The 110,142-nt window shown below is 45.5% G+C and overlaps 1 protein-coding gene across 1 annotated transcript; it reads right to left on the bottom strand.

Annotated features, from left to right (window-relative positions):
* Positions 1-33,264: 33,264 nt before the first annotated feature.
* On the bottom strand, positions 33,265-93,993 carry MBOAT1 (membrane bound glycerophospholipid O-acyltransferase 1; the record flags this gene model as incomplete). Its single annotated transcript, XM_084280090.1, has 13 exons — positions 33,265-33,438; positions 35,874-36,025; positions 37,123-37,255; positions 38,807-38,871; positions 42,126-42,229; positions 45,344-45,536; positions 47,114-47,297; positions 50,099-50,153; positions 52,345-52,400; positions 63,104-63,199; positions 66,787-66,864; positions 67,430-67,575; positions 93,904-93,993. The coding sequence occupies 13 exons, from the start codon at positions 93,991-93,993 to the stop codon at positions 33,309-33,311; spliced, it is 1,482 nt and encodes a 493-aa protein (XP_084136216.1). The 3' UTR covers positions 33,265-33,308.
* Positions 93,994-110,142: the final 16,149 nt, after the last annotated feature.

The raw sequence follows: 110,142 nt of genomic DNA on the forward strand, positions 1-110,142 counted from the left end.
CATTCCTGCTGTGATTTATCGGGGCCTGGTACATATTTTAGCTTCAGCTTCTCAGTCACCCGAATGATTTACTCTCAGACAACGAGAAACACCAGCGAGCTGCGCAGGGAAGAGACTGAAGGGGAAGCAAGGTGTGTCATGGGGGAAGGTGGGAGTAAGGGGGGTGTGTGTCCCCCGGCATCTGCCTCAAAAATGGGAGTATTAGAGCAGGGAGGAAACACGGAGAGATGGTTGCTGAGAGGTGTTGGGGAACGGATGACAGGACACCCCAGGAGTACGAAGCACCTCCACCTCCTCGTCTCGCATGCCAGCAGCACCACCCCTATTCACTCCCCCACCTCCGGCGTCCTCCTAGGACCCCGGGTGACCCCTTCTCCCCGCCGCCGTGCCGCTCAGCCCCCCCCACCTCCTACGCCGGCGGTAGCGGAGCGCGGCGGCCGCAGCATCAGGGCGGGGGTGAGAGGCGGGCGCCTCCCCAGCGCTTCCCTGCGAGGGAGCAGATAAGAGGGAAAAGGTGAATGGGAACACTTGTCACAGCAGATGGCGGCTTTGATTTGCAGAAGAAAGGGGGGGGGGGGGGGGGGGGATAGGGAAGAGAAGGCCGTCCCTTCCCGCCCCATCGCTCCCCCGAGCACCCCCGGAACCCCCGGGGTGCCGCAGCCCCGGCTCCCGGCCGGCCACCCTGCCGATGCGCCCGCAGCACTCGCTGGCCTTCCCCGCAGGCTTCCTACGGCGGAGTGCGGGATTTCGGCAGCCCTGGCCGCGATGCACGTTTTATTAACGCTATGCTAATTAGCTGGAAAGCCACGCATTGATTTTCTTGAAAGGATTCAAGGATCAAATAGCCATGAATAGAGCTGGCAAAACCTAATCTACTAATGGATTTAACTTAAGAGAAATATAAAGCTCACAGAAAAATATGATTATTTGCGGGCTACTTAACTAGCACTTATCTTTAAAATACTTTAACAGAATTTGCATGTTCCAAATGCAGATAATTTTTAAAAACATATATGGCAAATAGCTCCAGACAATGCTTCAATGCTTCCCTCCCGTCCCCTTCCCTCTCCCTCTCCTTCTCCCTCTCCCTCTCCTTCTCCTTCTCCCTCTCCCTCTGCCTCTCCCTCTCCCTCTCCCTCTCCCTCTCCCTCTCCCTCTCCCTCTCCCTCTCCCTCTCCCTCTTCCTCTTCCTCTTCCTCTCCCTCTCCCTCTCCCCATTGCTGACCCAGCATGTGTTGCTTAGGCAGCCATGCACCTGTAGTGGCTGGTTCAAAGCAGAGGCAGAGACACCCCACAGCGCTTACCCCAGCCTTAGAGGTGCTCATTTCCTGCTGATGGACCGTGGCGGTGATGCCCTTAGCTGGGGCAGCATTTTGTCCTTTGGATTCAAGGAAAGATTTGACCCTGCACCCTTTTGTGCTCCAGCTTGGTGTCACCTCATCATAAAACCTATCCAAATTTTGCAGGTTCCATCTCAAATTCATAGGGCTGGACTCCAGGGAGAGTGCCAGGAGGCTGCACATCCATGCTGGGTGATCGAGGAATGTGTCCCCCACATTAACCAAAGCTAGAAATGGGCAACACAGGGATCCTTCTCTCTCCCAGGCGTACACCTCCACCTGATACAAAACCACCATCGTGTCCACGAGCCCTAGCCACAGGCAAGGCTTGCACAGCAGCATGTGCTGTATAACCACAGGGCATGAAAATGGTTTAAACTATAAAGAAATAAGGGTCAGTGGGAGAAGAAAGCCCCCAGGCAAATGCAGACAGGAAGGAAATACAAGAAAATAACAGGAAAATAGTAGTGAGCTGGACAGCCAGTCACTCCAGCACACCCACAAGCAGTTGTTCAGCCCTTTATAGATACCATTATAAAGAACAGTTTCAAGGCAGGCTGGACAGCGATAACAAGGCGAGTTTGGATTTGGCTGCAGGGGATGCATCTTAAGCACAAAAGGCAGCAGGAAAGAAAACAGAGAGAGACTTGTTTGAAACTTTAACAAGGCAACAGGGAAGAAAACACAGAGGCACTTGTTTGAAAATTTAACAGATGAGCAACAGAGGCCAGAAAGTTGTGTGGCTGGAGGTGGAAGTAGACATTTCATAGCATGCAAGAGATGGTGGTGACCCAGTGGTGTGCTACCTGGGCGATCAGTCATGACAGGCCTCGGAAACGAAGGTACGTACGGTGCAGCACAGGAAGACAAGCACAGAGTAGTGTGGTCAATGCAACAAGTCATACAAGGTTTGGATCATGATGGTCAAGTGATTTGATGTGTTGGGACATCTAGGTAGGCGGGTGACTTGGTAGGCAGCATGTCCCCAGACTTTCAGAAGGCCACACCGCTCCAAAGCAGAATTTTTCAATCAAGACTGCCAGGTTCGTTGTTCAGAGAATTGAACTGAGGCTATTGCACTGGTGTTCCCCTAGGCATAAATACGAACGAGCAGATCTGAACTAAGGTGCACTTTGTCCTAGGAGCAAAACTGAAGCAGAAACATGAAGCACGAGTCTCCCCTGCCATTGTACTAGAGAGGGAATTGCGCAAGCTGCCTCCCAGAGTACTCTCTGTGCTGTTTTCTCTCAGCGATTCAAGATCAAATGTGCATAGCTCACTAGTAAAAAAGACCATTATTTTAACTGTCAGCAACAGCCCAGTCTGTGCTGCTGTTCTGTCTTACACGCCACTAAACGAGCAAAGCCATCCAATTCGGAATTAGCTGCCAGTCCTCTGAAGGTCGGGTGTGTCCATACAAAATCAAGCAGGGCACCCCACACTGGGCTGGTTACTCAGCGCTTGCTGGACAAAAAGAAGTATACCCTCCATTGCAGTTAGCATGGTGAGCAAAGATAACTTTAAAGCAAACCTTTCTCACCTGGGTGATATCATAAGGTAGATTTTTACATCACGACACCTGATATACAGTCATCCTTGGAAAAATTGGAATCTGTTCCCTGTATGAATCTGTCTCTCTGAATTTCCATGGTGTTTTATTGCTAAGCCCTAATGACAGCTAATGAATGGCTGTCATTAGGTTACGTTGTCTAAACTCTGAGGTGTCGTGATTTTACTTACTCACCCTCTCGAAGTTCAGTTGCTCTCTGTTCCTCAAGAACCGACACCAGCCACATGTCACACAGCTCCAGTGCAACACCTTTCTCTGGAATGTCTCAGCCAGAGAGAAGTCATTTCAGTTCAGAAGAGTTATACCAGCCTAAAACTTGAGCAATGAAGTGATAGGTCAGACCCATTGGGTTGATGATAATGTAGTGGTTATCTTGCAGTTTAGCCAGTCTGTGTGACTCTCGGCCAACAGTAAAGCTCCAACATCAGCTTCCCACTTCAAGCTACTATTTTCCTCCCAAAAATTCCCTTTAAAAAATTCTCTGCAGTCTTCCTCATTTCTATAATTAGGGCTAAAATTCACCACACTTCTGAATCCTGGATGTGGTAATCCCAGCAGGCCTCAAATAGGGTTTTGCTCAATGCAGCAAGGAGATCAACAACTTAGAATTTTACTTCTTACATAACAAGGCTTATGTACTTATACTCTGCACCCACCTCGTTTATGGTCAAGCGAATCAGACATAATAAAAATTTGCATGTATTTTTGTGTATTAGAGGGCTACTTCATCACTTTTTCCACAGATGGCTTGTGATACTCACAAAGGAATCATCACAGTGCTGGAGAACAATGCCATCGAAATGCACATGATGTTCAGCTCTGTGACTCCTATTTCATGGGACTTCAGGTTCTGCAGACATTTGGCTTTCTCAGCCTCAATCCAAACCCAGGGCCTGGAAGACACGAGCTGACTGCACATGAAATCAAAATGATAACAGTGGCAGGAAATAACTGGGGGAGATGGCAAAAGTAATGCTCGCCGTCTGGATGGAGGGAAGCCTTGCCCTTTGTTGCCCGGCTGGAGAAGGCCTCCTGGATTTCCAGATGCTTTTGAATGTTCCAGCAGCAGCAGGAGCTACGAGTGTTTATTTCCCCTTCTCCTATCTGCTTGGTGAGGAGATTTCAACCTCTTGTCCTGTTGGACTGTGTCGCCATTGTCTGTGCTTTTCTCATCTCCAGACTGGATCGCTGCCATGTGGTCTGCTCAGCACTACGTCTGAGGACCACTCAGAAACTTCAGCTAATTGCAGTATGCAGCTGCCTGCTTACATATCCACATTTCAGACACAAACCATAGAGCGCAGATGGTACACAGGCTGCGCCAATTTTCAGTTCATTTCCAGGTGCAATTCAGGCCTTAGTTGCTAAATCTCCTTGTGATTTGAACCTGCCCATTCTCCAGAGACTACCTCTGCCTGTGAAAGCTAGGTCCACCATCGAGATGAGCTGAGGCATTTGAACTGATGGTCCCTGGAGCGGTGCATTTGGAAATGGCTTTTTTTTTTGTCTCAGCAGAAGAAGGCCCACAGCTCTGAAATTTGCTTCCTTGTGTGATGAACCTTCAGGGCATGTTGCAAAACTTGTCTCTTTTGTTAAGCTTTACTTTTAATATATTGGGGTGGCCTAAGAAGGGAGGTTTTGGTGAGGATACTTTTACTTTCATTGCTGCCATGGCAGTATAATTCAGTAGGGGATATGAGTTTTGATTTGTTTTTATTTTAACAGTAGCTAATGTAATCTAAGATTGTGCACAGCATAAATGAAATAAATAATTACAATTGCTTCAGGACAGTGATGTTTACTGGAGAGCCAAGGAAGGAAAGGCAAGAGTAGAGCATTGCTGCACTGGCAAGAATTAAGTAGATATGGCCAAACAAAAGGGAGTAAGCCAGGTCACCTCCATGCTACTGGATGCCACTGACTTGTTTCCTTGCAAGGGGATGCCTGGGGCTTCTTGTGTCCTTCAAGCTCATACTGAGAGCTGACTGCAGGATGTGGCTGCTGTTGGTCTAGAGAGGAAAGGACAGAGATACTGACCAAGACACACTGTCAAAAAACCCAACCAAAAAAACAATCTCCAAACAACAGCATGTACAATAACAAACCACGACAGCATTAGATCCCACAGACCCACTTGTCAAAGAATTATCCTACCTCTCTCTTTCTTCTGATTTCATTCTCCCCACACCACCACCACCCCCTCCTTTTGTGTGGCTGTCTCTGCTTGTTTCCTCAGGTTCTTTTCAGCTGGGTTTGTACGTTGCTGATTTGAACTGAGCCGTCAAATTGAATAATGCTTCTGGATAGGAAATGAAAACATCTAGAAAGAAGAGAGGCAGATTGTGGAAAATAACCAAGGGTCTCAGATGATAGAGCTGATTCTGTCTAAAGGCATGTACATGTACATATATGCACACATAGGTAAACAGATCATGATTGTGAAAAGCATTTATTTGAGTGTATTTGCAGTTCGGAAACACATCTACTTCTTTCATGGACAATTATATTCCTCCTAATGAGACATCTGTGTATATTTCTATTTTATAAACTGGACACGATTCGTGGTTGCCTTTAGGTATGGAATGACGACTGTAGAGCTTCAGTTTCTGTAGCCACAGAGAAAACTTCTTGCCTAGAGCTCACAAGAAAAACTGTGGGCAGATCACAGTGTAGAACTCACCCCAAGACTTAGGAAAGGAGAGAAACCCGGGTCCCCAAAGCATCTAACCAGGAAAGGGCATGAGATGTCAGCCCTTAGCAACCGTGATTTCTTCACTGTTAGAAAAGCTTTGTTGAGGGTTTTTTGCGCTCCAGTGGTGTAAAGGGGACTGAAAGCTGCCTCAGACAGGCAGCAGGGGGGTTTGGGTATTTTTTTCCTAGGATGAGGATTGGCATAGTGCAGGAAGGAACAGTTTTAGACCATCTGCTTCCCCCTCTGGTTCAGAGGAGAGGCAAAGGACAAGAATGTCATGCACCACTCTTGGCAGCATGATTTACAGCAGACCAATTTAAATGCCTGCCAGTAAAGCATTTATACTGCTAGATCATCGTATCTTCCATCATCACGTACATGAGCAAGCCTGTGATGGCACAGATGCAGCAAGGTAAAGGTGTGCATCCACAGGTTTGCTCATTTGTGTTACAGGCATTTTTAATTTTTGTGGGGGGTGAGTAACACCATTTTACTATGGTTATTTGTGAATTGGTTTAGGTTTGGTTGTTTTCTTTCCCTTGATTCTATTGTTAGGTCTTTTTGAATACTGAGACATTTCTCGGTGGCATTAACTCGACAGCTCCCGCAACACACACATAGTCTTTGGTTAGCCTTCAGCTGTACAGGGAAGGCTTAAAAGGACTTTAAAAATCACCTGTCTGGTTCTCAGTCTCGTTTAAAAACGCAGTCTCATGACTCATTTGTAACCAAATCCCCATCTCTTCTACCTGTTGGCAGTCCATTATGTCTGGCCATGCTACACATAATGTTCCTTCATTCATGAGGGGCTTTCCCCACTGTGGCCATAAACCTATGGCGTGCATCGCAAGCGCCCCCAACTATATAAACTGGACTGACATGTGTGCGTAATGCACACATCAGGATGAGGTATGGGCACAACTGAGCACTTAATTCATCGCCTCTGTCCCAAAGCAGCCACCAATAATCTCAGAAACAAGTTACTCCTTAAAGTCAGTTTACTCGTTAAACTCCAGGAAGAGAAGTCTTGTTTTTATAACTGTTTTTATAGTTGCAACTCTTGGCCTTGTGGGACCAGTGTACTCAAATTCACTCATTCGTGAGCAGACATTAAAGAGCTGGACGTCCTGTCAGTCCAGGACTCAATAGGAGGAAAGGAAGCCAAAGAACCGCTGCAAGCTGGACTTGTGACGTCAAAAACAGGCACGCAGCTCTACGTTTTACAGTCACAGCTCCCCCTGCCCCTCCAAGCTCCCATAGAAACTTCCATGGCAGCACCCACCAGAAGGAGCAAGGCTGGAGGCATTTCCTGTACCGAGAGCATCATCACCTGCGTGACGCCAAGGGCTGCAGTTGGGAAAGGATGAAGTCATTTCAGGTGCTACCTGCAAACCTCAGTAGCAAAGCTTGACTGGAGGGGCACGCGAGCGACCCCAGCAGAAGAGAACGGCTCTTGTTTGAGAGCAAATCTCAGAAGTCACGTCACGTCTCACTAGCTGCTGGGAGAGCACAAGGGTAGTTCAGGAGGGCTCTCCTAGGGGGCAGAAGACACTGTTTGAGGTGTAAGTACCCTGGGGCAGCTAGACTTGTCAAAGGTGTGCTCCTGCGCCACAGCCCCTGACCGCCGCACGCCAGCCAGAGCAAAAATGGACTCCCCCAGTGAAAACATTATAGTCTTGGCAAGAGAGGACCTTGTCTGGAGGTCGGTATGAGTCAGTCATAAAGGGCTTTTGTGTGCGTGCACGTACGTGTGTGTGTGTGTGTGTGTGTGCACGAGCTGGAGCGTGTGAGCGGGTGCGCGCATTAACAGACTATGCTGTCAGGGACCAATTTTCAATGATGCAAGTCTCCTCTAACTGATAACACTCTAAATAACAGGTGAGTGACTCCTGGCAAGAAGGAGATTGTCTGACCTCATTGTTTGCCTTTTTTCCCCCCTCTTTGTTCTTCACAAATAAAGGTTTTTTAATAAACTGAAAGGTCCTCCGCTCCTGCCTGATGATAAAATGAAAGGAACCAGTGAGGTATGGTACAACGTCGCAGCAAAAAAGGAGAAGCTCATCAGAAAATAACAAAGGTGCAAGTTAAAGATAAGGCAGCTGTCAGAGATTAATCCTGCTGGCCTGATTGTTTTCTTTAATACCAAGGCCTGCAATAGCAAGCGATAAGTTTGCTGAGTAATTTGGTTTTTGGTGAGGAAATAAAATTCAGGTAGGCCTCATAATTGATTTCCTTTTCTTTAGTTTTCTAAACATTAAACAAAACAAAACAAAACAAAACAAAAAAAACCCACCTCTCCTTTGACTACACTTTCCTTTTTTCAAATTTGCTTCAAGGCAGTGAGCTTCTCCTCAAGCTGGGACTGCAGGAAGATAACTTGGAGGGCAAAAGCACCCTCTCCTTCTCCAGCATCCTCCCGGGAATACCTTTGTTTCGTCCTAAACAGTAACAGCAGCTCTTGAACGTGATTAATTTTGCCTGATGTTGGCTTCATTTTACTGACCCAAAGTGGGCAAAATGTGAGGTGGTGGTAAAAGCAGACTTCAAAGGGAAGTCATTGCTGCCTGTGGCCCGGTGCCTGGCCATGGCATTGGTCACGGCCTGCGGAGGAGCAGTGCGGAAGGACAGCGTGGTTCTTCCTCCCTGGGATGGATTAAAAACATTGATCTCAAGCTGTGGAGACCATCCAGGGGATGGCAGGCTGGGGTGCACCCTCAGCTCTCTGCAGGGGCATGTTGGGGCTCACAGCTCACCCCTGCCCCTGGACATGGAAAGGGGAAGAGTAACAAGCAGGAGGAGTTAAATGCCACTTCCCACCAAAGCCTTCCTCATTTGGGGGTGCACACAGCCAGCTGTGGGGAGCACAGGTACTCAGCAGGGAGCATCTGTGGGAGGAAGCAAGAGAAAAGAAGTTGAGGGGAGAAAGCTTTTCCAAATCAGGGTGTCTGTACCAATGAAGCACTGCTGCTGTCAAGTGAGAAGATGATGCTGAGTGAGAGACAGCATGTGAGTGTGCATGCACGTGTGCGTGTGCACGCACATGTGTGTGTGTGCGTGCGTGCAGTATGTGCACACACGAGACAGCAGCAGCAGCAGCGCCTTATTTATTGTGACAAAATGAACAGCCCCCAGGATGCTCATCCAGCAGCTAATTTCTCATCTTATCTATTATGTGAATGAGATGGGAAAACAGTTTCCTGTTTTTCACAGATATCACTAACATGAAAGCCACAGAATGAATTCCCTTGAAAGCCGTGCAGTCAGATCCAGCCACAGACTCATTTGTTTCAATGGAAGGCATTAATGCAGTCAGGGCTGCCCATTGATGGGAAACAAGTCTATAAAGCTCTCTATAGAAGCAAATGCGCTGCCCCCACCTAGAAAAGGGATGAAGAGCTTGGTGGACACTTTCTCCCCAGCCATTGACAGCACACATGCAGACGTACGCTTATGCACCACACAAGCACACACATTTCAACTTTGTCGTTTCCTTTATTAATAAAAAAAAAAAAAGAAAAGAAAAAAGGTATTTCCAGTGCTACGTGGTGTGAGTGCTTGCCTGGTGCTACGTTAAACGGGCCAGTTTGTACCACAGGGACACTCCCACTGGAGGAAACCTTCACCCTCTTGTCGATGGGTCTTACTCCAGGTGTAAGAGGAAGAAATGATGGGAGTACTGAGCCACCCGGCCCTTGTGCTCAGGGTTTAGGGTCAGTCTTTGGATAAAGTCCTTCATTAGGGGCAAACAGAGGGGACAGGCAAGCTCTGTTAAAGCCAGGCTGTCACGAAAGAAGGCCCTACATCTCTTAAAGCATAGATTCAAAGTAAAGTGTAATAAAAACCAACCAAGTCCCATCTGCCCATGTCCACAGGCAGTCAGCAGCCATGACTTTGTTGCAACTACAGCCATGCAGGTGTGTCATGGAACGGAAAGTGCAGCCTCGTGTTAACATTTTTCAGGCCATTTCTGCCTGTTTCATGTTGGTTTTCACCTTCTTTACTTTTCCCAGCAGAGGGAGCACCGGGGTTTGGATGAAAAGAAGGGGAGGTGGTTCCTGCCTCATGTCAGAAATCAGGCAAAAGCTGGTAAGTCTGGCAAAAACCTCACGGCAGTGTCACCTCCCCTCAAAACAGGTCCTACAGTGTAACACCCACCACGGTACTGCCAGCAGTGTGGGGGGCTCTGCAGTGCAGCCAGCAAGATGCTCAGCTGACCCACAGCCTGTGGGGTGGGAAATGCAGCCTCCCAGGCATGGGAAGAGGAGACAGGAGATGGTGGGCACAGCAGGCACCTGCATCACAGCCATGGCAGTCACACTGCTGGGGGTAGGCTGCCTGCATGGGGTAGGGTCTGCTGGGGTTGCCAATCCTGTTGCAGCTCTTGCTCACATCATGGGGCTGTAATGCCACAAAAGCCGCATCCCCACAACCTCTGTTCCCCTCGCTTGGAAAGACCAAAGCTATGAGATACAGGGACCCTTAAAAGGCTCCTTATTCCAACAGTTGGGAATAAGGGGAAGGGCAGGCCCCCACTTCCATGCAGACAGGACATTTTCCCAAACGGCAGTCCCAGCCCAGCCCCTGGTCAGAGGGGAAACGATGCCAGACATGAAGCATCTCTTTTGACTATATCAGAGTGAGGCATGCAGAGTTGCATCATACCACTCACAGATTCACCTCTCAGACAAAGGCAGTGGTCCATGATCTCTGCTCCCAGTGTCCCCACATGCTTCCCTCCTTCTTAAATTTTTGCTTTTACCCCTCCTGATTTTTTATTACTAGACCTAGAGGCAGCAGGAGCTTTCTGCCCTCCCTCAGCTGAAAGCACCCCTTACCCTGTGCAGGCTTAAGTGCATCTTCCCACCTGCTACAGCTGGGTGAAGAGGGAGAGGTGCCTTCCCCCTGCACTGAGATTGGGGTTTGACCCACAGGCTTTTGCAGAAGTGATGTACTGATTGACCAGAAGGCCAAGTGACATACCGAGTCCCTTTCGCTGTCAGCAGCCGATGAATCCAGATGACGCCTGGCTTTGAAGGCTGGCTGAGAGCGGGCAAACAACCTACAAGAACGGGGAGTGAGAAGAAGTGGGAAGGGAAGGAAAAGAAATCTGAAGAAGGTTACAAGAAATGAGAAGAGACAACTCTGGTACTTCAGTATACTAAAAAGAGATGCTTCAGTTACACTGCAGCAAGGCACTAGTGTAGGAGAAATGAAAATAAATTCAGCCTGCAGTCCTAATGAAGTAAATTCCAGAGTGGGCTGAGACCTTAACTGATATAAATGAGGATCATTATCTTCACTCTGCTATTCGGCTCAGCACAGGGCAAGAAGTGCGAGATAGGAGGGGACAACGAGGGGTAAGATGGTGTGAAGTACAGCCATGGTACCCTGCTGCTGTCCCAGGACAAGGAGGCTGATGCCAAGGGCCAGGAGGAGTGCTCTGTGTGACCTGTGCAGGCCTCCCGCAAGCCTTAGCTGTCCCAGGCTTTGTCCCAGCTCTTGACCTGGTGAGGAGAAGGGTTTCTGGATGCCAGGCTGGCAGAAGGAGAGGTGGCTCTTGGGAGGTATGGGATGCATGCAGTGTTGCATCGTTCCCACCTGCATCCTGCCAGGACACCATCAGTATCAGCCATGCGACGGGGAGGCCTGTTCACCCTCCGCCATCTTCCTCTCCCTGGCAGTGTCTGCTTGGGCTGTCGGGGCCAGCCCTTGCAATCCCAGAGTCCCAGTTGAGAAGTGGAAAGTAACAAACAGCAGGTACAAAGCAATGCGCTTGTCCCCTGCCCAGGAGGGCTTATTGCTTACCCCCAGGGTGAGTAAGGTAGGCACAGTTTTGGTGCTTCCTGCTGTTACACCAAAAAGAATTGAAGCTATGCAGTGGTGTGAAGCAGAGCAACACATCTGCTCAGCAAAGCGGGTCCCTGGGAACAAACAACCCTCCCCCTTCGTCCCAGTAATGGGACACGGACTCCTCGGTGCAGCCAGAGAGCAGCTTAAGCTGCCCGTTGCGCCTGCGCCTGGCCCAGCCAGGCTCACCTGGGAGGCCACCTCTCCCCACCAGTCATCCATCTCCTCCTGACAGCAGCGCCTGGCCGCTCTCCCACAGACCCGTGATTTATGTGGCGTGGAACTTGCCACCATCAGAAATTAAAATGACCTCAAGATTCACCATATTCAACATAAAACCTGGCTGTTTGCTGCCCTGTCTCCTAACCCCGTCTTCTCCTGACTCCTCCTTCAGCTTTTTCCATGCTCCTCTCAGGACTGATGAAAGGGGCACGATAGTATGGCAGGAGTCTTCTCTTCATCCTCTTCATTGCCATATCTACATGCATATTTAATATTGGCATCGTGGTTTGGCTCAGTCAGGTATGACATGCAAGTAGGCAACAACTTAAACACGGTTGCTGAGCATTTGCCCCAATGAGAAAAGCTGGAGCCCCGATGGGCCTGAGAAAATAAAGACAATACAGTAAATTTACTGTGGCATTAAATCAAACTCTTAAAGGATAGTGTCTTTAACATTTCTCTAAGACCCAGGCCTCTCATCAAGACTCCACGTGACATGTACCTCACACAACGTACTCTGCTGTAGGTGCAGGGTAGTGGCAGAAGAATTTCATAGTCAGTTGCTAATGGAAAGCTGAAGGGTTTACCCAATTTAATCGCTTTAGTAATGAACTCAGTAAAGATCCCATTAAAAAGATACTGAAATAAAATAAAGAGAAGTTAGGTGTTTTCATCCCAGAATGTGTTGGCATTTTGAGGTCAGATTTTGGGGGTATGAAATGAAATTTGAGAATATAATGTCAAAATGGTTTTAGGTGGTTTATTTTGGGGGTTTTGCTGTTTGTGTTACTTACCAGTAGCATCAGGATAGTTCTGATAACTGACATCAAGGGACACCATAAAATTGTAATAATTAGCTCCCAAATTAAACAAAACACCAAGTGAACTAGCTCTGAAATGCCACAAGGCAAATTTCCAAAAGTGAAATTTCAGAGAAAATATTTAAACAAACATATTTGTGGTTCAAACTGGGTAGAAATAACACACCCATTGAACTGCAAATTCAGTTTCAGCCATCTGTGGTGGAGGCTTGCATCTGAGTAGGCAGGCAGTGTGCTCACTTCTCTCTGAAGATGCAGGCTAGCACACACTGGGGTAGGAGGTCCTCCGCATGACCTCTCCCAGTTTGGTCTGCATGGCTGCAGGAGAGAGAAAGGGGTAAAGGAAAATGGGTGAGAGGTCCAGCAATCGGTGCTTTCAAAGCACAGGACCACAGTGTGCACAGTGAGGCTTTTCGCACGCTAGAAACCCAATCCAGATGCTCATTGGCACCATCATGCCACAGTAAATGACTCATCTTCAATTTCAGACAGACGTGGGGACAAGGGTTAGCCCAGAGTTCACATGAGGTTTTGCTTATCTTCCTTTTTGTCAGTAAGGCTGTATCACAGAGAGTTGGATTTGAGTGGTCTTTTTTTTCTATTATTTTATTTTATTTTTAAGTTCACAACATTGGTTTAGCTGTGATGGGTTTCTTCGATTGCTTCACAGCTAGGTTAGTGAGATTTAGACAAGCACAGTGAAATTTAACTCAAGGTATGTCAGATAAACTACTGCCATGTCAAATAAACTAATCTTGCCCAGAAAAGCCTGTTTCTTTCTCCTGCTCTGAGAAAAAGCTGTCCACAATACTGAAGTAGAGGTGTATGATCCAAGGGGGTTTTAACAAAGACGCCCAACCCTTCTTGATGGAATCAGGACCAAAAGTCTCAAAGCAGCATCTGCTTTCACTCTCAGCGCACATCTGACAGCGCATTTCACAAGAAATTTGCTCTAAGTGCTTGCACAAATCATGTTTACCAGCACTTATGGGAAGAGTTAACTGACTGCAGACAAAAGCCTTGCAGGCTCCAGGATTGGTGGTGTCAAAGTCAGATAACGTACCAGCATGGCAAAGACCCTGTATGAGCTACATGCTTTTACTGCTAAGGCCAGCCCTCAGGAATCCCAGATGCTGGAGGTAAGAGAAAAAGTCTGGAGAACAAAAAGCATTCCCTTCTTGGTCAAAGAGGATTGGGTTAGAGATCATTAAGGCAAATGAGACACCCACAAATCCATGGGCTCTGATGGGATGCACCCATGAGTGCTCAGGGAGCTGTAAGATGTTATTTCTGCACTCAGTCATGTTTGAAAGGTTATGGAGAACAGGAAAGGTGACTGAGGACTAGAGGAAAGACAATGTCACTCCAGTCTCCAAAAAGGGCAAGAAGGAGGACCCGAGAAACTATAAGCCAGTCAGTCTCACCTCCATCCCTGGAAAGGAGATGGAATAGCTCATTCTGGATGTCATTTCAACTGGAGGAAAAGAAGGTTATTGGGCGTGGTCAACATGGATTCACCAGGGGAAATCATGTTTGACCAATCTGATAGCCTTCTATCATGGCGTGACTGGCTGGGCAGATGAGAGAAGCGGATGTTATCTACCTCTACTTCAGTAAGGCTTTTGATGCTGTCTCCCATAACATTCCCATAGGTAAGCTTTGGACATGTGGGTCAGATGAGTGGACAGTGAGGTGGGTTGAGAACTGGATGAATGGCAGGGCTCAGAGGGTTGTTAAAAGCAGCACAGTCTAGTTGGAGGCCTTGGTGTGCCCCAAGGGTCAGTACTTGGGTCCAGTCTTGTTCAACATATTCAGTGACCTGGGAAAGGGCCAGCGTGTACCCCCCAGCAAATCTGCTGATGATACAAACCTGGGAAGAGTGGCCAACACACCAGAAGCCTGTGCTGCCATTCGATGAGACCTGGACAAGCTAGTGAGTTGGGTGGAGGGGAACCTAATGAAATTCAACAAGAGAAGGGTAGCAAGCATTGTGCATCTAGTGAGGAATAACCCCAAGCACCAGTAGAAGTTAGGAGCTGGCCTGCTAGTGAGCAGTGTGGCAGAGAAAGACTTGGTGGACAGCAAGCCCTCCATGAGCCAGCAGTGTGCCCTTGCAGCCAAGAAGGCCAGTGGTATTCTGAGGTGCATTAAGAAGACTGTGACTAGCAGGTCAAGGGAGGTCCTCCCCATCTACTCTGTCCTGGTTAGGCCACATCTGGAGTACTGTGTCCAGTTCAAGAAAGACAAGGAAATACTGGGGAGAGTCCAGCAGAGGGTTACAGCAGTGATGAGGACACTGGAGCATCCCTAACAAGGAAAGGCTGAGAGAGCTGACTCTGTTTAGCCTGGAGAAGAAATCAATCAATGTTTACAAATGTCTAAAGATTGGATGTCTAGAAGATGGGGCCATTCTCTTCTCAATGATGCCCAGTGACAGGACAAGGGGCCACAGGTACATACAAGAATACAGGAAGTTCCATCTCAATATGAGGAAAAATTTCTTCACTGTGAGGGTGGCAAAGCACTGGCACAGGCTGCCCAGAGAGGTTGTGGAGTCTCCTCCCCTGGAGGTATCCAAAACCTGCCTGGATATGTTCCTGTGCACTTTGTGCTAGGTCATCCTGCATTAGCAAGTGTGTGGGGGGGGGAGGGGGCGGGGGCGGGGGGCAGTTGGACTAGATCAACTCCAGAGGTCCCTTCCAACCTGTATTCTGTGATTCTGTGATATGTCTCCTTCAGCTAGTCTGGGGAGAAGCTGTTATCCACCTCTCCCATCAATGCACCATTTTCAGTCTGGCTGACCACAATGCTAGGAGCAGCCAGGAGGATGCCCATGGCCTCCTTGGAGTTTTGCTCTGAGGGGCTCATAGCACTTCACAGGCCATCTTCAAAATGAGCCTTGTCTGGCACGTGCCCCTGGAGCAGCCCCAAGGCACAGTGCCCTGAGGTTTCCCCCAGCCATCAGGGAAGCAGCCTGTCTTATCTCAACTGTAGGTCTGACTCCTGATACTGAATTTCACTGCTGAGGAATTTTCAGTGCTTCAGGTGCCCCAACCAGAAAGGCAACAGAAACAAAGATGAGGACACCCCAAAGATGGTCCTCACCTCTTTGAATAGGGTTTAGTTCTCTCTGAATTAAATTTTCCTTTGTTTTAAAACCCGGGACAAATGTTATTTCAAGCCAAGCAGTGTGCCTAACCAACACCAGAAAGAGGAGGAAAGATTGGGAATGGATGTTTAAAATCATAAGGACCCAGAACTGCTATTTTATTTATTACAATCTGCATAATTTTAGGGGAATGTGGTAATTTACAGATGTAAGAACACCAGAGCTCTACCCTGAGGAACTGTTTTAGCTTAAATTAAGCAGACCAAGCACAAATGAGCCTGGGTAACAAGAACATCTAGAATTTAAGTAGTAAATATTAAAAAAAAAAAAGGAAAAAAAAGCAGTGCTCGAGGCCACAAGTCATCCTTTAATTGACAGCAGTTCAAAGGAAACCATCCTGGGGGTAAAGCACTTCATAACTGCCTGATGTGGGTTTCTTCTCTGTCCCCCTGAAGCATCTGGCTCTGGCAACTGCTGGTGATAGGGCTCAGAGATCAGTGAGCTGGCTGGTGAGCCATCTCCTCTCAGGTCTGAGTGTGGAGAGAGCGGCTGCCTGAACAATAGTCTGAAATGAGAAGGAAGGCCAGAGGAAAAGTCCACTCGACTGCAAAGTGCTGAAAAAGGGGTCAGGGTGGGAAGGTCTGAGCCAGACCTGAGTCATGCCCTGGACAAAGAGGCTGGAAACCCAGATTTCATCCTAGCTTTGACCATGGGCAAAATCCTCTCTTTCCATGTGCCTGATTCCACTCTAGAATGTCATCTGCCTTTATTATGCTGAGCGTAGAACTTCGGGGCAGCAACTGGCTCTTGCCACATGCTTGTGCAACACAGCTCACAAGAGGATCTTAATCCTTGCTCAAATCCACAAAACAATAAAGGAAAAAGAAAAAAAAAAGGTGTAAACACCTCAAAAATCTGGAAAAATGTTCAAAGACAGGTGACTGCAGGGAATTCAAATGAACGGCAGCTGAAGATCTGATCTCCAGTGTTGCTACTAATTGTTACATGCAAAAAAAGAAAAAGCTTAGAAAACCCAAACCTGACTTTGAATGATTATGCAGTGATGGATGAGACACACTTTTTTTTACCTGGGAACAACAGAAAATTTTTGCATTAAGCACATTTTAGTCGTTAAAAAAATGTCACTTTTCAGGATTTCCCCTCCTTTTTTGCAAAATATTTGTCACCACTTTTAAGAAAATTAATGCAAAAGTTATTACTGGGTGGATTTGTTCTTGCGAGCAAAATACTGCCAGTAATTTAAATATCAAGAGTTATTCTGCCCAAAAAAATCCAGTAGAGGATGCCGTGGCGTATTTCACAAGAGATAAATCTTTCTAAAAAGTCCATTCTGGTCCCTGCACAATGAAAATAGATTTTAAAAGTTCAAAATTTGATGAAGCTGTTTTTCCCGAGCCCAGGCCTGCTCTATTTTCCACGCCGTGTTGACAAGAACTAGATGAGCAAGAAACTCGGTTTCCATCGCCTGTTCAGCCTCTCTGAGGATGAGCGAAAGTGCCTGTTTCACTGGTGTTTTCCTGTTAAATAGAAGCTCGCCCCACAGAAACACAGCTTGGGGCTATCGAATCGCTTCACGGCCTACAGATGGTAACAGCTCCCCACGCAGCCCGCGGCCGGTTTCAGCCAGCAATGTGGAGGTAAGAACTGCTGTGTCGTGATCATACACTGCACACTTCGTCTGCCCTTTAAGGTTTCCCCTCTGAAATAAAGGCACACACAGACACACACACAGACACACACACACACATACAGACACACACACACACACACACAAACAAGCTGCGGTCACACAAACCCACCCGTAAATCCAGCTGGCTCCCAGTGCTTTGATCTGTTAACAACTTAATTAGGAAACATATTTTAAAAAACAATTTTCAAAGGAAATTGAATTCTCTGTTTATGCATCCCCCTAACTGAATTATCCAGCACAGAGGAAAAAGGTGAGGAGCAATCGGAGGAAGTTGGAAGACTCGGTATGGTTTCCGAGGTCCAGGTGAAGCTGTTCCCTGCCACAAAGATTTCTCAGCACTGTCCCATTGGTTGGTTTATAAAATGACTTCTCTTGAAGCAAACAGGTCAGAAAGGCTGAGGGGCATGGTGATGAACAAGACTAGGTGGGAACCCACGCCCTCTGTGCACCACACGACAGTTTCAGCCTGCCAAGCTACTGACCAAACATCTCTGCTCTGTGATGGCCACACAGCAGCCTCTTTGGAAGCAGTTTGTGGCCTCAGTCTAGTGTCTGAGACAGGTAATGTTACCTAACACCCATCCTGGTGGGCTCCAAGCAGTGTCCCAGCATCCCAAGGCATGGACTGCGTGAAAATCTCACATGTGGGTCTGAGGCAAGAGGCAGCCTGGGGAGGGAAGCTGCCCTTGCTGATGCACTGGCTCTCCACACAGAGAGCTTTCCTCCACGGGGCTCCCTGGAGCCTCTGCCACGAAGCTAAATGCACAGGGGAGAAAAAAGGCAGCGTGCTGGATGGAGGTGTGCTGGCCATGAACTCTCAGCCTTGTCCCTCTCAGATGTTCAGCCTCTTCAGGAAAATCTCTAGAGGGGACTTTGGATGACATTTTCAAAGGACCTGAGAGAAAAGGCAATGCTTGCAAATGCTCCTCACCAGCGTTTTCAGGTCAGAAATACGCCACAAGGAGCTTGTAAGATTACAAAGTACCCATTCGCAGTGTGCCTCCATCCAAACACCTTCAGCACCTCACCTGCAGAACAGCCTTCACACACACACACAGACCAAAAAAGCTGTTTGGGTTCAGAAAGCTCAGATATAAACGGCCCTAAGTAACCCCTCCAATGCACTAACCTTTTCCAGCTCCCAGTACAGCGACCCTCATGGAGCTGCAGCACTGAAAGAGGGCGTGCATGCAGCACTCTGATGTGTCGCTGTCTGGACTACTTCTCTGGTGAGGTGTGAGGGTTTGGTGGGGGCTTTTTTTTTTGTGCCTCATTGAAACATTTTCACTGTCACTGCTGCCCTTGCCTTAACTTCCCTTAACCTTTGGGGCACTAGTAAAAAGCAAGCAATGAAGAGCCTGTAACGTTGTGGAACTAAGACACCAAAAAAAGGAAGAAAAAATAAAACACAGCCTGAGGTTTTGCAAAAAGTTGTGTAACTCTTGCCTTTTGGGCTGGAGGAGCAGCAATTACCTCTGCCTCGGCTTAACCCACCTGTGTGCCAGCTGCGGTACTTTAGCCATCAGAACCCCTTTCGCTGCCACAGACTCACAAAATGTAGCGGTGACTGTGTGTCGTTAGTGGTTGGGGACATCAAAAATACAGGCGTACCTGCTCGTATCTGACCTGCCAGGGAGCTGAAGGACTGCTCGTTTCCTACTTTTAGGCACGAGAAGGAAATCTTCAGGGCTGGTTTTTCAGAGACACGCACACACACACACACACAGGGAAGATGAATTCTTTCCCAATTACCTGGAAAAGAAAGGAAAAGGGGGTCCCAGCGCTCTGCCCCCATTTCCATTTGTTTTTTTCAACCGCATCTGCCAAAAAAATCGCTGGTTCCTAGGTCTGGGCTCCCAAATTCTTGGGGGAGCACTGCCACCTACCGGGACCGGCCGGACGCGTCTCCGGGCACCGCTAGGCACCGCCAGGCACAGCAAGGCCTCCCGGGGCCGGAGCAACGCGGGGAGGGGGGGACCCCCAGACCACCACCACCCCCCCACGCCACCCCCCTGGGGTCAGGCTCGCTGCACCGCGCCTCCTCTGCCCCTCGCCCTGCATCAGAGTATTAACGGGAGGGGCAGGGGGCGATCTTACGCCCCTCACTGCACGGGGTGGGGGAGTGTATGACGCTTCCGAGTGAAGGCTTCCTTTTGACGTAAGGCTGAAAGACTAGGATTTTGCCGGGGGGGGTTGCAGTCCCAGCGAAAATGCAACAGAGTCTGGGTTTGTTTGGGGAGGTTTTTTGGGGGGGGGTGGGAGGTGCTGGATTGCTCAACTTTTCAGCGCTTCAGTCCTGTTCACGCACTGATTCCCTTCACCGTGTTTCGTGCTTGAACGTTCCGTGGGATTTGGGTCTGATTGTTAAATTTAACTACGGCAAACCTTCACAGCATGGCTGGCGGGTCCCCGGGTATTTCCCATGCCTCCCACTGCGCTGCTGCCCTGCTGCTCAGCCCCAAGCTGGACACCCCTGCTTTCATGCTTCTGCCATAGGGCACCGGGCAGGGAGGCGGTTGCACCCCCAGCTGCACCCCCAGCTGCTCGGGGCAGACCACTGGTGATGTCCTCCAGGGGCTGCTTGGTAAGGTGGGCAAAATCCTGCCACCAGCCATGACAGCTGGGTCATGTGCTGAAGGCCTGGGCTAAGAGCGGTGAAGCAAGAGCTCAGGATGGGGGGGGAAAAACCCACAAAACCCCCCACCCCAAACCCACGCCTGTTTCCTCTGAGTGTTTGTGTGCGTGTGTGTAATTTCCATAATAATTGTGTCTGTTGTCTGCAGACATGAATTCATTACAGCGGGAGGTAAGAGAACAGCCAGCATCAATACACATTTCAAATTCCTTGCTGCAGACTTGATTTATAAGGCACAGCCTGAAACACTGGATAGCTGGTCGCCTTCCAGTGAACTGAATTCCGCACCATAGCTGGGAGGACTGAGAAATAAATGAACTTTTTATTTTATTTTATTTTTAACAAGCGCTTCATCTCTGTATTTCTCATTTTCAAGAGTTGCTAGCTGTGTTCTGGATATCCCCCTGCTCCCTCCCCCCCCCCCCAGTGCATGCTCCATAGGCACTTGCATTAATCCAGGCCTAAATTGATTCACAGTAACTCGGGCACCCAGGGGCAGAATATTCAAGGAACAAATGAATTAATCACCTCGGAGCCTCCATGCCAACCCACATAAAAGCCCACTGCCCAGAGCGGCGGCAATAACAGGCGCGGCCTGGCCCCTCGGCCTATCGCACAGCGCCGGGTCCCGCAGCAAGCACCCCGGGTGCCGCCGAACACGCGTGTTGGAGGCTGCCGGGCACGCACCCACCCACGTGAGGCGACACGTGCGCCCACACGGGTGCCCTCTGAAGAAATCCAGTGTGTAGGAAGAGGTGTAATGGGAAGAGGGAGCCTTGCAGGAAGAAAGAGGTCTGCGGTCATTACAAATGGACCTTCACGGCAACAAGAAGAAGAAAGGGGTGGGGAAAAAAGAAAAAGAAAAAAAAAGGGGGAAAAAAAGAAAGAAAAGAAGCTTTCAGGGAGAAACAGAAAATAATGTTTTGCAATTATAGCCCACAGCTGCCGCAGCTCCAGCGCCGTGCTATACACAGGTGCAGCTATTACGGCAGTGAATAGCACGCACTAAAGGTACCATCCGTATGGGTAATAATACGAGGGTTGAAAAGGTATTTTCGTTTGCAGCCTGATGCTGGAAAGGAAGCAGAAGAAAAAAAAAACACAATACAATAAAAGTAGGCTATCGCTCAGCCACACAGGTCTCAGCTTTATCTGAGGCCATGGGGTTGTAGGTGGGCAGGTGGGTGCTTTTCATCCCCTGGCTGGGGAAAGCCTCCTGACACACCAGGATGGTTGAGTTGAGACCACGGGGCTTCAGCTGGTAGGAAAACCGGCAGCTTTATGCCTGTCTTGGTTGTGAACAGAAAGTTGTTAGAAGTTTTTTCCCTCCGAATCATTTAAAACATCTGAACTGTGAAAGGTACCTGGAGTGGGGAAAAGGCAAGAGTCTCTCCCCTGGACTCCGTCCCCCCAACACCTGTGCTCTGGCTGCACCATTTTGCTGACTGGAGCCGCAGGGTCCCCCACTGAGGTGAATAAAAGAGAACTAGAAAGATGGCTGTCGGACCCCTTCATCAATATATTGCTCTTTCCATCCCATCCCCAAGTCAGCTCCACATGGTGATAAGGGGAGCCGGGCAATCTGAGCTCCAGAGGTACCCCCCAACCTCAGTCACGCTGCTTCTGTGACTGCCCTTTGGTGCAAAGTGGATGAATGCTGTTCGCTTCCATCATGGCTTATGGCAGCTCATGGCCGGTCTCCACTGCCCCAGGCCTGCATGCTCCAGACTCAGAGGATGGTTATTTCTCTGCGGCCTCATTTGCCCCCACCTCAAATCCTGTCACCACGGGATGGCTCTTAGGAAAGAAGAGGGCGTCCCTCAGAGGCACAGGCTTGGCAACCCATGGCTACCATGACAAACGCTTTCCAGACCATTTTACCACACGCATCCTTTCTTTCATCAGAAAGAGAAGCTGTTAAAGTTACTTAGCGGAGAGGGGAGTGGTGTCGACAGTGACAAGCAGGAAAGGAGCTGCTCAGCGCAATCTGGCAGCTTGCCCCACGGTGAGCTTTTCTTTTGATCTGTAGGCCTCTCAGCCTTTTCCCACTGGCATTGAAGACACCCAAAGCACAAATGTCTCCTGACATCAGGTTTGCCTTTTCACAGAATCACAGAATTGTAGGGGTTGGAAGGGACCTCAAGAGATCATCAAGTCCGACCCCCCCCAATCCTGGCAGTGCTCCTGGCAGCTGTCCACAGACCTGCAAGCATTCACAGGTTACAGACCCCTGCAACAGGTATATCTTTCATGGGTGCAGAGATGTCCTTGTCCCTGCTCAGCTCTGCCAGCTCTCAGACCAAGCTGAGGAGCACCTTGCCGCAGAGCCAGGTAGTTTAAAGCTAATGTAAGTACATCTGCACGAGCTGCCATCACCAGTTTGACTTGCAATCCAGACACAATTTTTATTTTCTGGTTGATTTTTCTAACCTTGCATAGAGAAAACACCAGCACTCTGTTACCCATGTTACTTGTAATTTCGACCTCAGCCCTCCCCCCCCAGCTTTGACTGGGCTTGCAGCCATGATTCCCACAAGCTGGCTGAGCACAGGGATGAGGGCATGAATCTTGGGATTGCCCTGCTGGCATCACCCAGCACAGAGCAGGGCAAGGGTGTGACATCTGAAGTGCAGCCCCATCCTCTGCCTTCCGGGATGCTGGGGAATGGTCCGGATGTTTTCAGACTGGCAGTGCCAGAAACCTGCTGAATGCAGGCGGGGAAAACAGTTACCCCCGGCACCAAGGCAAAAGCATCCTCCAGATTCCTGAACAGGTCCCAGTTCACCAAGGTAGGCAGAACCAAGGTCTTTTTATAGGCCTTAAAATTGAAGGAAGCATTAAAATTAATTTGAAAACTTCACAGGAAGCTGGCATAATGAAAACAAAAGTGGATTGATGCACTGGCTGGCATACCCTCACCCTGGGAAAGAGCTCAGGCAGCCGCTTCCAGAAAAGCTGGAGCCTACTGGAAGGGAGCACAAAACAGAAAGTACTACTCAAAGGAAGCTCACAGACAAAGTGGCAATGTGGAAGAAATTATAATGATTAATACAGTGCCTGAAGTGTGCAGGGGACTACAGAAGAATAAAAAAAAAAGACCCAGAGATGGGATTTTCTACTGCCCTTCAGCAGCAGCAGCAGCAGTCCTTTTGTACCCACACAAAGTGGGAGCACAACCTTCATGGCACTTGGATTGCCTTTCTCTCTGTTCTCCTGCTGCAAAGATCCCAGGGAAAGGGGCTCAGGGCCTAAACTAGGACAGAGACCATAAAAACACAAAGGGACAAGGGGAGAGGGAAGCCACTGAGAAGGGCTATCAACATTAATCTCTGGCAAGGATGGAAGTTACAATGAGGACAAACCAGGGGCAACATCCAGCGACCAGCTGCAGAAGCAGCACAGAAGTGCAGGAAAGAAAAACTTGCCGCTTCTCTTAGTTTGGTAGGACTCCAGAGTTTTGCCACAATCAACCTCTTCTAATACCAAAAGCAAACCCAATCAGAGCATTAGACAACAGTTTCAGACCTGCTGTTCAGATTGAGCCACCTCCCTATATCCTTCATAGCAGGCCACCAGAAATAAATAAAACAAATAAATACAGGGAGACCCACAGGCAGACAGACAGAACAGGTATGAAATGCCACCAAGCCCAAACAGCAGCTCTTTGCAGGGGCACCAGCTTTTCAGGTCACAAGCAGCGTACCCTCAGCATGTTCTGGGCTTGCCCTGTGAGATGCCAGCATGTTTCAGGTGCCGCAGCTTCTCCAGAGTGAAGGGGTTTAGGATTTCACTTCTCGTCTCCTGCTGCTCCCTGGAAGGCTGCGGCTTGAATGGGGAGGGTTCTCACTCAGATTTACTACGTACGGGAACATGTTTCTGCCGGGTCCAACTTTAGCTCCCCACTGCAGATGAGCACCAATCCAAACTGCTGATGAGATTCTCATTTCTAGTAAATTAAGCAACTTTAAAAAGGTCGAGGTGACTTTTGGGGTTATGATAAACAGGGCGAAGGGAAAGGCACGCTAGGCATGTATTTCCCTTAGTAAATTAAAAATACATATGTTTGTGTCTGATTTATTTGCTGCATCGAGTCCAGAGCAGCTGAGGTTCGCAAGCTGTGCCTCACCCTACGCCGCAGTCGCAGCCTGCGTTTTTCACTAGATACAACAACTGAACTGAAACTGGTGGATACAGGGGTGGGAAACACCCCAGCCATGCCAAAGGAAAGGAGCAACCAAGCCTGACCTCTTCCCAACACGCACCAGGATTCCTTGCTTCCGGTTTGCAGTCCCTGTGGCAGCGCTGCGGTGCCGGTATCTCCCACGGGCTGGACCTTTGTGCCAGGGGAAACACGTTCCGTGTCTCTAAGGTCTGGCTTTGTAAGGCTTCCTAAAGACACCGGATGTAGAGGAGCTGGATCCTAGTGTGCATTTATGTTCTGAGGTGATGTTGGGTCTAAGCTTCAAATAGAGGACAAGAAGGGGCAGTATTAAAAGCAACGGGCTACTTCCACCTGAACCAGAAAGCCAGTAACACCAGAACAAGCTTTACGGACAGACCTTTTCATGTCTTGGTTTTAGAAGAGGAATGTTTTGTATCTGAACATCCAGAATATTCTTCCAGCTCAGAACTACCTCTCTCCCCGACTTACTCATTCTCACAGCAGCCTGTGAATTCCTTTGAGTCATTAAAGGATTTTGTCCTCAAGTCATTCCCATTAGGGGAATGTGCAATTTAGAAACCTGCCTCCTGCTCTAAGTTCACGTGTGAAATTCACGGTTAAGATCCCTCCTCGCTTCGTCTCGGGTCAGCGCCCTATCCGCTGAGGAGACAGAGATATTTAACAATTAAACAGTCCTCTAGGCTACGTCTGCACAAAGCCGCCAAGGAGCGCTCCCCAGCCCCGTGATGTACGTGCCCTGGCAGTTTTGACTCCAGGAAGGTAGAGTCTCTCCCCCGGCTCCCCCTAGTCCCACAGGAAGGGAAATTCCCTCCGAGGATCAGGGGGACACGTGGATGGGCAGCCGTGGTCTCAGGCCACAGAGCTGGCCCAGCAGCCTAAGGCAGCTGAACACTGTTGAAGAGCTGGGAGCAAGCCCCCAGATAATCCTGTGCCTAAATACCTTGTGTAAATCTGACCTCTGCTTCAGGCTAATGTGAAGTAGGAGCAGCCTGAAAGGTAGGAGGATGCAAGGGCACTTCTTTGCCTGTTTAAAGACAACACAGTTCTGCTTGTAGAGGCATTTTTCCATTTTTAGGCTTTTGATATTAAGAATTAGCTATCCACTTTCCAGAAAATAGGGAATTAGTCTTTACAGACTACATGTTAACAGAGAAGAAATGAATCTTCATGAGCTCAAGACATATTCCCTCTTCTTCTCTTAGCCCCTCACCCCCTGCCTCATATCTCTTCTATGCAGTTTTTCAAATAGTTTAATAATATTCACAGGGACATTAGATTAATTGGATTTTAATTCCAAATGACTGTGAAAGCAGAGAAGTGAGTCACCAGTCCATGCTAATGAGAAGATCTATTAAGGACCCTTCTCTGATAGACACATAGAGTAGGGTTATAAATATTTCATATTCAATTAATTGAATTTTGCCCCCTGTTATATGATGCTGCCCTGGAATGTTAATCAACTGGGACCAGAGGGAGGAAGAAAGAAGGGGGAGTGAAACTCTAAAAGAGAGGCTTTAAACAACATCAGAGCCATTCCCATCCCCAAATCGTCCCAGTTCACACAGTGCCCGCACATCAGAGCAGAGGCTTTCATACAGGCTGCATCTGGTTCCATACAGTGGATAAATTAATGTTAATTAATCAGACAGTCATTTTATGAAGAACTGTGCTCGAAAGGTTATTCGAGCCCTGCTGCAAATAGATTTATAGGTATAATTGCCATGTTGAATGACCCTCTGTACATAGGCTCATTAAACTGGCCATCAGTCAAGAAGTCTAATTGAGGCAGGCCAACAGCACGCTGCTGGGACCACGCGGCAGGCTGCAAACAAAAGCACCCCACTCTCTGCAAGACACCCACAGCGTCGCTTCCCATCGGCCGGGCCGTGTTTGCCACTCCCCACCCTGCCAGCTGAAACTCCAGGCAGGATGGAGAAGGGATAGAGAAGAGCTCCTGTGCCCACTGCAGCTTTACATTGTTTGCAGAACACATCAGGGGACTGGGAGCAGTGTGGAAAGGGTCTTACCGTGGCTCCCAGAAGCTGTTCTGGGCTTGGCAGCTGGGAAGAGCTTGAACGCGCAGGCTTCAAAGGCACCAAGGTCAGAAAGCAAATATAAAGAGACCGAAGATTCGGATGACATTTCGTGCTTTTAGAACATCTCTTGGTTCCACTAGGGTGGGGGTGGAAGGGAGTGCAAGAAGATCCACTCTGGGACTAGAAACTTATGGGGCTAGCAATCGGATGCACACATGTACCCAGAAAGCAGGGCACTTAGCGAGGTACAGTCCCCTCTGGCAGTGCCCTATCACCACGTCGTGGAGGACTATCCCCCCCCAAAGGGGCTGCAACTGCCCCTGCAGCTGCTGGGTCCAGCCCTGACTCCTCCAAGAGCAGCAGGTAAACCTTGCCACTGTCTCCAGCAGCAGACACATGAAGCCACAGGCTGTCATTTTGGAAACCAGCCTTTCAGTCCTGCTTGTGCCATAAGCTTGTGGTGCCTTGTCACCAGCTCTCTGTACCTCCAGTCCCCACCTACGCAATTATTTCTGCTGTCTGCTGCCCACAGAGATCTTTCTGCTTGTGGTCTGTGCAAGGAGTGTCATTTCACGTACCTGAGGCACCAGGGGTTTGCAGAGTGAAGGCTGAAGATGCAAGCAGTCTCTCACACATATGTGTGCCACAGATTGCATGTGTGTTCACAGGGTAGGAGAAGGAAGAAGAGCACAGCACCTCCAGCTACCCCAAAGCATCCTGGGCAGCCCCTCACCCTGTCCTGGGGCAGCTATGGACTGGGAGAGCCTGGGGGGGGGGGGGGGGGGGTGTCCATGAGTGTAAGAAAGGGGCTTTTTTCCCTTGAAGCTGCATCTCAGGACACCTCGAGGGAAGGTGTCATTTAAGAGTATTGGGGAAAAAACAACCCACATCAGAGTCACAGATAGGTAAATCAATCTGTAGGCTTAGAACATGTTCACATTATCTAATCCTAAACTTACGTTATTCACCACATCTTTTGAGGTCACCTGTAGTTGTGCATCTCCCTGAACAGATGTAAAATAACCACGTAACAGCACATTTCTCAAACAACAATTAAAGTGCACTAACACAGAAGCCAACAAAGCAGGAATAAACAAGCATCTTTATGAACAAAGAGAAATCCACATGTCTCAGAGCAGCAACAATGTCACTATCTGAAGATGCTTCTGGTGAGGAGGGGTACCAGTTTCCATCGCTGGGCAAGGCAAGGGTTGGCTTGGTGTGTCAGGGCCCTGGGCAGTGTTTCCCTTCTCCCTGTCCTACAGTGACTGGTTTGGCCTGGGGACGCCCCAAGCATTTTTTGCAGCGCTGCCAGGCACAGTGTTTTACCTGTACAGCATCTGACACATCGGGAAACCCAGCTGTGTGCACAGCCCGCTCCTGGATCTGCTGCCTGCCTGCCATTCACGCCAGGCAAGGTGCACAGCTCCTCATCCCTGTGCAGGTAACCATCCTCTGGTAGAAAGGCCTCCAGGCAAGCCCGGGGACTCGCTTTCAGAGATGCTCTGCAGATGGGACAATAATTCGGGTCCTGGGGGCTGTCTTGGGGCGCTTCTCAGAACCGATTTCCCTCCCCCCGTGTCCTCTGGCTCCCTTCCATCCCCAAGCTGGATGAACGGAAGCGCATCCCCAATTCTCACAGTGTATAAACACCACCTCTGCTGCCAGCAAGGCAGCATTTCCTCCTATAAGCCTTCTTCTCCCCCTCCCCACGACCTACCGAGGTCTGCAAGGGTCTCTCGCTCTCCTGCCCCCAGAAGCAAGACACAGAGTCACTGAATTACAAGGTTGGAGAAGACCTTTAAGATCACCGAGTCCACCCGTACAGAATCACACGGTAAATACACTTGCCGCCTCAGCCGGGCAGGGCCGCGGCTGCCCCGCGGTTAGCGCGGCTGCAAGCCCCGGCTCCTTCGCAGCGTGGCGCCTCCGCCCGCAGCAGGCCGGGGGCCTCAGGCCGGTCGCGCCGGGGCCCAGCGGCCCACAGAGGGCACCACTCGTAAACGTAAGGGAGGGAAGGCGCCGCCGCCTTGCGTCAGCCCTGCGCTCAGAAGGATGCGCTCGTCCCCTCAGAACGAGCCCCTGCGCTTCGTGCGCGGTAGTACGAAGGGAGGGCAGGGAGCCCGCAGCTCAGCAAGCCACGTCTGGGCCCCTGTCTTAGACATTACCGGTTCATGTCCAAGCACCCAGGGAAGGCCAGAGGTGCAGTTCCTACCCGCGAGCTCAGGGTCTCTGATACTTAAAGCGATTATCTCTCTTTCCCTGAACCCGGGGCTTGAGAAGAACAATCCCACTGGCTGGAGTTGGAAAGGGGCTAACGGGTAACTTGGCTTTGGCACTTGGGTGTGTTACGGGGGGTGCCGGTGCTCTGCAGGATGCGCTTTCCCCCCAGAGTGAGCCCCGGTGCTCTGTGCGCATCCCCTCTGAGAGGAAGGGGAGCCCTATCGCAGCAGGACGCCCCTCGGCCGGAGAACTTAAGTACACCAGCTCAGTGGCATAAAGAAAGGGCATGGCACCTCCAAAGGTGTTTGGTGGTTTCTGTACGCCACCATGCACATCACTTCATCTGGGGTGGGAAGGAGAAGAGACATCATGTACCTCTGCCCGCCCCACGCAGAGCACCAGCAGCCCCTCCCTGTAACACACCCAAGCGCTAAAGCCAAGTTCCCACCTAGTCCTTTTACTACTCCAGCCACGGGGACTGTCTTTCTCCACTCCCGGGTTCAGGGAAAGGGAGATAATCACTTTAAGCATCAGTGACCCTGTTCTCAGAGGTAAGAACTGCGCCACTGGACTTCCTTGGGTGCCTATACTTGAACCGGTAATTTCTAAGACAGGGCCCAGATGTGGTGTGCTGAGCCTGCTTTTGTATGCAGAGGCATCAGTGCAGGTTTATGCAAGCCCTTACCAATGGGGTAAAAATCTACAGCCTTCTGACCCGCCTACCTTATTTTAAGTGATGCAGAAATCTCAGTTATGTGCAACATACACATGCGGAACAGAGCAGCCAAAAAGGGAGGATAAATACTGCCCACCTTGCATCCCACTTCTGCGCTGCCTCCGTTGCTTGGCATGCTCCAAGTGCACATGCAGGAATGTACTTACTCAAGGAAGGGGACGGCTGAAGGGCCAGTAAAAGAAAGTGACTTTTGCTTCCTGTCCCCTGAAGAAATTGCTGAGCTGTTGCTTCTTTAAACACCAGACCCATAGTCCAGATGAAATGAAGTTTTACTCTTCTTTCAGGCCTCTCTCCTAAGTGCACCTCAACCTGTGGATCAGTTTTAATGCAGTCAAGCATGTCGAAACACAGCAGCTAGAACTTGCCTTCAATCCAAGGGGCCTCTTTTTGGTATTCCTGTATTTCAAATCCAAATCCAACCTTTAGTCAACCCAGTGCAATCTACCCTTTTAATTTCTGATGGCCCTGCATTTCTCTTTTGCGAACTGTCAAGCCTGCTTTTGTCTTTAGAATCTCTCTAGGAGCTCCCGCTCCTCAGCTTCTTGCAGCACGAGGAACACCAGAGGGGATATTAGAAACTAGTAACATGTTGGTAATCCCAGTCATATATTTTAGTCACTGAAGCACACCCTCAAATTGCAATATTCCAAGTAAAGACCATGTAATTCAAGGCCAGTACTTGAGCTCCGGACAGCACACTTTGGCTCTTAAGAGTTACATACTCCTGTGCAAAGCAGAGGCAAGCTGCTAGTGCCAGTCTACTCTAAATAGTAGTGGCTGTTTAGTGTCTTTCTGTAAAAGCAAATTTTCTCCCCCTGAGAAGAAAAGGAGGAGAGGAAGACTCAGTACAATTAATAGGAAAAGGTAGTACTGAAGCTAACAGCCTTTTTTTCAAGGGAATATTGTACAGCAATTCAAACCCACACCGTGTGAGCCTTGCAGAACATGTTTTTGTCTTGGTAAGCTGCCTAGTCCACAGCAACACAGTACAAGAAAGATTTTAGATCATTTCCTTTCCCCTCAACCCAGCTTTAAGACCAATTCAGCCAGCAAGTGTTCTGCAAATACAACATTTCAAAAGGACTATTTCTATTTTAATTGATGCAATATATTAAATGCACATGACCAGCAGTCATTGAAGCCCAGAGTTCCTGTTTTGAGGCTCAGGCCCAGAAGACAATGTGACAGGAGAATAAAAGTTTGCTCAATAGCCCTGACTAACGTGTCACATTGTAGAAGCTGAAACCCTAACAGAAGTCGATGGCATTCGAGTTAAGCAACTTCCACTCATGTGAAATGCAAGAAAAGGAACCCCACTGATTGTATCTGCCCTTTCTTGAACAGAGCTTGGGAAAGGCTGCAGGCCAGCACACGGGCTGCAGAGGCAGATCTCAGGGCACAGAGCAGCAGGTACAGACCTGTGACCCCCAGCGAATGCATTTACCTTCCAGAGCAGGTGCTGAAGCCAACCAGCTGGAAGCATTTGCCTTCCGCAGGCTTGCCGAAGCCCGGGGCTGATGTGCATTAGGCTGGCTCTACCAGCACTCCCAAGGATTCATCCACTTTCTGGGAGGTAAACACAGGCTGCCTTCAGCCCACAGGATGTGGAACTGTTGGAGAGGGTTCAGAGGAGGGCCACAAGGATGATCAGAGGGCTGGAGCACCCCCCCTACAAAGAGAGGCTGAGGGAACTGGGCTTGTTCAGCCTGGAGAAGAGAAGGCTGTGGGGGGACCTCATTGCAGCCTTCCAGTACCTGAAGGGAGCTTATAGGCAGGAGGGGATTCGACTTTTAAAAAGAGCAGATAACGGCAGGACAAGAGAGAATGGACTAAAGCTAAAGGAGGGAAGGTTTAGATTAGATATTAGGGGGAAGTTTTTTACAGAAAGAGTGGTGAGGTGGTGGAATAGGCTGCCCAGAGAGGTAGTGGATTCCCTGTCCCTGGAGGTGTTCAAGGCCGGGTTGGATGGGGCCCTGGGCAGCCTTGTGTAGATCCAGGCCTGGAGGTTGGTGTCCCTGCCTGTGGCAGGAGGGTTGGAGCTCTATGATCCTTGGGGACCCTTCCAACCCAGACCATTCTATGATTCTATGATTCTGTGATCCCACAGCCAGCAGCACCCAAACCCTCCATCCTCCCCAGGGATGCTCCACAAGCGACAGATCCCTCGGGGATGCTCCATGACCACTCGAGGGTCTGGCTGGTTAGATGCCCAAGATACAAACAAGGGTGGTGCCAACAAGGAGGAAACACACAGGGGGACAAATAAGGACTGGCCAAGCGGAGGACAAAGCTGCCACCACAACAAATGAGGGTCATCTTGTCTCCATTTTTGCAGGAGCAGGCTGTAAAGCCCAGCTAGTCTGTAAAATCCAACAGAACAGAACATGCCCGCTGACAAGTGGGAGGGATCTCACAGCCACTCACCCCTTTTTCACATTAGATACCTGTGATTAATAATGCCAGGAGGTGACAGAAAGGAATTTGTTTATTCAGATGAATCTTTTAATCTCTTCTCTTACCTTCAAAATAAATTACCAATAAATTCTTCCATGAACTGCTCTAAATCATGAGGGGTCACAGGACAGAAAGCTTCCCACCAGAGAAAAGAAAAAAAATGTAAACCTTTTTTTTTTTTTACCTTCTTTTGGTTTCACCAATTTCTTTCTTTTCAAAATGCTAGGATTCTGCTACATTTTAATCTGACAGAAAAATCAGAATGCAGCAAGCAGCAGATTCTTTGCTCAATCACACATCAGTTCAATGATCATAAAGCAATGCCAATACAATGGAATTGTTTCCACAAAATCCCAATAGAAACATTCCTGGAAACCAATCATTTTAAAAAATATTCTAGTTGTTCTTGATGTGCCTACCAGCCTGCTTTATCAGTGTAAGTGGGTTTAAAAAAAAGGAATTAAATAAAAAACCTGACACAGCATTTTGCAGCAGGTTATCTCAACGCTTAACAAGCTCTTCAAATTTTCAAGCCTCCAAACATCCCTGTAAGCCAAGGGCTTTACAAGCAGGGAAACTTGCATCAACAGGCTAAGTCATACGTCAAGATCATACAAGGACTCAGTCCTGACTCTTGTGATGATCCTATCACATCACAGCATTTGGTGGAGAATGATTTACTATGACTACGGTAATTACTGTTCAGGTTTCATATCAGCATTATCCTGCTGAAAAGTAACCCCTCCACAAGACAGGGTGCTTTGGAGTAGAACAGCCTGATCCCTTACAAACCCTTTTCAGTTTTAACCCGTAACTGCAAGCTTTGAACGCTAAACCTGCAGGGCTGCTTAGTTGTGTTGACACAGAGATGGAAGTGCTGCATCACTCTCAAACTGCGAAGTAAGGCTGATGTTGTAGTAAGCACCAGCTGTGTCATTAGGGAAGCAAAACTCTACAGATCACAAGGTGCACGTCCCTCCTTTTACTGTAAAGGGTGGGGATTTTTGTTTTGCTTTGCTTTTACCGTGGCTTTAGATTTTGGCCTGGCCATTTGCCAGTGCTCCAGGGACACCTATTCCCAAGGGACTTGTCTTGCCCTCATTACCAGCAGGTGTCATGTGGAAGGATGTGAAGTACCCTTGCTGCCAAGCTCAGGCTGCAGTCCCTGCTCTGGGGATCTCCAGAGAACACCCCAGTCCCTCTTCTCCCTGCCAGGGCAGAAGTCAGCGCCAGCACCTTGACCAGCCCCATGTCTGTAGTTTTCTACTCGCACCATCTCTCTCCAAAGCCAAGAGGCGAAAAGCTTCCCCTGCCCGCTGCCCACAGCACCAGGCTATCAGGCAGCTGCTCTAACCCTTTACTAGCTGCTTCCTGTCCCTCTCAATCACAGGATTATTGATTAATAGTTGTATATTTCTGTAAAAGAGCAATAATGTCTCTCTGTGTGAAAAAGTTTAAATATATAAAAACACTTCATAAAAATATTTATTAAAAAAAAAATCAGAATGCCCCACGAGCCTGTAAACGTTGCCTGTAAAAGCTCTTCTAACTGGAATAACTTGAAATGCAGTCATTCAGGCTCTCTTCTGCCCTGTCCAGTAATATTTTAATAGAAACTAATAGAAATCCCACTTGTCTCCTACTTCAACCCTCATACCACCCATTTTTCTTCTTTGTTTCCAACATGTCACTTTGATTTCCCAATGTTTGTCCATTTTCTTTGGAGGCATCATTTATCCTTGCTTTTAGAGTTCTGCACGACCTGATTCTGAGGCTTTCTTGTGGAGTGAGCTTGAGGTCTGATCGGTAACACGAGCAACACCAGGATGCTTAAAATGTGCATGTGAAAATACATAGACCTAGGAACAAAAGCAGAAAGAGAATATTATCATTGTTGTTGTTAATAACATGAACCTCAGTAAGCACTGAATTCTGCACGGACTAAGAGGTGAATACAGGAGGTGTGAACCTGACCTAGAAAGCATGAAAATACACCCTTGAATTCCATTCAGCCTGGGCATGTGCTATCTGCTGGCATCGATGAAAATGTTGCCGTGGATGTTAATGACGCAAGGAATCCATCAGCAAACTCCAGAATCCAAAGTCTAACAGCTCAGATAAACCCATGTCACTCAACCTTAGACTTATTCAGCTCATCTCTCTTTTAACCTAAGAGTATACAATGCTACGTTCTAAAGAAGCTTCCTTCATCCTTAGGACGTAACACAGGTACAAGTTCAAAAAAAAAAAACCAAACCATAAAACAAAACAACAAAACCCACATCAAAATAAAAAGTGAGGAAGAAAAAAAAAATTCCATTCCAAGAGCTGAGATCTGAAATAAATCAAAACACTCAACTTTTAACTGGGGAAGGTCAAGTAATGATAGTTACAGAAGGGTTGTGTTTTTTGAAGGCAACTACTCAGAGATATTTTCATTTGATATTAAATATAAAATATTTTTTATTTCAAATAATTTGAAGGTTACATAAGATTGAACAGAAATAAAAAATACTTAAACCAATTACAGGAGGCTCTGGCAGCTGGGGGAGGACCACATTTGAGAGAAGTATGGTCCAGCTCTTAACCACGTAGATGCACCTTCTTATGGTCTCTTTTACGCTTCTTTCCACAGTTGTAATATCCTTGTAAGGTGCTTAAGGCCACTGCTAAGTGTGCAGTCTTCCAAATTTCCTTGCTTACCAGTCTCTAAATTTAAAGTGCTAATAACTATGTTCAAAGTCACTAGGGAAAAGCATGTTAAGACAATAACCCAATTTGGACTAAAGTTGGCAAATAATTTTCTTTGCTCATAACTTTGGTAAAAGTAACATTTCTGCCTTCACAGATGCTGGCATGGCATAGTGCTAGCAAGTTCTTTAGTAGTTTTGAAGTTAGTGACATAATCTCACAGAATTACATTAATAATTTCTACGTGGAATGGCCTTCTGTAGCACAAAGGGAATCAACTGCACTTACAGGGCAAATTTATAAACCAGTTTAATATTGTCATCTTTTCTCCTTTTTTTTTTTTGTTCTGATTGCTACTTTTGTCTTGAAAGATATAAAAAATAGATATTAAAAATGGACTTGGGAAAGCATCTTAGCAAAACTAAGAAAGGTCTGACCTATTTTTTATATGGCAAGTTTTTCTGTGTCGCAATCAAACGGTTTAAGAAACAGGAATAGAAAATGGCAAAATGTAACCACCTTCAAACAGACTTAGTGACAGCAGCTATCTTGACTACCAGTTTTAGGTCTTTTACGTTAGAGAAGGAAACTGTCTTTCTTCTTAGCCAAAACCCATTACCCTATGCTGACAGTTCATTGCAGAACGAAAGAGAAGCAACATCCAGGCTCTCTTCTCAAATTATTTTCTCAATTACTCTATTTCAGATTGTTTTTATTAGAGTATATCCAATTTACTCTGCAACACCAGCTTTTTCTCATTTTTAAGGAAACGAGGGTTGTATTCACTTCCTCTGGAAGTATTCAAAAAGGAAAGCATACTCATTTCAAGAAGTAATGCTCTGCCAGGCACCCTCCTTATCTCCCACTGACGGATCACAGCTGTTCTATGCATTTGGCAGCTGCAAACCTGGTCTTTTCTCATCAAGCCTTTCTTGCTGCCAACTCAACAGTATTCTTACTCTCTCCAGTCTTGGCCACTGTTAATGGCTGAGACTTTGCCGTTTTGAAACAGGAAACTGAGGATGTGAAAAGTCATATAAGGAAACTGAAAGATGGAGGAGCAGAAGTGCTCTGCCTTGGTAGTATTGCCCAGTACATAAAGAGGACCTACAGGAAAGCTGGAGAGGGTCCCTTTACAGGAGCAGGTTGAGATAGGACAAGGGGGAATGGCTTTAAGCTGAAGGAGGGTAGATTTAGCTTAAATATTAGGAAGAACTTCTTCCCTCTGAGGGCAGTGAGGCCCTGGCACAGGCTGCTCAGGGAAGCTGTGGCAGCCCCCTCCCTGGCAGTGTCCAAGGCCAGACTGGATGGGGCTCTGGGCAGCCTGGTCTAGTGGAGGGTGTCCCTGCCCACAGCAAGGTGTTGGAACTAGATGGGCTTTGAGGTCCCTTCCAACCCAAACCAGTCTGTGATTCTATGATGATGATGATGATTATGATCTCTGAAAGTTCCAGGAGCAGACAAATCACCCCTTACCCATTACTAAACATCCTGTTGAAGTCCTTTCAAATTTGATGAAATGCCACCTGCTGTTCAGTGTGGTTTGGGTTATTTAACAAAAGACTGTGCTGGTCTGAAGAACAGTCAAGAGAAGAGAACTTACTTGTAAAACTTAATCGTGGGCTCAACAGCCAGCATAACAAATGGTGCAACAGTATAGCACACGGCCAGTTGAGTGACAACCCAGGTAACAACGTCATAGGCTATCTTGAGAGGCACTGAGGAGAGGAAGTAATGTCTGCAATTGTTTCTTATCTGCAGGTCAGAGAAAAGTAACAGAAAATCATATAAATACATTTCTTAGGCAAAGCCACACAGACGCATCGCAGTGTCTGACTCTCTACTTATCACCAACATTCCTACCACAGAAAAGTTTATACACCAGTTAGAAAGCTCCAAGAGTAGGAAGACAGAAGCGTATTGACTGGCACATCCAAGATCACACTGTCAACCTGTGGCTAACAGGGAAGCATAACCCCATTTCCTCTGTCACAATCACGGGAGCAGATGCTCATGCTGGGTATCTGTCACAGAATTTTTTGGGAAGGGAGTTATGCTTTGATCTTCCTCCCTCCTGGTTTTGATTTATTACTGGTTATCAACAGTGAAACAAAATATACTGTTCTCTAGAGATTTTGGTTTAGCTTCTCATCTATGAAATCCTCATAACTGACAGGCAAAGCATGTGTTAAGACCGCATTTTAGCAGCCTGCTCTAAGTTAACACTGATCACCTTTTTAATTGACCTGGTTATTTATCCATCTAGCCACAGCAGTTGACACTGATCACTAGCTATTTATCCACAGTCAAACTCTGAAAGACAACAGTGGTGTGTCCCAGCCCTGCACACTGCCTGGCTCAGCCTAAAGGATCAGCTGTGATAAATTTAACAAAGGTGAGACACGAAACCTGTTCTGTCCTTGCTGACTCTACCCAAGATGAGGCCCATAAACACAGCGATCAGTTTACTGCATCAATTGCATCCACATGAAAGAGTTCAAGTTTGGGCTAATGCTCAACACATAACAGCTTCTTGTGAGAGACTGTGCCCAGAAATTACACCCCAGCACATAGGCCATGTGACCTAGCAGAAGTCAGGACTCAAGCTGAACCTTGAATCCCAAGCTCATCTGACTGCAGGGACAACAGCTGGTGGCACTACCAACTGCTGGGATACTTCACAGTTAGCATCAACACAGAATACATTTCCAGTGAACATCAGGCCCGCAAAGGCATGGAGAAAGGGCTCACAGCAGCGACAAGCTGCTCGCCCACGTCAGGGTGGTCCTTGCAGTTGGCAGCTGGATAGCACCCAGCGTGGGCCTTAGAAGAGAACAATGAAAGGTACATACTGCTCTGGCTGCGAGCGTGATAAGGATTCCAGTGAGAAACGTAAAATAATATCCAGGATAGATACCATGCCACAGGGCCGACAGGACAAACGTTAAAGCCGTAGGGTACCAGGGAGCTCTGTCATAGCAAACACTGCAAAGATGAAAACAGAACAAGCAGCTGAGTACAACTGAACAATTGACACTGCCCTTGAAATCCCTCTCTGTTTTTATTTGGCTTTCTTAAAGGTCTTATCTTTCCCCAGCTACAGATGAGGGCATGAGGCACTCCCCCTTCATTTGCATGGAGCATTAGACAGAAAGAGGAAGCATGCTTTTATACACTGAGTATCAGTACCAATATTCCCAGTGCTCATAGCATTTAAATGAGTATCAGGGCAAAGGGCAGGCAGGACTCCTCTTTCCCCTTTACTCCTCTAACTGGAATCACACGCTACCCTTCAAAACTCTTCTGGCAGATCAAGAGCGAGTCGAAGGACAGAGACATGACCCCACCCTGCACTGGAGAACAGAAGTATTTTTAGGCACTGTTATCTGGCAGATGCCGGGAACAACAGGGAGTGTCGTAAGCTGATGGAAAGCAGGGGATTCCTGCTAACCTCAGCAGCCCAAAAATCTCATTCCAGATGCACATGTGAATGGTACAGGTTCAAGAACACACCAACCTGTCTAAGGTTTAACCGAAATGCTGCCTTCCATAGAAACGAGTCAAGATAACACACTGCTTATCAGATCACCATTTGAACCATGACAAATAGCAGACACTGACTTTTTGTGTACATTTAACAACAAAAATAGTTATGATAACCACAGTAAATCTGTGCCTCCTGCATTTTGGACCTCACACTGACTGTATGCTCAGCTTCATCATGCCAAAAAGTGTGTAACCAGGTCATGGCAGACAGTTCATCCTACAAAACTTGGACTTAGGCTAGTAATTTTAAGTGCCTTAACACTCATGGGTTAAAATCAGATCTTGTCATTGCTACAAAAAGTCTTTTCTCCATATCCTAAACAGGGACTCCCTATCAAGCATCTCCTGGTAACCCCAAACTGGACTACACCGGGGCTCTGAAGATTTTGACCTCTCTCCAATTCTAGCTGAACTGGATCCCAGTGACACAAGGCTCGCCTCCAGTAGTGGTACACATGGGAAACACAACATAGCAAAGGGCAACAGCACAGCAAGAATAATGGAGGGAAACAGCAGACTAAAAGATGCCATCAAAATGCTACTACTTTTTATGATGGAAGATCTGAACGGTTCATTCATGGCTTTGCTGCTCATATATAAAACAGAGGCATTTTACGTTTGCAGCAATAAAACTTTACAGCACCAAATACCCTTGTATTCCACCAACTACTACGGACACAGAGACAAGATGCTATAAATTTATGAGATTCACCAGCCAGTGTTTTTCTAGGTTATTGGGTCTCACAAGCACGTTGCAAAATTCAGGAGGAATTTCTTTACTAAAAAGGGTTGTCTGGCATAGGAACAGGCTGCCCAGGGAGGTGGTGGAGTCACCATCCTTGGAGGTATTTAAAAGGCGTGCAGATTAAATCCTTAAGGTCATGATCTAGAGGTGGACCAGGCAGGGTTAGGCTATGGTTGGACTCAATGATCTAAAGGGTCTCTTCCAACCCAGGTGATTCTGTAATTCTACAGTTTCATTACTCTTACCGTTTCAGCCAGGCCGCTGTCTGGATGTTCCAGTTTTCAATGTACATTTTAAAACTTGTCGCAGTCTACGAAAGAAGTTCACATGAAATGTTAGCACTGAAACCTGTAAACTAATACTGGCATCTTAAACTAGAGAAGAGATACCTGGAAAAATATCAATTCTAGTAGATAGCTCTTGTAAAGAGCATGCCACAGTCCATTGTTACACTGAAGTATTTTGGGAGGGACATTAACTAGGCTGTGATTGCTCACTGTTACCACTTGGCACTTGCTGCAAAATCTCACTTTGTTTGGTAAAATTAAACATGTTTGGTTATTTTACATATTACAGGAAATCTGAAAAGCATTTTTGTTTTAAATGCTTGGCCTTCCCTTCAGTTCATGAACAGCTTAATTTTTGGAAGAGATATCCTGGCACCCATTATGCAGTCTGGATTTCCCTGGAGTGCTATTAAAACAAAGTGTTATAAAAACTAAAAGAAATATGATATTATTTGGAGAAAGAAGGGTCAGGACTGAGAGACACGGACAAAATATCTTAGGACTAAATTTAGAAGCCAATTCTCAGCTGGCTGCCCAAAACCACCTGTACGTCCTCACAACACCAGTTCTCCCAGCTTTAGAGGACTGCTGGACTTCATTCGGCATTAGTTCCCCTAATTCTGTTCAACTTCACCCCTGGTGGTTCCCCATCCCCTCTCCCCCTTTGTTCTTCACCTGCCGACAGACACCTCTAAGCACCCCTGCACCAAGCAGGAACATGATTCAGTGACATCACATTATTTTCCCATATCAGCTGGAGGGAAGGGCACACTGAAAAGACGGATTAAAGGCAAAGGTTTCCAAGAGGAAAATGCAGATATTTGTGCACCCCCACGCAGAATCCTGAAGGCTAGCACTTCCTTCTCCGTGGTTAAAGAGTTAAAATGATTAGCAATTCCCAGCACAGTACTGCTGCATTTTAATTGCATTACTGCACCAAGAGAAGCCAAGAAAAATACAATTTCTCTTCCAACTGAAATTGTCACTCTCTTTTGGCCTCCTTTAAGTTCCCCTGTTACATTACCAAGAGAGAGAGTAGTCACCAGCTGTCAAGGCTTTCGTCAAGTCCCCCACGTGCATTCGGCTCCCGTCATATCCCCATGCTCTCACAGATCCTGCCACGTGCTTATCTTTACTACAGATCAGGTCATTTCTTAGCCACTTCGGTTCTGAACTCTTAAGCAGTTCTTAAGCAATTTGCCAGCCTCTTTTCAGTGGTCTGTGGAGACAGGACAAGGGGCAATGGCCCCAAGCTGGAACATAATGGTGCTGAACGTTTTCACAGTGAGGGTGACAGAGCCCTGGCACAGGCTGCCCAGGGAGGTGGTGGAGTCTCCACCTCTGGAGATATTCAAGACCCATCTGGACGCCTACCTGTGCAATATGAGCTGAGGAGCTGCTTTGGCAGGGGGGTTGGACCCGATGATCTCTGAAGGTCCCTTCCAACCCCTGCGATTCTGTGACACATGCAGGTGGCTATACCTACTTAAAACGCGCTGTACAATCACACTTCAAGTCCCGGAATTGTTGCTGGTGCACAAAGTGGCAGTTCAAGGCTTACCTGAAGCCACAGTCTCTGCAGCCTCTTTTTCTCATTGCACACATGATCAAATCAATGGAGACCGTTGTTTTCTGCACCTGGAAATCATTTCTCCACCCTCATCTCTGTCCCCCATCTGACCAGTAAAGGAAAAAAAAATTTGACAGACCTTCCATTTCAGTAGGTAGACAGGAGCAAAGGCTCGTGTTTTCCTTAATTTGGCTTGACTAAAGAGCATTGCCTGCACTTCACTTTGACACAGAATGTTAGGGGTTGGAAGGGACCTTGAAAGATCATCTAGTCCACACCCCTGCCAGAGCAGGATCACCTAGATTAGGTCACACAAGAACATGTGCAGGTGGGTTCTGAATGTCTCCAGAGAAGGAGACTCCACCACCTCTCTGGGCAGCTTGTGCCAGTGCTCTGCCACCCTCACTGTGAAAAAGTTTTTTCTTACATTCACATGGAACCTCTTATGCACCTTATTGCCCCTTGTCTTGTCACTGGACATTCTTCCTTTAATCAGAAACTGCCTCAGCCCATCAACATAGGAATTGTGACCTGCCCCAAAACTGAATCAGGTATTGACTCAAGATGTCAAAGTGGTATGTAGGGTGCTGCTGCCATCAAGGCACTTGATGCCCACTTCTGGGCTGTGTATTCTCCAGTGCTCAAGGAGAGATGTATACTGAGGATTAATTAAGCTTTAAAAAAAGAAAAAGTGAGAAGGGATGTTGAGAATGCGAGAATGCATAATGATACTTGCAGCTTTGGCATCTGTCAATGTTTTCCCACTGAAGAATTACAGGGGCTCTTTCATTTTTGAGAAGAGCTATTAAAGCACATTTGCTTAGTCACAAACCATTCAGCAATAAAGCAGTCAACTTGTTTTCATCTGCTGTTCCTTTTAAAATTGTAACTACAGAATTACAGGGGGGAAGCTCTTCCTATTTCTAAAGAAAAGAAGCCTTTAGAAAGCAGTCTCAGACCAGTGAACGTTTTCACATCCCACTGGCATTCACAAAATATTCTTCGGTGCAAACAAACTACATTGACCATCTTTTGCATTAAAGAAACAAACGTAAGTGGTTTACAAGAGACTAATGAATGTTAAAAGTACACTGCAGTCACGAGAAACATGGGTGGCAGATGTTTTGAGGAACAGCGCCGTTTGCTGGATGGAGCTCTAGAGCTTGGATGGATGCTGATCTACGTGGCCCTTTGCAGTTTGTACCTGCTGCCCCTCCGACCCTTGCTCTTCTCCATTTACATGAGGTATTCTGAGCACTTGGCCTTGAAAGCATTTGTGTGATGACTACTCATGGTGGCCTCTCTGGCTCCCACTGCCCATCTCAACTGGGCTACGGGAGCGGGAGTCTGTTAGAAGTAAATAACCAGAATACACCACAGATGGCGGAGAGTCATAGCTGCGAGCAATTTACTGACCTGCTGAACTCAGCCACAATCTGCGGTAATTGACTGCTCATTTATTAAACAACTGATTAATCATTTATTAGCCCTCTATAAACTATTTAGAAATGCAACCTGAATACAGAGCGTGATGAAGACCGTGTGACGGATGCTTTTTACCTGCCCAACAGATAAAATACAAAACCTCTCCATGCTGAAGAGGGGCAGCCTAGTGGCATGGACTGACTTTCCCTTCTGTAGAGCTTCTCCCCATTATCATTTCTGTTTCTCTGTAATTATGCCAATGCAGCCCCTCCTCTCACTCACCTCAATGTTCCAGATATTTAAATTGGACAGCAGGTCCCAGCGGAAAGTGCCCCTCTCATCAACGCCACCGAATCCATAACCAGCTGCATTGTTGACTGCATCTGCTGCAATGTCAAAGCAAAACGGGTCAAATCAGATGGCTGGAGGAGCTGTGTTTTCTTACAGGTCAGTATGACACTAAACACACATCTCAGACGGCTTTAGAGCAATTAGCATGCTCTCTTTCAAAGAGAAGCTTTCTCTTGGCAAAGAGGCGTTGCTATAAGGCAATGCAAGAAGTCATTTCCTCTAGAGGAAATACTAGCTACTCTGGGCAGAAGAAATAAAATAATAGAACAAAATAACAACTAATATAAACAACTTTTTCAATTGTTTTGCCATTGTTATTAATCTGAGATGTGATATATAGGAGTTGCCATAAAATGAATTAGCATTTTCCTTAAAGGGCTACCTGGATGTCAGTGTTCAGAAAACCTGTAGTGCCTCAAAGACATGTTTACCACTTCTGTCAAGTTCCAACATGGTTGTGTTAATTAAGACTTTCATTCAGACTTTCGAAGGCAAAGCCTTTTGCTAATCCTGTTGCTTAGTGCCTCCCTAAGTGCCTCACCATCTCTACAAATCAAATATTGAGTAACTTCAATTACAGACTTAACTACTTTAAGAGCAAATAAAAGCTAGGCGTTTCCCATGCTGCACTCCTGCTCTTCCCCAGGGCGTGGGTCAGCTACCTCCCCTCTCAGCTTTGCCTGGGAGCCACCTCATCACTGGGTCTCGGAGATCCTGCTTCAAATGTGTCCCTGGCCAGGAATCCTCTCTCTGCGTACTAAGAAAACAGGAGGGACTCATTACCTCTGGATCACTTGGTGCAGCCAACACCAAGGATTATTGGAAGGAAAAGGGAAAAGAAAAATATAGGTAAAAGATTTTTCCTTCCAGATCATTTACAAAATACAGTCCTGGTTAAATCATGCTTTAAGAAGGTCAGCATTCCAAGAATGAAACCCAATTTTGCTCTGTAAGTCCTGTTAACACAGGCACAAGCTTATTGAGGAGAGAACCTAATTAAAAGCAACTAGAGTGGCAATAAATAAATGATCAAGATGCTCTAAGCCTGAAACTTTCCATTTTATTTTCCACCTCACTAAGCGAGCTAGGTTTTACCCACGGAAAGAAAGGTCTCCAAGTTTTTAATTCTCATCCTGTTTTAAAACCCCCAAAACTCAACCAACAAAAAAACCCCCAAAAAACCCGTCTAAAATTCTGTTTACCTCCTGGTAAGTGCCAGCGTCTTCCTGTGACATCAGTAACAAGCTGCCAGGCCTGTAAGACCTGCCCAAAGCTCAGAAACTGGGGGTTGGACATAACTGTCACCCCAGAACATGGGGACTTCTGAATTTGTTGCTCCTTGCTCTAAGGATGGAAGGGACTGCTTACGGTTTTTTTGCCAAAAGCAAGAAACCAGAAATCCAGGGGCATCATAATACAACAGACCCATCATCATCTCTCAGCTGCCTGCAGCGCAAGGTGTGAAGCACAGAAGAATCACCAGTGTCCACCCTCGAACTGCTTGCAAAACCCCAACCTCAGCAAAGCCCAGCAGAGGTGTCCCCCCTGACTTGAACAGCTCTGGCATTACCGCTTTCATAGCCCCTTGGACGCAGGCGCTCAGCCCCAAATGGGTTTCATCCACGGCTCTGAGTTAGGTTTGCAGCCACGTTCCCCTGACCATTGCTAATGCAGCGAGAAGCTGAATTTGCTCTCTTTCCATGGATCTGGAGGAATTCAGCAGCGCAGCCCCTGCACAATAGCATGACTGTCCTTTTCTGAGCACAGGAAGCGCTTACTGGGCGTTTCAGCAGGCGTTTTTATAATGCCCCGGGCCATGCCACCGGGAGCTAAACGGGGAAAGGATAAAGTGCCTGCTGTTCTGCTGCCTGGGTTTGTCATGTGCACAAGGGAGGCCTCACCCTCCAGCATGCAATGCCTGCTTTTCTCGGAAAGCCCTCGCTTGTCAGACACTTCTACAGCCTCTACAGCTTAGTCCCGTCACAAACCCAGCTTATCTCTTCGATAACGGACTTTCAATTAACTCAGGTGCCGGGAGAAACGGAGGCAACAATTTAAGATTGGTTCTCCCAAAAATAAGTTTCTGGCCAAGCAATTCTGTATCCCGCAGCCTTTCCCATCCCACACATGCCAGTCCTGGCTGCCTTCCCTCCATAGGTCCGTTTGACTCCCAGCCGTTTAATCACGGGCTTGCAATGAATCACCCTGGCTCCTTCCATCCCATCTCAGTGACACTCCTCTCAGTTTCAGGTGTGTGCACTGCTGGCTGGGCTCTCAGGATCTCCCTACACACAAAGTCTTGTAATGCCAGCAAAAAATGCAGTCTCTCAATTCTCAACCTCACCTGGAGGGATCTGACTCCTCACACACAGGTGGAAAAAAGGTGGCTTCTAAAAGAAAGGAGGTAAAATACAAAAAGATTACTCTGACCACCGGTCTAGCTGGTTGCCAGTAAAATAAATTTGCTTATTTCTATAATGAGCCCTCTTCCTTTCCTGGCAGAGATTCTTGGGTCCTTCCCATCACCTCCTTTGTTCTCCACCTTCTCCACGGTTCTCTAGTCCTTTTCTCTTGACCACTCAAAGCTAATGCGTGTACAGGAGCCCACAGTGCCTCAGATGCAAAGCCCCCCCAACAATCACGGTGCTTCCCAACGCAGCTGCATGTGCTAAAGGTGTCCCTAAAGGGAGGGAGAGGTTTGTTTGCACTGCAACGTGCTTCTAAAGCCCGAGCCAGTGTGACAGATTTTAACTTGCCAGCCCCACTGGTATTAAGCACGAATGCAGCATACAAATCAAGGTTTAGAGGTGGCAAACTTTTTTTTCTTGCTTCCCTTAAGAATTCCTATAAAAATATTTTGGTACAAAGTTTTACACAAGAGGAGATTGTTACATTGACATTACTGGCCAGAAGCTAAAACACAGATTTGCCTCCAGAGGCACAGGGTGTCAGACAAGCTAGAAGAGGTTTTATGCATGTTTTTCAAAACTTGTGACATCTGCCTACAAGAATACACATATATTTCCCACACAAACTACTGGTCTAGAAACTAATTTTATTTTATTTTTATTTTCACCTCCATGTTTCAGATACCCTCCCCTGTTTAGGAACTTTGTACCCATGCAAATAAGGGATGTGGCCAGACTTACCTAACGTCCATGCAAAGTAATACTTTGGTTTTGCTGCTTGTGTTACAACATACAAGTAGCCAAGTCTTGACAAGAAGGGTGTTTTGTCAAGAAATTCGTTATCAATAATATATGCCATAGGAAAGTTCTTGGTAAGTGTCAAGAATAAAATGAGAGATACTAGTGTGATACACAGCTTGTACATCACTGCTCCCTAAAAAACACAAACAACAATGAAACATTCATTAGAAACATTTGATTAAAGGGAGGGAGGTAATAAATGCAGTGCTCATAACATGCAAAAACAATGCATTTCAAGAAGCAATAAAGTTAAAAATGAAAAAGCTGATAATTTAGAAGAGGTGACAAAGAAAAGGCCACAGTCAAAGCTTCAGTTTAACTTGGTTTATTGGACTCCATATAGATAGGTAAAAAGGACAAAATCGGTGATGAACTTCCCAAAACACTCCTCTATCAGTTAGCGGACTTCCCAAAATGAGAAAGGAAACAAAACCCAAATCCCTGTAATGGAAGGCAGAAAGCTTCCCCATGTCGACTGGAAGCCAAAAGCACAGGTATTCAGCACAACAGTAGGTCTTACTGTCCATATACCATCCAGAGGTCTTGTTAAAAATCACATGTCCAAAAAGCAATGTCTTAAACAGCCTCTGTACCTTCCCATGGTATGGGGTATCTGCTACGCCACGGTGTCTTGTATTACAGCTCCCTCGCTTTCTATACACTGGTACTGACAGTTATGTCAGCAGTTCGAAGCTTGATTTCCCACACACATCAGGAGTAAAGTCTCCTTGATACAGTCATAATTAAAAAGGTGAATCTGACCCTTGGGTACCATGTAAAAGCTGACTCTTGCTCTCAGAAGTCTACTAAAAGTGCAATACACCACTGAAACAGCAACGCATTTTTTGATCCCAAATACTCTTTTATATACTCTCCGTATTCAGAAATAAACGTGTGTTATTTGAAATGCAAATTTTAATATTCTCTGCTGACTTGCATCTAAGATGATATAGGTCTTATTGTGACTGCAGCCAGACTAAGGTAAATCAGAAGTAGCACCATTAACATCAGGAAAAATACAACCACGTGCAACGGGAACCAAATACACATAGACACACGATCAACTTTGGGGAAGATGGTTCTGCATACACTCCCAAATCTACACATTTGGGAGGTAAGAGAGGAATTTAGTTCTCATGCTATGCAATCCTGCTTTGCAAAAAGGTCATTCCATAAGAAGTTTTTAAGTTATATTAAAATGAATATAAAATAAAATTAGTGTTAATAGTATGTGGTAGGTGACCTCCAAGTCATTTTAAAGAGGGAGATTCTCCTGCAAAGCACCTGGACAAGCTACAGTTTCTGATTATCCACGATTCATGCGCCCCTAACATCCCCTGCAGTGCAGGCAAGATCTAATTTTTCCTTTATTTTTAATTCCTGACATTTCCTTTTCTGTTGGGAGCTGAAATGCAACATCTCATTGTCAGAACCTGCAGACCGTTCCCATCGCTGCACAAAAGACACCCATTAACCGATGACCCGTTCTGTAAGCCAAACGCATTTGGGGAATTCAAGAGGAAGACACTAGCCCCTTCACCCCTGACCCTGTGATAAAAACAGCAGCCACTTCACAGAAAAGCCCTGCAACATTTACTGGGAAAAGAATCAAAAAGTGGGTTCTCCTCTTAGTTTTAGAATTATGAGAATCGTGTACAAAGCTGTACTCTCCTGCCCTCTGCAATAAATCTTTGTCATTTTAAAACTTACAGTTGGAGAAGGATCAGGAAGTCTGTCATAACCCTTCTGCTTCCAGTTCACTTCTAAGAGTTTCATGTGCACATGCCTTCCTTCAATGAAGGCTATATAATCCTTGTAATTGCTGCAAGGCCCAGCTATGATGCTCATAAAATTGAGGAGATAGCTTAAATACTCCAGTAAAGAAGGTCTTGTCCTGTAAAAATCATCCACACACAACAGAACAAAAAACAAACAAACAAAAACAAAAAAGGTAAAAGGCAAAAGAAGGCTTCCACAAATGCTTTTCATTGTACTGTCTGTCTCAATCCCCAACTCTCTCCTCCCACCCTCCCCCCAGCAGAAAGCTCACTGTAGGTGCTTTAGAGAGGATGAAACCCAGCCTCACATATCCCGGCGATGTCTGGCAGATGGCAGTCAGAACAAGGCTAATGTGGAAGTGCTTAACCTACAGGTGGACAAAACGCTAAGGATCTGGAAAGTTGTGATCTTATTATTAGAAGCACTTCAGTTAAAAACAGTCGTAAATTTAACTACCCACTCTGAAATAAATGGACTTGTGCGTTTTGAACAGGCCAGCAGTAGCAGGAGTAGAGAAGCTGGTAACTGGTTTTGGACATCTGTCCAGTACGTCAGGGACTGGCGAGGGCTGGCAGACCACAAGCTGAGCAACGCTGGTCTCCCCAGGCAGTACAATGCAGTACCAGCTATGCAAACCACAGGGCAGGGAGACCAGGCTGGAGAAGAGCTTTCACCCACCCTTCAGCTCAGCCTTTTAGAAAATGGGAAGTGTGATCTCAGACAGAGGAAGAGAATGAAGAGGCACTGTGTCCTACTGTGCAAATAAAGGAAGCAATTGCCTGTATTGCATTATGAACAGGAAAAGGAAGTAAGGGGAAAAAATACATCAATCAAAAGACAGCTGAAGGTGAAAGTCAAAAGAAAGTTCACCGTGTTCATTATTTCCATTTTTGCAAGTGTATATCCCACCAGTTCTTGAGGGCTTTTACACTAGATGTAAAATGATAAAGATGCACTGTCCTTGTTAAGGATCAGCAGGATGGAAAAGAAAGATGGCACAGGCCTCTCACTGCCAGTGTGACTACTTGTAAAGCACTGGGCTTACGTTACGCGGCAGAAAACCCCAACATCCAAATCCTGCACTCAAGATACACAGTGCTCTCCAGAGATGTGCTCAAAGTCATCATCCAAGTAATCGAGCAGTCCCCAGATAAGAACGGAAACTAGGGCACAGTGCTTCAAGTACTCTTCTGTCCAAGGCACAGATGGACATGCATAAACCAAAACTCACTTAAAATTCCTACAGACCAAAACATAAATTCCTAGCAGAAAAACTAAGCAACAGTTAAGCATTTGCTGTTGCCTACTTTTATTCTGAAGCGGAATTAGCTTGAATAAACAGTTAGCTTAGCCAGGATTTTCTGCATTCAGCCCGCTGGTTATTGTAGATGTTAGTGCCTGAGTGGTGCACACACTGATGAAACCATTTCACAGAAAGAAGCAGCAAACAATTTGGGGTAAGACTCATCTTTCTGTTCTGCAAAATCAGGTCTGTGATTTGGGCTTCTAAGCCATACAGTAAGATTAAAAATAAAGCCATTAGTTTCAGCTTAGATTCTGCACACGGGTGGGTGGGTGGGTGGGGAGACGTGAGCAATGCACGAAGGAATGTACAGAGGATGAGTGAGAAACAAAAACAGACCAAGAACAGGAGGGAAGACAAAAGGCTGTGTTACCAAAGGGGATTTAAAACTCTTCAGCTATGACTTGTCTGCCACTGACACTCCAGCTATTCGTGTTTGCTTTTCTATTATGAGCTCATCTACTGTACAAGGGGAAAAACAACCCAAAAACCCAAAGGCCTGTTTGGTGAGAATTTGACTAGAATTAATTGCACAGTCACAAGGGCCCGGTGCAGTTAAATGTTACACTGTGAGCTTTAAAAATAGACACAAAGCTATGGGTCACACGGCAAAAAGTTATACAAGTCTCCCTACAGGATTTTTGCTTTTTGAGAAATTACTCCTTTTTTATTTTAGAAGCTCACAGGCAGATTTTCTGATTGCTGAATCTTCTGCCTTGGAAATGAGGGAAGTAATTTCCTTGGCCTTAAACAAATACTTCACAGTGAAAAGTAGTTATAGCTCTAAGATTAATTCTGTGACGTTAATTCTTCTAAAACAGAAAGGAAAAAAGAAATTCATCTGCATCCTACACTTGTATTGAGAAACAAAATAGCAAAAAAAAAAAGTGCTCAAACATGTGATCAATATGCTGTCCCCCTCTGAAAAATTAGGCTAGTTACAGAACATGAAGGACTAGGAGCATTAACGATACAGAGGGAGATAGGAAATATGAAATTTCAGCGTCCAAAAACTATGGGAAAGAAAAGCAGTATTTGAAGTGTCCGAGTCAAGCCAAAATGTTTTTTTTTTTACTATGCAGCAGTTTCTTGACAGAGGGGGAGTATTCTACTTGAAAAAAAAGTAACATATCTGAGATAGGATGAAAACAGCAGCCAAAAAGTCCATATACTGCAGTCTCAGCCTGAATATGAAAGAGTTGATTCAGCAAAGACTAGTTTCGTTGCACGTGTAGTATATATTTAAGCCATGTACTTGGCAACATCTCATTTAGTGATTTACTGACTGTAATAAAAGCAGAAGCCCTGAATTGGAGAAATAAGGAGCATAGCATAAAAGCTATGTTTGTGTAAGGAGGGCATTGACAGCAGCATTACAAAACCAAAACTGCTTGAGCAAATAGAAAAAGCAGGTAAGACACTTGGCTTACATGGACTGGAAAGGGGCAGGGAATATTTTTGTGGCCAGGCCACTAAATTGGTCCTGATATTGCAAAGAAAAAAACCTCAACAAACCAAACCTCAAACCACCCCACAAAAATCATCCAAACGCCAAGCTCTGAACTTCTTTGGATGAAATTAAACACAAATCCCTGGGGGAATTAAATTCTTACTTTACAGCAAGGCGATTTTGCTCGGCAGTGAGTTCCTCAGCTTGTCGCCCTATTCCTAGGGAGAAAGAAAGAAGTCACATTATACCTTTCCCAAAGCCTAATGTTGGCACCCCAGAGATAACTTTCTAAAGCCATAACCTTCAAGATATTTTTGTCACAGGCAGTTGTAATACAGCTCAATCCATAACATTTAGGTCAAGTTTATTCATGTTCCACCTTAGTTCTTTACCTCATTCCCCCTTCCTCACCCTAGCTACCCTTACAGGAAGGGCAGCCATAGTATTCCTACACACACGATGCAATTTGCAATGACACCAACTGGCAGCGGCCCGCAGCAGCCTCTGCTAACAAGTCCTGGGCTGAAAAAACCTCTGTTTGCAGAAGTTGCTGCTGGTTCATTTGAGCAACAAACCTCCCGCTGGCTCCTTGGTGAGAAATGGAGCATTTCACAGCAGGAGGAGTGGGCACTGGAAGAGGAATGGGCTCTCAGGAAACAGAAGCTCTGCTGGTGTGATGGAGCAGCCAGGCTGCCTGCTGCTGGAGCAAGCTTAAACACACACACATCAGTGATAATCTGTGCAAGGCCCAGACTGGAAGGGCGACCTCCTGTTGAGTACACAAGACCTTTGGGGCCAGAAGCAGAGCACTGGCTCACCATCCCAGGAAAGCTATGGAAAAATCTTGTATGACAGTCAGCACACAAACAGATGTTGATCATTGCAAATATCTCAAAACCTTCACACTAGAAGCTTTAGGTGTGCATACTGTGAGGAATCCCACTGGCTTCAGCAGAACAAGTCCCCGTGGGATGAGTCACAGAGCATCGTGCTGAGCCTGCATATATACATCTTCACAAGATTTGGGGCTTGGCCTCAATTAACACTGCTGTTCTAAACCTACTGGCCATAATTACCCATACACACACACAAGACCCATTTCCTAAAATGACTGCCGCTAAGCTGCTCATTTCCATTCTCTGTCCACTGTTTCAATTTGTAAATACTGGGAGGGTATGAGCTCCAGGGAATCAATTAAGCATTTAATTACTTAAAGGGTTGGGTATTTTGTTTGTCTGTTTCCATTTATGGGCAGCTGTGATAAATCTTTACAAATGGAGATCTGTCACTGATGCTTGAACTGCAAGCTGCTCCATGCGATCAACTGCCCCATATATGGATGTTCACAATGTAATGAGCCTTTTCCACCATCATTAATCTGTAGGATTTCTGGTTTGCTTAAACCTCTCCCTGCCTCTGCTGCTATCTTTTCCTTCCTGCCTGCTTGTTCACCTTCAGGATTTCAGGTGTGCATCTAGGCAGCACACCACTGCCACACGCAGTGCTACCTGAGCCGACCAGCTTAAATAACATGGAACCCCCGGCAACATGAATGTCAATGACAAGGCCGATTTAGCCTACACAGAGCTTCACACTGCACCAGCTAAAAGCATCAGACCCGCTTGTGTAAACTGGGCTTGCCAGCAATGCCAGTCCCTGCAGTTTGTGATGTGGCCACCACCTCAATCCTAGATCGTAACTACTCTACAGCAGGCTACTAATTTAGTCACCCACAGCTTATAATGCAGTGGGTCTCGAACCATCAGAAGCGCACGCTGCAACATCAGGAGACAAGAGCAGTAATGGCAGTGCTGACAATGGATGTTTCTGGCCTTTGCACTGTACCAGACACGGGCATTTTTCTGGTAAATGATAGTGCTCTGTCACAGCACATGACTGAGGATAATGTTATTTTCCTTGCAACTGTGCTTCTCCCTTCACTGGGAAAAAGCTATTGAGTTCCCTGTCTCGTAACTCATGGAGTATATCATCGTTGAATACATCAGTGATGGCGTATTTTTTGCTACGCTGACACTAATGGCATGAATGACATTAACGTATCCAACAGAACTCTCAACTTGTGAGAATCAGGAACAGCTTCAGAGAGCTCAATGGAAGCACACTGTAGCACCCTAACAGTGGACACTCATACTAGCTAAAAATCCAAGTTGGGCCCCAAGGAAGCAGAGCCCCAAAGGGGAAAACACTTCTCTTTGTTGCTGCAAAACCAGTTTGATCCTAGAGAACTAATCAAAACTTCAGTTTCTCATTTTCCTCCACAAAGCTTTTTTTTCTTCTTTATTTGAAGCAACTTGCTGAACTGCATTTATCCACTCTGTAATTCTACCGTAGACTGTGCTGGAATAAAAAGGCTGTTTTCAGGACATGGGAAGAGATTCCTTTGCTTACCATCATGTAGCTGGCATGCAAGTGTTGTGATCTTCTGTGTAATTATCATCAGCGGACTATAACAAAGAGAGAAGCAACAGTTACATGTCTTGTAATACAAATCATTCCCAACTTTCCTACTGCACGTCTTTATCCCTTTAAAAAGGCATAGCTGTGTTAGCAACAAGTGGAAAACATCCAATTAATACTGAAGGAGGAACTCAGGCATAAGACAATTGCCTGGGCTCAAAACAGCCCCACAGTAACTCGCACTGGAATTTTTAATTGCAAAGTGCACACAAAGCCTTATTTCATGTCTCCCCATCCTGCAGCCGTGCAAATGGTAAATTGGAAGAAATCACTCCACTAGGAAATAGCAGCTTCTGCAGCCCACCAGGCTTCCTGTCAGGCAAAGGCCAAATTCAAGCCCCGTACGATGCAAGGATAGAAGACAGCAATGCTGTTATGACATGACTCTGGCTCTTCGTACTGTTACTCTCCCATTGTCTGCCTGTCTCAGTGCCCTAAAAAAAAATATGTTGACTCTGCAGATCCACATGCTTATTTCCCCACATGAATAGCCCTATCAATTAGGGCTGCGTGCTAACACCAGGGTAACTACCAGCACAGCAGAGTTTCCCACTAGCTTCTTGGCCACGCAACTGCCCTGTGGACAGCCTGTCCAAGATGCGCCATCCAACTGGAAGCGTTTGGGCATGTAGGATCCAAAACCAGGAGCTAGCAGTACCTGAGCCACGCTTACAGGCTACAACCACCCAGCAGCTTTGAGGCCAAGCAAACAAGCAGCATAGGAGTAGCCACCATGTTCAACAGAGCTGCTTATACTGCCTGCATCCAGCTTTATAGGGACTCTTAGCACTGTGGGGAAACAGGAGCTGCTGCAGCTAAGGAACAGAAAAAGGTAAGAACTCTTCTTGGTGGCATTAGGAGCTGGTCCCCATGATGGTAAAGCCAAGACCATTCAGAAGTATGCAAGAAGATGGAGGGAAAACCATGGGGACAGCTAAACAGTCCCCTCTAGGCAGAATCTCCAGGACTAACTGTGGCCCACATACAGCCTCTAAGGCTCTGGAGCCCTAAAAGCAGAATCTGGTGTTGAGCACCTCTGATCTGGAAGGTCTCTTGCTTTGTCCACCATGGGTCAAAGACCTGGTAACACTGCCACTCCCCATCTCTCTGCCACGGGGGACACCAGCAAGGGTGCCCAGATCTCAAACTACCTATGAGACCTTCACAACTACGCCAATATGTAGAAGAGCTTTTTCCCAGTGAGGATGACAGAGCACTGGGACAGGCTGCCCAGGGGGGTTGTGGAGTCTCCTTCTCTGGAGATACTCAAGACCCATCTCGATGGCCTACTTGCGTGACCTGTTCTACGGAATCTGCTTTGGTAGGGGGGTTGGACTCGATCTCTGGAGGTCCTTTCCAACCCCTACAGTTCTGTGAATCTGTGAACCTCAATAGCCAGGGAATTGTAATTGGTGATGAGGATACATCAGTATTTTCAAAGCATTAACTGTGATGATTATATGTAAGACCAGTTCTGCAGAAGAGATTTGTATCCTCTGAGGATTAATGCGATGGGGTATTTTCCCATTTGGTGATAAATCATGAACATAAACCATACTGAGGTTTCTGCTTGAACACAAATATTGTCTTCAACATGGAAATTAAAGCCCAAGTTTGTGTACCTCCTGCTTAAAGAGTTTGACAGGTATATGGAAGTTTTTAAAGAGTCATAGATGATCAGTCCACATCTTATGGCTGTTCATTTTACACATTGTAATTTTCTGGAATCCAATGAGAGAAAAAAAGGTGAAGGTTGTTTTTTTGGTTGGGTGGGGGGGTTGTTTTGGTTTTGTTTAGTTCAAGTGCTGTATTCATCAAATCATAGAATGTGTTAGGTCGGAAGGGACCTTTAAAGGTTACCTAGTCCAACTTCCCTGGAGTAAAGCAGGGACACCTTTAACTAGATCAGGTTGCTCAAAGCTTCATCAAACCTGACCTTGAATGCCTCCAGGGATGGGGCCTCCACTGCCTCTCTGGGTAACCTGTTCCAGTGTCTCAAAGTATTTTCCCCACTGATTTCTCAGGGTAAGAAAAAACCAAATCCAAAACAAACCAGCAAAAGTTACATTCAAAGATCTCTCCATCTAAAATAAGTCAAATATTCATGTTCTGCAGAGATTGTCAAGATATTCTGAATCATCCTCATCTAAAATCAACCTACTGGCTACAGTCAAATGTATAGCCAATGGCGAAGATTAAGTGTTTGCATCGGATTATCCCACTATAATATATACAACTGATTGTCAAGATAATTAATATACTGAGTAAGGTAAACACAAGAATACTGGAAAAATACATTCTTTTATCGTAAGTGGTCTTTCTTTTACTACTAAATATGGCTGATCTTTTTCAGGAGTGCACATGTAATTCTGCCTGGGTAACTTGCGTTTTCTACCCAAAAGCACAGAACATGCAACATCAGCTGATTTCTTAATCAGAAACTATTTTTATCATTTCAGCAGCCTCTACTCGAAATGTCAATAAAACATCTTGCACATAAAATCCAGAACAAGCTTAAATATACACAGGTCTGGAGTACAACCAAAACACAAGGGCTCGTAAAGCAGCTCCCCTAGGGTAACTTAGACCATTGGTTGCAGCTGAGGAATGGATGAACTTGACAATGACTTTTCCCCTCTAAACATCACCAGTGCTGTGAAGTAGTAATTCTGGGTTTTATTCCAATTCATCTTTCTAGAAAGTTTATTTATAAGCAGTTTTCATCATTACCTTCAACATCCTATTCCGCAAAGTAGATTTTGTCATTCAGACAAAATTGTGTTTTGCTTTCAAAAGCAGATTTTTTTTTTATAAAGTTATTTTCTTTTTTAGTCCTTAAGAGGCAGCAGCTGTCAGTGAAACAGCAGTTCTACCACAATGGAACACCGATCTTTATTTTGTCAATGTCTGACCTTTTAGCTTTATGGGCAAACATCAATACTTGCTTCAAACTGTTCCTACAGCAAGCACTTTATGCCAGTATTGAAGTAGGTAACTTTAAACCTCGGGCTGGGAGCCAAAACTGTGTATCCCTTTAAGTGCCTAAATTTAGACACTCATCTTAGAAAACTGCCCCCCCCCAACATAAGCCAGAGAGAGCCAAAACGCAAACAAACCCTGTGTGCTGGTTAACCCAGGGAAGCAGAAGCACTGCCTGCACAACCACCATGCAGAAACACAGGGAAGAGAGGGGTTCTCCTCCTCTGTATTTGGCATTCATCACCTCATTGACGGCACACTGCTACCTGGCAGATCCCGTCAGCCTCGGAAAAGACCGCTTCCCTCCAATCCCAACTCCAGAGGGGACAAGTGAACACAGAAGCAACACTGCTGACACCGTGGGTGGGAGAGACACCCACAAAGTGCACTGGAGATACCTTCAGTTCTCTCTCCTGCCATCATCATATTACACATCTACATCTCTCTCATTCACCCTGCTCGGGAAGGTGGAAGCCTGCTGTAGAGTGGCAATGGATGACACCCTCTAAATCTATCACGAGTATCAGGTATCATCAAATCCTCCACACAATGCATAAGTAGGGTTTCAGGTGAACAGGGAGCATCTTTTTCCTCCCTCACGCATCTTCCTATTCCCCCACCAGCTTGATCTCACCACCGTACCAAGCCCTAGCTGCAGGAAAGGACAGTGCACAACAAAACAGCAGGACTGGAGCCGTCTCTTCTCTCTGCACCCCTTCGGGATGCACATCCACACCTTTCCCAGCCTTCCCTGAGGACTCACCAATGTCACCTCATCACACACACACAGAGAAAAAGTTTAAGACTGGTTTTGCTTCTTAAGGATGAATACTAGCACTTCCCCCCATTCTTCAGAGCAATGAATGAGGATGCAAATTTAAAACAATATTAAAAATTAGAAAAATAGATTTAATTCAGGGGGAAAAAATAGTATCATGTTTTCCTAAATGCTAGGTTTTAATAATCAAATGTTACGTGTAATACCAGAGTAGTGACTTGTCATTTCTATTCAGCCTTTCAGGCAAGCTCTAATTTTAAACAGCAATCAAACACTGAGTAAGCTAATATATAAAATACAGCATCATGTCACATATGGTCAACTGTTTGGAACACAATAATATTTTTAAACCTTAGACTTTACTGGAAAAATCAGTAGTGCAACAAACAAGAAAGGGAGTTAACTATAAGAATTCTAATATCCATTCTTTCTCCCAGATTTTGAGACACACAGGGGTTATTGGAGCAGGGCAAATTGTTAGGTTGAATTTGAGAAGGAAATCTACACCTACGATGCCTGCATTTACAAATAAAGCATGAAGACCTACCCCTAGGAAAGAAGCAAACATTTGAAATAAAACACATCCAAGAAGCCTGAAGTACTTGAACTCCATATCTGAACACCTTCCAATCACTTCATAGGCACATGCAGAATGGTATCTCCAAATCATCTTCTCCTCACCTGTCCTACTAAGCACTACAGTTGTAAACTAGCACAGAAACCCCCTTACTCAGGGCTTGAAGGGTTGGGGCAGCGGTAGAGCATGGGATGCTTAATTCTGGGGTCATGGCTTCAAGCCCTGAGTTGGGCACCGAAAAGAGGACTGTTGTTGTTCCAGAGCAGCACCGATTTGTCTCTCTCTGACAATCACAGAACCACAAAGTTGGAAGAGACCTTTGGAGATCAAGTCCAACCATTCCCATCCTATGCTAAGCCATATCCCTAAGTACCTCATCTACCCTCTTTTTGAACACATCCAGGGAAGGTGACTCAACCACCTCCCTGGGCAGCCTGTTTCAATGCCCAATAACCCTTTTGGTGAAGAATTTTTTCCTAATGTCTAATCTGAACCTGCCCTAATGTAGCTTGAGCCCATTCCCCCTCATCCTATCACCTGTCACTTGGGTGAAGAGACCAACACCCATCTTTCTACAACCTCCTTTCAGGTAACTGTAGGCTGTGATAAGGTCTCTCCTCAGCCTCCTCTTCTCCAGGCTAAACAACTCCAGTTCCCTCAGCCACTCCTCATAAGTTTTGCTCTCTAGCCCGTTTACCAGCTTGGTTGCCCTTCTCTGGACATGCTCCAGGACCTCAATCTCTTTCTTGTAGTGAGGGGCCCAAAACTGAACACAGTACTCAAGGTGCAGCTTCACTAATGCCAAGTCCAGGGGCACAATCACTTCCCTGGACCTGCTGGCCACACTATTTCAGGTACAAGCCAAGATGCCATTGACCTTCCTGGCCGCCTGGGCACACTGCTGGCTCATATTCATACTGCAGTCAACCAACACCCCCAGGTCCTTCTCTGCTAGGCAGCCACTCTTCCCCAAGCCTGTAGTGCAGCACAGGGTTGTTATGTCTCAAGTGCAGGAGTCTGCGCTTAACCTTGTTGAACCTCATCCCGTTGGTCTCAGCCCATCCATACAGTCTGTTCTGACCCTTCTGAAGAGCCTCTCCACCCTCAGGCAGATCAACACTTCCTCCCAGCTTAGTGTCATCTGCAGACTTACTGATGGAACATTTGATCCCTTCACCCAAGTCATTGATAAAGATGTTGAAGAGGACTGGACCCAGGACTGAGCCCTAGGGAACACCACTTGTGACAAGATGCCTTGGAAAACAAGACAGGACAACAAAGATGCAACAGTTCACAGTGAATGCTGAAGGGAGGGTCTTACCCTCCCTAATTAAGCCATTCAAATGAAAACATACCCGTTAAAACTCCTTTAAAAGTGGCTTTGTCCCCATGAAACAGCTTTGCCCCGAAGCACAGGCTGGTGTCAGCATCAGTTTGTAACCTGCTGTGGGGATCCTTCCTGTACCACAGCCTGGCTTCTGCACAGAGCAAGCCACTGCTTATGAGAGGAAAGACCGAGCGGAGCCTGCCTGACCTTAGGTAATCCCGCGGAGGAGTCTGGCACACGCCTGCCAGAAATAGTTTCCACTGACCTGATTTCACTAAGAGAGGAGGTGGAGTCAAAGGGCTCACTGCAGACACGAGGGCAAAACAGCAAACATTTATTTCAGGTTTGTCTCTTGAGCCCTGAGCCATGATGAGAAGTTCACACGGTCACACTCTGCTACGACATGAAACGTGCTGGCGCAGGGGTTGCCGAGCCAGAGACGCCTGCACTGGCACAGAGCTCTTACTGCTGCTTTCGACAGCCAAACAGAGAAGTGCTGAAGTACACGAGGAAAAATACTTCACTAAACACGCTCATGCCTCCAAAGCAACTTCCAGTTCCCTTTATAGGGGTTTATTTTTCTGGTGAAAGCTCCTAAAGAGCATTTCTTACACCTTCACGGTAGAAGCACTTCACTTAAGAGTATTTACTTCTGGAGAAGTGTCCTGGGATGCACTAGATGTGTGGAGCTCTCCAGTGGTGACTGCCTGCTTGAATATTGGCCAGTTCCCACACAGCAGCTCTTGCAGGACTGCTGTGAAACCAAGGGCAAGCCATCTCAGTGCAGTTTCTAGAAGGCATGGAAAACTGACTGACCTCCCCTCGCTTTACCCTGCACCTGTGCTGCTGTGCTGCCTCGGGGGACTTGCTGCGGACCAAAGTTACCCAGAACTGCTGGAACAGCACTGAGGAACTGGTACTTGCACTTCAGACAATTTTAAAAACTGAACTTGCAGGACCTGTTAGTATTTCTGCATTGTGTTTTAACAAGGTAGCAGTACCTCTATGTTCGCTTCCTGCAGCAAATATATTTCTTTCGTAAAATAAATGGCTATTGTACCTTTGTCCCCTTCTTTTGTGGTTGATACTAAGCCACTGAGAGGGGGAAAACAAACAAAAAAAAAGCAGCCAGCTACAAAGCATTAAGCACCCAACAAAAAAAATCGCTGCCTGAAGTGATGCTGTTACTGAAATATCTGCTTACATGGGTGGCTTTTCAAGAGGACTCTTTCAACAACCGTCCCTTCCTAAGCAGTTTGCTGAGAGTGCTGCTGCTGTCCTGCATTTGGAATAGACATCCAGCCCTTCTAGAGAGCGGTGTCCACCAAAACCCTTGTGTAGGTGGTACAGATTTGACATCTCTAAGGAGAAAAACTGCTGCAGTCTTCCTGATAATTCAGGTCTGGTCTCCCCAAGACCAACACAAGACTGAAAGCGATGGCAGTTGAGTTTCTTTTCTGTAAGAAATGGCACCGAGAAACTCACATATGCAGGGTCCTTCCCTGGCAATCACCAAATAAGCTGCAAAAGCAGGAAATTTTGCTCAGACGCTGCCAGAATTAAAAGAGGAAACCAAAAAGCTGTATGGTCTTCACAAAACAGAGGATTAAGCAGACAGCTTCATAAGGATGAGGACCCTCCTCTGAGCTCCGTCCAGATGCTCACATGCATATGGCATTTGTTCATGAGTAGCTTGATAGATTGAAGCAGTATTTATTACTAGTTTCCAAAAATCCCTTGATTTATTTTAAACTAATGTCTCCCTAAATCTATAATATTACTCAGTCTGAGCCCACCACACAAAGAAAAAATCCCTCAAACTGTATGTTAGTATAACTGTTTTCATAAAGTTGTATAGAAACCAAGCAACTTACCAGCATAATCCTCTTAGCATAAAGAAGAAGAAATGAGAGAAAAAGAAAGAGAAAGAGTTAGGATTTAGTATTCCTGGGTACAATGTATAAATGCCATGGCAAACCAAGCAAAATAAAATATGCATGTTTCTCTCAAAGACTGATTTGAATTAATGGGGAAGCACAGAATTCAGTTATTTTAAAATTAGTGTTCAAAGATAAATAGTTTTATTGAGAAAGCAGTCAGAAGAGAAATCCTAGATCATGTCACCATATTTTTGTGAAACAATGTAAGTGAAAGAACTTTGATAAAATATGCATATGTTTTTATAAAAGTAATTAAAATTAAAGTATAGCAAACTGGAACTGATTTTCAGTAAAACCTAGCATGTAGGGTTTTTTTTTTTAAAAAAAAGGACTTTTCACTGAAGTACTATCCAACACACGAAACACTCTTAAATCAAGAAACTGCTTGAAAGCAGCTTGAGCATAGTTTTGATTGTAGGAATCAGTGACCAAACCTACCCTTTGCATAAGCTAGAAGAATTAACTAGTCATCAGTAGAGAACAAGTTTCCTTACTTCTGAAGCTTGAAGTGGTGAGTCACAGTTTGATTTTCCAGTTTACTTAAGATAAGACTCAAAAGTTACCTTGTTCTCTGTTCATCCCCACCTGAATTTTACATGCTGTATTTTCAAAACAGGGAGGACTCCAAATGAATAGCACAACCAGCTGTTAATAAAGAACCAAAAAACCCCAACAAACAAAAAAACCCAAACACCCCCCCCCAAAAAAAAAAGCCAACTCCAAAAAACAACCAACCCAAAACCATTTACAAGCACACATCAAAAGGACTGTGCATGCAAACTGGTAAGTGCATAAAGCAGGTCAAGAGAGCAAACAAAGTGTGCCAGCTTTCAGCACCAGCACTGGGAAACTCATTTGACACCCGGCTCGTCACTTCAGGGAAAGCTGATGGCACTAGTACTGGCTGTGTGCCTGTTTGATGTGACAGCCTCCTTGCAATCAGATATCACCAGAGACTTAAGGAATACTGAGACCTCCAATACAAGCCAGCAGATAACAGGCTTTCTGCTCCCTCTAAAGACTCCTTTAAATCCAGCATTTTGTCTTCTCAGGGTATATCTTCAGCCATGTTCACCCAAAAGGGTGGGAGGCTGGAGGGAGATGAGCATCATTACTCCATGGATTCAACCTCAGTTTCTTCTGAAGTCCTGAGGGAGAACTTTCAGGCAACCCTTCCAGCCAGGAGCCTGTTTGAATGCATCCTGCTTTCCACATGCAATAAGTGTGGAACCATCAAACATGGGAGAACGAGCAAGAGGCAATTCGTTCGCTGCTCACACACAGTAAAACTGTGGTCAGGGACACATTTTGTCTGTCTGGGTCATTACAACTGTTTAGGCATGTGCATAAAGCATGAGTGGGCACATACTATTTACAGCTAAGGAAAGCAGGTTTAAAAAGAGCTTTATGAGGCTGATGTGGGTTCGAGCACTTTGGATTGCAGATTTTTATTAATAGCACTACAAAGTTTTTATTTATTCTTTGTTTTTAAAATATACCATAAAGATGTAGTTCATGCCCAAACTACAGTTTACAGTATTTTACTACTTGGCAGTATTATCTTTAGGAATTGGTTTATATCTTGAAGCAACAAGACAAAAAAGAAAAAAATAATCCAAAACCAGAGTAAGTTCAGGTTTGATTCTTTCGGTTCCATTATTACCCTCAAGCTCATCATTAGATGAGTAGCTCCATTTACATCAAGAGAGCAGAAAATACTACTCAGTCTATAATATAAAAAAACCCCACTATTCCTCTTCTTCCACCCCCAGTCTCAACTGGATCTTTATTAGACATCTTCAGAGAAAGACAGCAAACATGCCTCACTGCATTTCTGAATGCACTAGTTAGAAAAGCATGCTCTCTTGTATTTCTCTGCCTCATCCACACACAGAGCCATAGCATTCCAATCCCATTTATAGGCTTCTTGGTATGTCATGATCTTTCAGTAGATGCCTTTGTGCATTACAAGAACCACAGAAAAAAAATATAGAACTAAATTTCTCTAAATGTATGAGTTCTCAATCTTGCCCCCTCCTCTACTAAAAAACTCAGGAGTCTCAGGAAAACTTCTCCCCCCTCAATTTCGTTAAATGCTTCAACCCACCACCACCTCACACACACACACACACATGCACACAGACAGCAAAAAAACTCCAGTTGCCTATAAGACAACAGAGGCTTGGAAGAGGCATCTGTAACTTACTGTGCCAGTTTACAGAGGTTTTTTCATAGTATGTTATTAATTACTCTGTATTCAAGACATTCAATTAACAGGCAGAATAGAGATTAGCATGCTGCTTTTAAATCATGCAAGAGTATAGTCAGCTTTCTGTATTTTTGCAAAGCGTCCCACACCACTTCAGTGAAATCAGAGACTGCTGTGTATATGGAAAACACCGCCCCACAGAAACGTGGGGCTCAAAAAGCTGTGCTATTTAACAGCCACCACAACCTGCCCCCATGAGAGAACCCACAGGACCAGCGCTGAGAGTGAAAGCTGCTCTCATGTTTCTGCCCAGGTTACCCACCTTCCCGGCTCCCCCAGCCACTTGCCCCCTGACCAAGTCCTCCCCTTCCATCCACTGGAGAGCCTGGGGTTCTAGTTGGGGCATCAAAATAAATCAGAACAGGGGAAACCCAAGCTGATGGCTGTGCCTAGGAAGGTGGGAGGAGATCAATCCACCCCACCCCACCTCTTAGGGCAGACCACCAGGGACCAGAGCATCAGCCACACTGTTGGCCAGGGCCATCAGCACTCCTCCAGCCCCAGAGTGACTCTGCAGACTCATCATCCCAGGCTGCTCTAGGTGGAAGTCTAGCTAACTAAGTTCTACCTTCCTAACTAAATGGTGCCTAGCAAGAAAACAGCAGAAACAATGAATCAATGCAAAAAAAACCCAACCCAGACCAAACCCCACAGTGTTTATACCTTACTTCAAAAAAACAAGGCTTAGAAAAAGCTTAAGGGAAATAAAATAGCAAGTGATCCCCAGATAACATAAGAATTAACTCTTAAAACATGCTAAATTCAACTATTTGACAGGGTCCTGTATTTGACACAGGACCCAGCTTGCAGACTCACTCACCCGGAAAAATCTGTAGTGAGAATACCATAATGAAATATGTATATTCGGCTTATGTGGCACAAGGTGAGGTATCCCATAGCTACGACAAAGGAGTACCTAAAAACACAACATACAGACAGTTACCAACACAAGTACCAACAAGAACTGCAGTCACTCAAATTGGTTTTAGGCTTGTTTAGGAGGGAGGTTTGATTTTGGCAAATGAGGCCTTTAACAAGTCTTAAGCTTTGTTACAAGACCTGGAGGAGGCTTTCAGAGAGGAGTGATGTTTTTGTGTAACCAGCTGAAACATTACAGAGGCGTCTCCTCACAGTGAGGGTGGGGGAAAGAGAACAGAAGAAACAGGATGACTGTAAGTTGGGCATTTCTGAGTTCCCATCCTCACGTATTACTTTGAAATTTGTCTGACTCCAGTGTTTAAAACCGGATGATGCATCTCTGAATTTATCCCTTGCCTTCTTCAAGTCTAAATGTTCATTCTGCACCCATACAGCTCTTCCTCAGATCTACCAGAAACAAAAATATTTCAAGTTTAAGATATTTTCTCTCTTTTGATCTCATGTAAAGGCAAATAATGACACATAGTCCAATCTTTTCAGCTCTAAATGCTTTGCAGAAGAAGCATTCTTTATGTGGAGTTTGACAACTTCACTCTCTGGTTTTCAAGACCATCCCAGAATTACACTAGGCAGGGCAGAAGCGTGACTCTTTCTATCTGAAGAGTTGAATGGTCCAAGGACCAGAAGCGTTGCAGTATCTAGGTGGGGCAGATGCAGCCTTTCCTACAACTGTCTTCTCCTTGCATTTGCCCAGGCAAGAAAGATGGTAGCGGGGAGATGAGAGATAGATATCCGAAAGCAAGACTGACAAATGAAGCAAATTAGACAATACAAGAGAGCTGGGACACCAGAATGAAAGGACTGCATCACAGGGACAGTCCAAGACCAGGTCTACTGGTGTCCCTTGTATCAGAATATAGCCACGTGTAGGACAAGATGCAAAGATCTAGAGAGGAATGAAACTACACATGTTGCACACACAGCAGAGCTAAGTCACGGGAGGTCAGGCAGGCTGACAGCACACATTGCCAAGGAGGGTCCCGCAAACCCACGGGAGGATGGATCACGGTACGGAGCTAAAGGTGAAATCAAACAAGAAGAACAGTCAGTAGACAACTGAAATTGAGCCAGGCCTTTATCAAATAATGGCCAGCTTCAAAAGAAATGAGCTTTTCCTCCCTGGGGACTAATAAACTGCAGTGACAGTGATGGATCGCAACGCAACCTGTGGATCACATGGCCCACAGCAAACAGCTGGATGAAAGGCAGACTGAGGGGATGTGACAGCTTCTTCAGGAGATTCAAAGCAGAATTTATCTTATTTTCTCTCTGTCAGGCATCCAGTCTAGCCTCAGCAAGGTCCCTGGGCTCCCTCTCATCATCAGGGAATGGTAAGCATCCTTCCAAAGGCAAGTCTCCCAGATCAGAGACAGAACTGCCAATAGATAGGAGCAAGCATCCAAAATAAGCCTCAGTTCTTAAGTGTAAAGCACTTAGATTGAAAGAGAGGGTGAGCAAAGAGAGACATACTGAATTGCTGCTGCAGCTGAGAACATTTCTGATGCTGGATTGGTTTGTCCTTGAAGGCTGGTGGCCTCACCAGACAGCAAACTGGCAGAAAATATGCAGGGAAAGGAGCATGTGGGGTAAACGATGTAGTTTCTTTGTTTCACTTGTGCTTCAGGGGAGGTGGGGAAGGGATCTTGGAGCCCCACTGTAAAGGATCCAGTGCTCTCACAGGTCCTCTGTATGAACAGGTCCAACCCTTAAACTGGCATATTTCAAGCAGCTTGAATACACTGTTATTTTACCAGAATTAATACTGTGGATGTACTTTGAGTCACACCACTACGGCTAGTGGCAAACAGTAGACAAGACCTAACTCGATCCTCCCAGCCGTCCTAAGGTCTGTCAGCACGTTGGATTGGTATTTCACAGTGAGTGAAACCAACACAACGATCTGGCAGCAGCAGGACACATGAACCGGCTTCATTTGCATTGCTGCGTACAGCTGTTTTTTCCATTGTAACCAACTGACTAAACAGGAAGAGTGAGGGGGTTTCCCGCTCAGACTGTACCACCACCACCTCAACTTGTCTGGGAAGATGTAAGTATTGGATGATTCCCTCTCTAGGCTTGGTTCCTCTGATCCACGATGAGTAACTCCTGCATTTCCCTCAGGCAGGGACAATGACCAGGAGGCAAGTAACACGCATCTTTTAGCACCTTTTCCTTCTGCTCTCTGGATGGCATTTCTTTCATAAACATTATCCAGTTACTTAAATTATTAATTACCTCTGGACCTCTGGGCTTTGCACTCTGTGAGGGGGGTGGAAAAACCCTCCTTGAGTAACACCTGTCTTCCTGGTGCAAAACACTAGCGGTGGCCGTCGACAAGCCTTTTACTTACGGTTCACATTTCTAAGCAATCCTAGACCAACCAAAAGCGGTGGCTTCCATCTGGATATTAGAGAGGGGTCGCCCCAAGAGGCAATAATGAAAAGGGGAGATGATTCTCTGAGCATCAGACCCCTCAGACAGCCCTGGCCCTGAAGATGAGCGAAGGAAGCATTTCCGTTCCCCAGCCCAGACTGATGTGGATGTGAGTACTCAGAGGCAGCTACAGAAGCAGCCACACCGAGCGCAGACAGAAATCACCTGAAACACACCCAAACCAAACCACAGTATTAACCACACGCTCTTAAGGCGGCCAAAACAAAAGTAAAGCGGGAAGAGCCTCCAGCTCATCCTTCTAGCCTGCCTTGAAGTAGTATAGTTTTACACACACATGCACATAAAACCCTAATTGGGCTGATTGATAGGAAACAAACAGCTCCACCTACACATTTTCAAGAACTCCAACATGCTGAACTTAACGGAGAGTAGGGTAACCGCACAAGGCGGCTTAATGACTGAGCAGAGAAGTTCTTCCACATGAACTCAGTGGAAGAAGCAGATGTAACTACCTGATAATTTTCATATGAAAGTCCTTTTTGCCTTTTGGCCAGCAAGGCATTCATTTGCTAAAGCGCTTTTAGGGGGCTTAGGTGTCTTTCCTCCTCTGAGACATTTGTGAAGAGAAAAGAAAGATCCCAGGGTCGAGAACTTCTCATGGTGATGCTGTAAGCAGTGACATTTCTGGTAGTTTCCACTATTTCAAGCTCAAAGCCCAGTACTAAATGCAAGACTTAATTTCACGGAACACTAAGTTAAGCTGCCACAGTGACCTTATTTGAACTACTTAACTCAAGAATAAGTGGAAAATACCTAAAGGCCAAACAGCAAGGGGGGAGTATGTGTTAAAAAGAATTATCAAAAGCGATCCTCAAGGACACAAGACCAAGGAGAATATGAGCTCATTCCGTTTAGGAAACCAGAGGTTTGGGCATGAATTGTTAAGCCCGCAAAAGCTGACTTTCAAGGCCAGCAGTTTCATAGGGAAATGCAATATATCAACACAAAAACCACAAATTGAGATTACAGCTGTTTCTGTAATTGAATGAACAAAGCTCCTGCACGTAACTGGGAAAGAAGGATGTGGTCCTAAAAATCTGTCATGCTTCTCAATGAAAGGAAAGAAGTTGTCAGAGGGGCAGTTCCAGATTTGCAGCCACATCAGCTCACCTGTGGATGTTGGGAATACTTGCCATATTCATAATGCCATAGTTCATCATCACCAGGACAAAAAGATGAATGGAATACCTTGAAGACAACAAAGCGAGGATTTAGATAATTTCTACATGACTTGGAGGTGCTGGCAGTTCAGAGTGAAGGAATATTTTTCCACACAAGTGACATAAATGAGATGTCATACCAGTGCATCACTTAACATGGATTGTCACGATGACATCTTTATAGCCTGAGTATCCAACACAGATTAATACGCATTGACAACATTAATGCTTATTAACAAGACTGACTTATTAACAAGATATTTTCAATGTGCTTCATCCAGAGAAAGAGCAGCCTGGCTCAAAGTGCACATTCAGACTAGACATATCTTTTCCAAAAGAGGTATCTTCACAGCACACTGGAATGGTTTCCAGAACAAACATCACTAACTAAATACTTCACTTACAAATACTTTCACGGCTCATTTTACTTTGAGGGTTTGGGATAGTTATGCCAGTTAGGAATTCTTCTGTTTTGTTTTTTAAGACAACATAGAACGTGCCTTAAGACTATGAAGATGTAATCCAGAAAAGCCGATATTAATTTTAGAAATATTTTTACCCAAGCCTTGTCTACATGGTGACTAAATACTCACCACCCAAAGCAGAAGACAGCAAAGTATATTCCAAAGAGGGTGGCAAATGCATGGCGAACAGCAGAGCTGGCATGACTGGGACCCAAGTAAATACGAAACCAAAATGCAGCCAAAAGTGCAAACAGTTGACAGGCTACAAAATTGATCTGTAAAAGACAAACAAAACAAAAAAAACACAGTTGTGATTCTTGGAGGATGGGGGAAAGGAATCTCTCCATTCACAGAACAATAAAGAGTGAAGCCAGAAAGAGGGAGGAAAAAGCGAGAGCAATGAATCTTTTGTATCTTAGCATCATCATTTGTGAGCCCAAGTAGTAATTTTCCTTGGCCACCAACAGAGGGATTAAACAAGCATGTAGGAACCTGAAAACTAAGGCAGGAGAACAGCAGGCTCCAGCTTCCTGAGGTACAGATGGGCTCTGAGTGGTTCCCACACTCCCCAAAGCATGGCTCTGCCCCACTGCCACCAACGCCAACACGCCAGCCCAGCACAGGTACAGGGGACGTCATCCCCTTCTGTCCTTTAGGTGGGAAGCAGAGGCCAGAAAGCAGACTGGGACTCTGAAGCATCACCCCAGTGCCTGACTGTCTCCACAAACCCCAAAACAAGGGCAAAATCAACAATCCTGACATGACAAGCAGTAACTACACAGCCTCCTTAGCTGAAATGCTCTGCCTTTCAATTCATCATTTTCTTGCAGTTCAAGACTGCAATTAAAAAAACAAACAAAAAAAGGCCAACTTTGCTCTACAATCCCACAGACAACTACAGGAAAAAAAGCTTCTCAGTTGTTCTTTAGCTACTGCATGCTGCTACAGAGCATGGTCTGGCCCCATTGTAAGGGGGCAGTGACGGCAGTGGGAGCACAAGACAGATATAAGCAGAGGGCAAGCAGCTCATGGCTAGAGGCTACTCCTGTCAAACACAAGGACAAGCAGAAGCTTCAGTGCCTCAAAGAAAAATCAACACCACGCTGCCTTCTTCAAGTCACCTTTCTCTTTGACAGCCTCAGCAAAAATCCCAGAAGTCAGAGGAACAATAGAGCTCAGGAGCTGTCACTAACAGAGCAATACAGCATTAGAATATGACATCCATGAGCCCACCCAGACCTTAGACAGCTAGAGTTAAAGTCATTTATTCAGCTGTATTCGTTTTTCTTTAAAGTCAGCTTGCACTCTCCAGCAGCAAGTCATCCTAAACTGAGCAAAACTAAATAGGCTGCAACATCTAAGCAATGACTTTGATTAGAGGATTACACAATGCTATCAGTCTAGGACAGGATGATATACATCTCACTCAGAAATACCCTGACATGCTGACTGTCCAGAGGTGGCTGGATCAGGCCAGGCTTCTTGTCAGAAACATTTACAGTGAGTCTAACAAGACTCTACAGCCCCAAACGGCTTTTATTCACGTGGACTTTATCCAACATGGTGCTGTTCAAGTAAATGCTTTCATTAAAGGTTTGTTGGCTACGTTGCTGCAGTTCCTTTATTTCAGTGAGCAGGCAACCACATGACAGAATGCAGTAATTTACATATATATGCTAAATTTTAGTTCTTTGAAGCACAGACAATATCGATCTATGTCTTGTGCATGTAAGCGACTAGCATTTTTAACAGAAAGTATCATAAAAATATACCCAAAAGCAAGTAATTAGCAATATCTTATGAGTACTTTACACTTTGTATAAGTAAGACAATTCTTATTTTCCATGCAAGATTTAAAAAAAGAACAAAACTGCACTGGTCTCACAAAACCCAGATGTTGTAACACAAATCCCAAACTCTCATCCTGTCAATTATGGTAGAGTTACACTCAAAACACCAACTCCTTCCACAGCCAGAGGTCCTGGAGAAATGGCTGGAGAGGACATCCCCTACTGGGCTGCTCTGATTGCATCCTTTCTCAGCAAGCTCCCAAGGCTGATGGATGCCAATTCACCAATTCAGTGACCCTTAATCCCACCTCAGCCTGCTCCCACTTAAGAGTCACACTAGTACATCCAGTGCAGCTCAACTCTGGGACATGCAGAGCCCATGATTCACTATAAAGGAGGAAAGTGCAGAGATTCCAAGAAACCTGATGTGTCCAATTGTTTAGAAGACAATACTCCCTTCTGTGCAGCATTGCTCATGGAAGCTTTACACCAGCAAGACAAGGAAGCATTTGATTTTTACTTTCCTCTAGTTGCTGTACGTTCAGGTGGCGATATTAAAGGTGCTGGGACTTCACACATGTGGCAAAATGAAAGTGCAAGATCCCATAGCAGACACACGTGTTATAGCATTTACACAGCCAAGGCAACCACAGAAGCAGCAGAACGTAAGCAGCAGAGACTTGATCACAAACCAACACACAGTGCACAACAGCGCAGCAGGCCTTGCGTACCACACTGCTGCCTGCCTGCACTATCGACCCCTCGGCGCATGTATTACCCGTGCTATTTGGATCGAGGTTAGCAGGGGTACACCAAGTGTGCCACTATCACATCTTCATTCTGTTGCACAAATTCACCAAGATGATGTCTTCTCTCCATTGTTTTTCTACAGGAGTTAAGATAAATCCTTGTACCAGTAAAAAACCAGTACACGCTAGCCTTACATTTCAACCTCCTTTCAGTTTATCAGGGTTTCTTCTGCAGGGCAGCCAAACATCACAGATCCAATGCATTCTGCAAGCAACCATCTCAGAATACTAGTTTTCATTTACCCTTTTTGTACTGAATTATGCTAGAAAGTACCTGACAAAAATGGCTACAACACACCTCTGAAAGTTAGGGATGCAAATTAAAAATCTGATGATTAACCTTCCTTTTCAGGATCTGTAAATGCTAGTGAGGGTGTTGAAGAGGCACAAGCACGCATCGAGATTCCTGTGCTTCATCTAAACATTACGTGACCTACCACAATATCATAAAGGAAGTGAGAAGGCTGCACCCAATGCTTGGGAGGTCAACTCCCAGATCCAACAAAAACGCATTCTGAAGTGCAGAAAGGAACTACTATTGCTCACTGGCTGAAGACATTCAAGCCTTTGCCCTCCCTTACAAACTTCAGCCACTACAGCTCTTCTGCAGTTTCCAGGTTCCTTCTCCCATTGCCATGTTTCTCTGAGAGACAGCACTGCCCCTCTGCACAACATGCTGCATTCGCTTTTCCTTGCCTACCAAGGAAAGGCTTTTAGGTTGGAGGTTTTTTGTGTTCAACAGTAACTCACACAAACAACATGATTTGCTTTAAAAAAATTAATCAGCAGAGGGGGTGAGAAAGGGATACCAGTGACCAAGAAAGCCAGGTAAATTCAAGAATTATCGCTGGAAACTTTGTCATTCATGAGGTGTTTGGCACGTGTTGGACAAAAACATTGGGGAGTCTGGAGTATTGGAGACTAATTCTGCGTTTACCTGAACCAACCAGAAAGCGTGGATAAATAAGGTCAAGTCTTATCTTAACTACAACCTGTTAGAGAGGGAACAAAATAGTTTGTTTAGTGGGTTTGAGGAATGTAAGGCAAATGTCAAGAGATCCAAAAAACTGGGGAACTCCTTTCCAAATGCTGAGGAAATCTGTTCTGCTTGGCAGGCTGAACTCTGGATTTAAATCTGAGCACCAACTTTGGTACCAAACCAGATCTGGTCTGTTCTCCACCGAGTAATAGAGGGATATGACAGCTTTTTCATATGACTACCTCCTCTATCTAGTTATTTATTGTAACATTTTAAACACATGCAGCACTCACATGCGCACACACAGACTGCCAAATTGATCTGACAGTGACTTCACTGCATTCCATTTCACATTAATTTTATTCTTCACTACATATTTAAGGTACCCAAGTAAACAGATCCCTAGGATTTTAAGAAACATGCTACACTTGTGATGCAGTAACAGTCACACTTTCCTCCCTTTCTCTTCCCAAAGAGGAAAGGGATCATATTATTCCCATTTGGTTACCTCCACTGTTGCTAAAAACAATTTGTAAACAGTAAATTGAGGGCTTCTGAACATTGATGAATAGTGTCCACACAAAAATAACATGGAAATAGAAAAGAAGTTGTATGAGAATTAACCCTTCTTATTCTGAACCACCATAATAAGTCATGTAACTCATATTTTTAGCTAGTCACAGCTATTCAGTATTGCCACCAATTTTTTTTCATATCTGTTTTCAACTTTGCTAGCAGAAAAGAAACACCTTTGCTTTTTTACAGTTATTTTCTTTCCCAATTTAGCAAGTAAGATGTAATAAAGTAAGATACTGGAGGACACGATATGTTGCCCAAACAAGATACTATCTTCATTTTCTACAATTAAACATTGGAAGACAGAAAGGCAGTCTCATCACTGTATCCGCACCACCATCTGGAAGCCTTGTATCTGAGTCACAGCCAGCTGAAGACAGCCTTGCAATGCAGAAACAAGATATCTGCACTTGAGGAGAGAGAGAAAATCTGGAACGGCTCCAGCCCAACTGGGTTGATGGTTATTGTTGCCTAGTTAAGGAATTCTTTAATATCTAATAGCCCTGACTTTAAAAGGCCAGATGGATACAGAGCATGTAAACAGCAGGTAGGAACAAAGAGAAAAAAAAACCCACCACACAACCATAGCTCCTTCCTTTATCCATTCAAACTCTGTAGTAGCAATAACTCAAAGTGATGTTTAGACTGCAAAATCGAGCTTTATACAAAGCTAGCAATCGGGTCAAACCAACCGACCAAGCATCTACGATGTTGACACAAGAATAACCAAACATAATGGTTTCAAGATCCCCCATGCTATCATGCCGAAAATCAAAGGCCTCAAGAGTACATAAAAGGTTAGTTCCATCTGCCTCAAGGCTTTCCACCTTCTCCCTTTTTTAATAGGGCGCAACCAACTTGGCGAATGTTGGACTGGTACCATAGGAAGAGGAAACATTACCTCCTAGGGATCTGGAGTCACCTTTTCAGTCATCTCCATCAACAGGCAGGGAGTATTATATGGGAAAATCACCTCTCCAACTCACTAACCATTCGCAGAGGAAGACTATAAAAACTTTTTGCTCTATCTTTATTGGTTCCAAATAACCACTTCTAAGGGCAGCAGCCACTTGGGAAGTCATAAAATAAAAGTTCCAAACACCTGGCATTAAATACCCACGTCTCCAAATCTCAGCATTTGGAGGACAGGAGCCCATTGATGATAATACCGAGTGAGAACAGCTGTCACCTTTTGTTCTGGGGGAAAAGTGGGTCTGTGGTGGAAGTTTAAAAAAAAAAAAAAAAAAAGTAGCAATTTGTCAAATCCCTCTAACAGCAAAGTCATGGAGCCATAGTGCATTTCCAAAAAAGACATGTAAACGGTTGGTTGGGGCACTACAAAATGACTGGGTGTGGAACCCACAAAAAACCCTCAAACTTATGAGGAGAAAATGGAACATGCTTTTCCTAGCTGGAAGTTTCTGAAATGGGAAACAGAAAATACAGGAGAAGGCAGAACCAAACTTTATAATGCTCCACCAAATCATCACAAATAGTCTTAATCACTGCTAAGTAGTTCATAGGTCACCGACAACACCAAGCTATGTGGTGAGGCTGACATTCTGGAGAGAAGGGATGCCATCCAGAGGGACACTGACAGGGTGGAGAGGTGGGCCCCATGAATGCATGTACATGGGTCAATGCAATCTCAAGCACAACTACAGGTTGGGTGGAGAATGGATTGAAAGCAGCCCCGAGGAGGGGGACTTGGGGGTGCTGACTGACAACAAGCTCAATGTGACCCAGCAGTGCGCACTAGGAGCTTAGAAAGCCAACCCTGTCCTGGGCTGCACCAAAACCAGCATGGTCAAGGGAGGTGATTCTCCACCTCTAATCTGCTCTGGTGAGACCCCACCTGCAGTCCAGCTCTGGGGTCCCCAATACAGGAAATTCACTGGGCTGCTGGAGTGAATCCAGAGGAGGGCCACAAAGATGATCAGGGGACTGGAGCACCTCTCCTGTGAAGACAGGCTGAGAGAGTTGGGCCTAATCAGTCTGAGTAGAGAAGGCTCCAGGAAGACCTAACTGAGGCATGCCAGCATCTAAAGGGGAGTGGGAGAGGGACTGTCTATCAGGGAGTGCAGTGATAGGACAAGGGGTATTGGCTTCAAGCTAAAAGAGGGTAGGCGTAGATTAGATGTTAGGAAGAAATTCTTTACTCTGAGGGTGGTAAGGCCCTGGCACAGGCTGTCCAGAGAGGTTATGGAAGTCCCATCCCTAGAAGTGTTCAAGGCCAGCTTGGATGGGGCTCTGGGCAACCTGGTCTAATGAACGGTGTCCCTGCCCACAGCAGGAAGTTGGAATTAGATGGGCTTCGAGGTCCCTTCTAACCCAAACCAGTCTGTGATTCTGTGGTAGGCTACTAATCACCCACTTCAGAAAGGTTCAATTCCCCTCATCCCACAAGCCTTGCATCTGCATATCTCCCTATTTAAAGCAGCAGTAATAGACATTTGAGGGTTATTAAATCACACTCTACAACAAGATAATAAATAAGATTAAGCACACAGTCTGTAATTCCAGTGCTTTTAACATTTTCCTTACAGTTAAATATCAGGAAGAAAAATCCTGTGTTGTTTTGACCACAAAAATTCTTGCTTTTCCTTTACTACTTCTTTCCTCCCTTTTAATAGCAGAAAAACTGATCTCACATTCCAAAAATCTAGGAGGATATAACAAACTGACCACACAGTTTTCTTCAAACTCCAAATGGCAATTAAGTCTATTTACCCATGCCAAACAGTTCTCTGTACACAAAATTCCTACTAAAGCTAGAAGGCAGTCACTCAGAAAATCACTGCTAGCTTGTCACTTCTTTAATGACAAGGTGTTGATGCGTCCCCCACAGCACACAGCCTTTGGACAAAAACTGGCATAGTGCACATTCACTCCTGTTCAGGGACAGAAGTACAAGTGTGTTCCAAAACAGCCAGGCCTCCAGAATATTCCCAGCTAGCATAGAATCATAGAAGTCTGGGTTGGTACGGACCCCAAGGATCATACAGTTCCAATCCCCCTGCCACAGGCAGGGCCACCAACCTCCACGCCTGGATCTACACAAGGCTGCCTGGGGCCCCATCCAACCTGGCCTTGAACACCTCCAGGGATGGAGCATCCACCACCTCTCTGGGCAACCCGTTCCAGCATCTCACCACTCTCTCTGTAAACAACTTGCCCCTAATATAAACCTTCCCCCTCCTTTAGCTTTAATCCATCCCCTCTTGTCCTGTCATTGTCTACCCTTTGGAAAAGTTGATACCCCTCCTGTTTCTCTGCTCCCTTCAGGTACTAGAAGGCTGCAATGAGGTCCTCCTGTAGCATTCTCTTCTCTAGGCTGAACAAGCCCAGCTCCTTTAGCCTCTCTTCGCAGTATCCAAGTCCACATACCAGTTCAATGTCAGCAGATGATGCTGACTGCCCTCAGATCACAGATACCACATAAGATACCTCTAGTTTTATTCCAGGCCTTTGTGCTTACCAGCCAAATGAGAGAATAAGGCTTTAAATCTGCATTTCATCTGCAGAACAAAAGAAATCATACAGGCAGAGGGAGGCCTCTCACGGTGGCTCAGTATAAAGAAGTTGTAGCCCACGGTCAAGATAAATCTGTTTGCCACCATTTACTAACGAGCTACTGAGCACTAGTTTAGGAGACTGCTACAAGTTAGTTTCTCATCTGGTAAATTAGAATTTCTCCCTTCTGCTACCTTACCACAGATCACTGAACAGCTGCGTTCGGCATTTGGAAAAGCCTAAGTAACCACGTTAAGAGAAACTACCGACAGCAACAGTAACTCCTCAAAAGTCAAACCATCCTCTCTGGAGTCCAACAGTGCTTGGATAGAATTTTGGAAAAAGGATGCCGTAATAAAGAATTCCACTCTGACAGAGATCAGGCCCATCTTCCAGGGCAACATCTCTTCTGCAAAGAACAAAGCAAGAACTGCTGAAGTGCGGTAACTTGTTTTCTCTGTTTAAAAGATTATTTTGCACATATAACCAAAGACACCTGGCATACAACTTGTTTAAGTTCACTTTGCTGGAGCCTTTTCTATTTTGATGTTGAAAAACAGACCTGCTGTTATGATAGCATTTCCTAACATCCAAACTGTGATATTTAAAATGGGTGTGTTAAGAATGAGAAACGGAATATTGCAAAAGATCATCTCAAGGATATCCGATACTTAGGGAAATTTTTCAAAATATTTTGATCTTCTAGACTATTTTTATGAACCATAAGGGCAAATATTCTCTGCAGAAACCACTTAACTCTATGGAAGGAGCGGACAAACCCTCACCTTCCCCCCAAAAAAGGAGGGTAATATCACAGAAACCATGTCAAGTTTCCCACAGCTAGAACTTTGACTTAAGTTTCCAGAAAGGAAAAGGATTTGTGTAACATCATTTGCACAGCTCCCCTTATTGCCCACAGTGGCATCGCTGTGCGCAGAACCCCCTGCAGAAAGAGCCAGCACAAACGGGCACTTGTGAAGAAATCAGCACAGACCGTCATCTGCAAGACGCGGTATTCTCTGCCTACAGCCAGGCACTGCGAGCTGCAAATAGCGTGGATCAGAACGAGACAAGTTCTTTTGCACTGGGGAAATACCGACACGACTACTGAAAAGTCTCATATCCAGTATTATACTGAAGCAGCTCACTTCTCTGAGCTTGTGTTGTAGGAGTTCAGCAGAAGATTCTGAGGGGGCAGAAGCAAAGGTTTGAAAAATATAATCGCTCCTGTGGAAAAGAGAGAGAAGCGCTTATGCATGACTAATTTGAGACTATCATCCTCTTCAGAAGCAGCACTAAGTTCTCATAAACCCCAGCTTTTTTGTTGCTGTTGCATGCAGAATGTGGAGTTGGTAGAGTATGCCAAATTGACGGTATTTTGGCCTGTTGTCCTGTTTTCCTGGGTAAATTCTGCAGTTTCCCTTACTTACAGGGTCAAGTATCCTTCCATGATTTAGACTATAAACTTAAAACAGATGTTCTTTCTGGATTACCTCTAAGAAGCCACTAGCAGCACACACAAATATAGCTATAGAACAGATTAAACCCTGAGTCATCAGAAATTTTAGAAGAAAAACATGTAAGGCAAAAGTACGCTTGAGAATTCAAATGTACATCATAATGCTAAGTCACACTCCCATACATTTACCTTTGATGGCTGATAGGTTTAACGTGTGGACCTGATCCAAATACGGTTTTAGCCTGCTGTCAACAGCTCTTACACTGAACTGTAATGACTCTGTATGTCAAACAGATGTTTAAGTAGCGAACATTTATGTGCAGCGATGTTCTGCCACTACCTGTAACTCAGTAATTACTGTTCTCTCATTGAGCAATGCCAAAACATAGCATAATGAAATTCCTTTGTACTTGAGATAGCCAGCACTAATTCCTACCTGTAATAGAAGCAAAATCAAACAAGCTGGAGCCTTTAGCCATTCAGGTGGGTTTTTTCTAAACCTGAATGCCTTCAGGTTCTTAGGAGAGCTGCCTTACTTCTTCAGACCACTCCAGCAGTGGGGCAGCACACTAATTACAGTGCCTTTAACCCTGAAAGAGTCCTTTAAAAGGATAATTTGACATACCTCTGTGCAGATATAGTTCCGCATAGTATAAGATGGCAGCATGGCAGTCTTGGCTAAAAGCAGAACTACAGCCAGCAGGTAAGAGTATATTTTAATAAGGAAAAAAGAGGAGTGAAATATCATTATTCAAACAGGAATTATGACAACAGAACATCCTCACCAAGACTACCAGCCTTGCCTTGCCAAAGGCTTCCAGGGAAGCTGGAAGTCACTGGGATCTTGTTCTTCTCACGGTAAAGAGGGCATCTGGTACCACATACCCTCCTTCCTTACACATAGATTCATAGCGATGCAGAGGGAACAGACTGACCTTATCATCACATTACTCCATCTCTCCTCACAGGGTCCAATCCAAAGATTCAATTTAAGCATAAAGTGAGGAGACACATGCTGAAGTGAAAACGAACAGAAACAAGGAAAACAACAACTCCAGGAGAGCAAAATACAACAAAGCAGAGCCCCTGAATGCCTGCAGAGCCTCCTCTGAAGGTCCCTAGCGCCCTAGGAACCTCCTGTGGTGGGGACACCACAATGGTGCTTCCCCCCTTCCTCTGCCACCTTAGGGCTCAGGAAACTAACTGCAGCTTGGATCCTTAGTTTTCACAGTCACCAGTTACATAGAGCAGTAGAGCAGTTACCCACCTTTTCCTCAGAAATGAATTCTCAGGTAACAGGTATTTGTCCGAACTGATCTCTGCCCTGATGAGCACTCCCACATCCCAAGCAATTATTTTCACACCGCCTCTCAGAAGCATCGCCTACCCCTGCTCTCCCACATGGCCACCTCACCCACCACAGACAGCGGCTCAGCAACAAAGGAAGGACCACGGGGACACATTTCATCAGGCACCATCCAGCTTGAGTTCACTGGCCTCAAGCACGAACTGCTCTGGAGATTTCAAATCCGGTTTCAACTTTTGTATTCTTTAGTAAATAAGCAATGGTTCTAAGAGAAGCACTGACTCAGATCTGCATTTATTCCTTCAGATTTAAAGTTTTAGGTTTTAAAACTTTGAACACAGCACAGGAAGCCAAGCACTTTCTCATTTTGTCTACACAGCCGACGTAAGTGCGTAGCTGATTTAGTCCAAATGCAAAGAGAGGAAGACAATACAGACATAGGTGTGTATACTCAGCCACCCTGCTGGCATATCTTTCTTATGGCTTCCATGTGAATTATATTCCTCAAATACCAATGGAAGTTGCATGAATGTAGGAGTGGCAGGATCTTTACAGCAATGTTTCTGAAGCCCCGATTCAGCAACGCGCTTAACTTTCAGGCCAGATGAAAGCCTTGTGCCTGCACATATTTACCAATTTAAAAATAAAACAGCCAGCTTCAAGTGCAATCCTTCACCAGAATGGGAACTGGCACACCTAAAACAACTTGCCCCATTATTGCTGTTGCAATGTCTGTGCAATTCTATTTTCAGTTCCTTTTCTATGGAAAAACGTGTCAGTGGTCTTTAGAAATACACATCAATATAAACAGAGCCGCTTTGTTCACATTATCCCACCAATATCCTAGCAAGCGCCTGCAGCAGAAAGAAACAAACATCAGTAAGGGAAAAAAAAGTGCCAACTTCACAAGTTACTCTAAGCCAAAGGGAAGTTGGGTTGGTTTTTTCCCCAGCCCTACTGCAGAAACTGTCAGCACTGTGTTAAATGCAGGCATGCTATCCTTGGAATGAAGCAGCTTGATCAGAGACTAAACCTTGCAGACATCGCAGTGGTGGTGTTTAAGAATTTATTAGGCCCTTCTACATCAAAAATCTGGAACATCCTGCATTTAAACGCTCAATCATACTCAGAGTAACTTAAAACAAGGGCACTGTAAAAATGAGCATATTAGAACATGCTTTAAAAATTCATGCAAGGGCTTTGCTGGAGGAAGAGGTAGAACATCCATCTATCCTAACACTGATGTCAATACCTGAGCTAGACCATCTAAATTTCTTTTATCATGAATGGGGAGAAAAGGGCAATTCTAGGTTGTGATTCATCTAACCCTAATGCACAAATCCACTTCGATACTTGAAAGAGCTGATTTAATCCAGATGAGTCAATTTAGATGCATTAACGTACACATCAGACTCACAAAGATGAACAGCAGCCATCCAACATGCATTAAGAGCTGCAAAAAGAGATCTCTGGAGTGTGAACTGGACTTCCATTTCGTTTTAAGAGACCGTGTTTTCAAAAAAAGACCTACAAGTCCCAGTGCTCTGCTTTTTGATTTACCACTTAAAGACTCTGTAAAATGGTATATTCCAGAAGCTGATATTCTGTGGTAGATTAAGTGCAATTTCAAGTGGCTGAAATAGAGCTGGGGTGGGGAGAAATGCCAAAAAGAAGTGCTAATCAGGTGGCACTTCTGAAAAAAAAAATATGTATGTGGTTGGACTCGATGATCTTAAGGGTCTCTTCCAACCTAGGTGATTCTATGATTCTAGGTAAACAGATCTACTGCCAGACAGATCGGTGTGGAAGAGTTTTAGGGTAACAATGCTTCTGACCCACTGGGTGTAGCCAAACACACCCACCCAGTTTCCTGCTTCTGCAAGCAGGTGCTGCAAACCTCAGCTCTTCCTGACCTCTCCCTTGTCTGAGCGGTTTTGCACGTCCAAAACACCCAGTAACAATACTTGCAGAAGAAGGGAAAGAAAACCCTTGTGAACGACAAAGAAAATGTTTTCAGTTGAGCTTAAAAGCATCACTTCAGGTTACATCAACACAGAGAGGCATGGAACTGTGTTCTTCTGCCCACGCGCTGTCCTAGCGAAACAGGGGACACAGATCTCTTTCCAGCACTGCAGATCCACAGAATTTGCTACAAGGCTGGGGGATGACCTGCTGGAGAAGACCTCAGTGGAGAAGGACTTGGGGATCCTGGTTGATGACAGGGTGGCCATGAGCCAGCAGTGTGCCTCGGTGGCTAAGAGAGCCAATGGGATCCTGGGGTGCATCCAGAGGACTGTAGCCAGCAGGTCAAAGGAGATGATCCTCCCCCTCTACTCTGCCCTGGTCAGGCCCCATCTGGAGTATTGTGTCCAGTTCTGGGCTCCCTGGTATAAAAAGGACAGGGATCTCCTGGAGAGAGTGCAAAGAAGGGCTACGAAGATGATTAAGGGCCTGGAGCATCTCCCCTATGAGGACAGGCTGAATAAGTTGGGACTGTTCAGCCTTGAGAAGACTAAGGGGGGGACCTAATTAAAGTCTATAATTATCTGAAGCAGGGGATGGAGGGGGAATCAGCCAGCCCCTTTTCAGTGGTCTGTGGGGACAGGACAAGGGGCAATGGCTGCAAGTTGGAGCACAGGAAGTTCCGCACCAACATGCGGAAGAACTTTTTCACAGTGAGGGTGACAGAGCCCTGGGACAGGCTGCCCAGGGGGGTTATGGAGTCTCCTTCTCTGGAGATATTCAAGACCCGTCTGGACACCTGTCTGTGCAATATGAGCTGGGGAGCTGCTTTGGCAGGGGGGTTGGACCCGATGATCTCTCGAGGTCCCTTCCAACCCCTACAATTCTGTGATTCTGTGATTCTATGAAGAGGTACAGAAAATACTCCCAGGTACCTTTCCACATGGAACTCCCTCACACGCAGAAGAGGATACACAAAGATTTTAAGAAGCCGTCAGTAAGGGCCAGGGAAAATCTGCCATGAATCTGCTCAGATTTATTTTACTTTTTTATAGAGCTCATTTTCAGTCAGCTCAACCTGTGCAGATACACAACTGAGGGTGTTTTCACGTGAGAATAAAAAGCAGCATGGCACAAGGGAAGGAAATACATGCAGAGCTACCTTTTTTTTTTTAAAGTAGTAAATTTTAGTCATTTATTTGACTAGGAAAATCACATTTTGTTTATATTTTGGCAATTACTTTCCCAAACATAACAGTTAGTAACTCACTCTTTGTTTTCATAAAAAATGAAACCTTTTATAGTTTAAAATTGCTTGCAGAGTCCCCCATTTCCACCGTGGTATTTGATTCTGATGGCCAGCAAATCTTCTAGATAGGCTACAAAATTAAGAAAAAAAGCTATTTCCAAGGAGCTCTGTGTGTGTGGTCGTGCGATTGGTTGCTTTTTTTTATTTTAATTCAAGCACAATTACCTCTGTTTCATTCCTCTGCTATAACAGTGATTGTGTAGCATCAGCGAGCCTCCGTAACTGCCCACTTCAGAGGCTTGCTTTCACAGTCATGAGACTTCACAGCCACAGAACACTGCTCTTCCCTATTGTTCTAGAGTTTACAGTAACATTATTGCTTTGTGGTGTTTAAGTTAAGATATGTTTATCAGACCTTCATTCACGTGGGCTGCAGACTTATTTTCTAATCCCTTCAGAACCGTGGCAGAAAAAGAAGCCACCAAGAAAACATGTACAGTGACAATATCCTGTTGTGGGTGGGTTTGCCTTCCTTATTTCTGCGCAGAATTTGTGGCATGCTCATTTCACACTCATTTAATTTGGATCCTGAACCACGCAAGACAACAAGAACACAGCCCCAGCTGTTTAATTTGCCTGTGCTACAAGCACCTTACATCTACAGAAAGTATCTCTGGAAGCTGAAATTCGGAGCGTGTCTAATTTTAGGCGCTCAGCTTCAGACACTATTGAAAACAAGGGCTTGGCACAAGCCAAAACATCTCAACCGTCACTAAACTAAAATATCTGGAAATCATTAGTACCTTTCAAGTCATGCTCTGAATGAATTCCAGGGGTTACCCCCTCAAAAAAAACCCGTCAGTCCTAGTTTTCAAACTTAGCAACCAAATCAAAACAAAAACTAACAGGAAAACACACAGCATGAGCAAGTGTCAGCTGGTGAATAATCATAAAAAAATGTAAAGTAAACAGTAAAAGAGAGATACTTGAATTTTGCTATAAATTAATTTGTACTATACTGTATTTGAGGAAAAGAGCTTTAATGTCCTTACCTCATTAAAAGCACACTGACTTGTTTTACATATTCCCCACTAGCATCCTGTACTTCCACTTGTATGTAGTACAGCAGAACTTTTTGGGTAATAGAACTATTTTCCTAAGATAACTGCCATATCAGAAGGGGGGAAAAAACACCCACCCACGTTTGTATTACTTAGCCACAGTATTATAATCTTCCCCAGACGTATTCTTGTCATGCTTGAGTCAGCAATAGCAGAAACTTAGCTTGCTTTCCTTTACAAAGGATAACAATCATTAGTCCAATTTTTTTTTCCCCCTTTAGCAGTTTGGGGGAAAGAAGAACGTCCTTACATTTTAGAATGACTACAGTGATGCCCCCACTATGCAGCAACAGGCAACTTATTGTCCAAGAAACAAAGTACAGCACAAAATTCCAGAAACTCCAACTGAGCTCCTCTCAAAATACCTTATGAACTTGAACCCAGCCTGGCAAAAGAAATTCAACAATCCTTTAAGTTGCGTAAATAATTATAACTTCCCTTTCAAACACACCCTTTCCACATAAAGCCTAAAAAAAAACAAACCCATGCTTTAAGAGAACAACTAGGACATTGCATGATCTGCACAGCTGGCTTGCAAAATTTATTTCCATCTCTCTATCACAGGGTTTTATACTGCTAACATCTGCCTATCTCAGAAGCATGACCAGAAAGTACTTCACATTTGATTTTTAACAAAATTAAGATGTCTCAATGCAGAGACGGGACTTTTCCCTGCTGATACTGTAGCACTGAAGCATGGTGCCGGGGGCATATCAGTTTTCCCGATGATGAAAGGCACCTGGGGAGTACCTACTTCATACCAGACAAGTGAGAGAAGACTAAGTAGGGGATGACCGGAGACCCAGGTCCCCACTGACTGCTCAAACCCTCTCAAGGGCACAAGCCAGTTATTCTACCTGCCAGCAAATAAATCAGGCCACCGTCTTACAGGCAGAAATAGTCCAAGCAATTGTGAAAACACAGTCCTAGACACAGGAAACAGAGGCACATCTGCCACTTAGGGTCTTCTAAACTGGTCTGGTACGTTGCCTTTATGAGCAGCTGTGCTCAAGACACTGAAACGTCAGAGGAAAAGGAAAAAGAGAAGGAAGATATGAAATCAGTTCTCTCCTATCAATCATTTAAACCCTGACTCAAAACTATCCAGTCAAAAAAAGACCAGGAAGCCAGACTGTGATAACGAGGCAGCAGCAGTAACAGTGTGTATAAAGTGTATGATTGATAAAAAGTCAGATAACAGATGACTGATCAGGATGTCAGAAGCCTATCAGAGCACGAAGGCAGACTACACTGGGCACCTGCTGCTGTAGGCTTTTCAAAGCGAATACTCAGATGGCAAAACCCCCAAACGCAGCATTGCAGATACGTGACGTGAACTGAACAGAGAGGAAATGCTCGACATACAGAACAGAAAAAAACCCCAACATTAAAAAATCAGAGCAGACAGGAGGCTAACCAAGAGGGAAATACAGTGTGAAGCATACAAGGGGCCAGTTATCTTCTATATAAGGTGATGGGAGGAGAACTATAGCTTGTGCTCCTTGAAAGCTGGAGGAGTGACCTCTCTTGGCCTTCGCTGATCTTGCCTACAGAGATTTGCAGCTTCCTGCTACATCACCCTGTGAAGAAACTCAAGTGACAAACCCAGTGCCTAGTCAAGCCCTGGGAGGGGGTGACAACTCCAGGAGCCCTACTCACTCTGTAATGGGAGCAGTCATGCTTGGGACTGCCAGCAGCGACTTAGGAACTCAAAAGCATCAGCAACACCAGAGGCAAAGCTGCCAGAAATCAGTGCTTGCAGAAGGAGACGGGCCCTGAAAGGATCCAGCAAAAGAATATGTACTTCACAAAGCTTTCTCTTTTAAGCTATAAAGTGTCTTACTCTGGATACTCCTGTTTTTCATATAAACATCCAAGTCCTTGCTGGCTTTGGCCAAGCTCTTGGCCTTAGCAGTCTCCTCTTGAACTGGGTTTCGCATTCCAGTTCTGGACTACATGAAAAACACCTTCACTTTAATCACTGTTGAATCTGCAGCCTTCCACTGTCACCACGTTTTTCTTTTCATGTGGAGAAACACTGGGAGACAAAAGGGAAGAAGTACTAGATCTATTCAATTTGTGCTGCTCACACGTGTGTTCAGCATGATCCCCCTTAACAGCCACATTTGTAAAACAAGCTACTCAAATCCTTCACTTAGTTTCTGCATGGTTAAAAAGGCCACCCTGCAATTTTTTCCTCTCTTACCTTGTTCATATTTTCATTCTGGTTTCATGGCAGAGAACAGCTACAGGCATCACTTGACTGACAAGAGCAACTACAGTGGGACAGAAACATAATTACGTCACCCATTTCCCTCTCCCCTGGACCATTTCTTGTTCTAATCCTAATTTCACTTGCTGGTTGGCATCAGCAGAACATCTCTAGAACTTTCTTATCCAAACAGCTGAGCACATTTTCCACTCTGCAGCATTACATTTAAAATAGGGAACTAGTCCCATGGCAGAGAAGTAATTTAGGCTTACCTTTATCGGTACAGCTGCGTTCTCTGAGTAAAAACAAGCCTTTCCTCTCTGAAGGACCTATGCTATTTCACAATATAGCACAGCAATATGCCTACACTTCCAACACACTGGTATAAAACAGGCAAAAGCCACCCATACGCTGAGCGCAGTGTTGTCGTTGCTGTGGCAACTCCAGACCACAATTTTTTGCCTCAAGAGAATTATCGTGAGCACAAACATACCCACGAAGGCATAAACAGCTGTGGGTGCTAACAGCGCCTGCAACTCACTGCGGATGTGCAACGCCACCACCAAAAAAACCTGGATTTAATTCAGAGAGCAAGTCCTGCAACTTCCCAGCCACTGCCTGCAAACCATTTGTCTACGCTCCTTTATCCTCAGCTGGAATTTGTTGGTATAAATACTTCCTGCAAACCATAGGAGTCAGGGAATCGAGCGTGCCCTCTGTGTGCGCCCACGTGAGATAAGCAAAGTCAATACTGTACTACTCTTTAACACTCCCTTGGACTGATAACAGGAAGAAAAACCTACTTTCACGAGTTAATAATGTCACTTCGGCTAGGTGTAAGAGTTAATAATTAAATATCTTCAACCCAGAAGTCCTTAAAAAAAAAAGAAGTTCACGATAAAACCAGTACATAAGCATGGAAACAAACATGGAAGTTATTTGAGAAATGTCAGGAGCTGGGGGGGGGGTGGTCCCAAAAAGGTCTCATTTTCTTGCCTTGCTGCTTTGCCTTCCCCATTCCTGCCCTATCTGCATGCCAGTGCCAGACTGCACTTGAACAAGAAGTTGCAAACAAAGAAATTGCTCAGGTCCAGTTAGTGCTTCTGTCACAAGACCAGGGCCTGTAGAAAAAGCAAATGCTCACCCTGTGCACAATAGCCAACAGCTGAAGTATCTTTCCTGGCCTGAAAGTCTTATTTAGTAGAGGTTTTCTCAGTATTTAGTATTTTTAGTACCCTGCATGCAATCCAAAAGACTGATATAAAGGAGTATTTTCCCTCCCAGCCGTCCCCAGCCTGAGTCACTCACCAAACTAGAAAAATACAAAATATGATCTGATACTTACCAATGATTTTTCAAGTTGTCATTCCATAGCACTGCAAGACGTTTGCCTGCGATTTACCAGGCACATACACACACTCAGGTGTACCTGCCCTTTCCATAAGTCATCTAGATTGGTAGCTCACATGCTTCTGGACAGCATCCCACCTATTATACTGCAGTTTGTTCACATGAGGACACAGGCAAAATTCCCATTATCCAGCCACCAGATCACTCAGGAATGCCACATAAATGTTCAGAGTCCTCAAATCCCACCTGGACAAAGCATCCAGAAAGAGGGAAGCCATGAATGAAGAATTGTTCCAATAGTTACTGTTTGCTTTGTCTAGGCCAGATAGCATGGGAACAGCCATGCTACAGACTAAGTAACTTTCCTTCTAGTTTTCATAGTAATGACTACCCATTTTCTAGGTAAAAAAAAAAAACCCAAATAATCTAAGCTGGTAAAGGTATCTAGTTAATATTTTGAATTTTGGTTTAAAAAATATTTTTTTCATCTGGGAATTTTACTAAAACTTAAGAGGAATGACAAGCTTGATGGGAATCTGCAAACAGTTCAAGTTATTTCTTTCAACAATACACTTAGAAGGCTTTTTTCCTCACATTATTGAGATTTTGAATTTTTTTTTTTAAGCTGGGTATTTTCTTATCATGAGGGAAGCCCAAAAAATAGTAAAAAAATTCTTTCCCACCCAACTCCATTAAGGATGAAACAACTTGTAAGTATCCTCCCAAAAAAAGGTCTTAAAAAAACCCCAAACAAACAAACCCCATTCACATCAGAAACTATCACTTGTGCTTCTGCTGCGGCTTTGGTGCCCACCTACCACTCTGCAAAAGCTGTTTACAATGCCTCAAGCCAGGGAAAAAAGAACTAGTGAAAGTGAACATTTCCAGTCAGGCTGGTAAGAAGGGAAAATGATCAAATCCCACACCTTGCTCTGGGGAGGGACCACCCGAAGGGTTTCTTTTCCCCTTGACCATTTTTTGTCTGCGTATCTGGCCTTCCCTTTGGCAGAAGCAGGACAGGCTGACCCCGCTGAGAACAGGCTGGATTCCACATTGTCAGAAGTGACCAAACAAGTCTGACCAAGGCTATAGCTCTGAAGAAAACACAAAAAGGTGGTCAGAGATTTCCACTGTGCCTATCTTAGAAGGCAATGTGACGCAGCAGAAGCGGGTCTGAAAAGCAAAAACCTCTAAGGAGGAGAACCCCACACTCACAGGTCCTGGTTCAGAGAAACTGAATTCTGGTGCTGTGAGCTGTGTGCCCTTTCACAGCTGAAGCACTGCAGGCTCCTGGGGTGCATCTTTCAGCTGCATATTCTCAGAAAACAGCCCCACGCAGATGCTCTGGGGTCACTTCAACAAGGTGTGCTGAAGGCGTGAGATTCATTCCCAAGGTGCACTCCTGATCCAGACTACACGTTAACATAAACATCTCCATTGTTAGCAAAGGACAATAGAAATTCACACATCAAGCAGTACTTTGAAGAGCAAGCCTAAGTTTCCAGAAGCCATCCTTAAGTGCCCTCACTAGACTTACCAGAGCATCCAAGAGATGAGGCTCGGTACCTCAAGGTTACTTGTAAATACTAGGTCACATACAGAGGGACTTTTTTTTCCACTGCCAAGAGAAATGTGGCCCATCAACAACAGACTTATGACTTGCTTTTGGACAAACCCAGAACCCTGGGTTCAGGCCCGCACTGATGACAAGCCCAGCACTACAGCCTCTCCTGCCCAGGGGTTGATTACTGGCACCACTCACAAGTTTGGCAAGTCAGCCTCAAGCACTGCCCGTACTGGTGAACTGGAGCCAAGGAGCAGCCAGGGCACTGAATCCTGTGCCAGGCTGGCCAACACACAGCAAATCCTAAGCAGCGGGGACTCCCCTGAAAGCACAGAGCCAGCTCTGTGCTCAGTGCCTAGACCCCTAGGCTGGAGCCCAAAAGTCTTCATCATTGCTTTATATCGTCTCAAAATAGCTGCAGAGCACCGCTACATCAGCGCTGGTGTGATCAGTGTGCAGAGAAGGTTTCAGGAAACTTTATGCAGCACTTCAGTGTTTATTTTTCCAAATCTCATTTGACACAGATGAGGAGGAAAGTGCTTAAAAGGGGGGAAAATTGCAAGCAGCTGATTCCAGTTGCACTTTTGTCCCTTGCCAACTGAAAAACTTAATAGGACAGACTTTGTTTTCAAGGCATGATGAGGGATGTGGAAATATTTACACCCGTGGTATCAAGACATCAGCCACAAAGTTCAAGACTGCAGTGCCAAACCCAGTGAGAAGACGCTGAAAAAGGCAGCGTGTTTCCAAGGCAGAGGAAAATATGCATTATTGCAACTGCTAGCAATAGCTGACCTGAACGGAAAGAAAACGCTTTGGAGGTGGCCTTAACCTTTGGAAAGTACTATACTTCTGCCTCAGGAACACAGAGACTCCTGGGCCCTGCCTGGGCAGCTGCAACAAGTGAGAGCATGGATTTTACACCAAAAGGCCATGCCGCCCACGGGCACTATGAACCGCCCTGCTTGCAGGCACACCTTTAACAGGGCACCCAAAGCAGAATCACAGAATCACAGGGGTTGGGAGGGACCAGGAGAGATCATCAGGTCCAACCCCACTGCCAAAGCAGCTCCCTGGGACAGGTCACACAGGTAGGTGTCCAGACTGGTCTTGAGTATCTCCAGAGGAGACTCCACAACCCCCCTGGGCAGCCTGTCCCAGCGCTCTGTGTCACTCTCACTGTGAAAAAGCCCTTCCCAATATTACTGACTTGGGTCAGCAAGGCTGTGCCTCTGCTCTTCAAATCAAGTGTCCATGACATTACAACAAAAAAGGTGATGATTTCTTTTAAGGACAGCAGTTTTACAAAATCTGGGTAACTCCACAGAGTCAGAAAATATCAAAATTAAAGTTGGTTTTGGCAACGTAAGTAGCACCTCTCTATCAAAGCGGTTAAGATAGTTCATTTCAAATCTGTATTTTTTTTCTTACTGTTTCTCAAATAACAAAAGTTACATAACTTTCTCTTTTTTTTTTTTTTTTCAGTTGAGGGTGTCAGGCAGGGAAGCGTTAAATCCGACAAGTGCTGCTGCAATTCAAAATAAAACCACTGAATTTTCAATTGCAGAATGACTGGCATTAGGGAATTAAAATGCAGCACAGTTCATACCAAACATGGACAGCTGCTGCTGTCGCTTCAGAGTAGCTTTTTTTCAGAAAAAAATCAGATACTAATACCAATTATGTCTTCAATGAACTTCCATCTATTTATCTCTCTTCAATCTCTGACAATTTTATTTTTTTCCCTTAATACTACATCTTCTAATGGCCCTGCTGATGACCATTAAAAGAACCTTAAAGTTCCCAGACTAAATCTGTTGAGTTCTGAGAATGCTAACTTTTTTATTTGGCTTTTTACTGCCCGAAAAGTGGATTAGAAAAGTCATGCAAAGAGGCTCGGGACTAACAAATCTGCTGACTAGCTAAACCTGAAAGCATAGAAGCAAAACTGAAGTCAGACAGCAGAAGAGCTAAAGGATGTGGAATTTAATAAATCCCTGATTTTGGGAACAGAATTCACATCGACTTTTGTAAAAGGGGAACAAAAATAGCAGCACATGCTTTTTTTCCTCTTTCTCCTTTTTAAACCAAATTCATCAGCATGCCTTGGGCACAGCACTATTCAAATTCAAGGAATGGTGGGAAGACATCTCTAACACTGCAACTATCCCAGGACTCAGAGGCATGTCCCACAGTGCCCCCACAGAGTTTGCATTTTATTTAAACCGCTGTCAAAACATAAATATGCACACCAGCTCCAATGAAAGGATTAAAGCGAAAAATAAGGTGTACCACCAATAGCCAAAGCATCCAAAATTAAGTTTCAATGCATTTTTTCCCCCCTTTGGGGGAACACAGCTGGCCTTAGCAATGGAAACAGTGGAGTTAAAAGCCCTTAGATACAAACACAAGATGATGCTCTTGGATTGTTGGGGTTTTTTTTGAGAGAGAGTCTCCTTGAACAGAGAACATATTTCCCTGGAGGTCAACAAACTCGGCACTGCCTGGCACAGATCAGGGTAAGGCCTGTTGAAAGGTATGGTCTGTCCTGCAGCAGCTGAGGCTCTGCATTTGGACCGCTGCTTCTGAGGCCACAGGTAACCTGAGATATCAAGGGTTCTGCAAAATAACCTTGAGAAGCACAACTTTTTAATCGTATCTCCTAAGCCTTTGAATCTGAGTTACTTCTAGAGACGCCCAGAGCTCAGGAAGATACAGTAAAACCACATATGGATAAACAATGCCCTTAAACTTAATTTTAATGCACGTTTAAATAGCGTATTTATTTTTTCACTGTAGTTATGCACACATGCACTTTCTTTATGGAAACCACACTGTTAAAAGTTTAATGTTTAACATCCCATCTATCTCACTGATTTATGGTAGAGGACGATGTCCCAGAATGGGTAATTTAGGGCTTATACAACAAAAAGGTATCTATTTTGACAAAAGTTACTGTATAAGCTTAATGGAGGGATGATGTTCCAGAATCAGTGATTTGAGGCATACATGATGATGGGGGAAGGGGAGAAAAAAAAACCAAAACACCCCCAAAACTCTTTTCCAAATGCTGCTGGAGGTATGTCATTGACCCAGCAAGATATTTTTAGAACACAAGTGAGCTAAACTTCAAAGTCTGCTTTCCTGGGATCTGAGGATGAGTTGAACACAGAGAGCCTTTTCATCCTCTTTCAAGCTCATTAATCTTGTTACTGAATATAGATCTTCTTAAAAAAATAATATTTCAGTGCTAAATTCAAAAATAAGCCATCCATTAAAGAGACATGCAAATACACACTGAGACATCAGAATTATTTTAGCATCTAAAGCAGGAAACATCACTATGTCCTCAAGCAGCACACCATCTACTAGAAAAAATGCAAACACTCTGCCAGGTACACAGCGCAGTTAGGAACTGCACCCTCTGTAATTCCATGCTGGTTTTAAACCTAAGTTGTAATTTTTATAAATGAAAACACCCTACCAATGTGGAAAAAGACATGTTTGTATTCACTCACACTTCCCATTGCAAGTTATACAATAACTACTTATTAGATGACAAAACATTTTCCGCCGACCACTGCTACAGCTCTTCTGCCTCTGGTAGGAAAGGGTAATGATTATGACTTAATTTTTCAGACCTCCAGCCCAACTTTTCTTCTGGTCTTTCTCACAGACTGAACTCATATCACAGACCTCATCAAAAACCATCTGTACAGGAAAAGGGACGAGTCCTCCACACACTTAGCCTAGATGGCTTTCACGTACTGCAGTGACTTGGAGGGTCAGAAATCTACCCACGCACCTTGGTCTCTCACTCTCTGGGCACTTTTTGAATGCTCAGGGACAGCCACAGAGAACCGTCAGACACATGGACCAGAGGGAGATTTAGGCTGTAGCTGTCACACAGGGCAAGCACTATTACAGAATGGCAGAATGACAGGGGTTGGAAGGGACCTCAAAAGATCATCTAGACCAATCCCCCTGCCAGAGCAGGATCACCTAGAGAGGGTCACACATGACAATGTCCAGGCGGGTTCGGAATGTCTCCAGAGATGAAGACTCTACAACCTCTCTGGGCAGCCTGTGACAGTGCTCTGACACCCCCACAGTAAAGAGGTTCCTCCTCATGTTTAGGTGAAACTTCCTATATTCACCTTTGTGCCCATTGTCTCTTGTCCTGTTGCTGGGCACCACTGAAAAGAGACTGGCCCCGTTCTCCTGACACCCACCCCTCAAGTATTTGTAAGCGTTGATAAGATCCCCCCCCTCAGTCTTCTCTAGACTAAAAAGTCCCAAGTCTCCCAGCCTCTCTTTGTAAGAGATGTTCTAGTCCCCTCATCATCTTTGCAGCCCTTTTTGTACCCTCTCTCCAGCAGCTCCCTGTCCTTCTGACATACAGCAACAAACCAGAGATTACCTCCCTGTTGCAGCCTAGCCTCCGAATGGAAGCATGAAAAGCCTGATTGCATTGCACTAAAGGACTCTCACAAAATTAGTCCCTGCTACATGTGGGATTCATACCCAGCAAAATCATCCTTCATATGCAGAGCTCCCTTCCGTGCAGAGAAGCAAGTGAACTTTTCTTCTGCCCCTCTGCAAAAGCCTTCTCTCATTCCAGCGAGGAAGGCAACCAACCCACCTGGCAAAAGAGGTCCGTGACAGTGCCGAAAGTGTTACTATCTCATTTCCAATAAGCACTGCAGGTCAGAGTTGAAACTCACGTCATTTGAGGGGGCAGTGGTGGCACAGGGCTTGCAAGCAGTGATCTGGGTATTCCCTATGGTTCAGCACATTACAGAGGGACGAGAGGAGTGGTGGGAGACTTTTTAAAATGACCTATAGCATACTCTCACCGGGACAATGACACAGGATCCGCAGGGGAGGTCAGGGGATGGGGGCGGGGGCAGGAGGCGGTGGCGATTTTCAGGTGAGGTAAGCTGCATGAGGTACAGCTGAGCTGCAGTTCCACAAGGAAACCCAGCAAGGGGGGGGTTCCTCCCAGCCCATCGCTGCTCCGTGCCGCTGCAGGCAGTGGGGTCATTCACAAGGACGGCGCCTATGCCTGCATGTCCGCTCTCAGAGACCAGCCACGCTGCTAACCCAGGAGCGTGCACCCCCGACACACTTACTGGGGTGTGCTCAAGCTGCACACCACCTGGTGCCCACCACCATGAGATCGGGGTTCTTGGACAAACACAGCACATAACCATAGTGAAGCATCCTCAGGCCCGGAACAGCACAGGGAGAATTTTCACTATGTACATCATCATCTTTGTATCACCTTGAAGGACAAGTTTTGTAAAGCTTAGGAAGAAAAAAAGCGGAGTCTTGTTGAGTCTTTGCTGTTTGGTGACCCAGCCAGCCTAACACTGTGTGTACATCACGCTGGGCATGGTAAACGGTCGCTACTCCTGGTTCCTTTGGTGCTCCTGCATTCATCAATCACAGCGCTGAATACCTCAAAACAGAAGCTACCGCTATTTGCGCGCCTTCTCCTAAATTAATAGGTTATAATTATAGGCTTTTATCCTTGGACTGTTGCAGCGCTGAGCTACAGATCTCTTTTTTTGTGGCAAAAACCTGTTTCCTGTTAAAATAGGAAAAACCGGCATGGCCAGATACAAGGGCTTACTCTATAAAACTGCACGTTTCTTACTCAACTGTGAAAAACAAACAGTAGTAAAAAACCACGGCGCACAGCACCGGCCACTCTGCAAACGGAAGAAAGCAAATCACTCCCCATCTTCTGTTGGTTTTCGCCAGCACGTCCCTGCTGCCCCGGGTGCCTACAGCGCAGCTCAACCCCCTCCCCGTCTGGCGGAGACTTCTTCCTCCTTGCGGGAAGGCGGCAGGTGCACCCAGGCTTCGGGGACGAATAAAAGGTGGGGAGGGAGCGTGGCTTTCCGCCTGTCAAGGCTGGGTTTGGACTAGAAGCTTACAGGTAGCGCGGCTGCCAAAAAAAAACCTCTGCACGATGCTGTCGGGCGCCTCGCACAGCCGCCCCCGGCGCGCAGCAAACTCGCCGGCCCGTCAGACCGCCTTCCGCGCCGCGCTCCCGCTCCACTCCAGCGCCCTGCGGTTCCCCTGGGCGCCCGCGCAAGGCTGGGGGAGGCTCTGGGTGCCTCCTTCCCCCGCGCAGCTCCGCAGCCACCAAAAGCGGTGCCCCGGCGCAATGGTTCCTCGCCAGACAGAGCCGCATCCCTGTGCGTCTCTGCGTGTGTGTGTGTGTGTGTCTCCGCTCGGGTCCCAAACGGGGAGCCGGAGGTGAGCAGGCACCTGAGCTGCCGGGGCGTCCCAAACTTCGCCGCAGTTCGCCCAACACCGGGACTCGGAGCATCCAGCAGCGACTTCTGGCGAACGCACCCAGAGCGCCGGGCACTGCCGGGAGAAACCCGAAGGGCTTCCTCCGGAGCAGCAGCCAGCCAGGGCGCCCAGCAAAAGCTGCACGGCCCAAGCCCATCCCGGCCCCACCTCGCTCCGCCGTGCGCCTGCCTTCCCCTCGCCCAGGACCCGTTCCTAGCCCCAGGGGCTTCCGCGGGGGACGGCGCCTCCGCGCCGCCCCTTGAGGCCCCGGGGCAGCAGCGTGGCGTGACAGCGGCGGCTACTCGCCTCTGCCAGGCAAGCTCCCCGCGGCGGCAGAGCCCCGCTTCGGGGGTCAGCCCCCCCACACACTCCATGCCGGCACGGCGCCGCCCAGCCCGCAGCCTCACCTGGTCCAGCGGGATGCCCAGCAGCTCGCTCAGCGGGTGCAGCAAGGTGGAGCCGGTTGTGCGGTGCGGGGCGCCGGGCGGCTCGGCCATGCTGCATCCCCCCGCCGCCGCCACGCGACCCCGGCCCGCGCGCACCTGCGCACGCCACCCGCCCGGCTCGGCTTGGCGCGCGACGGCCGCCGCCCCACCGCGCCGGCTGCCGGGCCGCAGGGGGCGCTCGGCGGGGCGGGGCCGCCGCCAACGGCCGGGGGCGGGGCGGGCGCTGGGAGGGCCCCGCTAGCGGGGAAGCCGGGAGCGGGAGTCACTCACTCAGCCCTCTCGGGGCCTCACCTGCTGCCTCCCGCCGTGCCCGGAAGAAGGGGAGAGCAGGCAGCCCGGGCCAGCGCGGGGGCTGTTCGGTATAACGGCCGGTTGCGAATTTGAAAGGCAGTGGCTGCGTCCTGAGAGAGGCCGGCCGGCCGGCCGGCGTGTGTCCGTATCGCCCCCCCCCATCCCCTCCCCTCCCTTCGGCGCCTCTCCCTCCCTGCTCCGGCAGCCTCGGGCCGGACGGTCAGAGCCGTGTGGCAGTGCTCAGCCCGGGGGAGATGGGGTGGGAAAGGCGGGCGGCTTGGCAAGCACGAAGGAGCGGCTGTGCGTGCGGTGGCGGCGAGCCGAGCCGAGCCGGGGCGGGTGCGCGGCCCCCACCTGCCGCGCTCGCCCGAGTGCGCACCTACTGTCGCCCCTGACACCGGCTGCCCTCAGCCGGCTTCTTGTCCGGAGGCACTGACGGCTCCGACTGCCGCAGGGCCGAGGTGCCGATCCACAGCCGAAGCGGTTGTAAGAAGCAGTTGAGTTTGTTTTCCGGTCTGCTGTGGCTTTTTTAACATAGATACGGGTTTGGGTTGGGGGTGGGGGGGGTGTTTCAGTCTAGAAGTACTGAGGGAGAATCAGCATTCAGCCCGCGGCTCGTACTGGTGGGCACTGGGATGCATGTGATGTGAGGAAATACCCAGCTCTTCCTTGAGAGGGGAGAAAAGGAAGCAGGGAGTCAGAGTTTCAGGCGGTGCCTGTACCTTGTAAGCGAAATACGGCCACGGCAAAGGTACTTCTGCCAAGATCATCTACCTGCACAGGGAGTGCTCCTACACTAGCCCCGGACAATGTAGTCCTGTGTTGCTGGGAGAGCTCGGCCAACATTGCAAAGCCTTCTGTTCAGGTCGCGCTGCTGACGTGCTTCGAACCTGAGATACCCCAAAGGTTCTTTGCAGGCTCAGTTTCAGGTTCTTTAATAGGGCCGTCATTTTCTCTTCTTCAAACAATTGTCGACTGTGGAAAGAGCTGAAACTGTAGCAGTGGCTTAAAAAGGTAGTGTGCTGATTTCAGAGTGTCCTGCTTGTACAGCGCAGGTGAGTGTCCTGCTGGAAAAAACAGATGAAGTGTGCAGTAGGGAAAGAGTTGCACAGCCACAACGTTCTCTTAGTAGTGCTCTTTTAGTGGTGACAGTTTGAACGAACATACACACACACACATATGCATACACATACTTTAAGTAGGGAAAGTTCAGAAGAACTGGGTAGCCATGCATAAGAGTTCCTAACATTTTCCATTAGAAGTCCCTCTTTCCAGTTGTTTAAAATCTGCCAGGCCAAAAGTATCCGGATGTAACTTTCCACAAGCAGGCTCCTTGTTGAGTTCCAGCTAAAACCATTGACCTGCTTTTGGGAACAGAATAAAGGTGATCTGTTACACACACAATAGAGGTATTCTCAAAGCTTTTTCACTGTGGAAACCTCGTTCCTCTGGGATGGTGACTTTAAGTTTAGATGTGGTAGTTTTCCTGTAATCAAGAAATGCCTTTCCATGTCTTTGCAAATTTACTCAAGAGTGACCAACTGCCAGAGTTCTGCGGAAAAAGCCACACATAATATCCCTGTGGAGACTGGGGTGGGAGGTGGGGGTCAGTATAGGACATTAGATATTAGGGGGAAGTTTTTTACAGAAGCTGAAAGAGGGTAGGCGTAGATTAGATGTTAGGAAGAAATTCTTTACTCTGAGGGTGGTGAGGTGCTGGAACAGGCTGCCCATAGAGGTGGTGGATGCCCCGTCCCTGGAAGTGTTCAAGGCCAGGTTGGATGGGGCCCTGGGCAACCTTGTGTAGATCCAGGCCTGAGGTTGGTGGCCCTGCCTGTGGCAGGGGGGTTGGAACTGTATGATCCTTGGGGTCCCTTCCAACCCATGTCATTCTATGATCCCTGAAGTCTGCAAGCATTCTCCAGCTCTTCACATTTCCTCCATGTGACTGAGCTCATCTATTTCTGCCACCACCAGAGCAGGGTGGGATATCGCAGGGCTCCAGGCACAGGAACTGAGGAAAGCATGCCTGCCTCTCTATATAGTCAGTACTCAGCCATCTGGGCTTTGTGGTGGTGGAAACAGCTGCTCCGGAAAACAGCTGGAAGGAGAAAAGGACAGATGGAGAAAGCCGGGAGCAAGAGTATGAGAAGGAGGAAGATGACGATTCTGAAGTGGGTTGGCACTGCTGAAAGGAACTAAAGCAAAGTTGGCTACAGACCCAAAGGAATGGAAGCAAAGGGAGTTATGGTTAGGAGGCCACTATTGGTGAGGGAAGTGTGTCAGCAAGAAGGGGTTGGGACAGGAGTTTGAGGAGGAGGACAGCATTATGGTGAAAGCATTGCTAAGAGAGACAGGAGGAGCTGTGAGTGGAAACGGGGGGAAAGAAAACTGGAATTATTAGAAAAACTATTGCTGTTTGAAAACTACTATTCCTGAATTTCAGTTCTCCTTTTGTTGTTTAGCTAGTAGCTTTGAAACACATAAGGAAAGTGATGTCAGCTCTACAGCTTTTAGTCGCAGAAGGCTGGTACAATCCGAAAAGGAGGAGAAGGTAGGTATCGGCTCCAAGCCTGACCTGTCAGGCGGAGAGGTCAGTTTGATGTCTCCTGAATGTAGTATTTGGTGCACCTCCTTCTGGGGGGAGCTTTACTAGCTTGGCTACACATGTGCAGAGCCAGCAATGCAGAGCATTATGCAGAGTCTGTGCCCCTGAAAAGGGAAGCCTGCTGTAAGAGACACTTTGAACTGGCACTGCATGGAACCAAGGTATGTTTGACAGGGCTGAATCCATCTGAGAGCACACCTCTGGACCCAAACTGGCCCAGTAAAGACACATTCATGATACACTGCACTTAGACTAGAAAGCTCTCCTACACCCTACTGTGCTTGGATGGACCCATCTTGAGTATCTTTGTGCCACAGCCGTATTTGGTTTATAAACTAATTTGCACATGGAAATTGTATGTCACTGTCTGTTGTTCCCTTCTCCATTGGCAGGACTGCCTGCAAGGTGTAAAAGCAGCCAGAACCTGTCAGACCAAAAGGTTATTTAGGCCTTGTCTCCCACAGTGACAACTGCAGGTGCTTAGGCAAGGTTTGCAAGAAACATGGCAAGTACAGAGCAATCCTTTTACTTTGTACTCGCACAGCTTCTGGCCGTCAGGATTTCCCAAATGTGGTGGTTCAGCCCCAAACAGTGGCTGAGCACCAGATGCTGCTCTTCCAGAGGAGAAACAGACAGAGCCTCTGAGGGTGGGGATAAGGACAGTGTACTGACAAAATTACCATGAAAGGGGAACAATAACAGCCCGCAGCAAGTTTCACTTACACCTGATGATAACACAGAGTACCTTATCAAACTAGCAATACCACAGAGTACTGACCCAACACCCCAGAGCACCCATCTCTGACCAGCTTCTTATGAGGGAGTGATGCCAGGTGGTGTGGGAACAGCCTGGGCTAACCCAGCTCACTTGTGCTGGCTGCTTGGGGAGGTTGACTCTGGCCTGGCCAGAACCAGGACACCAAGATAGACATTCCATCTGGAATACCATGCTTAATAGTCACTGATGGGTCTATGTTACATGTCTAATACTTTTTGAATTCACTTATATTGTTGACCTCCACAGTATCCCATGAGTTCTGCTATTTAATTATGTGCTGTATGAAACAATACTTCCTTTGGTTTCTTTTAAAGCAGCTGCCTTGTAATTTCATTGGGTGCTGTCTTGTTCTTGTGCTGTGAGAAACGAGTGAGTAATCATTGCTTAATCACCTCCCCTGTGCTATTCGTAACTTTATATACCCCGGGTTGTCTCCTGTCCTTACTGAGGAGCCTAGTTAATCTCTCATTATGTGGAAGCTATAGGTATCTTTGTTCTTCCTTTTCACCCTTTTCTGAGTCTATTTTTGAAAGCTAAATGATAGATTCATGTGGTAACATGAAGTTTCGTTCCATATTCCTTTACTAAGAATTCCTAACATGATCCCCAGTGACTCCAAAGTCCATCTTCTCAAAGGTAATAGGCAAATTACAGCCTAATGTGTGTGCATAATCAAGAGTTGATTTTTTCCTGTTTACATTTATCAATATTAAATGCTAACAGTCTTTGAATTGCCCCGCAATGGAATCTGTTGCAACTCTGTAATGAAGCTTTGATTATCCTGACTTATTTTATATCCTTACTAACTTGGTCTTCTCATCTCCTTTTCAAAAAGCTTAGTCTTTTCAACAGGACAGGTTCCTTTGTATTAATTTCCGACTCAACGTTTATACTCATCCTTTATTTATTTCCTTTTAAACAGCTATTAATCCAAGAGACAATATTCCCCACTGTTCTGTGATTATTTAATTTCTTGGGTGTGAAACCTTACCCCCAATAATCTGGAAATGCAAATATACTTTCTTGAATAGGACCACCCTTAGTGTTGAGAGAACTCTAATGGATTTGTAATGTGCAACTTCTGCATGATGTCTGTAGTTTCCCCATTATATCATAGTTACCAGGGTGTCTACTCATTTGTTTGCTGTACAGTTTCTACAAGTTTGTGTATGGAAACGAGTGCTGATCTGTGGTTTTGGCCCTGCCTGATTGATACAGTTCCATATGGTGAGTGCCACTCTTCCACAGAAGGTTTTGTTCTATGATTTAACCAGTAGAAGATAATTCACCTGACCGTATGGAGAAGGCACAAAGACAGTTGTTTATTAGTTAGGAAATGCAGGAATGAAGGCTGCCAGTGCAGCACCCAAGTACAGTGTAGCACCGTAGTAAGGCATCTACAGAGATCTCATCAATAGGAAGGTTAATCTGCCACTAAAAAAATCCCTTTTATCATTGCACTGGTGTTTTAAACTCTGACCTTACCAACACTAATTTTGGAAGAATCCAGAAAAGGCTGGAAAAAGGCGGGGATGGGGACAAACCAAGAATTTGATTCTACAGTTGAGAAATTGATGTGAAAGTGTTCATAAGGTACCTTACATGCATGAATGAAACTCCCTACAGATGAGCTAGAAATTGCTCCTGTGCTCCTTTTGCTTCAGAATGAAGGGGAGTGGGTTTGTTGTCAAATCCTGATTCTTTTTGACATTGCAAACTCAGGCATAGGGACCATGCTGGCCTGTGGATAAACTGCAGGTCTGGAAGATGTACCATATTGCAAGAAACAAAGCTGAGCAGCTGAGAAAGCGGTTGGGTATTTTTTCCTAGGTAACTTCCTTACATCCACATGGCTGTAAAGTTGTAGCACCGATGGCCTTCACCATTATCAAAAGAGAATGTTACCTGCCGAAGGAGGCTTCAGAGATCATGGGACAGCAATTGTTAATATTCTCAAATAATGGAGAATTAGAACCAGGATCTATTGATCCAAAATTGAAGGCAATGAACAAAGGTTTTTGTACACTTTATAGCTTGTGATTCATTCTACCAACACGAGGCCTTCCATGTCTAGACTTAATTTTGCAACCTCATTTCTTTTCTTGCTGCTGAGAGGATCTCTTTAGTAAAACCAGCGCTCATAAGGCAGGCACGTGTAAATATAGGAGGATTATTTTTTTCCATTTAGTAGTGAATCATTATATCAGATCTTATTGTGAGCTCTACTGCTCTTTATTTGGGAACGTTTTGAGAAGACTCCCTGTAATAATTGCACACAGCTTGAAACTAAAAACCTGAAAGGGCATTTGGTGATTTACAGAATGAGAAACTGCAAAAGATGATGTATAATAAGAATTCCTCATAACTAATATGGAAGGTGTAAAGGTTCATGGAAATAGTTCAGGATCCAGGCAGTAACTATTGGACATGTGTGGGTTTCAGTTCTAGTACATTTAAAGAAATCAAGGACTTTATAAAGAAAACAGAAGGTGTCCAGGAGTATTGAAATAATGGTTTATATCAAAAAACTAACTAAATAATGACGTCTGTATTCTTTACAAAGGATTTGCAGAACATCCATGTAAAGGCAAATCATAGTGCATGAAAGTTTTTTACAGTAACTTTCCTTCAAAATTCCAGGTTTAAGTTTGCTAGGAACCATGAGTGTATCCATCACAACTCCTTACCTGTGCCAAATAAAACCAGAACGCACAGATAATATAGTACAGCATGGCTTATCAGCTTCTTTGCATTGTACTTCACTGAAAACATTTTTTTTCTTTAGTATCATCCCAGTCTTCACAGCGCAAGTACCTTAGAGTTTGTTCTCTTCTACCATCTAGAGGGGAAACTGTACAACAGAAAGAAAAGTCATTTTAACTTTGACAGAAAGTTAGAGACACAGTTCCAATTTCTTATATCATAATTGTTTCCCAGAAATCCTTTTTGCTGTAAATATAACAGGTGGGGGAAAAAAAAAAAAAGTGGTTGAAACCAGTCAATACTTGGAGTTAGCAGAGAGCTATTATACTGTTTTTAAAGCTGTAGGTGTGATATTACAATTTTATGTGAAAAGTTCTATAAGCAAACAAGACCTTTCAATTGTTGTTAAAAGTCTCATGGAAAAGGTTAAATTACATTGCAGAAATCATTCAGTACTGGTGCATGGATTTAGAGAGCCAAGAACTACAAAGTTCTTTGTCCACTAGCGCTATCAAATAACACTGTTAGATAAATCTGCAACACGCATAGCCTGAATAAGATATCTAGTAACACTAGTGCTAACTGAACACTTTGTCCTACAGCAGGCTAAGAGCTCTAATTGTGTGTACTGCTATGCTAGGTGTGGATAGGCATGGCTTTTTTCCAAAGGAAAAAAGAAATCGGGGGTAAGTAGTATTTGAAGCTGATAAGTGTTATTTAAGATTACCAATGTATTAATTATGTAACTACGATGCATTCTGGATTGTAAAGGTTTTTTAATCTACTTGTGTCATAGAAATTGCCTTTTCCTGCCTTAAATACTTCACTTAAATACTCTGTTTGAGTGAATAGCTGTAGAGATCTAGTCAACACATGCTCAGTTAACATTTCATCCAGGCGTTCATTGTCTCTTGTTTTGATTCCTGAAAAATTTTTTTTCCTGCACCATTGGTAAATTTACGCTCATCAGAATGCTACTGACAAGTGTATTTCCCAAATTCATCTCTTTGAACAAGTCACTCCTATTTCTGCAACAACTGTTCTTCTCTGTCCTGTGTCTTTCCTCCTTTTCTAGATTCCCATTGTCTATCCATCCACCCTAGGAGAAGCGTTAACCCTTATCTTAGCTTTTCTTCCAGGCTTGCCCTTTTACAATTAAGAGTTGACCCAATAAACATGCAAGATTAATACACTATCCTCTTTTTAATTACTTTTTAAAACTTCCCCCCCCCCTTTATTGTTTCAAGGAGAGGGGGAGAACGCTTTTCTACCGCAAGCCTGTCAACTGTGATCACAGCGTACTCACTGATTGGCGCTGTCTTATTGTACTCTTGGCCTCCTGCGCCAGCTGGTCTGTATCCCGCTTTGAATCTTGCCTCCTACTTAGATCGTTACCCCCTTCAGCCGGGGGGCCCGCCTGCTTTATTCCGGGCCTGTGTAACACCCCAGCAAAACGGGGCCTTCCTCCCTCAGTACAGCTAATAAGAACACAAATATGTTTATTATCACTTTATATGTTATTTTGGGACATTTACATTTACATTTGGGATGTTTACATTTGGGATGTTTACATTTATATGTTATTATGGGATTACTGTCATGAGGACAGTATTTATATGAACGGGGGGGGAAGACTGAATCCCACCCCGGGCGAGCCCCACCAGAAAGAGCCCGACCCGGTTAACAAAGGGCCCCGTGGGTGCGTTTCCATCCCCGGCCGAGGCAGGACCCCTGCTGGCTGCTCGGCAGAGCGCGGGTGACGTTCGTCGTGCAAGGCCGCCAGCCGCTTCACAGGCCTTCCTAGGCCCCCTCACAGAATTACAAGGTTGCAAAAAGACCTTTAAGATCATCAAATTCAACCGTTCCTGTCCTATGCTCTTCCATATCCCTAAGTGTCTCATCTACCCGTCTTTTAAACACATCCAGGGAAGGTGACTCAACCCCCTCCCTGGGCAGCCTGTTCCCTCAAGAGAGAATCATCAAAGACAGGTTGTGGATGCTACAAGGATGAGGAACTGAGGCCTTCGTCTAAGTCTCGTGTCAACCATCTGTCAGCAGATATCTTATGATCTTTACTGATGAGGTCGGCACACCTTCTGGCTGTCCTGTAAGCGCGAGGCTTCTTCCGTAGGAAAAAGGAGACAAAAAACACACACAAAAAAAGCAAGCAAAACACGCCAGGTGAAGTTGAGCACTGTCTGCTTTAGCAGCTCCTCAGAGAGAGTATCATGCCTGTGGTATTAAGCGACTGTACGTGAACAAAGTCCCAGTTTCTTGGAAGTGTGAGAAAATGCCCAGTCATCTGCCCTGCTATAAAGCTGGGCATACAAATAACCGCTTTGTTTTATTCGTGGTCTGACTAGGCCGGTCTCATAGCACACTGTGCGTTTCCCACAGGGCTGAGACGGTGCAGATGCACAGAAAGCTGGACTTCCCAAATGCCATCAGAATGATGCAAGAGAAGAGTACAGAAAAGATTATTTTAACTGAGGGGCTTGATGGTATATGGATAATGTGATCCCATGTACTGGAAAAGATGCTTGAGTATTAATTACCTCAGTCCTACCATTAATCTTAGCTTTCTAGGAAGCCCTTTGCCCAAGTTGGCAGAAATGTGATGAACTGGCCTTTGCTGGATGTTTTTCACTGCATATTTTACAGGCTCATCTAAAAAATGGATTGATTGGCAGTGATGCCGGCTGCTAGAGTAAGTCAGCGGTTAATGGGTTTCAGCAACTGTTGTCTTGTTCAAGTGATGACTCCGTTAAATCCTGTGGGGAATTTTAACGTCCAGTGCAAAAAAAGTGATGGAAGTGACGGATGTAGCTGGAAGTTCCACTCACATGTTGCTGACAGTGGAGATTCACTGGCTAGAAGGCCAGACATGACCCTGATGGTCACAAAGTCTGAACTAGTGGGATATGTGGTTCTTCACACGTGTGGTATGATATATGAAGCTTCCTTTTAGAAGTTTTCAACTTTCCCTTTGTATTCTTACTTCAGCTTTCTTTCCACTAAATTAGTTTTGGACTTTATTCAGAGAATATGTATATATTTTTGGTGCTTATTCTCTAATTAAACTATAAGATGCTTCTCTTACATTTGAGGGCAAGTTTTACTCAGCTTCTTGTAGCAATTTTCTTGTTCAAACTAGAGCCTAACTTTAAGTAAGGCAGGTAATCTGGTGTTGACAATTTCTAGGGATAGAGAAGAGTTATAATCCTAGTAAAGTTGGTCTAATGGATAATCACTGAGAGACAGAAAGAGAAAAATGAATACCTAATGCTGCAGAAGGCCTGATTCTCCTGTCATGAACAGGTAAAATAGGAGTTAGAACTTCACAATTTTTGTAACCAAACACCCGATTACCTTTAAATCAGAAAGCAACTCTGCTATTATCTCATTAAAAAGGAAACTCCAAATTAAAATTGCCAAGGTAAAAATTTGAAATACACATTCCCAGCATAATTTTTTTCACATGGGCAGTACCTGGTGTTAACAGAAGGGTGCTGAAGCCGGTGATCTGTAGCACTGGACAGGAAGTCAACTAGTCCTAGCAACCCTCTCTTTAGGCAGGTTGCAGTCCCCTCTGTGATGATAACTTTCAGAACATTTTCCCTTGTTTTCCTTCAGCATCATTTCTGAGGTGTGATTAGACCTCCTCCAGAGCCTCCGTTGAACACGTGCCTAGGAGGGGTCTGTCAGTTCCATGTGGATCCATAGGAATATTTTCTTTATCCCTGGTTAGAATCCCTGGTCCGATACAGGCTTTCTTCATATGAGGTCATTGCTTCTGTCACTACACAGGCAAAACAGCTTCTTTTGAAGTGGATGACCCAATTACTGTGGTAACAGATGGGCCACTGTGCAATGCAGTTGCCAGCTGACTGCTTGCAGACATGTTTTTAAACAGATATCATGATAATTTGCTACACAGGAACTGAGAGATTGCAGCCTACCTCACCGAGTATGACATGGGTCTGCTGCAGTGACAGCCTCTTATAGGGTTAATGAAAGATCTCCTTTTCCATCCCAACGCGTAGACAAAGTTGGCAAGAAGGGTGATCGCTATTACATAGTCATTGCATTCCTGTAGTTTCCATTCAAGCCTGCTGCTTGCCCAGGTTACCCCTGTGAGGAAGTATTTAGGCCCCTGAGCTAACCTGAATGTCTCTTCTCTAGCTAGGCTGCAGATAACCCTTACAGATTGCTGCTGTAGCTCACTGCTGAATGCCACTATGGGCACCAGCTGCATGGGCTGGGCTTTTTTTCAAATCCTGCTACTGATTTTAGGGCCTGGCCTGAGATTTTTAGGGAGAGCACCCTCGTGTCTTGAAGAAGAGCAGTGCAAAGATTTTGGTTTAAATTCAAACCTTAGAGGATTGCGGTTTACACCTGCCATGTAAACGGAGGGATGCATCTCAGTGTTGTTTCTATTGAAAGTTACAAAGAGTGGTTCCAGCTCTGCTGCTCCACTGTGTCTACCAGTGGGAACCATGTTCTCCACACCTGGGCTGTGGGACCAGTGAAATGGAGAGGCAGTGGGACAGTACCTGAGAGAGAGCAACACTCAGGACTTTTGCCCAGAGAAGCTGTGGCTGCCCCCTCCCTGGCAGTGTCCAAGGACAGGTTGGATGGGCAACCTGGTCTAGTGAAGGGTGTCCCTGCCCATGGCAGGTGGTCGGAGCTGGATGGTCTTTGAGGTCCCTCCCAACCCAAGCCAGTCTGTGACTCTGTGACTCTGGTCTCAAACCCCCGTGTGGGAGGGAAAAGGCCTCTCCCCAGCTGTCGCAGAGGAGCTTGTTCCATGACTGCGCTGTCATGGCCCAACTCTCCGCACGAGGGACTCTGACTTCTGTGACAAGCAGAAGAAAAGAAGAGGCTGCAATGGAGATTTAATACTGCTGAAAGTATATTGTGTCTGAGTGCCCCTGCTTAGCAGTTCCTGCTTCCCCTGTCTATTGGATTTGCCAACTTTTCCTCATGGCCCTGCCCTGTCCATTTGACGCTGGGGCAGGGAAGGAAAAGCAAGGCTCTTTGTCTTTTCCGTATTGGCAAACCATAGCTTTGCACAGCAGTTTTTCTTCCTGCAAGCTTTCCTGGCCAGTGGAAGTGAAAGGGCAGGTGGGTAACAGTGTCCCAGACCTCTCCTTTAGACTTTTGGAAGGTTAAAAGCAGTCTGTGCTGTATTGGATGGTAAAAAGTGACCTAATTTGGCAACTCCCATTTTAATTTGCCTCCGTTTAATTCAACTCGGGTTGGGTGTGCAGATAAGGTTGGGTGTGCAGATAATTAAGAGCCACCTGCTTGCTCAAAATATTCCTTTGGTTTCTCCCACTAGCTGGAATCATGACATAAAAATACTCTATCACAAAGCTCAAATCTGTTGCTTTAAGATTCCTGCAGTTTTAGTATCCACCTTCATCTCTGGTTATGGTAAAGAGTGCAAAACACACAGATAATCCTGACATTTCCAAGGGACATAATGGCAAGAAAACCAGAAAAATTAAAAACCACTAAATGATTAAAAGATTTGTTGTGACTGTAAGTTGCTCCAGCACACTAAAAATTCTGAGCAAGTAGGTACTCTTGCAGAAAAAACTCATTTCCATCTTCAAGGCATAGTAATTTTACCAGAAAGAACATTCCTAGTAGGTAAACAAATCATCCTTTACCTTTGCAGGATGTGCCTCTGGCTGTCCTGTGCAACAGCGAAGAGCTTTCAAGTTTCTGGCATCAGGTTTGATGTTCCCTGGCCTGAGAGGGCTGAAGGCAAGAAAATCCCAGCTATGGCTTCACAGTTACAAGGACACATCAGCAATTATTTCCTAAGCATGTGAGTACACTTGAAGGTTGTGTTTGACCTGCAGCCCTGTAACTTCGGACGTAACCAAAGTTATTTACTGCTGAGAAGTAAAGCTGACCAGCTCTTAGCACTTCAAGTTCACTTCAGAATTCAAGACTGCAAATGGGAAAAGAAACTACACACTTGAAAATACTTACTACTTGCTACTCCAAGCAAATATTTCAAGAGCCTATTTAACAGTTAATGTGTAAAGAGGAAAGTCTATTGTAAACAGTTCAGAGTGAACTTTCTATGTTATACATGGCCAGTATGACAGTAGCAACTTTTAGGTGGTTAGCAGGCATACTGAGAAGCAAATAATTGACCAGCTGGGCTAATAACAAATAGAAATGGATTGGCCATTTTTAAAAATCTGTGCTAATTGTTTGTCTCGACTTTATAAACTGTGTATATGGTTTAGGCCTAAGGAAACTTAAGAACCTTGAACTTCATGGAGGGCTCTGCTCTGTGTTTGATAGATCACAACAGATGAGGGTGTAAAGTTTTAACCTCTACTGTACTCCAACCATACAAGCAGACGTTACTTCAGATTTACCACCATCAATGTTCATCAACTACTACTTAGATTAAATTGTTGTGGGATTTTTCCTCTCTAATACATTGCCTTTTAGAATTGAATGGATATTTTATTTAAGACTTCGGTGAGATAAGCAAGGCAAAAGATACTCCACAGTACTACCTGCATTTTCAAATACTACTTTTGTTGCCAGATAGCTCCATTATGACATTGCCCTCATGTCAATTACAATCAAACTGGCTCAGTACATTCTTATCAAGGCTTTTCTAGTCTTGAGAAGTCACTCCATACTTACAGAAGTCTGTCCCAAAGAATATGATGCTGAATCACTGAGCTTCTGATTCATAGCAGCTCCTTAAATATATGCCAAATACTTTCTGGTTAGGAAGAAAACCCATATTAACAACAAAATGGACAGTATTCAAATGAATGTTTAACAAAGGGAAAATGGATGAAGAGATAGCAACCCAATGTAGAATAAAAATTCAATAAATAAAACATAATTAGGAAATAAAAGTCAATGAGTTGCTGTACTTTTGCAGGGCCTTGTTAGTATGACATCTTGATTATATTTGTGGTTATCATTAAATGTAGATAGGCTGTGAGTATCACTTCCCATAACATCTGGGCGCCATACAAATTTGCCTTAGGCAGTGGTTTTGCTCCAGCCAGGAGCTGAGTGCCATGCAGCTGCTCTCTGTGTGGGAGGGGAAAGAAAACCAAAGGCAAACCTGGTGGGTTGGGATAAGGACAGGTTACTGGGACTGCAGTTCAATATTCTAGTAATACACAAGTCATTGCATGAAATAGTTGAATGTATCAATGACATTTAGGAGTCCATAATAGGGTGGCCACATTCAAGTGGTTTACAAGGTAAGGTCCTGAGCCTGCAGCTACTCCTGAACTAGGCCCAGAACTGTTTTGGGAGAATCATAGTTGGTCTGGACCAAAAGCATGCCAGCAAATCTTCTAATAATTTGTAAGTTAATAAAAAAAATTAAATAAATAAATCCACGTCCAGAAGTGTTTCCTGATACTTTTTAATTTCTTAGTAACACATAAATCTCTGGACAGATAACTTCACTTGAGATTTTTGCTTCTAGGTTTCTTTCTTCCTTTCTTAGGCACAAATTAGGGCATTTTTACAATTCAGGCCTAGAGGATTTAAGTTACAATACAGCATGATTCAGTAGCACCCAAAAGTTAAGCTCTTCCTCAGCAAAACTGTAAGTTAGGCAAAAATCAAGGGAAGGAAATCACTCAACGGAAGAGTTTATGGGTACGGAACACTGAATTAGCCCACACCTCATCCTCCCGTCTTTGGGCCCACCCACCCGTCCACAGAACAGAGAAACCACATCCCTTCCCAGCATCCTACAAGCCTTGTTTTCTGAATGTGCCCTGCCCAGATGGTTAACTGCACACCTGGTACTGAAAGGTCTGAAGATATGCATCATCTGAACCTACATGGCTCTTGCTGAAATGAAAGATGAGGAAATACTGAAACTGGGAAACAGAGGACCATTGCTGTTCTTTAGGCTGTACCCCATGCCTGTTAACAACAGGGTTCCTTCCATTTACATCCCAGTTTAAACTGCTAATGCTTGTACACCAGTTTGAGGTAACCTGGTTAACTCTGTATGAAGGGCAACATCATTTTAACCTTGTTTGACACTATCTTCAGATGCCAGGGAGTGAGCAGGTGTGGTAACAGTTTTGAGTTGTTATCATTTCAATCAGCACCAGAAGATGCTCTTTAAACAGGCAGCCCTGTCTTACCCAAAGAGCCTCAACGGCAGGCAGAAGCAAGCTGTATCGCTCAGCATTGACTTTATTAAATTCCTCTGAAATCAGTATTCACCACATTACTCAGTGTCCTCACACTTGTACTAGCCCAGCCAATTTGTTTTAACCTTAAATCACCATCAGCCTAAATAGGCACCATAAAGCCAACCTAGCTATTCAAAAAAGCCTGGCTGCACTGAGGTTTATAAGTATTTTCTCAGGAGCAATCCTTTCTTCCTTAAATACACAATAATTTAAAACAGTTGTAAATTGGCAATGGGTGGAAAGTGATTCTGAGCAACAGTTGAGAAGACTTGGATATGTATCTTCTTGTTTGTTCTTTTTTTTGGCAGGTGAGTAGGGCTTTGTAAATGGGAAGAGACCAGAGAGTTGTCAGTGAACTGAGGAGCGTGTGTGGGTAAGGTTATGACCAGTACATCTAGAAAAAAACCAAAAAACTGCAATTTGATACTGGGGAGCTGATAATCAGGGGGCTGTCTGTCACGACACTTCCATTTCAGGGTCACATCTGACTTGATCTAGTCAGGCAATAGTTGAGCTTCAAGCAGGAGACTGACCCGCATAACAACCACTTATCCTGAGAGGCTTCTCTGGTGCTCCAGCTCTCTGCTAACACCGGTATCCTCCATCAGCAGCGTTGCAGACCTGTCAAGTACACACACGTGATGCTTGGCTCTTTGTTCTTGCAGCATGGCACCCTTTCAGAGGCTTCTGGCAGTCCTTAGATCAAGAAAGCAATCTTCAGGCATTTTATAACACTCCTCGGGCTTTTTGTGTGTTTCAGTAGTGCTGCCCCACTGGGTAAATCAGGAGTATGCAATTACCCTGCCGTCTTGGCTGCCCTTTACCTCAAAAATGAGATTTCTTGTATCTCTGAGAGATTGCATATTTACCCATGGTGTTTCCTGGAATGCAAAGAGACATAACATTTGATACAACATTGATGAAGTTGTTGACTAGTTCATGAATATCTCACTAGTCTCAGTGGAAGCATCTCCAAAGTTTCCAAGCTCTTAAGGCTTCCCATCTGTCTCACAAGCTTAGAAATGGCATACTGCAAGATCAGATGAATGCAAGATCTGAAGAAATCTGCTGTTTCCCAACTGACTTGCTGCCATCTCTTTCTCAGAAAGACAAGATCTTCCCAGATGATTCAGACATAAAAGTGAACTGAGGACCAAAAGAAGAATGCATTTGTACCCCAGCACAACTAACTCAACTTGCACCGAACATTTTCTTAAGCTGAAATGCTAAATTGTTGATGAAAAACAGAGCATGAGTCTCTATTTTTGATTCTGCTAAGCTTAGAACTTAAATCTGAGACATGGATTGCCCTTGTTCTAATAAAAAAGATATTTTATACAAAATAAAATTTAAAAAAGAGCTAGAACCAGAGAAGCTCTTCCCTTCTGTTCACCTTAATAAATAATAATGTGCTTTACAAGTATATGCTTCTTTCAACAGCTACTCTCTGTAGTCTCAGAATATCGATGTCTGGCTAACGAGGGGTTTCATAGTCTTGAATCTCTTTGTTTTTATAAAAGATGCATAGCAAGACTGATCATTTTGAGAATTGAATCCTGAAATCTTTATGCATGACCAGATTGTGCTCAAACCCCAAGACACACAGG

This window comes from Gallinula chloropus (genome assembly GCF_964237585.1).
Source record: "Gallinula chloropus genome assembly, chromosome: 2".
NCBI classification, from domain to species: Eukaryota; Metazoa; Chordata; class Aves; order Gruiformes; family Rallidae; genus Gallinula; species Gallinula chloropus.